We start from the raw sequence: 144,179 nt of genomic DNA on the forward strand, positions 1-144,179 counted from the left end.
AGAAAAAAAATTGTTTTTTTTTAAAAAAAGAAGAAAAATTATAGCAAACTGGGTACTGGCAGACAGCTCCCAGTAACTAAGGCCTAGATTTAGAGTTCGGCGGTAGCCGTCAAAACCAGCGTTAGAGGCTCCTAACGCTGGTTTTGGCCGCCCGCTGGTATTTGGAGTCAGTGATTAAAGGGTCTAACGCTCACTTTTCAGCCGCGACTTTTCCATACCGCAGATCCCCCTACGCCATTTGCGTAGCCTATCTTTTCAATGGGATCTTTCTAACGCCGGTATTTAGAGTCGTTTCTGCAGTGAGCGTTAGAGCTCTAACGACAAGATTCCAGCCGCCTGAAAAAAGCAGGAGTTAAGAGCTTTCTGGCTAACGCCGGTTTATAAAGCTCTTAACTACTGTGCCCTAAAGTACACTAACACCCATAAACTACCTATATACCCCTAAACCGAGGTCCCCCCACATCGCCGCAACTCGATTAAAAATTTTAACCCCTAATCTTCCGACCGCCACCTACGTTATACTTATGTACCCCTAATCTGCTGCCCCTAACCCCGCCGACCCCTATATTACATTTATTAACCCCTAATCTGCCCCCCACAACATCGCCGCCAGCTACCTACAATAATTAACCCCTAATCTTCCGACCGCAAAGCGCCGCCACCTACGTTATCCCTATGTACCCCTAATCTGCTACCCCTAACACCGCCGACCCCTATATTATATTTATTATCCCCTAATCTGCCCCCCTCAACGTCGCCGACACCTGCCTACACTTATTAACCCCTAATCTGCCGAGCGGACCGCACCGCTACTATAATAAAGTTATTAACCCCTAATCCGCCTCACTAACCCTATCATAAATAGTATTAACCCCTAATCTGCCCTCCCTAACATCGCTGACACCTAACTTAAATTATTAACCCCTAATCTTCCGATCGGAGCTCACCGCTATTCTAATAAATGTATTAACCCCTAAAGCTAAGTCTAACCCTAACACTAACACCCCCCTAACTTAAATATAATTTTAATCTAACGAAATAAATTAACTATTATTAAATAAATTAATCCTATTTAAAGCTAAATACTTACCTGTAAAATAAATCCTAATATAGCTACAATATAAATTATATTTATATTATAGCTATTTTAGGATTAATATTTATTTTACAGGCAACTTGGTATTTATTTTAACTAGGTACAATAGCTATTAAATAGTTAAGAACTATTTAATAGTTACCTAGTTAAAATAATAACAAAATTACCTGTAAAATAAATCCTAACCTAAGATATAATTAAACCTAACACTACCCTATCAATAAAATAATTAAATAAACTACCTACAATTACCTACAATTAACCTAACACTACACTATCAATAAATTAAATAAACACAATTGCTACAAATAAATACAATTAAATAAACTAGCTAAAGTACAAAAAATAAAAAAGAACTAAGTTACAGAAAATAAAAAAATATTTACAAACATAAGAAAAATATTACAACAATTTTAAACTAATTACACCTACTCTAAGCCCCCTAATAAAATAACAAAGCCCCCCAAAATAATAAATTCCCTACCCTATTCTAAATTTAAAAAGTTACAAGCTCTTTTACCTTACCAGCCCTGAACAGGGCCCTTTGCGGGGCATGCCCCAAGAAGTTCAGCTCTTTTGCCTGTAAAAGAAAACATACAATACCCCCCCCCCCCAACATTACAACCCACCACCCACATACCCCTAATCTAACCCAAACCCCCCTTAAATAAACCTAACACTAAGCCCCTGATGATCTTCCTACCTTGTCTTCACCATGCCAGGTTCACCGATCCGTCCTGGCTCCAAGATCTTCATCCAACCCAAGCGGGGGCTAGACATCCACTGAAGAAGTCCAGAAGAGGGTCCAAAGTCTTCCTCCTATCCGGCAAGAAGAGGACATCCGGACCGGCAAACATCTTCTCCAAGCGGCATCTTCGATCTTCTTCCATCCGGTGCGGAGCGGGTCCATCTTGAAGCAGGCGACGCGGATCCATCCTCTTCTTCCGATGTCTCCCGACGAATGACGGTTCCTTTAAGGGACGTCATCCAAGATGGCGTCCCTCGAATTCCGATTGGCTGATAGGATTCTATCAGCCAATCGGAATTAAGGTAGGAATTTTCTGATTGGCTGATGGAATCAGCCAATCAGAATCTAGTTCAATCCGATTGGCCGATCCAATCAGCCAATCAGATTGAGCTCGCATTCTATTGGCTGATCGGAACAGCCAATAGAATGCGAGCTCAATCTGATTGGCTGATTGGATCAGCCAATCGGATTGAACTTGATTCTGATTGGCTGATTCCATCAGCCAATCAGAAAATTCCTACCTTAATTCCGATTGGCTGATAGAATCCTATCAGCCAATCGGAATTCGAGGGACGCCATCTTGGATGACGTCCCTTAAAGGAACCGTCATTCGTCGGGAGACATCGGAAGAAGAGGATGGATCCGCGTCGCCTGCTTCAAGATGGACCCGCTCCGCACCGGATGGAAGAAGATCGAAGATGCCGCTTGGAGAAGATGTTTGCCGGTCCGGATGTCCTCTTCTTGCCGGATAGGAGGAAGACTTTGGACCCTCTTCTGGACTTCTTCAGTGGATGTCTAGCCCCCGCTTGGGTTGGATGAAGATCTTGGAGCCAGGACGGATCGGTGAACCTGGCATGGTGAAGACAAGGTAGGAAGATCATCAGGGGCTTAGTGTTAGGTTTATTTAAGGGGGGTTTGGGTTAGATTAGGGGTATGTGGGTGGTGGGTTGTAATGTTGGGGGGGGGGTATTGTATGTTTTCTTTTACAGGCAAAAGAGCTGAACTTCTTGGGGCATGCCCCGCAAAGGGCCCTGTTCAGGGCTGGTAAGGTAAAAGAGCTTGTAACTTTTTAAATTTAGAATAGGGTAGGGAATTTATTATTTTGGGGGGCTTTGTTATTTTATTAGGGGGCTTAGAGTAGGTGTAATTAGTTTAAAATTGTTGTAATATTTTTCTTATGTTTGTAAATATTTTTTTATTTTCTGTAACTTAGTTCTTTTTTATTTTTTGTACTTTAGCTAGTTTATTTAATTGTATTTATTTGTAGCAATTGTGTTTATTTAATTTATTGATAGTGTAGTGTTAGGTTAATTGTAGGTAATTGTAGGTAGTTTATTTAATTATTTTATTGATAGGGTAGTGTTAGGTTTAATTATATCTTAGGTTAGGATTTATTTTACAGGTAATTTTGTTATTATTTTAACTAGGTAACTATTAAATAGTTCTTAACTATTTAATAGCTATTGTACCTAGTTAAAATAAATACCAAGTTGCCTGTAAAATAAATATTAATCCTAAAATAGCTATAATATAAATATAATTTATATTGTAGCTATATTAGGATTTATTTTACAGGTAAGTATTTAGCTTTAAATAGGATTAATTTATTTAATAATAGTTAATTTATTTCGTTAGATTAAAATTATATTTAAGTTAGGGGGATGTTAGTGTTAGGGTTAGACTTAGCTTTAGGGGTTAATACATTTATTAGAATAGCGGTGAGCTCCGATCGGAAGATTAGGGGTTAATAATTGAAGTTAGGTGTCGGCGATGTTAGGGAGGGCAGATTAGGGGTTAATACTATTTATGATAGGGTTAGTGAGGCGGGTTAGGGGTTAATAACTTTATTATAGTAGCGGTGCGGTCCGCTCGGCAGATTAGGGGTTAATAAGTGTAGGCAGGTGTCGGCGACGTTGTGGGGGGCAGATTAGGGGTTAATAAATATAACATAGGGGTCGGCGATGTTAGGGCAGCAGATTAGGGGTACATAGGGATAACGTAGGTTGCGGCGGTTTACGGAGCGGAAGATTAGGGGTTAAAACTGTAATGCAGGGGTCAGCGATAGCGGGGGTGGCAGATTAGGGGTTAATAAGTGTAAGGGTAGGGGTGTTTAGACTCGGGGTACATGTTAGAGTGTTAGGTGCAGACGTAGGAAGTGTTTCCCCATAGGAAACAATGGGGCTGCGTTAGGAGCTGAACGCTGCTTTTTTGCAGGTGTTAGGTTTTTTTTCAGCTCAAACAGTCCCATTGTTTCCTATGGGAGAATCGTGCACGAGCACGTTTTTGAGGCTGGCCGCGTCCGTAAGCAACTCTGGTATCGAGAGTTGCATTTGCGGTAAAAATGCCCTACGCTCCTTTTTTGGAGCCTAACGCAGCATTTGTTTTAACTCTCGATACCAAAGTTAAATTTATGGTGCGGCCAGAAAAAAGCCCGCGGAGCGTTAACAGCCCTTTTACCGCCGAACTCTAAATCTAGGCCTAAGATAGCAGAAATCTGTTAGAGGGAGGAGGGTTAGAGAGCTTTTTAGGAGGGATCAGGGAGGTAAGGGGGAAATCCTACACTGAAAAGAAAAAAAAAAGTGTAAAACTGAATACTGGAAGACTTTCTGCCAGTACCTAAGATGGGGGTGACCATTGGGGATTGGGGGAAGGAAGAGAGCTATTTGAGAGGGATCAGGTAGGGATCAGGGGGTGGGAAATGTCACGTGGGAGGCTACTCTCTACACTAAAGATAAAATTAACCTTATATGCTATCTGATTAACCCCTTCACTGCTGGGAATAATAAAAGTGTGGTGCGCAGCTACAATTGGCGGCCTTCTAATTACCAAAAAACAATGGCAAAGTCATATATGTCTGCTATTTCTGAACAAAGGGGATCCCAGAGAAGCTTTTACAACCATTTGTGCCATGATTGCACAAGCTCTTTGTAAATGATTTCAGTGAGAAACCTAAAGTTTGTGAAAAAGTTAACAATTTATTTTTTTATTTGATTGCATTTGGCTGTGAAATGGTGGCATGAAATATACCAAAATAGGCCTAGATCAATACTTTGGGTTGTCTACTAAAAAATATATAGGCTCTATTTCTGTATAAATGTGCACAATAAACCATTTTTGCATTTTATGTCCCTTTAAGAGTAGTACATTTTTTTATGAAGCATATTCAAGCAATATCGTTTTATGGAAACTATAAAACAAACTTTCAGCAAAGTTTATTTTCCCTTTAATTTAGTATCACTACATTTCATGCACTAAAAGCTTTTTATACAGATTATCAAATTAAAGGGATATGAAAGCCCAAATTTTCCTTCATGATTCAGACTGAGCTTGAAATTCTAAACAAAGTTCCAATTTACTTCAGTTATCACATTTATTTTCTTGCTATTCTTTGCTGCAAATAATACCTAGCTAGGCTCAGGAACTGCTGATTGGTGGCTGCACATATATGCTTCTTGTCATTGGCTTACCTGATGTGTTCAGCTAGCTCACAGTTGCTGCTTCTTCAAAAAATGATACTAAAAGAGCAAAGCAACTTTGATATTAGAAGTAAAATGGAAAGATGCTTAAAATTGCAAGCTCTATCTGAATCATGAAAGAGAATGTTTGGGTTTTGTGTCCCCTTTAAAGAACGCTGTGGCATTTAGAGAGCAACATGAAAACTCAAACAGCTAAAATCTTTACTGTCAAACATAAATTATAGCCAAAGTATTAGGCTATTTTCTAAGAAAAAAAAACCTTTAAATTTGGATTCCTGCATTTTGCTAAATCTTTGATTCCAGCTGCCACAGTAATTGATACCAGCTGTACTTACACAAGGTTTTATGAACTAGACATAAAAACAAATGGGAATTGAGCTAAATGGATTTTTTTTCAGTAAGTTTGCTCTTTCTTGGAACATTTCCAGAATGTTATGATCATTTTTTCCCCCAGTAAGAACTGTGTATTCAGATGAAAGATAGAAAGCTGCAACGCAGTTTGCATGTTCAAAACTATTCTTGAATAATCTAACTAAAGGTTAATAGTACGGCAAACATAAAAAATAAAGAATAAACCAATGCACATTGGGGTTACTCAGTTTTGGATTGGTAGTTCTTAAGTGTGGTGTCATAACTATGAGCAGAACATTTATTCTTGCTACATTTACAGTCTCTTCTTAAAGGGACTGTAAAGTCAAAATGTAACTTTCATGATTCAGATGGGGCATACAATTTTAAGCAACTTTCCACATTTCTTTGTTCTCTAGGTATTCTTTATTGAAAGTTAAACCTAGGTAGGCTCATATGCTATTTTTTAAGCCATTGAAGGCTGTCTCTTATCTCCGTGCATTTTGACAGGCTTTTTTTAGCTAGACACCGCTAGTTCAGGTGTGTCATATAGATAACATTGTGCTTACTCCTGTGGAGTTACCTAGGAGTCAGCACTAATTGGCTAAAGTGCAAATCTGTCAAAAGAACTGAAATAAGGGGACAGTCTGCAGAGGCTTAGAAACAAGTTAATCACAGAGGTAAAAAAATATATTAATATCATCGTGTTGGTTATGAAAAACTGGGGCATGGGTAATAAATGGATTATCTATCTTTCTCTTGTAAGGTGTATCCAGTCCACGGATCATCCATTACTTGTGGGATATTCTCCTTCCCAACAGGAAGCTGCAAGAGGATCACCCACAGCAGAGCTGTCTATATAGCTCCTCCCCTAACTGCCACCTCCCAGTCATTCTCTTGCAGCTCTCGACAAGGGAGGTTGCATGGAGAGATGTGGTGACTTAGTGTAGTTTATCTTCAATCAAAAGTTTGTTATTTTTAAATGGTACCGGAGTTGTACTGTTTTTTTTTACCTCAGGCAGAAATTAGAAGAAGTGTTTTGCCTGAGGTTTTTGATGATCTTAGCAGGTTGTAACTAAGGTCTACTGCTGTTCTCACACATAACTGAAGAGTATGGGAAAAACTTCAGCTGGGAGAACGGCCTGCAGAATCAACTGCCTTGAGGTATGTTCAGTATATTTTTTTCTAGAGAGATAATAAGAAGTCTAGAAAATGCTGACAGTAGCCTGATATATTTGAGGTAAGCCTGATTGCAGTGATTTAATAACGACTGGCATCATGCTTGCAGTAAAGGGTAATTTTCATGTTAATTGCTCTAACTTAGTATGTGAAACGTTTACATGTATTATAAGGAACGTTTTTTACTGAGGGTGATAAATCTTTATTTGGGGCCTAGTTTTTCCACATGGCTGTTATTTGACTCCTAGGAGTAGTTTTTTAGGCCCTCTGACTTTCAGTGCATGGTGGGAGGGGCCTATTTTAGCGCTCTAATTGCGCAGTAACTTTTCAACTCTGAGACATCCAGCTTCCCTGAAGGAGTCCCCTGACATATTGACCTCTCTAAAGGGTTTTTGTGCCTACAAAAGTCGTTTTATGGGAAGGTAGGAGCCACAGTAGAGCTGTGGCAGTTTGCCTGTGACTGTTATAATGGTTTTACCGTTTTTTGGCTTCGTTTTTGAGCCTGAGGGGTTAATCATCCATTTGCAAGTGGGTGCAATGCTATTTTACCCTAGTACATACACTGTTAAAATTTCATAGAGTTAACTGCTTTTTTCACTGTTTTGCAGTTTTTGTGTTTGTTTTTTTTCCTTAAAGGCACAGTACCGTTTTTTATATTCTGCTTTTTTACATTAATTAAAGTGTTTTCAAAGCTTGCTGGTCTCATTACTAGTCTGTTAAACATGTCTGACATAGAGGAAACTCCTTGTTCATTATGTTTAGAACCCATTGTGGAACCCCCTCTTAGAATGTGTACCAAATGCACTGATCTTACTATAAGTTATAAAGATCATATTCTGGCTTTAAAAGATTTATCACCAGAGGAAACTGACAAGGGGGAAGTTATGCCGACTAACTCTCCCCACGTGTCAGAACCTATGACTCCCGCTCAAGGGACGCCCGCTCAAGAGGCGCCAAGTACATCTAGAGCGCCCATCGCGTTTACCTTACAAGACATGGCGGCAGTTATGGATAATACCCTTACAGCGGTATTGTCCAAACTACCAGGGTTACAAGGAAAGCGAGACAGCTCTGGGGCTAGGAAAAATACAGAGCACTCTGACGCTTTACTAGCTATAAATAAAAAGAGAGAGAGAGAGATGCACTCAGCTGAGACAGAACAAAAGCTGGAAAAACTTCCGTGCCTGTTCATTTTATTATAGTGTGTCACTCAGGGTGCATACTCTTTTAGCACACTATGCCCCTTCACAGAGAAAAAATATCCTGTAGCATATCAGTCTGACCCCTGCCCAATGACAGTCCCAGCGCCGAAATACCAGGCAATTCTTCTCTGAACAAGAGAAACAACAACCCCAGACGATCGTTTCGGCCTTCTGTGGGCCTCGTCAGTGAGGTGCAGTCGCATCTCTCTAAGGGCATGTGTGCAAGGAGTCCACGTCTGGTTTCCCCTTTTACTCTTAGGGAGACCCAAGAGGAATTTGCATAAATAAAAAGAGAGAGAGAGAGATGCACTCAGCTGAGACAGAACAAAAGCTGGAAAAACTTCCGTGCCTGTTCATTTTATTATAGTGTGTCACTCAGGGTGCATACTCTTTTAGCACACTTTACTAGCTATGTCTGATATCCCCTCACAATATGCAGAAGCTGAGGAAGGAGAGCTTCTATCTGTGGGTGATTTTTCTGACTCAGGAAAGATAATTCAACCTAATTCTGATATGTCTACATTTAAATTTAAGCTTGAACACCTCCGCGTGTTGCTCAGGGAGGTTTTAGCTGCTCTGAATGACTGTGACACCATTATGGTCCCAGAGAAATTGTGTAGATTGGATAAATACTATGCAGTGCCTGTTTACACTGATGTTTTTCCAATACCTAAGAGGGTTTCAGAAATTATTACTAAGGAATGGGATAGACCAGGTGTACCGTTCTCTCCCCCTCCTGTTTTTAAAAAGATGTTTCCCATAGATGCCGCTACACGGGACTTATGGCAAACGGTCCCTAAGGTGGAGGGAGCAGTCTCTACCCTAGCTAAGCGTACAACTATCTCAGTCGAGGACAGTTGTGCTTTCCTAGATCCAGTGGATAAAAAGTTAGAGGGTTACCTTAAGAAAATGTTTATTCAACAGGGTTTTATTCTTCAGCCTCTTGCATGCATTGCCCCTGTCACTGCTGCTGCGGCCTTCTGGTTTGAGTCTCTGGAAGATGCTCTACAGGTAGTAACCCCATTGGATGATATACTTGACAAGCTTAAAGCTCTTAAGCTAGCCAATTCATTTGTTTCTGACGCCATTGTTCATTTAACCAAATTAACGGCTAAGAACTCAGGTTTTGCTATTCAAGCGCGTAGGGCGTTATGGCTTAAATCCTGGTCAGCTGACGTTACTTCAAAGTCTAAGCTTCTCAACATTCCCTTCAAGGGGCAGACCCTATTAGGGCCCGGACTGAAGGAGATCATTTCTGATATTACTGGAGGAAAAGGTCACGCCCTTCCTCAGGATAGGTCCAACAAATTAAGGACCAAACAGACTAATTTTCGTGCCTTTCGAAACTTCAAGACTGGCGCAGCATCAACTTCCTCTAATACAAAACAAGAGGGAAATTTTGCCCAGTCCAAGCCGGTCTGGAGACCTAACCAGGCTTGGAACAAAGGAAGGCAGGCCAAAAAAAGCCTGCTGCTGCCTCTAAGACAGCATGAAAGATCAGCCCCCGATCCGGTAACGGATCTAGTAGGGGGCAGACTTTCTCTCTTCACCCAGGCTTGGGCAAGAGATGTCTAGGATCCCTGGGCGTTGGAAATTGTGTCCCAGGGGTATCTTCTGGACTTCAAAGCTTCTTCCCCAAAAGGAAGATTTCACCTCTCACAATTATCTGCAAACCAGATAAAGAGAGAGGCATTCTTACATTGTGTTCAAGACCTCCTAGTTATGGGAGTGATCCACCCAGTTCCAAAGGAGGAACAGGGGCAAGGCTTCTATTCAAATCTGTTTGTGGTTCCCAAGAAAGAGGGAACCTTCAGACCAATCTTAGATCTCAAGATCCTAAACAAATTTCTCAGGGTCCCATCCTTCAAAATGGAGACTATTCGAACCATCCTACCTATGATCCAGGAGGGTCAATATATGACTACCGTGGACTTAAACAATGCTTTTCTTCACATTCCGATACACAGAGATCATCATCGGTTTCTCAGGTTCGCCTTCCTAGACAGGCATTACCAGTTTGTAGCTCTTCCCTTTGGGTTAGCTACGGCACCAAGAATCTTTACGAAGGTTCTGGGGTCACTTCTGGCGGTCCTAAGGCCGCGGGGTATAGCAGTAGCCCCTTACCTAGATGACATTCTTATACAGGCATTGAATTTTCAAATTGCCAAGTCCCATACAGACATTGTTCTGGCATTCCTGAGGTCTCATGGGTGGAAAGTGAACGAAGAAAAGAGTTCTCTATCCCCTCTCACAAGAGTTTCCTTCCTGGGAACTCTGATAGATTCTGTAGAAATGAAGATTTACCTGACAGAGGCCAGGTTGTCAAAACTTCTAAATTCCTGCCGTGTTCTTTATTCTACTTCTCGCCCTTCAGTGGCTCAGTGTATGGAAGTAATCGGCTTAATGGTAGCGGCAATGGACATAGTGCCGTTTGCCCGCCTACATCTCAGACCGCTGCAACTCTGCATGCTCAGTCAGTGGAATGGGGATTACACGGATTTGTCCCCTCTACTAAATCTGGATCAAGAGACCAGGGATTCTTTTCTCTCGTGGCTATCTCCGGTCCATCTGTCCAAAGGTATGACCTTCCGCAGGCCAGATTGGACAATAGTAACAACAGATGCCAGCCTTCTGGGCTGGGGTGCAGTCTGGAACTCCCTGAAGGCTCAGGGATCGTGGACTCAGGAGGAGGCACTCCTTCCGATAAACATTCTGGAACTAAGAGCGATATTCAATGCTCTTCAGGCTTGGCCTCAGCTAGCTGCGGTCAGGTTCATCAGATTTCAGTCGGACAACATCACGACTGTAGCTTACATCAACCATCAAGGGGGAACAAGGAGTTCCCTAGCAATGTTGGAGGTTTCAAAGATAATTCTAAAGACTTTTCATCCGGGGGAGTGGGAGCTCCATCCGGAGGTGTTTGCACAGTTGACTCAACTTTGGGGTAAACCAGAACTGGATCTCATGGCGTCTCGTCAGAACGCCAAGCTTCCTTGTTACCGTTCCAGGTCCAGGGATCACAAGGCAGCACTGATAGATGCTCTAGCAGTGCCTTGGTCCTTCAACCTGGCTTATGTGTTTCCACCGTTTCCTCTGCTCCCTCGTCTGATTGCCAAGATCAAACAGGAGAGAGCTTCGGTGATTTTGATAGCACCTGCGTGGCCTCGCAGGACTTGGTATGCAGATCTGGGGGACATGTCATCCTTTCCACCATGGACTCTGCCTCTGAGACAGGACCTTCTACTTCAGGGTCCTTTCAACCATCCAAATCTAATTTCTCTGCGTCTGACTGCTTGGACATTGAACGCTTGATTTTATCAAAGCGTGGTTTCTCCGAGTCGGTCATTGATACCTTACTACAGGCGCGAAAGCCTGTCACCAGGAAAATCTATCATAAGATATGGTGTAAATATCTTCATTGGTGTGAATCCAAGGGTTACTCATGGAGTAAGGTCAGGATTCCTAGGATATTATCTTTTCTCCAAGAAGGTTGGAGAAGGGTTTATCAGCTAGTTCCTTAAAGGGACAGATTTCTGCTCTGTCTATTCTTTTGCACAAATGTCTGGCTGAGGTTCCAGATGTTCAGGCGTTTTGTCAGGCTCTGGTTAGAATCAAGCCTGTGTTTAAACCTGTTGCTCCGCCATGGAGTTTAAATTTAGTTCTTAAAGTTCTTCAAGGGGTTCCGTTTGAACCTTTGCATTCCATAGATATTAAGCTCTTATCTTGGAAAGTTCTGTTTTTAGTAGCTATCTCCTCGGCTCGAAGAGTTTCGGAGTTATCTGCTTTACAATGTGATTCCTCTTATCTCATTTTCCATGCAGATAAGGTAGTGTTACGTACCAAAACTGGTTTTCTGCCTAAGGTGGTATCTAATAAAAATATCAATCAGGAGATTGTTGTTCCGTCACTGTGTCCTAATCCTTCTTCAAAGAAGAAATGTCTATTACACAATCTTGACGTGGTTCGCTCTTTAAAGTTTTATTTACAAGCTACTAAAGATTTTCGTTAAACATCTGCATTGTTTGTTGTCTACTCTGGACAGAGGAGAGGCCAAAAGGCTTTGGCAACTTCTCTATCTTTTTGTCTAAGAAGTATAATCCGCTCAGCTTATGAGTCTGCTGGCCAGCAGCCTCCTGAAAGAATTACAGCTCATTCTACTAGAGCGGTAGCTTCCACATGGGCTTTTAAGAATGAGGCTTCTGTTGAACAGATTTGTAAGGCGGCGACTTGGTCTTCGCTTCAAACTTTTTCTAAATTCTATAAATTTGATACTTTTGCTTCTTCGGAGGCTATTTTTGGGAGAAAGGTCTTACAGGCAGTGGTGCCTTCCGTTTAAGCGCCTGCCTTGTCCCTTCCTTCATCCGTGTCCTATAGCTTTGGTATTGGTATCCCACAAGTAATGGATGATTCGTGGACTGGATACACCTTATAAGAGAAAACAAAATTTATGCTTACCTGATAAATTTAATTCTCTTGTGGTGTATCCAGTCCATGGCCCGCCATGTCATTTTAAGGTAGGTGTTTTTTATTTTTAAACTACAGTCACCACTGCACCCTATAGTTTCTCCTTTCTCTTGCTTGTCTTCGGTCGAATGACTGGGAGGTGGCAGTTAGGGAAGGAGCTATATAGACAGCTCTGCTGTGGGTGATCCTCTTGCAGCTTCCTGTTGGGAAGGAGAATATCCCACAAGTAATGGATGATCCGTGGACTGGATACACCAAAAGAGAAATAAATTTATCAGGTAAGCATAAATTTTGTTTTTTAAACAATTACAATTTTGGAGTAGACTGTTTCTTTAAGTGTGGGAGAAGCCAACGACACACTAATCTGAGTTAGTGGGCGTAAGGGTTAGGGTTAGAATTAGGGTTAGGTTTAGGGGTTAATAAATTTAGTATAGTGGTGGCGACGTTGGGGGCAGCAGATTAGGGGTTAATAAATGTAGGTAGGTGGCGGCGATGTTAGGGGCAGCAGATTAGGGGTTAATAAGATTTAGCTAGTGTTTGCGGGAGTACGGCGGTTTAGGGGTTAATATGTTTATTATAGTGGCAGCGATGTCCGGAACGGCAGATTAGGGGTTAATATTTTTTTTTTTTGTGGCGGCGATGCGGGAGGGCCTCGGTTTAGGGGTTATTAGGTAGTTTATGGGTGTTAGTGTACTTTTTAGCACTTTAGTTATGAGTTTTATGTTACGGCTTTGTAGCGTAACACTCATAACTACTGACTTTCAGTTTACATTATGGATTTTGAAGTTTTAGGGTGTTTTGCAAACTTTTTGGCCTCCCAGGCAGACTCGTAATACCGGCGCAAAGGAAGTCCCATTGAAAAAGGACTTTTTGAAAGCTGCGGTAGTTACGTTGCGTTATGGCCAAAAAAGTGTGCGGTACCCCTAAACCTGCAGGTAGTGAAAAAATCCCTTTATTACCCATTCCCTAGTTTTGTATAACCAACACTGTTATATTAATACACTTTTTACCTCTGTGATTACCTTGTATCTAAGACTCTGCAGACTGCCCCCTTATTTCAGTTCTTTTGGCAGACTTGCATTTTTGCCAATCAGTGCCCTTTTATAAGTAATTCCATGGGCGTGAGCACAATGTTATCTATATGGCACACAAGAACTAACGCCATCTAGCTGTGAAAAATGGTAAAATGCATTCAGATAAGAGGTAGCCTTCAAGGGCTTAGAAATTAACATATGAGTCTACCTAGGTTTATCTTTCAACTAAGAATACCAAGAGAACAAAGCAAATTTTATGATAAAAGTAAATTGGTAAGTTGTTTAAAATTACATGCCCTATCTGAATCAAGTTTAATTTTGACTAGACTGTCCCTTTAAGTAACTCAATAGATCTTTTGGTTGTTACCCGCAGTCAAAATCTATGTTCCCAGTTACTTTCCACACACAAGGTTGTATGGCTTTCATTTCTCACAGACACACTTTATATTGATCCTGCAAGAAAGTTTTAGGTAACATTATATTTGTACTGTTTTTTTGAAATTCAGATCACTTTGGACTATTAAGATACTGTTTAACCCATTTTTATATGAGAATATAGTAGCATTTCTTTACAACAGCTGAGGGGGTAGTTATGAAATTAGTTTGGCAACAAAGCAAAGTATTGCTGTGCTGTCCCTTTAAGAAAGAGCAATATCAGCAAGTAAAATTTAATTTATGGAACTAGAGAATTTAGAGTGAAAGGCAAAATAAAAAAAAAAAAGAATTTTATACATGCAGCTGCACAACACTTCAGAGCTGGCTCAGTGAGCAAAATAGGAACAGGCACATGATACATAAGGGATTAACTAAGAACTCATTGTTCCTAAAACAATGTCATTATTCGGTCCTTTTATGTTTCCAAGTATATAGTTACACTTTTGATAACATTTTTATTACTTATGTATAATTTGTGAAAACGATCCAGAGACATTTCATCTTTTTCACCAGCGAACAAATAAGGTAAAAAAAAAAATAATGCACACTGTGCTGGTAGAGGGGCTAATGTGTAAACAGCACAAAGAGAGGATATCGGATACTGGCTGAGTTAAAGGCACAGTTTGCACAATTTTTTTCTCCCCTTTAATGTGTCCCAATGATCCATTTTACCTGCTGGAGTGTATTACATTTTTTACAAGTGGCTCCTTTACCCTTATTTCGGCATTTAAAATAGCTGATTTTTGCCTGTGCTATCCCCACCTTTACTGAAAAATTCTATACTAAAGTATAGGCTATACGTATAGGCTATAAAAAAAAAGCTGTGTAAACATCACCAGCAAAATACATTACACTCTCAGAGCTCGCTTCATTGAGCCATTAAAAATTGAGCCGTAAGCTACCGAAGCGGCCGACAGCTAAAAGTAATTTACGGCTCCATTTTAGTACCAGGTTTCCATTGAAAAGGTTACCGCTTTGCGAGCGATTGCTCTTTTCGTGTAGGTGTAGTTAGCGTTGTGTTAACGCTTTCACCCGATGCCGGATTTCTAAAATAGGTTACTATGGAAACCCAACCTTACACTACACTCGATCACATATACGGTGCCGCATACAAGTGCAGCACCTTATATTTTACTCGTTGCTCGATGTTAAAATAAAATCAAACAACTAACGCATGTGCATTATCTACCAATCTAATCACTAAGCCCCCTAACTAATCACTAAGCCCCCTAACCTAACACCCCCTAAATTAACCCCATTACATAACTTAAAATAATCCTAAATTACAATTAAAATTAAAACAAACTAACATTACTTTAAAAATTACAAAACTAAGTTTAAATTAAGCTAAAATTACAGAAAATAAGTCTAACATTAAATAAAATAATAAACAAGATTATCAAAAATAAAAAAATTAAACCAAATCCCTTTGAAAATAACCCCCCAAAATAAAAACACCCCCTAATCTAATACTAAACTACCAATAGCCCTTATGTAGGGCATTGCCTAAGTTTAACAGCTCTTTTCCTTAAAGAAATACTAAGTTCCCCCTCTAACAGTAAAACCCCCCACCCACCAAACCCACTAAAATAAAAAAAACTAAACTATTAAACTATTTTAAAAAAGGCCTAACTCTAACCCCCAGATAGGTACTCACAGTTCCTGAAGTCCAGCAGAGAAGTCCTCTTCCTAGCGGCAATGGGTTCCTGAAGTCCGGCGGTGAAGTCTTCTTCCAAGCGGCGACCTCTTCTATGTTCATCCTGGACCGCAGAACTGTAAACTGCCGTCCGCGGAACTATGGAGTGAAAAAAATTAGTGAAAAAAATGCAAATTCTTACACATTTTGTACTCTGCAGCTGGTATAACAAGTTATTGAAAATACAAGGGAAAAACAATTTTACAGTATACTGTTCCTTTAATGTTACAAAACAGTAGAATGTGGTGCTTGATCACATTATTAAAAACATATATGTATTTAATAAACATATGTGATGTGAAAAAGGTGTTTTAATAAAAAACGTTGACCTGCCACTGCCTGCACTGATATCATGTGAGTGTGATATGATGCTTCACTAGTGTCTCTAACTACAGGGGTTAGTCTGTTTTACCCATTGGTGTTTGTGTGTGTGTGTGTGTGTGTGTATGTATGTGACTGTGTGTGTGTGTGTGTGTGTGTGTGTATGCATGTATGTGACTGTGTGTGTGTGTGTGTGTGTGTATGTATGTGACTGTGTGTGTGTGTGTGTGTGTGTGTGTATGCATGTATGTGACTGTGTGTGTGTGTGTGTGTATGCATGTATGTGACTGTGTGTGTGTGTGTATGCATGTAAGTGACTGTGTGTGTGTGTGTATGCATGTAAGTGACTGTGTGTGTGTGTGTGTATGCATGTATGTGACTGTGTGTGTATGCATGTATGTGTGTATGTATGTACAGTATGTGACTGTGTGTGTGTGTATGCATGTATGTGTGTATGTATGTATGTGTGTGTGTGTGTGTATGTATGTACAGTATCTGACTGTGTGTGTGTGTGTATGCATGTATGTGTGTATGTATGTATGTGTGTGTGTGTGTATGTATGTATGTGACTGTGTGTGTATGCATGTATGTGTGTATGTATGTACAGTATGTGACTGTGTGTGTGTGTATGCATGTATGTGTGTATGTATGTATGTGTGTGTGTGTGTGTATGTATGTACAGTATCTGACTGTGTGTGTGTGTGTATGCATGTATGTGTGTATGTATGTACAGTATGTGACTGTGTGTGTGTGTGTGTGTATGCATGTATGTGACTGTGTGTGTGTGTGTATGCATGTAAGTGACTGTGTGTGTGTGTATGCATGTAAGTGACTGTGTGTGTGTGTGTGTGTGTATGCATGTATGTGACTGTGTGTGTATGCATGTATGTGTGTATGTATGTACAGTATGTGACTGTGTGTGTGTGTATGCATGTATGTGTGTATGTATGTATGTGTGTGTGTGTGTGTATGTATGTACAGTATCTGACTGTGTGTGTGTGTGTATGCATGTATGTGTGTATGTATGTATGTGTGTGTGTGTGTATGTATGTATGTGACTGTGTGTGTATGCATGTATGTGTGTATGTATGTACAGTATGTGACTGTGTGTGTGTGTATGCATGTATGTGTGTATGTATGTATGTGTGTGTGTGTGTGTATGTATGTACAGTATCTGACTGTGTGTGTGTGTGTATGCATGTATGTGTGTATGTATGTATGTGTGTGTGTGTGTGTGTATGTGACTGTGTATGCATGTATGTGTGTGTGTATGTATGTTTGTGGAACCAGCAAATTACAGACCTTGTTACTACAGCATGGGGGGAAGGGGTAAACAGTGTAACTATACAGTACCACTATATACAGTACGGGGGGGGGGGGGCTGAACTATGTCACTAATTACTGTGGTCACTTTATAAAGTACTTGGGCCGGTAGGGTCAGGCCAGCCATCTCACCGGCAGATTACAGACTGTGTCACTGACTCACTATATACTATCGGGTTTGTGCAACTGAAGACGTAGCGTAAAGTGTAAGAGCTAAAACAAACGGGCACCATATACAACATACATATATTAAAATAAAGAATCACACCCTTGAAAATAATCAAATTTTGTTGCTTTGCAGCCTGAAATAAAGACAGATACAGTTTTTGTTTATCCCGTTGTTATTACTCAGTGCAACTTATAACATCCAAGTGAAAGATATTACACCATCATGTGAGGCAAAAATAAAGACAAATCAAAAACAGAATCATTGATTTGGAAAAAGGATCACCCCCTTGTGGCAGTATTTTGTTGAGCCACCTTTTGCTTTAATCATAGCCTTTATAAAATGAAACAGAATGGAGGGGCGCCTCATGTGTAGTATCATCTATTAAGCAACAACGAGTAATATAACTAGAGCCAAATGGGTACTCACAAATTTGGAGAGCACACTTATGTGCTGGTAGGGGCGGGCTGCAGAATTATATAGGTGTAACAGCTCACCCACTTGAAGGCGCTCTTAGCGTGAGATAATGGTGCTATAAGGGAGACAAGAAATACGGGCACCACATGTGCAGACTATTAATGGTACAACCAAAACAAATTCCTTCATATGGAGGGTACTCACATATTCCCAAAGCACACCAATGTGCTTGTAGAAGCAGGCTGCAGATTGGAGTAGGTGTAGCAGCTCACCCAAGCTATAGGTATCTTGATAGTGGTAATACTGTTGTATGATGGTCCCAGTGTATTCTCTCAGGTACTGAGCTGGTCTCTCATAGGTGGACAAAGGCAGATAGTGGGTAGAAGAAATCCACTCAAAAGGATATAAAATGTATCCAAATTTATTAAAATAAGCATAAAAGTTTAAAAACAACAGCACAATGGTTGCTGATGTAAGTGGATAACAGGGTGTCCAGTAATCACCCAATAATGCAACGCGTTTCACGGTTCACAGACCATTTCATCAGGCATCAAAAAATAATAATACATCATACTACCCATCACTGCCTTATATACCTCACTAACAAACATAACAAAACACCTCCCTTTGGTGGAGATTAATTAATGTGGAACACCTGTATGGGTGAATCCAACTCACTAACCTGAAGGTGAAATGTCACTCTTGTCTCTATGTATAATAACCTGTGTTTGCATTTACTAATATATTCTCTGCAATATAATCATCTTACAAAATACACTTCATATACTGATTGTTTATATATATATATAAACTCCAAACTGGTTAACATGTATGTAAGTTCCCTTGCTGGGATAGATGATCACTCACCCCCACCCTTTTTATTTTTATTTTTACACATTCATAGGTAGTTTAACCCTTCATGGTTTTTTTGGGGAATGTATAAGTAACCTACATATTGAAGAGTTGTATGTAAATGTATGTCAATTGTAATGATCGCTTCGATTTGCTTGGTCGGATCTGTTAGTCACAACTAGATCCGTGTAATTCTTATTTTATTATGAACCCGTACAGATCGTGCAAAAGTTCGCTTCAATGCAGTCTCATCGGTCCCCTGACCGAAAGTAACAGCCAAAGTTGTGTTATCACTCTCTAACCACAGTGGTCGTAAGACCACTCTGTAGAACCAAAGAGATCGTCAGCCTTGCAACCGTAGTTACGGTGACATCAGACTTAAAAACTCGATTACTTAACCTATTGTGGCCAGTGCCTTTTTTGGTTTTTCTATTGAAGTCTTGTGTATATGTTTAATTTAAATACCCAGAAGAGAAGCTGCTTACAATTTTCCTCAGTAATGGGTGTGTTAAACTTCACCAATCACTCTCTTTCTACGGATTTGTTGGTGATTGGTTGAAGTGTCAATGTGTGCTTAGCAATTATTGCGATACTCTCAACAGTGTAACTCGAGTTCTGCATTGTTGAATGTATTTGTATTGTTTTGTATTATTTTTTGATGCCTGATGAAACGGTCTGTGAACCGAGAAACACGTTGCATTATTGGGTGATTACTGGACACCCTGTTATCCACTTACATCAGCAACCATTGTGCTGTTGTTTTTAAACTTTTATGCTTATTTTAATAAATTTGGATACATTTTATATCCTTTTGAGTGGATTTCTTCTACCCACTATCTGCCTTTGTCCACCTATGAGAGACCAGCTCAGTACCTGAGAGAATACACTGGGACCATCATACAACAGTATTACCACTATCAAGATACCTATAGCTTGGGTGAGCTGCTACACCTACTCCAATCTGCAGCCTGCTTCTACAAGCACATTGGTGTGCTTTGGGAATATGTGAGTACCCTCCATATGAAGGAATTTGTTTTGGTTGTACCATTAATAGTCTGCACATGTGGTGCCCGTATTTCTTGTCTCCCTTATAGCACCATTATCTCACGCTAAGAGCGCCTTCAAGTGGGTGAGCTGTTACACCTATATAATTCTGCAGCCCGCCCCTACCAGCACATAAGTGTGCTCTCCAAATTTGTGAGTACCCATTTGGCTCTAGTTATATTACTCGTTGTTGCTTAATAGATGATACTACACATGAGGCGCCCCTCCATTCTGTTTCATTTTATCTAGTGCTACCTGGACCATCCGGTGAGGAGGAGGCAGCCGCTCCAGCGATCATTACCTTTTGAAGAAGTTCTAAAGGACTTTTTGCACTCTTTCATAATTGCAAGTGAATTTCCACTACAGTATCTAAGAATTTACTGTTTTTGCTTATGTTGTGTTTATATTCATTTTAGATATTTCATTATTGTTGCATTTTATATATATTTTTGTTATAGATTATTGATTACACTGCACCTTGAGCGCCCCCTTTAGTGATTAGGTCACTATAGCATAATCATAGCCTTTAGTCTGTTGGGATATGTCTCTACTAACTTTGCACATCTAGTGGCATATGTATCAAGCTCCATATGGAGCTTGACGCCCCGTGTTTCTGACGAGCCTTCAGACTCGCAGAAACACAAGCTATGGAGCAGCGGTCTAAAGAGTACGAGTACGATCGGGTTGATTGACACCCCCCTGCTGGTGGCTGATTGACCGCCAATCTGCAGGGGCGGTGTTGCACCAGCAGCTCACAAGAGCTGCTGGTCCAATGTTGAATATGGAGACTACACCAGTTTTTCAATCTACAAGTTCCATGGAATGTTTCTCCGGTTTAAAAGTGTCATCAAAACATTTACATTTTCTGATGTCAGTAATTATATGGGATGTTGCCCCTGTATCAACCATTAGTCCATTTGGTATTAGCTCATCTAGTTGGTCATCTCTAATTTTAAAAGCAAATGAGTGTCTGTCATTGTTGTCACCTGTCACTTGTTTAACATTGTCTTTTCTTTTGCGCCTGCAGTTTGCATCTTTGTGTGTTGAACTCTTGCAATAGCTACACTACAGTGACTGTCCTTTATTTTGACTGCTTAAACACGCTCTGGCTCTGTGTCCTTTTTGGCTGCAATTGTAACAAACAATGTTAGAGTCATCCCTAGCTTTTAACCTTTGGATTGTATTACGCGCGTGATTGGCTCGGCACGGGCCGGGGGCGGTGTTGCACAACAGCAATATTTTGCACTCTTGTGCAATGCTGAATGGCGGCAGCGGATTGCTGCCTTCCAGAGGCAAGATGGAGAGGACAGGGGTGCATATGTACACCCCTGTCTGCCCCAACATGATAAATCGAGCCCATGATATAGTCTGTCACACTTTCATTTACAGCTTTCTGAAGAGATGTTAGCTCAGTGTACAAACTTATTATTCTGGGGTCTCCCTTTCCTGCATATTAGTCTCTCAATATTTTAAGCGCTTTTCTGCCATAATCAGTTGCTTCTCTCATAATTAAAGACAAACTTTATCAACTAAAAATTAAATTAATCCAGGAAATGCTTCCTCATTCCTACATTTGTCTTCATCCTCATCATCTGTGTCCTCTGGTAACCTCAGGATGGTTTTTTTGTGATTCAGCAACCTTAGATGTCCCAGGAATTTTGTTTCCCAAAGTTCATAATTATTTTCACCTCCATCAAAGCAAAGCCTGCTCCATCGGTTTCCTGCATCCCTCCTGGGCCCATAACCTGTTGTCATTGCTGTTTAAAGGATGGTATAACCAGGTAAATAAAATAACTTTATATAATGGTGGAGAAAAAAAATCACACGTACTCTGTCTCTCTGTCTCTTATTAACTACTTCCTGTTACAAAAGGAAGGGGAGGAACAAACAAAAGAAACTTTATTCACACTTCCTTTGCTAACATACATAAGATTTATGCTTACAGGTTACATATATAGATAGTTATATAGATAGATATATTAAAGAAGGGATTCACATTCTCACCTCCATAGGTTGGCTTCCAGGATGCCAGGATAGATTAAATCACAGTGCGGCAATAGATTTGCACTCACTGGATTTGTAAAAAGCACCATTGGTTGTCATAGAAAGCATATAAACAAAGTGTAGCTAGTGGTATAGAGCAAAAAACATAAATCACAATCAGCACACATCAAATGTAGAACAAATAATTTGTAAACGCCCTCATCCTACAGGAAACGAATGTTATTGGTATGGACACTTAGGATGCCATTCTGATTTACAAAAAAAAATTGTCAAATCTAAAAACTCACTGGTTATAAGCTAAAAATGGGCAAATCCCCTGTGTAACAAGTGAATTCATCCTAACCCTCCTCATGCTAGATAATATGTGAAGAGCATGGGGTACAACAAATGATCGATCAGGTGGTTAATAATTCATAGTGTGGAACGGTGTATCCAGTAAAGCAGTCACAGCGTGTTAGTTGGTTAATGAGGGTGGGACTATTCTCTGTGAGTGTTTATTGGCACGCCTCATTTATTAAATCATTAACTGACGTATACCTTGTCAAAGGCTATTGAGATACAAGAGTGCTTCCCTCAAAGGGGGGTGTTAATAGTGGTAGTGAATAAATGTGCCTTTAGACTGTACCCACTGTGGATCCACTCTTCATGGAGCGACCAACTCCCCGCATTGGTTTATTTTCGGCCCAGTCTCCTATCCATTTTTGGAACACTTTGTGGGCAGCCCCAGCCCTTAGGCCACATACATATATATTTCTTGTTTTTTTATTATGATCCTAATATATATATATATATATATATATGTATATATATATATATATATATATATATATTATTATTATTATTATTATTTATTTTGATGTTTTTTCTGGCTCCTAAATTTATGGGCTGGTTCTTATATTTTGAACAAATTTGTCAAGCCCTGTTCCAGTGGGCCTTTAATGAATGAATTCTGTCCATGGACTACTCTAAAACAGCAAAAACTTGGAAAGAAAAGGTGTGTTACACATTTTGAAATGCAGTGCTGCTTTATTACTATGCTTAAAAAATATTTAAATATTTTATTTTTCTCAAATTAATCTTCTACCATGATATGAGATTTTTTATATATATCTCTCAAGATAAAATAATGCAGAAATAAATGTATCTTATGGTTTAAAAGGTCACACATATATTATGGTTAATTTAGTTAAGTCAGAATTAAACTTTCATGATTCTGATAGAGCATGCAATTTCAAACAACTTTTCAGTTGACTTATGCGCTTCGATCCGATATAAATTGTCGCCCGCAAAAGCCGGCGACGCCAAATTTTGCGCTGGTTTGGTATCACATATACGGCGTAACATAGAAGTTACGCTCATATATTTCTGCTTTCGGACGTAGTTTTTTGGCCCATAGACAGGTATACCAAACCAGCGCAGTTTGGTATCCAATATACAGCGTAAGGACTTACATGGAGAAAATGGAGAAATCTTACTCCATTTTCACCTTGCCACAATTTGCAGGCGTAGTAAGCCTTACGCTGTGTATTGGAGCCCCGTAACTCCCTAAACTACCTGCAAAATAAAACCTAACACCTAACGCATGCGCAATGTCTATCTACCTGTCAACCGCGATCCCCTGCCGCTATCCCTAATAAAGTTATTAACCCCTAAACCACCGCTCCCGGACCCCGCCGCCACCTACATTAACTGTATAACCCCGTAATGTGAGCCCCTACACCTCCGCCATCTACATTACCTACCCCCTAATGTGAGCCCCTTACACCGCCGCCATCTACATTACCTACCCCCTAATGTGAGCCCCTTACACCTCAGCCATCTACATTACCTACCCCCTAATGTGAGCCACTACCCCGCCGCCATCTACATTACCTACCCCCTAATGTGAGCCCCTTACACCGCCGCCACCTACATTACCTACCCCCTAATGTGAGCTCCTACCCCGCCACCAGCTATATTAAAGTTATTAACACCTAATCTAATCCCCCTACCCCCCCCCCCCGCCAGCTATATTAAAATTATTAACCCCTAATCTAATCCCCCTACACCGCCGCCACCTATATTAACTATATTAACCCTAATTATATTAGGGTTAATATAGTTAATATAGTTATTATATTATATATATATTAAGTATAATAACCCTATCTAACTCTAACACCCCTAACTTAATTATTATTAAAATAAATCTAAATAACATTAATAATATTAACTAAATTATTCCTATTTAAATCTAAATACTTACCTATAAAATAAACCCTAAGATAGCTACAATATAATTAATAATTACATTGTAGCTATTTTAGGGTTTATATTTATTTTACAGGTAACTTGGTATTTATTTTAACTAGGTACAATAGCTATTAAATAGTTAATAACTATTTAATAGCTACCTTGTTAAAATATATACCAATTTACCTGTAAAATAAATCCTAATCTAAGTTAGAAATACACCTACACTATCAATAAATTAAATAAACTACAAATATATAAACTAAAATACAATTAAATACACTAAACTAAATTACAAAAAACCCCCCACTAAATTACAAAAAATAAAAAAAGATTACAAGAATTTTAAACTAATTACACCTATTCTAAGCCCCTTAATAAAATAATAAAGCCCCCCAAAATAAAAAAATGCCCTACCCTATTCTAAATTAAAAAGTAACCAGCTATTTTACCAGCCCTTAAAAGGGCTTTTTGCCTGTAAAAAAACCCCACAATAAATTAAATAAACTACAAATATCTAAACTAAAATACAATTAAATAAACTAAACTAAATTACAAAAACAAACAAACACTAAAATACAAAAAATAAAAAACGATTACAAGAATTTTAAGCTAATTACACCTATTCTAAGCCCCCTAATAAAATAATAAAGCCCCTCAAAATAAAAAAATGCCCTACCCTAAAAAAAGTAACCAGCTCTTTTACCAGCCCTTAAAAGGGCTTTTTGCGGGACATGCCCCAAAGTAATCAGCTCTTTTGCCTGTAAAAAAAACACAATACCACCCCCAACATTACAACCCACCACCGCCTCTAAGCCCCCCCAAATGTAATGTAATGTTGGGGGGTGGTATTGTGTTTTTTTTACAGGCAAAAGAGCTGACAGCGGGGTAGGAGCTCACATTAGGGGGTAGGTAATGTAGGTGGCGGCGGTGTAAGGGGCTCACATTAGGGGGTAGTTAATGAAGGTGGCGGCGGTGTAAGGGGCTCACATTAGGGGGTGGTTAATGTAGGTGGCGGCGGTGTAAGGGGCTCACATTAGGGGGTAGTTAATGTAAGTGGCGGCGGTGTAAGGGGCTCACATTAGGGGGTAGTTAATGTAGGTGGCGGCGGTGTAAGGGGCTCACACATTAGGGGGTAGTTAATGTAGGTGGCGGCGATGTAGGGGCTCACATTAGGGGGTATATAATGTAGATGGCGGCGGTGTAAGGGGCTCACATTAGGGGGTAGTTAATGTAGGTGGCGGCGGTGTAAGGGGCTCACATTCGGGGGTAGTTAATGTAGGTGGTGGCGGGGTCCGGGAGCGGTGGTTTAGGGGTTAATAACTTTATTAGGTGCGGCAGGGTCCGGGAGCTGCTGTTTAGGGGTTAATAACTTTATTAGGTGCGGCGGGGTCTGGGAGCGGTGGTTTAGGGGTTAATACATTTATTATTAGGAGAGTGAGGGGGATAGCGGATAGAGGGTTAGACGTGTCAGGCTATGTTTGGGAGGCGTGTTAGACAGTACGGAGATTTAATACTTTAGTCAGTTTTTGTAGGTGCCGGCAGTTTCTAAAGTGCCGTAAGTCACTGGCAACTCCAGAAATTTGTACTTACGCAGATTTCTGGACATCGCTAGTTTATCCAACTTTAGCAATTGCCGGCGGGGTATATTGGATAGCTCGAGTTGCGAGCTGAAACTACGGGCGGTGGGGGTTCCCTCGCTTGCGCCGCAAACTACGCCGTATATTGGATTGCGCCCATGTTGTCTAATTTGCTTCATTCTCTTGGTATCCTTTGTTGAAAAGCATATATTGATAGGCTCAGAAGCAGCAATGCGCTACTGGGAGCTAGCCTCTGATTAGTGGCTTCACATATATGTCTTATTCGATGTGCTCAGCTAGCTCCCAGCTTTGCATTGTGTTCCTTCAACAAAGGATACCAAGAGAATAAACCAAATACAGGGAGTGCAGAATTATTAGGCAAATGAGTATTTTGACCACATCATCCTCTTTATGCATGTTGTCTTACTCCAAGCTGTATAGGCTCGAAAGCCTACTACCAATTAAGCATATTAGGTGATGTGCATCTCTGTAATGAGAAGGGGTGTGGTCTAATGACATCAACACCCTATATCAGGTGTGCATAATTATTAGACAACTTCCTTTCCTTTGGCAAAATGGGTCAAAAGAAGGACTTGACAGGCTCAGAAAAGTCAAAAATAGTGAGATATCTTGCAGAGGGATGCAGCACTCTTAAAATTGCAAAGCTTCTGAAGCGTGATCATCGAAAATCAAGCGTTTCATTCAAAATAGTCAACAGGAAGAAGCGTGTGGAAAAACCAAGGCACAAAATAACTGCCCATGAACTGAGAAAAGTCAAGCGTGCAGCTGCCAAGATGCCACTTGCCACCAGTTTGGCCATATTTCAGAGCTGCAACATCACTGGAGTGCCCAAAAGCACAAGGTGTGCAATACTCAGAGACATGGCCAAGGTAAGAAAGGCTGAAAGACGACCACCACTGAACAAGACACACAAGCTGAAACATCAAGACTGGGCCAAGAAATATCTCAAGACTGATTTTTCTAAGGTTTTATGGACTGATGAAATGAGAGTGAGTCTTGATGGGCCAGATGGATGGGCCCGTGGCTGGATTGGTAAAGGGCAGAGAGCTCCAGTCCGACTCAGACGCCAGCAAGGTGGAGGTGGAGTACTGGTTTGGGCTGGTATCATCAAAGATGAGCTTGTGGGGCCTTTTCGGGTTGAGGATGGAGTCAAGCTCAACTCCCAGTCCTACTGCCAGTTTCTGGAAGACACCTTCTTCAAGCAGTGGTACAGGAAGAAGTCTGCATCCTTCAAGAAAAACATGATTTTCATGCAGGACAATGCTCCATCACACACGTCCAAGTACTCCACAGCGTGGCTGGCAAGAAAGGGTATAAAAGAAGAAAATCTAATGACATGGCCTCCTTGTTCACCTGATCTGAACCCCATTGAGAACCTGTGGTCCATCATCAAATGTGAGATTTACAAGGAGGGAAAACAGTACACCTCTCTGAACAGTGTCTGGGAGGCTGTGGTTGCTGCTGCACGCAATGTTGATGGTGAACAGATCAAAACACTGACAGAATCCATGGATGGCAGGCTTTTGAGTGTCCTTGCAAAGAAAGGTGGCTATATTGGTCACTGATTTGTTTTTGTTTTGTTTTTGAATGTCAGGAATGTATATTTGTGAATGTTGAGATGTTATATTGGTTTCACTGGTAAAAATAAATAATTGAAATGGGTATATATTTGTTTTTTGTTAAGTTGCCTAATAATTATGCACAGTAATAGTCACCTGCACACACAGATATCCCCCTAAAATAGCTATAACTAAAAACAAACTAAAAACTACTTCCAAAACTATTCAGCTTTGATATTAATGAGTTTTTTGGGTTCATTGAGAACATGGTTGTTGTTCAATAATAAAATTAATCCTCAAAAATACAACTTGCCTAATAATTCTGCACTCCCTGTATAATAATATAATTAAATAGGAAAGTTGTTTACAATAGTATGTACCATGTTTCTCTGTACCATGAAAGAAAAGGTTTTGGTTTCGTATCCTTTTAAGCTACTTTACCTGCGGTACAAAGTAGTTTTACAATAACTTTAACAAGGTTCTTTTGCAGAATAAATCATTTGAAATCACTTGAAAAGTATCCCCTTGTTTGAAGACTTTCCTGAAATTAAATATTAGCTTCATGGCTGGAAATTGTTATAAATGTATCTAGCAGAGAATGAATAGTCTGTCTCTTATTGCCATTCACAAGTCTATTACAATATCCTGTAGAGAAGCCTTATTTTTTATTCCATTGACATCAAAGGTTTCGTTTTTTAACCAGCCTCTTTAATCCTGTGTCTGAAACAGATAATATGCGCCTGAGCAGGTGAACCAACTGAAGGCAATTCCGCTGGGCTTCTGTTCAGAGACATTTATCTGCAACATCTGAAAGTGATTCAGAACGGAAATGCAGTTTAATATGAATCAGGAATTGTTAAATAGGGGGTGAAACAAAGAATCAATGTTTTAAAGTTGCCGACTGCTTAGAAATTGCTTTTCAGTTGATCAGTTATATGTAATTGTAAATTAATGAACATTACCATCGTAAGTCTATGTTTATATCCGCGCTATGGCCAGGATTTTGGGTGGTGATGTCAGCTCAATGCTTAAAGGGACATAAACGCCAATTTTTTTTCCTTTCATGGTTCGTGTAGAGCAAACAATTTTAAACAACTTTATAACTAACTTATTTTATCAGTGTCTTTGCGCTCTTGGTATCTTTTGTTGAAAATCAGGGGGGTAAGCTCAGGTGCGTGCATAGGGTTGGCACCTCAGCCATGGTTTCCTGGGCACTTATGAGTTATACATGCTGCAGGGTGCACAGAGAGGAACATGAAAAGTGTCACTATTCGTGTGCTGTCCAGGGTTGGAATTCATGTTCCTCTCTGCACACCCTGCAGCATGTATAACTCATAAGTGTCCCAAAAATATATGGCCGTTGTGGCAACCATAGGTGTGCACCTGTCTGGAGCATAATATGGCAGCAGTTTTACAAGAATATTATCCATTTGCAAGGGCACGAGCTAGCTGCTATTTCCTGCTATATAGTGCTGCAGCCACCTACCTAACCAACCCTAACCATTATTTTAAAATGGTATGCTCTGTCTGAATCACAAAAGAGACTGTTAGAATTTTATATCCATTTAAAGGGCCATAAAAGCCAATGTTAAATGTTCATGGATCATTTAGAGCATGTCATTCATTTCTCTTTACTTCTATTATTAAAGGGACAGTGTACCCTACATTTTTCTTCTCTTTGCTGATCCATTTTACCTGCTGGAGTGTACTAAAATGTTTCCAAATCTCTGAAACATATAAGCGCAAACAGACTCAAGTGTAGGTAGATACAACAAACACACCACACTATCTGAATTGTACTTACAAGATTATAATTTATTCAGGCGGTTTGTTAACACAACATATGATGTCCAAGAAAAATCGTTCATACAAGGTAGTTTAAAACATAAGTCTCTTCTTGGACATCATATGTTGTGTTAACAAACCGCCTGAATAAATTATAATCTTGTAAGTACAATTCAGATAGTGTGGTGTGTTTGTTGTATCTACCTACACTTGAGTCTGTTTGCGCTTATATGTTTCAGAGATTTGGGATTCTACTTTACTCCGGGAGGCACGCAGGACACCTTCGGTCATTTTGCAGCAGCAGGTCTCGTATAAACATTATTATATAGTTGCACTTGTTTGCACTTTTTGTGTCTTTTGTCTTTTGTTTTTTCTTTAGGATATTTGTTTGTCTTCAGGAGTTTATGTGTTTTTTATTACTTTTATCCTTTTGCATTTGAATTTTCTTTTGTTAGCCTGTTTGGTCTATTTTCATATGTGCTGTATGTATATGCTCATATATGCTTGTTAAGAAAGACAAGTAGACAATCATTATAAGTGGCTCTCAAATAATATACGCAAATCCATTTTATTTATTTATTATTTTTTATTAATTATTATTATCTACTTCACTGAATTTGTGTTTATTGCTTTATATCATAGAAATTTTGAATCATCCCTGGCAGCTAGCGCTGTTTAATCAGTGTGTTTTGTAAAATGTTTCCAAATAGCTCCTTTACCTTTATTTCAGCAATGTTGCCTCTAGTATCCCTACTTACACTGAAAGTTTCAATACTTAAAGGGACAGTCCACGCTAACATTTTTATTGTTTAAAAGATAGATAATCCCCTTATTACCCATTCCCCAGTTTTGTATAACCAACACTGTTATATTAATATACTTTTTACCTATGTGATTAGCTTGTATCCTAAGATTAAAATGGTAAAGTTGGTGAAAGTGCGCTGGCAGCAACAGGGGATAATATAAAACTAATGTTAGCAAATGCGGTCTAGATATAAAATAATAAAAATCAATACATCAAACAGTAGATAAAATACATAAACATTTATTATAATGGACACAAAATGTATAATATCACAGATCTATGACCGGTCCTAAACAATTAAATCTAAAGACTAAAAAATAGGCATATCTAGGAAAAAATACTTTATATTAAAAAAGATATTGCATAGAATATTAAATGAGATACCACACATATGACTTATTAGCAAATCTATAATAGTGGTGCACCACTCCTATATATCAGATATATTTATCAAGGCCCCAGGCCGAAACGCGTAGATTTGCCCATAACAGCCAGCTCCAAAAAAGAATATTACATTCTGATTTATACTGCTTATAATACTGTCCTCTTTTGGACCCACAAACTTCACTAAAGAGACTCTGAAGCTGCGACAGTAGCTTAGAAGACTTGTTCACAATAAGACTGCTTCAGAAAGGAATAACGGAAAAACAGATCGCCAACTCTGAGCTGATTGTTTGTGCACAAACTTCCATTTTTTCGGATCCTCAACCACTATCTAAAAAACCTTTGTAGCTGCAAGAGTAGCTTAAAGGACATACCATCTACAAAGTGGGTTGTCAGTGCCCAGGGCAAGGCAAGTATTGCGCCCACCCAACACCATTTTAGATATGCTGCTTCTTCTTACATTTGGGACAAACCAAGCAAAGACCCAAGCCTGGTAGATCACATAAAGCAAGGGACACTGTCTCCTCTCCCACAAAATGCTCCCTTAACCATCTTTACTGGATAACTAACAGTTATTGCTGATGATACCCATATCCCCAAAATATGTCCCTTGTCATAAGCAGCTGCTAATCAGTAGCGCCTTACAAACAAAGCCATGAAAACAATATATTGCCAATACAAGAGGCAGTGGGTGAAGCATGCAAGCATTATGTGCTATCCCCCTGTGATCAAACCCTGTCTGCAACTCTCTAGAGCTGGGTAAATATATACAATATTACATTTTAAGATTTATTCTCGTTTTACACATGGGGGAAAGGCCCCCTTAACCCCCATCTGGTGGTGACATGTCCTGATCTGTAAAACTTCATGGTACAAATATTGCAGACCACAGGGTGCACCCACCCCCATATTGCAGCAACCCATATTGTATATGTGGTGCAATAGGTTTTTGGTAAGTCGTTAAAAAGAGGAAAAGGGGACACACAGGTTGGCAGCTGTTACATAAGGTTGTCCCTGCTGGGCAGACTGTCTTTTGGGTGCCAATGGCATATAAAAGTGGGGTATATATTCTACCTTAATAAATATAACAATTGTAAGTAATCAATATAAAAGGGGCATGGGACAGACAACCCAGCATTACATACATATATGGGGGGAGGGTGTATGGTATTTAGGGGGGTGCTGTTAAATTTATTTACTAACACAAATTATAGTTATTTTTTTTTACTTTAAATGCAGTAGTGGGTTTAATGTAAATAAAAAAGTCAATGAGCACCCAAACCCTAAAAATCGGTAAAAGTCCACACCTCAGGAGTCCAGCAAGAAATAGATTCAAGATAGTGAATTCATAGGACTTCTTTGATAGGAGACAAACACAGTGAAATGCCTGGTGAGCAGCACAATCCTGGTGCCAGACAGCACACAAATCCCTAAATCTACTTCTGCCCTAGGAAGATCATAGAGGGGAAAAATCAAATACAGGAAACAAGGTCTCATTTTTGTCAACTGTCACAAATATACTTTTTTTTGTGCAAGGACAAGATGGTGTAAGTTGTAATCAGAATCCGGTCAAACATGAAAGTATGGTCTCTGATCACCCCACTATCCCACTAACTAGGTAACTGGGGATAACAGAAAGGCAGAGCCCAGCCATGCTGCCACCAGGGTCTCGGGTTTGAAAGAGATTTGTTGCACTTTTTAAGGGTTCCTCCCCCCCACCATGGCATTCTGGCTCTGGGTCCTTTGTTGGAAGGGAAATTACTTGTTGGGTAATAATAGAACCGTAATTAAGCTGCATTTTGCGTGTTGCTAGTATCAGGCAAAAACAGGGCTATAAGTAAGTCTGGTCCTGATACCTTACCTTAGTCACGTCATCACCACATTCCTGACGGGTCGCAGAACAGAGCTGGGGGCCTGTCAGAATTTTTAGCCTCCCTTCTTCCCTTTGCTAAGTTGAGGCTGGAAGCGCCCCTCAGAATTATGCGCCCGGGGCAACCGCCCCTGTTGCCCCCCCCACGCTACGCCACTGCCCATGTGCACCCATACATCACACACTCTTTCATACACACACAGAGACTCACACACCCACTCTTTTTAAAAATACACATACTCACACACACACATTCATACACACATAGACTAACATATGCACAAACACACTCTCTCATACACACACACACTTTGGGTTGCGAAGGGGCCAAGGGGTGGGCCATACTGTGGACGGGACATACAAGGGTGGGGCCAATGGGGGTATAGAATAGGGGGGCTGGGCTGGGGCCCCCGCACATTTCTCTTCCAAGTGCACCACAAATGCTAAGGGTGGCCCTGCTCCTGAAAAGGCATTATCATGTGTTACAAAGTGTTACAATAGTACATTCACACCTCTTAACCCCTTAATGACCAGACCATTTTTCAATTTGCTTACCCTTAAAGGGACATGAAACCCAAAATTTCTCTTTCATGATTCAGATAGAGAAAATAATTTTAAACAACTTTCCAATTTACTTCTATTATTTAACTTGCTTCCTTCTCTTGTTATTATTTGCTGAAAAATGTATCTATAAAAGTTCAGAAGCAGCAAAGAACCTAGGGTCTAGCTGCTGATTGGTGACTGCATAAATATACCGATTTATGGCTCACCCCATGGCCTCTAGTTATCAAGCAGTCAACCGCAAATATGCTGGAATTCCGCTGCGTATTTGTGGCGAGGCTGATTCGCCATAGTTATCAAGCCCTACAGACCGGCAAAAGTAGAATCTAGTAACGTAACCTACAATCCGCCGGACTCAGTCCGACACAGATCGATGGTTACATCACTACAGATGTTCCGAACGCAAGATCGGCACAATCTGACTACTTTTGGAACTTATCAAAGAACAACCAGGTACGCTCGCCACTATTCCGGCCCAGCGTACCTGGTGTTCAATCCGCCGCCCTGGAGGCGGCGGATCCCATTGGAATCAATGGGAGTCTGACAGCAGCGAAAGCTCATGTTCGCTGCTGCCCGATATCCCATTGATTTCTATGGGAAGTGTCTACACCTAACACCCTAACATGTACCCCGAGTCTAAACACCCCTAATCTGCCCCCCTACACCGCCGCAACTATAATAAATTTATTAACCCCTAAACCGCCGCTCTCGGACCCCGCCGCCACCTACATTATACATATTAACCCCTAGTCTTCCGCCATCTCTACCGCCGCCACCTAAATAAAGTTATTAACCCCTATTCTGCCGCTTCCGGACCCCACCACAAATAAAATAATTGTTTAACCCCTAAACCGCCGCTACCGGAGCCCGCTGCCACCTACATTACATTTATTAACCCCTATCCTGCCCCCCTACACCGCCGCCACCTACAGTACATTGATTAACCCCTATCCTGCCCCCCCTACACCGCCGCCACTATATTAAATGAATTAACCCCTAAACCTAAGTCTAACCCTAACACCCCTAACTTAAATATTATTTAAATTAATCTAAATAAATATTCCTATAATTAAACAAATTAATCCTATTTAAAACTAAATACTTACCTATAAAATAAACCCTAAGATAGCTACAATATAACTATAAGTTACATTGTAGCTATTTTAGGGTTTATTTTTTATTTTACAGGCAACTTTGTATTTATTTTAACTATTAACTATTTAATAGCTACTTAGCTAAAATAAATACAAAATTACCTGTAAAATAAATCCTAACCTAAGTTACAATTACACCTAACACTACACTATCATTAAATAAATTAAATTAATTAAATACAATTACCTAACATTAAATAAAATTAACTAAAAATAACTAAAGTACAAAAAAAAACCTCTAAATTACAGAAAATAAAAAAAATTACAAGAAGTTTAAACTAATTACACCTAATCTAAGCCCCCTAATAAAATAAAAAAAGCCCCCCAAAATAATAAAATTCCCTACTCTAAACTAAATTACAAATAGCCCTTAAAAGGGCCTTTTGCGGGGCATTGCCCCAAAGTAATCAGCTCTTTTACCTGTAAAAAAAAGAAATACAACCCCCCCTCAACATTAAAACCCACCACCCATACCCAACCTTACTCTAAAACTCACCCAAACCCCCCTTACAAAAACCTAACACTACCCCATTGAAGATCACTCTACCTTGAGCCGTCTTCACCCAGCCGGGCACAAGTCTTCATCCGATCCGGCCAGAAGTCTTCATCGAATCTGGGCAGAAGAGGTCCTCCAAGCGGCAGAAGTCTTCATCCAAGCGGCATCTTCTATCTTCAATCAACCGGAGCGGAGCGGGTCCATCTTCAATCCAGCCGATGCGGAGCAATCCTCTTCTTCCAATGTCCTAACACTGAATGAAGGTTCCTTTAAATTACGTCATCCAAGATGGCATCCCTTGAATTCCGATTGGCTGATAGGATTCTTTCAGCCAATCGGAATTAAGGTAGGAAAAATCTGATTGGCTGATGTAATCAGCCAATCGGATTGAAGTTCAATCCGATTGGCTGATCAAATCAGCCAATAGGATTGACCTCGCATTCCATTGGCTGTTCCAATCAGTGTAGTGTTAGGTGCAATTGTAACTTAGGTTAGGATTAGGTGTAATTGCAATTTAGGTTAGGATTTATTTTGTAATAAATCAGGTAATTTTGTATTTATTTTAGCTAGGTAGCTATTAAATAGTTAATAACTATTTAATAGCTATTGTACCTAGTTAAAATAAATACAAAGTTGCCTGTAAAATAAAAATAAACCCTAAAATAGCTACAATGTAACTTATATTTATATTGTAGCTATCTTAGGGTTTATTTTATACGTAAGTATTTAGTTTTAAATAGGATTAATTTATTTAATTACAGGAACATTTATTTAGATTAATTTAAATAATATTTAAGTTTATACAGATTCACAACTATTTACAGTTGTAATCAAAACCATTCAACCTCCATTGCAAATCAGGTTTATTGTCAAAACTTACAGACTGTCAGTTGTTTGCAATTGTGATATTCACAATCACTTTAAATGGTGAATACAAATCTATGACAAAAATAAAGGTTTTGTTGCTCTTTTCTTATAATAATCAAGAAGAAATAACTTGTTCAACTTGTTATATAAGGTGAGGCATTAGTTTAGTAATTGATTTAATATACATGAAATTATATCTTGCAATAACACATAAGAAAATGTGGATAGGCACTGATATAAGAACGATATAACAAGGAGAACCACAGAGAAAATGAGAGTAATAAATGGGTTAAATCACTCAAATGGCAGTTCAATAATATCCAGGGTAAAGTTGTTGCTTTTATGTATAAGCAAGGTTTTCACGCACTCACACAAGCACTCAATAAAATATGTACAGTCCAAACACACTCTCATATATCCCAAGTACGTATCAAAAGCACTTTTCCAGATGATAGGTTAATATACAAAAAGGCAATCGTATATAGGATTGATGCAAAAATAACAAGGTAAGTATTTGTGCGTGGAGAGCGGTACTTAGCTTGTAACCAGGGAGGTTGAGGCAGCGTGGGTATGAGAGAGCTAAGAGGAGCTGACAGGCAGGCAGATTGAGCTCCGGTGACCGCTCAGTGTGAGCGTGACTTCGGCGTCTGTAGTAAGAAGTTCCGGTAAGCGTAGTAATCTGGGAGGCTGGTTCCGGTAGGGAGTAAAGGTAGCAACAGAATATGCAGCGCATATAGTAAGAAATGAGCTTAAGGACCTGAAAGACTTAGTAAAGTCTAAGAACAAAGTTATTTCACAGGAGACAAAGTGAACTGTGAAGGAACAACTTCAATTTTCAGGCCCAGAATGAGGCTAGAGTGTTTCCTTAAATAGGAAGGAAGTACTTGTGATGTGCAAATTTAAAGGTATATCACAGCAATGCACAAAAGCAACTGAAATAACTCAACACCAAGTGGTTTCCCTAAAGTCAAATGAAAATGCAACTTTTAATGAATTCTGCCATCTCAAAATTATTCAACCCCTTCATGGCAAGCATCTTTAGTACTTAGTAAAACACCCTTTAGCTGTTATGACCGGCAGCAAATGAGATGTATAGCCTGACACCAGCTTCTGCCAGCGTTCCTGAGGAATCTTAGCCCATTCCTCATGAGCAATGGCCTACAGTTCAGAAATATTCTTGGGTTTTCGTGCTGCAACCGTCTTCTTCAAATCCCACCAGAGATTTGCTAAGGAATTCAAGTCAGGGTGATTGTGATGGCCACTGTAGAATCTCCCAGGACTTCTTCTGCATCCAAGCCTTAGTGGAATTTGAGAAATGCTTGGGATCATTGTCCTGTTGGAAGGTCCAATGATGCCAAAGCTTCAGCTTCCTCACAGATGGCATGACGTTTTCTCCTAGGATTTCCTGATACTTCAATGAATCCATCTTGCCTTCCACAAGCTGCCGATTTCCAGTGCCAGAGGATGCAAAGGAGCACCAGAGCCTCACCAAGCCACCACCATGATTAACTGTAGGCAGAGCGTTCTTTTAATTTCATATGCTTCATTCTTCTTCCTCCAGACATACAGCTGATCCAGCGGGCAGAAAAGTTACATTTTTGTTTCATCGCTCCACGGGACAGAATCACAAAACTTGTGTGGCTTATTTATATGATTTTGAGTCTATTAGAGCCCACTTTTCTTGTGATTTTGGGTCAGTAGTGTTGTACGTATTGGAGCTCTGGCATTCTGCGATTAGTATGCGCCTTACTGTGCAAACTGAAACCTCAGTGCCTGTTGCCACCTAAAGTCTTGCTGCAGGTCTTTTGCAGTCATTCGAGGGTTTTTCTCAAACTGCTGTCTCAGAAATCTGGCTGTAGCCATTAATATCTTCCTTTTTATGCCCCATTCAGGTAGTGTAACCACTGTTCCTTTAACTTAATAATTAATAATAACTTTAATAATACTCTGAGGGCGAAAACAGTTTACTTTCAACTCATAATACGAGCGTAAAAAGCTTGCTTCTAGCGCAGTTAACACTCAAGTGGGAGTGTTAAATAGCTCATCACCATGAAACCCTACTGAAGTAAGCTCAGGAGTATGCATGTGTCTAGAGCACTATAAGGCATCAGAGTTCGTAACACTGTTAATAACAATATTATATATATATATATATATATTGCTTCGGTCACATGCACACTCGTGAGCATACCTCAGTATGCTGTCTTTGACAGAAGTTACAGTTTAACAATGTATACATAGAGAAACAGGCAAAGCTGATAACAAAATTAAAGGGCCACTGTAAGTAAATATTTTCTATGCTTGTTACTAACTAACTACCCCAAATACGCTTTTTATCAATAGCATTTCATTAACATATCTCTACCGTATATCAGAAATCTTGTCTGCAAATTTAATTGTTTTCCAAACCCACTCCGTGGGTATCCTTTGCTCTGTACCAATCCGTTTACAATACCTAGGTTTCAAAATGGTGCTTTAAACACAGTTATTGGTTTAAGTATTTTGAACACTCAGTGCTGAAAATAGTGGGCAGGATAACGTGACATCATCGGCGAATAAAAGATATAACTTTTAGAACGTTATGAAACTTTGTTTTGGAGAAAATATAGGTCAGTAGGTTTAATTAATGTTTATTAACTTTAATATGTTAGTTGTTTAGCTTAAAAATTATAACAGAAAGTAATCCTTTAAGTTTGAATGTTTATTTTTTATTTTTTTAAATTTTAAACTCTAAATCATGAAATTTTATTTTTGACTTATTACATATTACATAATTTTGACTTCAAAATGTTCAGTATGCGGCTGGTATAGCAATTGATAAAAACTTTATAGTGGCAATGTACTCAGGCAAGTGACCAATGAGAGTTCATTGTTTTCCAAGTACTGGGAACAACCCCCACTGGGAGGTTGATTTCTACTGCTGTCTCTTGCTTACATATGTTTTCTATAGAGCATACTGCAGTATTCATATTTTCTGATAGTAGCTTCAACAAGGAAACTCGCTATATACACAAACAAGCAGTTTTCAACATAATGCAAACAAATCCAACTTAAAAAAACAGACAAATGCATGTCTCTCAGTGATCGCATGATAAAGAGTTATGTATGTTCAGATGGAAGATCTGCTTTAATGAGAAAATACAAAAAATCCTCATAGTTCATATATTTTATCACAAACACAGTTATGAGGAATAAACAGACCTAGGGGATATATGTCCTCTATCTAAGCATCCTCAGACTGTTTATCATATTAGTAGTCTGAATGACACAGGATAAGTCTATAAAACAGAGATAAAGTGTTGTAGCTTTGCAAGTAATCCGGGCAGTGAAGCAGTTTATACTTCTACTCTTCAGCACTGAAAAGGTTCTTATTGCCTGAATCATTTTATAGCTTTAGGTATAATGAGGGAATCATACATTTGTGTGTGGAAGTAATATCTATTTTTGAAAGTGATGAACAAATAAATTAAATGTTGGAAATGATTTAGTCCTGATGAGGTAAAAAAATAAAAATAATTGTCATGGTTAAGAATGCATAGTGGGTCATTACAGATCAGTGACGCCCTCTCCTGGATTTACATGGTACTGAATAGTTACTCTTCAAGAGACAAACGTCATTCTTTCATTGATGCATTTAAAATATAACATTTTCAGATCTATTATCCTCTATTCATTTCTGTAAAACAGATGTACTGATGTGAAAAAAACATGTTTGCTTTAATGCTTACAAGGTTTGTCACTGCCAAGTGCCAACCAATAAAGCAGTCAGAATTCTGCTTAAAGGGACAGTAAAGTCATAATTAGACATTCATGATTTATACAGAACATAACATTTTAATTAATTACTTTATTTGCTTCCTTCTCTTGTTATCCTTTGCTGAAAGGTTTATCTAGGAAAGCTCAGGAGCATCAAAAAACCTAGGTTCTAGCTGCTGAATGCTGCATATATATACCAAGGGCGCGATCTGATATATACGGCGTATTTTTCTATGCAAGCGAGGGAACCCACGCCGCCCGTAGTTTCACCTCGCACATCGGGGTAATACATATACCCCGCCGGCAGTTGCTAAAGTGCCGTAAGTCGGACAAACTAGCGATGTCCAGAAATAAGCGTAACTACAAATTTCTGGAGTCGCCAGTGACTTACGGCACTTTATAAACTGCCTGCTCCTAAAAAACTAACTAAAATATTAAATCTCCCGTAACTGTCTAACCTGCCTCCCAAAAATAAGCCCGACATGTATACCCCTATATCCGCAATCCCCCCTCTCATTCAAAACAATAAATGTATTAACCCCTAGACCGACAACCCCCCACAACGTAATAAGCCTAATTATTAACCCCTAAACCACCATAGCCCACACCGCAATAAACCTATACTAGAATTAACCCCTAAACCGCGCTTCTGGAGCCAACCGCCACCTACATTATATGTATTAACCCCTAAACCACTGCTCACGGACCCCACCACACCTAAATAAAGTGTTTAACCCCTAAACCGCAGCTCCCGGACCCCGCCGCCACCTACATTAAATTTATTAACCCCTAATCTGACCCCCCTACACCGCTGCCACCTACATTAAATATATTAACCTCTAATCTGATCCCCCTACACCGCCGCCACCTACATTAAATTTATTACCCCATAAACCTGTCTAACCCTAACCCTAACACTCCCCTAACTTAATTATTATTTAAATAAATCTAAATAATATTACTATTATTAACTAAATTATTTAAAACTAAATACTTATTTATTAAATACTTATTATATATATTTATTTATTTTATAAAATAAACCCTAAGATAGCTACAATATAATTAATAATTACATTGTAGCTATTTTAGGATTTATATTTATTTTACATTTAACTTTGTATTTATTTTAGCTAGTTACAATAGCTATTAAATAGTTAATAACTATTTAATAGCTGCCTAGTTAAAATAATTACAAAATTACCTGTAAAATAAATCCTGACCTAAGTTACAAATACACCTAACACTACACTATCAATAAATTAATTAAATACATTAACTACAATTATCTAAAATAAAATACAATTAAATAAACTAAACTATAGTACAAAAACAAACAAACATTACATTACAAAAAAATAAAAAAATATTACAATAAATTTAATCTAATTACACCTAATCTAAGCCCCCTAATAAAATAAAAAAAAAACACCCAAAATAATAAAATTCCCTATCCTAAACTAAATTACAAATAGCCCTTAAAACTAACCATTGAGATGGGGTAGTGTTAGGTTTTTATAAGGGGGGATCGGGTGGGTTTTAGAGTAGGGGTGTGTGGGTGGGGGGTTGTAATGTTGGGGGGGTATTGTATTTCTTTTTTTACAGGTAAAAGAGCTGATTACTTTGGGGCAATGCCCCGCAAAAAGCCCTTTTAAGGGCTAGTTGTAATTTAGTTTAGGATAGGGAATTTTATTATTTTGGGGGGCTTTTTTATTTTATTAGGGGGCTTAGATTAGGTGATTAGGTGTAATTAGATTAAACTTCTTGTAATATTTTTTTATTTTTTGTAATTTAGTGTTTGTTTGTTTTGTACTATAGTTTAGTTTATTTAATTGTATTTTATTTTAGATAATTGTAGTTAATTTATTTACTTAATTTATTGATAGTGTAGTGTTAGGTATATTTGTAACTTAGGTTAGGATTTATTTTACAGGTAATTTTGTAATTATTTTAACTAGGTAGCTATTAAATAGTTATTAACTATTTAATAGCTATTGTACCTAGCTAAAATAAATACAAAGTTACCTGTAAAATAAATATAAATCCTAAAATAGCTACAATGTAATTATTAATTATATTGTAGCTATCTTAGGTTTTATTTTATAGGTAAGTATTTAGTTTTAAATAGGAATAATTTAGTTAATAATATTAATATTATTTAGATTTATTTAAATAATAATTAAATTAGGGGGTGTTAAGGTTAGACTTAGGTTTAGGGGGTAATACATTTAATGCAGGTGGCGGCAGTGTAGGGGGGTCAGATTAGGGGTTAATAAATTTAATGTAGGTGGTGGCAGGGTTCGGGAGCGGCGGTTTAGGGGTTAAACACTTTATTAGGTATTGCGGTGGGGGATTGTGGTTGGCAGGTAGATAGACATTGCGCATGCGTTAGGTGTTAGGTTTTTTTTTTGCAGGCATTTTAGGGAGTTACGGTGCTCCCATACTCAGCGCAAGGCCTGCTACGGCTGCTTTTTATGGCGAGGTGAAAATGGAGTAAGTTTTCTCAATTTTTGTCACATAAGGCCTTGCGCTGGATATTGGATACCAAATTGCGCGGGTTTTATATGTTATTCTATGGGGGAAAAAACTACGTCCGACGGGTGAAATATACGTGCCGCATTTATATATATATATTTGTATAGGATACCAAACCTGCACAAAAACCGGCATCGCCAGCTTTTGCGGGTGACGCTGCATATCGGATGGGGCCCCGAATGTCATTGGCTCATCCATGTGTTCAGTTAGGAACCAGTAGTGTATTGCTGCTCCTTCAACAAATGATACCAAGAAAATGAAACAAATTTGAGAATAGAAGTAAACTGGAAAGTTGTTTAAAATTGTATGTTCTTCCTAAATAGTGAAAGAAAATGTTTAGGTTTCCTGTCCCTTTAAATTATCAGCCAGTGAGAAAATAGACCATAAAGGGTCAGTAAAGCTAACAAACTTTCATGGAGCTCGAAGTTAAAAAAAACAAAAACTTTCCAATATACTTCTATTTTTAAATGTGATTCCTTATCTTGTTATCCTTTATTGAAGAGCAAACATTGGTAGGCTCATAGGAGCTAGACAACATGCATGTGTCTTTAGCAGTGTTTGCAACAATATATAACATTACTGCAAACAAGGGTAACAAGAGTTTGTTGGGAGCAAAGGGATAAAAAAGGGGTCCTGTTGTTTAACAGCTCGGTCTGCCCCTGTTAAAGCTAACAATGTAAATGTAAGGTGCTTTACTGCCTTTACCTAGATTCCAGTCTTATCGCTAAAATAAAAATGTCATTTTGTAAAAAGTTAAATTGAATGCATTTCTTTGTGTGTGTATGTATGTATGTGCGTGTGTATATTTGTGTGTGTGTGTGTATGTATGTGCGTGTGTATATTTGTGTGTGTATGTGTGTATACATATGTGTATGTGTGTGTGTGTGTGTATGTATGTGTGTGTGCATGTGTGAATATATGTGTGTGTATATGTGTGTGTATGTGTATATGTGTGTGTGTGTGTATGTGTATGTGTGTGTGTGTGTATGTATGTATGTGCGTGTGTATATTTGTGTGTGTATGTGTGTATACATATGTGTATGTATGTGTGTGTATGTATGTATGTGCGTGTGTATATTTGTGTGTGTATGTATGTATGTGTGTGTATGTATGTATGTGCGTGTGTATATTTGTGTGTGTGTGTATGTATGTGCGTGTGTATATTTGTGTGTGTGTGTATGTATGTGCGTGTGTATATTTGTGTGTGTGTGTGTATGTATGTGCGTGTGTATATTTGTGTGTGTGTGTATGTATGTGCGTGTGTATATTTGTGTGTGTATGTGTGTATACATATGTGTATGTGTGTGTGCATGTGTGAATATATGTGTGTGTATATGTGTGTGTATGTGTATATGTGTGTGTGTGTGTATGTGTGTACATGTGTATATGTGTGTGTATATGTATGTGTTTGTGTGTATTGTGTGTATATGCGTGTTTATATGTGCGTGTGTATGTATGTGTGTGTATTTGTGTGTATGTCTATATGTGTGTATGCATGTGTATGTGTTTATATGTGTGTGCCACATGTGTAAGTGTTTGTGTGTATTGTGTGTATATGTGTGTTTGTGTATGTATGTGCATGTGTATGTATGTTTGTGTGTGTATAAGTGTATGTGTATATATGTGTGTGTGTGTGTGAGTGTGTGTGTAAATGTGTGTCTATATGTGTGTATGTGTACAGTGGGGCAAAAAAGTATTTAGTCAGCCACCACCAATTGTGCAAGTTCTCCCACTTAAGAAGATGAGAGAGGCCTGTAATTTTCATCATAGGTATACCTCAACTATGAGAGACAAAACGTGGAAACAAATCCAGACAATCACATTGTCTGATCTGGAAAGAATTTATTTGCATATTATGGTGGAAAATAAGTATTTGGTCACCTACAAACAAGCAAGATTTTTGGCTCTCACAGACCTGTATCTTCTTCTTTAAAAGGCTCCTCTGTCCTCCACTCATTACCTGTATTAATGGCACCTGTTTGAACTTGTTATCAGTATAAAAGACACCTGTCCACAACCTCAAACAGTCACTCTCCAAACTCCACTATGGTGAAGACCAAAGAAGAGTTGTTGAAGGACAACAGAAACAAAATTGTAGACCTGCAACAGGCTGGGAAGACTGAATCTGCAATAGGCAAGCAGCTTGGTGTGAAGAAATCAACTGTGGAAGCAATAATTAGAAAATGGAAGACATACAAGACCACTGATAATCTCCGTCGATCTGGGGCTCCACGCAAGATCTCACCCCGTGGGGTCAAAATGATCACAAGAACGGTGAGCAAACATCCCAGAACCACACGGGGGTACCTAATGAATGACCTGCAGAGAGCTGGGACCAACGTAACAAAGGCTACCATCAGTAACACACTACGCCGCCAGGGACTCAGATCCTGCAGTGCCAGACGTGTCCCCCTGCTTAAGCCAGTACATGTCCGGGCCCGTCTGAAGTATGCTAGAGAGCATTTGGATGATCCAGAAGTGGATTGGGAGAATGTCATATGGTCAGATGAAACCAAAGTAGAACTGTTTGGTAGAAACACAACTCGTGTTTGGAGGAGAGAGAATGCTGAGTTGCAACCAAAGAACACCATACCTACTGTGAAGCATGGGGGTGGCAACATCATGCTTTGGGGCTGTTTCTCTGCAAAGGGAACAGGATGACTGATCCGTGTACATGAAAGAATGAATGGGGCCATGTGTAGTGAGATTTTGAGTGGAAACCTCCTTCCATCAGCAAGGGCATTGAAGATGAAACGTGGTTGGGTCTTTCAGCATGACAATGATTCCAAACACACTGCCCGGGCAACGAAGGAGTGGCTTCGTAAGAAGCATTTCAAGGTCCTGGAGTGGCCTAGCCAGTCTCCAGATCTCAACCCCATAGAAAACCTTTGGAGGGAGTTGAAAGTCTGTGTTGCCCAGCGACAGCCCCAAAACATCACTGCTCTAGAGGAGATCTGCATGCAGGAATGGGCCAACATACCAGCAACAGTGTGTGACAAATTTGTGAAGACTTACAGAAAACGTTTGACCTCTGTCAATGGCAACAAAGGATATATAGCAAAGTATTGAGATGAACTTTTGATATTGACCAAATACTTATTTTCCACCATAATTTGCAAATAAATTCTCCAAATCAGATAATGTGATTGTCTGGATTTGTTTCCACATTTTGTCTCTCATAGTTGAGGTATACCTATGATGAAAATTACAGGCCTCTCTCATCTTCTTAAGTGGGAGTATTTGCACAATTGGTGGCTGACTAAATACTTTTTTGCCCCACTGTATATATCCATTTTCTGTAAGTCTTCACAAGGTTGTTACACACTGTTGCTGGTATGTTGGCCCATTCCTGCATGCAGATCTCCTCTAAAGCAGTGATGTTTTGGGGCTGTCGCTGGGCAACACAGACTTCCAACTCCCTCCAAAGGTTTTCTATGTGGTTGAGATCTGGAGACTGGCTAGGCCACTCCAGGACCTTGAAATGCTTCTTACGAAGCCACTCCTTTGTTGCCCGGGCGGTGTGTTTGGGATCTTTGTCATGCTGAAAGACCCAGCCACGTTTCATCTTCAATGCCCTTTCGGAGGATTGCACTCAAAATCTCACGATACATGGCCCCATTCATTCTTTCATGTACACGGATCAGTCGTCATGTTCCCTTTGCAGAGAAACAGCCCCAAAGCATGATGTTGCCACCCCCATGCTCCACAGTAGGTATGGTGTTCTTTGGTTGCAACTCAGCATTCTCTCTCCTCCAAACACGACGAGTTGTGTTTCTACCAAAAAGTTCTACTTTGGTTTCATCTGACCATATTACATTCTCCCAATCTGCTTCTGGATCATCCAAATGCTCTCTAGCATACTTCAGATGGGCCCGGACATGTACTGGCTTAAGCAGGGGGACACGTCTGGCACTGCAGGATCTGAGTCCCTGGCGGCGTAGTGTGTTACTGATGGTAGCCTTTGTTACGTTGGTCCCAGCTCTCTGCAGGTCATTCACTAGGTCCCCCCGTGTGGTTCTGGGATGTTTGCTCACCGTTCTTGTGATCATTTTGACCCCACGGGGTGCGATCTTGCGCGGAGCCCCAGATCGAGGGAGATTATCAATGGTCTTGTATGTCTTCCATTTTCTAATTATTGCTCCCACAGTTGATTTCTTCACACCAAGCTGCTTGCCTATTGCAGATTCAGTCTTCCCAGCCTGGTGCAGGTCTACAATTTTGTTTCTGGTGTCCTTCGACAGCTCTTTGGTCTTCGCCATAGTGGAGTTTGGAGTGTGACTGTTTGAGGTTGTGGACAGGTGTCTTTTATACTGATAACAAGTTCAAACAGGTGCCATTAATACAGGTAATGAGTGGGGGACAGAGGAGCCTCTTAAAGAAGAAGATACAGGTCTGTGAGAGCCAAACATCTTCCTTGTTTGTAGGTGACCAAATACTTATTTTTCACCATTATATGCAAATAAATTCTTTCCAAATCAGACAATGTGACTGTCTGGATTTGTTTCCACATTTTGTCTCTCATAGTTGAGGTATACCTATGATGAAAATTACAGGCCTCTCTCATCTTCTGAAGTGGGAGAACTTGCACAATTGGTGGCTCACTAAATACTTTTTTGCCCCACTGTGTGTATATATATATATATATATATATATATATATATATATATATATATGTATATATTTAATATATTATATGTAATATTTCAATAATATGCCTTAAGAATATTATGACAGTGGAGGGCCCTCTAGTGGGTCTGGAACAACATTAAGGGATTACCAACTTGAAGTCTGGAGGAGGCTATAATGTGTTTGTTACAATGTTGCAGGTGTGGAAGCGGGTGTTTGTGCTTACCTTTATAGGGTCATGCAGCAGTGATACCGGCCTCTTCCTGTTCCAGACTTCAAGGAGAAAGTTTCTTCGGATCCTGAGCAGAGCTTGGATGATGGATAGAGCCAGGAGGAAGGCGATTCCACCAAAGAGATATTGTGAAGTGGTGTAGATGACAGCCAGGAAGAAGGGACCTCCAAAAGGAAGAGAGGATCATTTGTCTGATGAGGTGGTACCCCCCGCACCCCAAAAAACACCCCCTAGTAGAAGTTTTAATAAGGGTAGGAAGGCAGGGGTGGGGAGGCAGGCCCCAGGACACAGGCCAGGACACTGGAGGTGAAGGGGTAGGCCCGGGCCCAGTGCAGCAACTCCTTTCAGCAGGTTTACTTCCCCCCTTGGAGCAAGATGGCCCCAGTGGTGGGCAGGATGGCCCACAATGTAGTCCGGTGTATCAAGCAGAACAGGGGGTGCAGTTAAGGGGGGTCGCGACTAATCCGCTGCCCACCTTCCCGCTGGCGGCCATGGTGGCTGTCCTGGCTTTTGCACAATCACTCGCGGCAGTGATGGGCCCAAAAGGCCACACGCAGGGTCAGTAGGTCCCAGGGACTGTCGGTGAGGTGAGCGGGGGGTCGCGGCCTAGCAGGTAGCCCAGAGCAGCAAGTGAGGTAAGACTTCCTCCTTGAGATTTTCTAGTGAGGAGGATCACGGCCGCCATCTTGGAAGGGAGTGAGAGGAGACCAGATGACGTGTGTGTGTGCATGGGGCTATCAGGAGCAACGACTATCACTTGGGGGATGAGTTCAAGGGATGAGGCTGTGCGGTTGGGGGTTGGGCATGCGGGGATGACGCATGTGGGTACGCATAGTGCCCAGTGTGGCACAAGGGGGCACGTTACATATGGAGAGCATATGCTTAGGCCTGATGCAGGACAGGGTGCTGGTATGCATGCTCAATCTAGCGCAGACACAGAGGATATAATTAGGAGGGCAGTGGAGGCTGCGCTGCGTGAAGCAGGCAGGCCTCAAGCCCCTCTTGGGTTCAGTGGGCATGCCCGGAAAGGGATCAGGGCAAGAGGCGGGTTTGGATCCTAAAAGGATTGCTCCCCATTCATTTCGGATAGGGGCTGCTACCAGTGCGGCTGCATGAGGCGCTTCTCCACAGGAAATTAAGTGCATTAGGTGATGGAAGTCGGGCCGTTATAAAACTTACATCAGGCTAACGCAAGGCATATAATTAAAAAAATACAAATCTTCGCTGCTAGGAGGGTTGTGTAGTTAAAGATCTAGTGGGGACAAGAATGGTTGGGGCTAGCAACAAGGGTTAATGTGGTTTACTCCTGTTTTGCCAGGTACATTAGGTGTGCTTTCACCTTCGGTTTGTGTGTGGATAGTAGGTCACTCTTATATCCATTGGGCGTCCATCAGGGCGTTACAGTCTCCGGAAGGTCAGCAACTTGGATTCTCAATGTCCAGGGCCAACTTCCGCTGGCTAGGGAGAAGGGGCCTTACATGGGCAGATTTCTGTGGGCAGAGGCACACAGGAGATGGGGGAAGCCTAACATCATTGTCCTGCACCTGGAGGGGAATGATTTGGGTTCAGTGCTCGCTTTGGACCTCATTAAGAGGATGGCAGCTGACTTGAAGTGGGTGCACACCTGGCTCAGTGATGTGAGGCTGGGATGGTCCAATGTAGTTGCTCGGCTGCAGTGGAGGCATATAGTGACCCAGAAAGCAGCATACAACTTGAGGAAAAAAGTAAACAGGGAGATGGGTAAGACGCTCATGGCCCTGGGGGGCTTCGTAATCAGACCCAAGACAATTACAGCTCACAAAAAGGACCTATTTCGCCCTGATGGGGTCCACCTAACGGACGTTGGGCTGGACTTGTTCTTAAAGGACATCAGAGTTGCGCTGTTAAGGATAATTGATAACAATTGATTAAGGTATTCATTACTATGTAGATAATAGGTGCCTGTTGGCTTGGTGTGGCGGCAAGAGTAAGTCTGGCTCTTGTGGCGTGTGGTCAAGGCCCTGGGGAGTGGTCTCAGGGAGAGAAGCGTGACGGTCAAAAAGGGGGAGGGGATACGCCCACTAGGTGCCGGCCTAGGGGTCCTCTCCCTTGTTGATGCAGACCAAAGATCTCTAAGCATCACAGCTCTCTCTCTGTACCATTGGGCATAAACAGCTGGGTGTCATGCTGTAAACATCGAAAGTTGCCTTGGCCGTCTGCTGGTAGGGGTTAGGTTAGGGTTAGATGCCGCCACCGATTTATGACGAAATTGTTTTCAAGTTTAAGTTAATGATATATGTTTGAGTGCCTAATAATAATAATTAAAGAATATTTAGGCACTAGTTAATCATTTATTGAATAAACGTGACTGTGACTTTCTCCCAACGAAGTTGTCCGGTCTGATTTATCTAGGGTTGTACTAGAATACGTAGGACGGAATAGGTGGTTTATACCTTATGACAGTGGAGGGCCCACTAGTGGGTCTGGAACAACATTAAGGGATTACCAACTTGAAGTCTGGAGGAGGCTATAATGTGTTTGTTAAAATGTTGCAGGTGTGGAGGAGGGTGTTTGTGCTTACCTTTATAGGGTCCTGTAGCAGTGATACCGGCCTCTTCCTGTTCCAGACTTCAAGGTGAAAGTTTCCCCGCCCACCCGTCCCTGGAGAAGAAGAGTGTGTCGGCAGCAATGTGGCAGAGTGAGGGTGAGTCAGCCCGGCTGGGGTAGGTTTAGTTGAGCTAGCATTAGTTATCCTGGGTTGTTAATATAGCCTTCCACCCCTATCAGAAGGGTTGCACGATTCGACTGTAAGGGGTTGCCTTACAGGGTTGGTTGGAGATGCCCTAGCTGGTGGGTGGTCAAGACCCTGGGGAGCAGGTTCAGGGAGAGAAGAGTGACGGTCAAAAAAGGGGAGGGGATACGCCCACTAGGTGCCGGCCAAGGGGTCCTCTCCCTTGCGGATGCAGACCAAAGATCTCTAAACATCACAGATCTCTCTCTGTGCCATTTGGCGTAAACAGCCGGGTGTCATGCTGCAGTCTGCTGGTAGGGGTTAGGTTAGGGTTAGATGCCGCCACCGATTTATGATGAACTTGTTTTCAAGTTTAAGTTAATGATACATGTTTGAGTGCCTAATAATAATAATGAAGAATATTTAGGCACTAGTTAATCGTTTATTGAATAAACGTGACCGTGACCGGTCTTTCTCCCAACAAAGTTGTCTGGTCTGATTTATCTAGGGTTGTACTAGAATATGTAGGACGGAATAGGTGGTTTATAACTTATGACAGTGGAGGGCCCACTAGTGGGTCTGGAACAACATTAAGGGATTACCAACTTGAAGTCTGGAGGAGGCTATAATGTGTTTGTTAAAATGTTGCAGGTGTGGAGGAGGGTGTTTGTGCTTACCTTTATAGGATCCTGCAGCAGTGATACCGGCCTCTTCCTGTTCCAGACTTCAAGGAGAAAGTTTCCCCGCCTACCCGTCCCTAGAGAAGAAGAGGGTGGCGGCAGCAATGCGGCAGAGTAAGGGTGAGTCAGCCCGGCTGGGGTAGGTTTAGTTGAGCTAGCCTTAGTAAGCCTGGGTTGTTAATATAGCCTTCCACCCCTATCAGGAGGGTTGCACGATTCGACTGTAAGGGGTTGCCTTACAGGGTTGGTTGAAGATGCCCTAACTGGTGGGTGGTCAAGGCCCTGGGGAGTGGGCTCAGGGAGAGAAGAGTGACGGTCAAAAAAGGGGCGGGGATACGCCCACTAGGTGCCGGCCAAGGGGTCCTCTCCCTTGCGGATGCAGACCGAAGATCTCTAAACATCACAGCTTTCTCTCTGTGTCATATTGCGTAAACAGCTGGGTGTCACGCTGCAAACATAGAAAGGGGCCTTGGCTGTCTGCTGGTAGGGGTTAGGTTAGGGTTCGATGCCGCCACCGATTTATGACGAACTTGTTTTCAAGTTTAAGTTAATGATATATGTTTGAGTGCCTAATAATAATAATAAAGAATATTTAGGCACTAGTTAATCGTTTATTGAATAAATGTGACTGTGACCGGTCTTTCTCCCAACAAAGTTGTCTGGTCTGATTTATCTAGGGTTGTACTAGAATACGTAGGACGGAATAGGTGGTTTATACCTTAAGTTTTCATGTGCACTAATCTGACCGCATTAAGATCTAAGTTGAGAAACACAATGTTAAAAATGCATATTTGACATTCAATACTGTACTTTTTATTAATAAAGGGATAGTAAACACTAAAAATGTAATTGTTTAAAAAGATAGATAATCCCTTTATTTACCATTCACCAGCTTTGCATAACAAACACTGTTATAGAAATATATTTTTTACCTCTGTGATTACCTTGTACCTAAGCTTCTGCTGGCTGCCTCCTTATCTCAGAACTTTTGACAGACTTGCATTTCAGGCAATTAGTGCTGACTCTTAAATAACTTCACGTGCATGAGCACCATGTTATTTATATAAAACACATGAACTAACACCCTCTAGCTGTGAAAAAAAACTGTCAAAACTGTCAAATGCAGAGGCTTATAAATCAGCATATGAGCCTATCTAAGTTTAGCTTTCAAATAAGAATACCAAGAGAACAAAGCAAATTTGATGATAAAAGTAAATTAGAAAGTTGTTTAAAATTACATGCCCTATCTAAATCGTGAAAGTTTAATTTGGACTTTACTATCCCTTTAAATATATATTTCTATATATATCAAATACTGTTTATGAAAAATACATATCTATACATATATATCTATATAAATAGATATGTAGTTATAGGTATATACACATAAGAATAGAAATATGTATTTAAAAGGACACAACCCACGTTTTTTTATTTCGTGATTCAGATAGAGCATGCAATTTTAAGCAACTTTCTAATTTACTCCTATTATCAAATTTTCTTCGTTCTCTTGCTATCTTTATTTGAAAAAGGAGGCACCTACCTAAGCTAACGAGCCAGACAATTTTTGGTTCAGTACCCTGGACAGCACTTGTTTATTGATTAGTGAATGTATCCACCAATCAGCAAGGGCAACCCAGGTTGTTCACAAAAAATGGGCCGGCATCTAAACTTACATTTTTGCTTTTCAAATAAAGATGCCAAGAAAATGAAGATAATTTGATAATAGGAGTAAATTAGAAAGTTGCTCAAAATTGCATGCTCTATCTGAATCACAAAAGAAAAAAATTGGGTTAAGTGTACCTTTAAGATTAAAAATAACATTATCTTGTAAGTGAAGAACATTTTAATGTGAAATATGTACAGTAAAACACATAAATATATATGTACACACACACACACACATATATATATATAAATATATATATACATATGCATATTTAGACATCTACAGGGAGTGCAGAATTATTAGGCAAGTTGTATTTTTGAGGATTAATTTTATTATTGAACAACAACCATGTTCTCAATGAACCCAAAAAACTCATTAATATCAAAGCTGAATATTTTTGGAAGTAGTTTTTAGTTTGTTTTTAGTTTTAGCTATTTTAGGGGGATATCTGTGTGTGCAGGTGACTATTACTGTGCATAATTATTAGGCAACTTAACAAAAAACAAATATATACCCATTTCAATTATTTATTTTTACCAGTGAAACCAATATAACATCTCAACATTCACAAATATACATTTCTGACATTCAAAAACAAAACAAAAACAAATCAGTGACCAATATAGCCACCTTTCTTTGCAAGGACACTCAAAAGCCTGCCATCCATGGATTCTGTCAGTGTTTTGATCTGTTCACCATCAACATTGCGTGCAGCAGCAACCACAGCCTCCCAGACACTGTTCAGAGAGGTGTACTGTTTTCCCTCCTTGTAAATCTCACATTTGATGATGTACCACAGGTTCTCAATGGGGATCAGATCAGGTGAACAAGGAGGCCATGTCATTAGATTTTCTTCTTTTATACCTTTTCTTGCCAGCCACGCTGTGGAGTACTTGGACGCGTGTGATGGAGCATTGTCCTGCATGAAAATCATGTTTTTCTTGAAGGATGCAGACTTCTTCCTGTACCACTGCTTGAAGAAGGTGTCTTCCAGAAACTGGCAGTAGGACTGGGAGTTGAGCTTGACTCCATCCTCAACCCGAAAAGGCCCCACAAGCTCATCTTTGATGATACCAGCCCAAACCAGTACTCCACCTCCACCTTGCTGGCGTCTGACTGGAGCTCTCTGCCCTTTACCAATCCAGCCACGGGCCCATCCATCTGGCCCATCAAGACTCACTCTCATTTCATCAGTCCATAAAACCTTAGAAAAATCAGTCTTGAGATATTTCTTGGCCCAGTCTTGACGTTTCAGCTTGTGTGTCTTGTTCAGTGGTGGTCGTCTTTCAGCCTTTCTTACCTTGGCCATGTCTCTGAGTATTGCACACCTTGTGCTTTTGGGCACTCCAGTGATGTTGCAGCTCTGAAATATGGCCAAACTGGTGGCAAGTGGCATCTTGGCAGCTGCACGCTTGACTTTTCTCAGTTCATGGGCAGTTATTTTGTGCCTTGGTTTTTCCACACGCTTCTTGCGACCCTGTTGACTATTTTGAATGAAACGCTTGATTGTTCGATGATCACGCTTCAGAAGCTTTGCAATTTTAAGAGTGCTGCATCCCTCTGCAAGATATCTCACTATTTTTGACTTTTCTGAGCCTGTCAAGTCCTTCTTTTGACCCATTTTGCCAAAGGAAAGGAAGTTGCCTAATAATTATGCACACCTGATATAGGGTGTTGATGTCATTAGACCACACCCCTTCTCATTACAGAGATGCACATCACCTAATATGCTTAATTGGTAGTAGGCTTTCGAGCCTATACAGCTTGGAGTAAGACAACATGCATAAAGAGGATGATGTGGTCAAAATACTCATTTGCCTAATAATTCTGCACTCCCTGTATATGTATGTATGTATATCTATTTTAAAGCCTTTTGCAATCCTTTTTTCCCCAACACCTCATATCTTTGAGCCCTTATAACGTTATATTTAAAAAAAACTATTCTAAATAATTGTTATCAAACTGTTATTATTAATGTAACTGTACTTTTAAATGTATTTTTGATGTTTTATCTGCACATTTTTAACCCAAGCTCTGAAGTCACGCTAACTTGACGAGCATTAAATCCAAATTTGCTTGAGCGAATAAATTTACTTTAAAATTGTAATACGGGGACTACTTCTAAAACACACAAACCCCAGCGATAAACACCTTATCGCAACTGTTAGCGCACCACTCGTAATCTAACACTTAACCAGCTGTGACTGTGAGCAGAGGCAGCACGCAGGTACAACTGCAGGATGTCTAAAGGGGAGCAAAGGGGGACACAACAACATTCGGGGGTGCCAGTACCACCTCAAGCGACACCACTGACAGGCCCCCCCTATGTTTCAGGTCCAGTTTGCCCAATTGCTCAGTCTGCGCCGCTTGTAGCTAGCAATGTAAATGGGGCTTATAGAAGGTGCTTTACCGTCTTTAGGTAGATTCCAATTGTATTTCTATTTCAGTTCAAAATTAATTTTGCTGTTTGACAAAAAATAGCTGTTAATTAAACCCCTGCACCTATCCCACTGTGACCTGAGTAACTGAACCCAGTAGTGCCTTTAATATAGGAAAGCCATACTCTTTGGAATGTCCCTACTACTTCCTATATCCTATACAGATAAAAGCCCTTTACAACTTGGAAAAGCTTTGTGCCAGATTAATGGTGGAGCGCTCAACTTTTTTTACCATCACGAGCCCAGTTGCGCACTTATTACAGGTCGCAATTAAAATGTTTGTGCTCTCGCGGTTGCTTCCTCGTGCAGAGAAAAAGACTTTGCTCCATTAATAGAGCCTGAACAAAAAACAAATAATAGCTGCCAGCTCTCGCAAATATTAATCCTTGTGCTATTATTATGAACTATAGGGTTAAAGGGACGGTATAATGTAATTTTCCCAAGATTCTCAATGGCTAGAGTTTAGTCAATTGGTTACAAATAACCCCTTCAACTTTCCATCCTAAAACACCCAATGAAAGTGCACACTATAATATATATATATATATATATATATATATATATATATATATATATATATATATTATGAAAAAAATGGTTGCTAAAAAACAAAGAAAGATTTGAAAAGACAAAACAGTTAGCTGAAGAAGCCCTTAAATTGGTAAATACTTTTGAACAGAATCCCAATTTTGACAAATTAAATAGTGAAATTCAAGAACAATTGGCTAGACTTCAAACTGATATTAAGCTACGTAAAAGTAGAACATTATCTAGAGCTAATGATGATTATATTAAAAAGCGTGTGTATAACTATCAAACAATAAAAGGGTCCTATGATTCTGGAACAGATGGTTCCGATGTTGAATTAGGTAATCACTTATCAAAAAATGGACAGGAAGAGAATTTAAATTGAACAATAGGAGGAGAGGGGGCAGGAAAAGACACAGGAGGAGGGAATTTAATCTCTGGAGGGAGGAGATACCCATTCAGACAAAATCGTCAGAGGGACTACAGTCAGGAGAGAGGACAGAGGGGACGCCCCCGGAGATACAGGGGACGGAGGGGATTTTAAATACCCCAGATGATAATTTGCAAATAATCAATCTGTCTTCTTTTAAGCTAAACCAGGCTCACATAAGTGTTCTAAAGAAGGGTCTTTCCTTTTGCCCAACAAATGGATTTGACAAATTTGAATTCATAAAAGATCTCCATGGTTTTGCTAGACGTATAGTTTTATCACAAATGTTTAAGGGTAGGAGTAAAAACCTTATTGATGATTTTGGTTTGGATAAAGAGGACAGATCGGCGTTGCAAGATTTGGAAGAACTGCTCTCTCCTTCCCAATCAGACACTACTCAATCCTCTACTAGCCCTACTCTCTCTCAAACAAAAGCAAGTTCTGACTTTAAACCTGTCTAAATTTATGCCACAACTTTCTACAGTTCCAGTGGTAAATATCTTTGTTAGACAAATGGAAAAGGACATATGCAAAATGTCCTTGATAGGTATAACAAATGATAATTTAACGAGGTCTGAAGGAAAAGCACTTAAAGAATTAACAGCATCAGATAATGTGGTGATTAAATCAGCAGATAAGGGGGGCAATGTGGTGCTCTGGGACCAGACTAGCTATGTTTTAGAAGTGATAAGGCAATTACTTGATAAGAACCAATATTTACGCCTCATGTCTAACCCCATATCTGAGATCCAGTCTTTAATTTTCAGAACTTAATGATGCTAAAAGTTGTGGCATTATTAATCTTGCAGAATTTAAGTACTTATTTAAGGATTTTCCAATTATGCCGGTGTTCTACTGTATCCCTAAAGTTCATAAAAACTTAAAAAATCCACCTGGTTGCCCGATTATTTCAGGGATTGGCAGTACAACTGAGAATCTTGGAAACTACATTGATTACTTTTTTAAACCTTTTCTCAGTACTATGCCTTCATACGTAATTCACACTGCAGATTTCTTGAGGAAAATTGATTGTCTCTCTGTCCCCCACAATGCCTTGTTAGTATCATTGGATGTAGAGGGCCTATATTCCTCAATTCCTCATAACATTGGAATTGATGCAGCAAAGCATTTTTTGGATACCAGAGGCCCAGCTTTTAGAAGCCATACTGATTTCACAATTGACTTGCGGCGTGTTGTACTTGAGAACAATGTTTTATCATTTGATAACAAGATCTATAGACAAATTAGAGGCACCGCCACATATGCCTGTCTCCACCTTGGGGCCTGGGAAATGGAAGAAGTATACCATAAAAAACAATTTAATGAAAATGTACATTTATGGCTCATTTATGTGGATGATATTTTTATCATCTGGGAGGGTACACAAACAGAACTTGTTAGTTTTGTTGAGGATCTGAATTCAAACAATAGGAACATTGTGCTCACTGTCAACTCCAGCAAAGTCAATCTATCCTTTTTGGATATTGATATAAAAGTGGAAAATTATACTCTAGTGACAGAAAACTACCGTAAGGAGACTGCAACGAACAGTATTTTGTCTGCCCTGAGTCATCACCCCAATCACCTTATAATAGGTATTCCTAAAGGGCAGTTTCTGCATCTTCACAGAAACTGTTCATCTAAATCTAAATATGACAAACATGCAATGTTAATGAAGAACAGGTTTAAGGCTAAAGGTTATCCTAAATGCATTCTCAACAATGCAAACAATGAGGCAAGGAATATGGATAGGGAGACACTTCTCTTTCCAAAAAAGAAAGAAATGAGTAATAGCATTAGACTAGTGACAAAATATAACTGCCATTGTAATAGGATCAGAGATATTCTTAAGAGAAATTGCAATATTCTACTTAATGACGAAAGTGTAGCTAAGGAAGTCGGTATAGCCCCTACTTTGACAGCTAAAAGAGCTCCAAACTTAAAAGACAAACTAGTGAGAAGTAAGTACGTACTCCACAAAATAATTGGCTATTGAGTCATAAGACAGTGGGCAATTTTCCCTGCAAAAAGTGTGTAGCTTGTAAATTCATGTTGAAAACAAAAACTTTTTCAGTTTGCACTGAAAGGGTGTACAAGATAAGATACTTCAATTGTAATAGAGAAGGAGTGGTCTATCTACTTACCTGTAATTGCCCCAGCTTTTATGTTGGGAAGACCAAAAGATTGCTGAAGGATAGGATTCTGGAGCATAGAGATGACATCAAAAACAAAGCACAGATTAGCAGTGTAGCAAGACACTTTGAGTTGTTCCACAATAGCAGCTTTGACTGCATGAGAGTGACCGGCATAGACAGAGGTATCACCAATGGCAGAGGTATCACCAATGGCAGAGGTGGTGACAACGATAAAGTCCTTCTCCAAAAGGAGTGTAAATGGATTTATGACCTCTCTACCATTGGGTTGAACGGCATGAATTAAAGGCTTGTTATGCCCTGATTTATCTAAATCTGTATGAGTATCAATTTTAGCTCCATATTGGCCTTGTTTATTGGATTTGTTTCATATGGGTCTTTAATTTTGAGTGTGGTAATTAGTAAGTGCAAATGTCGTTTCTATTTAAAAAAAATATATATGTATTATCTATTTTATACAATTTGCTATTAGCACCTTGCGCATTAAACTTTCACCTCCTATCAAGGGCAGAGCCTGTGTGGACATAAAAGTATACACAGCATCTGTCAAACCATCAAGCCCTGAGGAATCCCTGTCTCTCTAGTGACGAGGGGGTGAAACACTCGACGGCAATTGGCTGACCGCTCCACGTGATCTGACAAGCTGGTTTGTTTGTTTGCGTGCCGATACATCAAAAAGAGCTCCAACAAGGTGAACACAGACGCGAGATTTCTGGAGGACACTGACGTCCAGTCTGTATAGTGGATCTTATGCCACATTTGCAAAGCAGCTCACAGATGAAATATTAAAGTCTGGTAATGTTGTTAAATACATAACGTACAGGTGCAGTTGACAGAGGGGTACGATTCTACAAACGAGGTATCCTCCTGCATTGCTGTTTGTTGTTCTGTTCTATCTAATACACACCATTACCGCTATCCATGACTGCTGTTTTTCATACTGCTTTCTACACAAGACAGGTGCAGTTGACAGAGGGGTATGGTAACAGATAAGGATATCCTCCTGTATCTTTGTCTCTTTTGGCTTCAATCTTTGTCCTGCTGCAGCATTAACATACATGCTTTAAGTGCTTTGCTGCATATCATCTCGACTTCTACTCATACCTGTGGGAGACTGTTTAAAACCTTGTTTGGTGGCTCTATTTACTATGAATAGGACGCACTTGTATAACTGTATCAACAACTTTGGGAATAGTAAATAACTGTTGGAAGATTTATTACTATTTTATCAGTCCGCAATAGACTGTTAATACATCGAACTCCCTACTAAGCTCTGCTGGGCCCTAAGGGTATTACCCCATTTTACAAACTGCCTATGCTATTTACTTAACAGTATAATTGTGAATATGTTCTTTTTTGTATGATATTTTCCTAAATGTTTATGCTACGCTCGGAAATATAACTTATATACAATTTTCTTTAAGTTATGTGCTGTTGTCTAAGAATTTACAAGTGACTATGGACATTTATAAGAGGTATTGGAATCCTAAACACGGAGCCCAACGGAGGAAGTGACGTCATACAGCCGGAAACCACAGAGCTTCACACAGGTGCATGAAGACGCTGGGAGACACAGGAACCGGACAGAGCAGCGGAGCAATCAAGCGGCCTGTTGAACTACACAGCCACACGACCTGGATGCCTCATCAGGATATACGGGAAAGTAGTGAGTACCGAAGTATTTACCTGTTTCGATGGTTAGCTCCAGAGAGGGCTGTGTCTGCATAGTGACTGTCTCTTAGCATAACGAGTTGCACTGTCGCTCTGGGCTATTTTTGGTTACTAACTTGCAAATTACTAGAGAAGGATCTGTATGTGAAACAATACATATTTACCTGATAACTCCACTGTGGGCTATATGTAGGGGTTAGAGTCTGAGCAGGATTGAACTTTGTCTGATCAAGCATACCCTGCATATTCTTTTTTCCTGCAGACTTGCCCCTTACAGACTTTGACAGTGAGCGGTTAACACTTGAGGATACTTTTGTTAAACAGGATGAAGTCCTGGGGATAAGCGAAACCTTTTTACTATTAGAAAGGACATTATTAAAAGAATATAAAGCATGGTGGGACAAGAGGGCCCTGGAGAAATATTTACAACTTGATATGATCCCAAGAGGGCTACGACTTCATAAATACCCCACTTTCTCAGTTGAGGACCCTGACTTTATCGCTACATGGAATGAAATTTTGAGTGACTGCTCTAAAAAATTAATGATGCTTATTGTCAAATTTAAAACCACTCAGCTTGTTAAAATTAGAAAAGAGCTAGAAAATATACAAACACAACTTAATAGCTTTGTTGATAATTCTAAGTACAATGAACTGGATAAGCTTCTAAGTGATACTGTTTTGAAATTTAGAACTGACTTAGACAATTTCAAGTTGAGAAAGTTTAAAAGAGACAATGATGATTATGTTAATAATAAGGTTTATACATGGCATATTCGTAGTAACAAGAGTCATAAACAAAGGAGGTTTAAACCTAAGATCCAAACAAATGTTAAAGCCAATGACAGCATTGCCAGTATATCCTTGAATGAAACTAAAAAGAGGGTCACATTTTCTGACACAGAGGGTACTGATGATGAAGCAGGAGCCCTTTCAGCAATAAGTGATTCTAGTGGCGAGGAGGATTATATACCCCCTCCTAAGAGCATCATCAGAAATAGCAATGTAACACACAGAGGGAGAGCTAATTTAAGTACAAACAGTATTGTGACCAGGCAACAAACTAGAGATAATAGAAGTAGTGTCTCTGTCAGCTTGCCTACCTCTCGAGAAGCAGTATTTTTGAGTGATAATGATGGAGATCTTGGTGCGAGTAGTACAATGGTACACACATTAACACAACCCCAAGAATCTCAGGTTTTTTACCAGGGACAACACCAAAGAGAGGGAGGGGGGCCTCGAGGAAGAGGAAGAGGTCGAAATTCAAGGGCCCAAAGAGGCAGAGTGCATTACAACAAGTACCAGATTTAAAAGTGATTAATCTATCTGGTAGAGACTTAACTTCTTATGAATTGGAAGTTTTGAGTATGGGCCTTAGTTTTGTCCCTACCAGATCTTTTAATCTGTTTGAGACTATCACATATGTCAATAGGCTAGTGAGGGATCTCACCCTTAAGAAATATTTCTGGCATAACAATAGTAATAGTGACATGGACAGTCAGTCTGACAATGATACGAATGTTAGTCCTATAGACAGATACCCTAGTATTTCAGATATCTTTGATTTTGAGGAGGCTAGTGACTATTATGTTTTGCAGGATCTTGGGTCTCATAATTTGAGAGATCCTGCACATGTAAAGGTCTCACATGGTAATTTTAAACCTAGATCTGTGTTTTATCCTGTAGCTATGAGAGGTCCCTTTTTGGAGGCCTTTCACCATAGGGTGGAACAAGATCTAGTGAAGTTGTCTAATAACAAAGTAACATATTCAAATCTACGACCTGAGCTTCGCCAAGCATTGAAGGACTTGCAATCCTATGATGATATAGTCATAAGGCGAGCCGATAAGGGCGGTAGTATTGTTGCCTTGGATAGAGCTTCATATATACAAGAAGCCATGAGACAGTTAAATGATAAAGATGTTTACACTAGACTTGTGAGGAACCCTACAGATGCTTTCAAAAGGGATCTAATGGATCTATTGGATGATGGTGTTCAGGAGGGAATCTTTGACCAAGACACATTTAATTATTTGTTGGTTGCAAATCCTGTCATACCGATCTTTCATCACCTCCCCAAGGTGCATAAATCCTTGGAGGAGGTGAAAGGTAGACCTATTGTGTCAGGTATCGGTTCCCTCTTTGAACACCTCTCCAATTGGGTTGAAACACTTTTACAACCCTTGGTCCTACAATTTCCCTCATATCTGCGTGATACCAAACATCTGGTGTCTAATTTGGATAAGATGTCCTGGGGTACCACGTCCTCCTGGTTAACAATAGATGTGGTTGGCCTATATTTGGCAATTCCACACAACATAGGGGTAGATGCAGTAGCAGAAATCCTAAAAGACTTCAGCAACTATGATCATGATCTAAGGATGTTTATTTGCAGAGCATTAGACTTCCTTTTAACGCATAACTTCTTTCGTTTTGAGGGTGATTTTTACCTCCAGAGACGTGGGACCGCGATGGGTGCGAAGTTTGCACCATCCTACGCTAACATCTATATGGGATGGTGGGAACGGTCCCACGTCTTTGGAGGTGAGAACCCATTTCACGACAAGATAAAACTATACAAACGTTTCATTGATGACCTCCTGTTCATATGGCAGGGTACTGAGGAGGAGGCCAAGCTATATGTTGATTATCTGAATGCAAATGAAGTAGGTTTGCAGTTCACATATCAGTTTGAAAAGGTAAAGATTCCTTATCTAGATATTATCTTAGAGGGGGTCACTGAAACTAATAGCATTAAGACCTTGTTGTATAGAAAACCTATCATGTCAAATACGATATTACATGCAAGAAGTAACCACCCTAAGCACACAGGCTTTGGGGTGGCAAAAGGGCAATTTATGCGTATTAAGAGAAACTGCTCCGAAGATAGTGATTTTCTTCTAGAGAGCAGCAAGTTTAAAGAATCTCTATTGCAGAGAGGATATCGACCCAAGACAGTAAATAGAGCACTCCTAGAAGTGTCACGAATGGATAGGGCCACACTCATAAATAATGAAACCATCAAACGACATAAACGATTTGATCTTTCAAGACCCACCTTCTCTACTACCTATAGTCCTCAATTTTACGATATTTGTGGCATTATCAAGAAACACCTGCCGATAGTGTCAGCTGAAGATAGCCTGAAGGACTATGTAGAAGGAGGTTGTAACTATGTATCTAGGAGAGGGTGTACTATTGGAAATCTAATATCACCTAGTCAGTTGAAAAAAACAGGAACATACACGAATAGTTGGCTTACAATAAAAGGCCACTATAAATGTAATTACACAAACTGCATTGCCTGTTCACATGTATGTATTGGTCAGACTTTCCAATCACGTATTACCAATAAGGTGTACACTGACGAAAGTTGTAGTACATGCCGCAGCACATATGCTGTTTATCTTATTGAATGCACTAGCTGTAGGCTACAATATACAGGATGTACTACTAGGGAGGCAAGAACCAGAGTAAGGGAGCATCTAAATGATATCAAGAATAATATTGAATGCTCAGATCTGTCTAGGCACTTCATCTATTGCCATAATCAAGATGTAACTTCCTTCAGTTGGCAAATAATAGAGTTAGTAAAACCCAGATCAAGAGGAGGAGATAGAACTAGTCACCTCCTATATAGAGAAGCCTTCTGGATCTTCCAGTTACAAACAAGAAAACCAAAGGGCTTAAATATTGAGGGGGATGTCATACATTTTTGGAAAAAGACTTAAATACTAACACACCACTAATTTGTTTTTATAATTATGTAGAAGCATTATAGTTTAAGTGTAGGAGAACGGTCCGTTTTTATTATTAGTCTTTATTGGCTAAATGCTGTCCCCTAACGATAACAATACCTTTTTATATAGCCACTATCAGGTTACTATGATGAGTCACTTATTTGATACACTATTGTTTATTGTTTCAGAAAATTTGTATTCTAGTAACTAGAACACATAAGATGTTAATAAGCAGGTCCTAAACATTTGGATTTTAGGTCTGTGTAGTCTGGAATTTAAGTGATTGTGAGAATAGGTATATTTATACCTTGTATGAACTTAATACTTTCTTTCCCCTTCTTTCTAAGTCTTAATCCCTGAACATTTACAAATATTTTGCAAATAAGGACAAGCAAATTGTAAAAGCATATAAAGTTAGTTGGTTTTTAAACAAGACATATGTTATATCAATTAAATAGGGATTAAGTAAATAATAAAACACATAGGCCTAGATTTGGAGTTCGGCGGTAAAAGGGCTGCTAACGCTCCGTGGGCTTTTTTCTGGCCGCACCATAAATTTAACTCTGGTATCGAGAGTTTAATCAAATGCTGCGTTAGGCTCCAAAAAAGGAGCGTAGAGCATTTTTACCGCAAATGCAACTCTCGATACCAGAGTTGCTTACGGACGCGGCCGGCCTCAAAAACGTGCTCGTGCACGATTCTCCCATAGGAAACAATGGGGCTGTTTGAGCTGAAAAAAAACCTAACACCTGCAAAAAAGCAGCGTTCAGCTCCTAACGCAGCCCCATTGTTTCCTATGGGGAAACACTTCCTACGTCTGCACCTAACACTCTAACATGTACCCCGAGTCTAAACACCCCTAACCTTACACTTATTAACCCCTAATCTGCCGCACCCGCTATCGCTGACCCCTGCATATTTTTTTAAACCCCTAATCTGCCGCTCCGTAAACCGCCGCAACCTACGTTATCCCTATGTACCCCTAATCTGCTGCCCTAACATCGCCGACCCCTATATTATATTTATTAACCCCTAATCTGCCCCCCTCAACGTCGCCGACACCTGCCTACACTTATTAACCCCTAATCTGCCGAGCGGACCTGAGCGCTACTATAATAAAGTTATTAACCCCTAATCCGCCTCACTAACCCTATCATAAATAGTATTAACCCCTAATCTGCCCTCCCTAACATCGCCGACACCTAACTTCAATTATTAACCCCTAATCTGCCGACCGGAGCTCACCGCTATTCTAATAAATGTATTAACCCCTAAAGCTAAGTCTAACCCTAACACTAACACCCCCCTAAATTAAATATAATTTTTATCTAACGAAATAAATTAACTCTTATTAAATAAATGATTCCTATTTAAAGCTAAATACTTACCTGTAAAATACATCCTAATATAGCTACAATATAAATTATAATTATATTATAGCTATTTTAGGATTAATATTTATTTTACAGGTAACTTTGTAATTATTTTAACCAGGTACAATAGCTATTAAATAGTTAAGAACTATTTAATAGTTACCTAGTTAAAATAATAACAAAATTACCTGTAAAATAAGTCCTAACCTAAGATATAATTAAACCTAACACTACCCTATCAATAAATTAATTAAATAAACTACCTACAATTACCTACAATTAACCTAACACTACACTATCAATAAATTAATTAAACACAATTCCTACAAATAAATACAATTAAATAAACTAGCTAAAGTACAAAAAATAAAAAAGATCTAAGTTACAGAAAATAAAAAAATATTTACAAACATAATAAAAATATTACAACAATTTTAAACTAATTACACCTACTCTAAGCCCCCTAATAAAATAACAAAGCCCCCCAAAATAAAAAATTCCCTACCCTATTCTAAATTAAAAAAGTTACAAGCTCTTTTACCTTACCAGCCCTGAACAGGGCCCTTTGCGGGGCATGCCCCAAGAATTTCAGCTCTTTTGCCTTTAAAAAAAACAATACAATACCCCCCCCCCCCAACATTACAACCCACCACCCACATACCCCTAATCTAACCCAAACCCCCTTAAATAAACCTAACACTAAGCCCCTGAAGATCTTCCTACCTTGTCTTCACCATACCAGATTCACCGATCCGTCCTGAAGAGCTCCTCCGATGTCCTGATCCAAGCCCAAGCGGGGGCTGAAGAGGTCCATGATCCGGTCAAAGTCTTCATCCAAGCGGGGCAGAAGAGGATCTTCCATCCGATTGAAGTCATCATCCAGGCGGCATCTTCGATCTTCTTCCATCCGGAGCGAAGCGGCAGGATCCTGAAGACATCCAGCGCGGAACATCCATCCGTACCGACGACTGAACGACGAATGACTGTTCCTTTAAGGGACGTCATCCAAGATGGCGTCCCTCGAATTCCGATTGGCTGATAGGATTCTATCAGCCAATCGGAATTAAGGTAGGAATTTTCTGATTGGCTGATGGAATCAGCCAATCAGAATCTAGTTCAATCCGATTGGCCGATCCAATCAGCCAATCAGATTGAGCTCGCATTCTATTGGCTGATCGGAACAGCCAATAGAATGCGAGCTCAATCTGATTGGCTGATTGGATCAGCCAATCGGATTGAACTTGATTCTGATTGGCTGATTCCATCAGCCAATCAGAAAATTCCTACCTTAATTCCGATTGGCTGATAGAATCCTATCAGCCAATCGGAATTCGAGGGACGCCATCTTGGATGACGTCCCTTAAAGGAACAGTCATTCGTCGTTCAGTCGTCGGTCCGGATGGATGTTCCGCGCTGGATGTCTTCAGGATCCTGCCGCTTCGCTCCGGATGGAAGAAGATCGAAGATGCCGCCTGGATGATGACTTCAATCGGATGGAAGATCCTCTTCTGCCCCGCTTGGATGAAGACTTTGACCGGATCATGGACCTCTTCAGCCCCCGCTTGGGCTTGGATCAGGACATCGGAGGAGCTCTTCAGGACGGATCGGTGAACCTGGTATGGTGAAGACAAGGTAGGAAGATCTTCAGGGGCTTAGTGTTAGGTTTATTTAAGGGGGGTTTGGGTTAGATTAGGGGTATGTGGGTGGTGGGTTGTAATGTTGGGGGGGGGTATTGTATGTTTTTTTTTACAGGCAAAAGAGCTGAAATTCTTGGGGCATGCCCCGCAAAGGGCCCTGTTCAGGGCTGGTAAGGTAAAAGAGCTTGTAACTTTTTTAATTTAGAATAGGGTAGGGAATTTTTTATTTTGGGGGGCTTTGTTATTTTATTAGGGGGCTTAGAGTAGGTGTAATTAGTTTAAAATTGTTGTAATATTTTTATTATGTTTGTAAATATTTTTTTATTTTCTGTAACTTAGATCTTTTTTATTTTTTGTACTTTAGCTAGTTTATTTAATTGTATTTATTTGTAGGAATTGTGTTTAATTAATTTATTGATAGTGTAGTGTTAGGTTAATTGTAGGTAATTGTAGGTAGTTTATTTAATTAATTTATTGATAGGGTAGTGTTAGGTTTAATTATATCTTAGGTTAGGACTTATTTTACAGGTAATTTTGTTATTATTTTAACTAGGTAACTATTAAATAGTTCTTAACTATTTAATAGCTATTGTACCTGGTTAAAATAATTACAAAGTTACCTGTAAAATAAATATTAATCCTAAAATAGCTATAATATAATTATAATTTATATTGTAGCTATATTAGGATGTATTTTACAGGTAAGTATTTAGCTTTAAATAGGAATCATTTATTTAATAAGAGTTAATTTATTTCGTTAGATAAAAATTATATTTAACTTAGGGGGGTGTTAGTGTTAGGGTTAGACTTAGCTTTAGGGGTTAATACATTTATTAGAATAGCAGTGAGCTCCGGTCGGCAGATTAGGGGTTAATAATTGAAGTTAGGTGTCGGCGATGTTAGGGAGGGCAGATTAGGGGTTAATACTATTTATGATAGGGTTAGTGAGGCGGATTAGGGGTTAATAACTTTATTATAGTAGCGCTCAGGTCCGCTCGGCAGATTAGGGGTTAATAAGTGTAGGCAGGTGTAGGCGACGTTGAGGGGGGCAGATTAGGGGTTAATAAATATAATATAGGGGTCGGCGATGTTAGGGGTAGCAGATTAGGGGTACATAAGTATAACGTAGGTGGCGGTCGGCAGATTAGGGGTTAAAAATTTTAATCGAGTGGCGGCGATGTGGGGGGAGCTCGGTTTAGGGGTACATAGGTAGTTTATGGGTGTTAGTGTACTTTAGGGTACAGTAGTTAAGAGCTTTATAAACCGGCGTTAGCCAGAAAGCTCTTAACTCCTGCTATTTTCAGGCGGCTGGAGTTTTGTCGTTAGAGCTCTAACGCTCACTTCAGAAACGACTCTAAATACCAGCGTTAGAAAGATCCCATTGAAAAGATAGGCTACGCAAATGGCGTAGGGGGATCTGCGGTATGGAAAAGTCGCGGCTGAAAAGTGAGCGTTAGACCCTTTAATCACTGACTCCAAATACCAGCGGGCGCCCAAAACCAGCGTTAGGAGCCTCTAACGCTGGTTTTGACGGCTACCGCCGAACTCCAAATCTAGGCCATAGTGTATACAAATGTTTTGCAAATAAGATTACATTATCCATATTTAATTGATAGAACTTATAGTAGAGATGTGCATATGTATTATATTAAGTGTAACTAATAACTAACATCAATATAGCTGGAAGTGAAAGAGTTAAATCCTAAGCAAGTGTTAGAAATTTCAGTAATTAACTTTTGAGCAAATGAAATCACAGCAAATCTCAGGAGCCATTTTGGCTAATGTGTATAAAAGAGAGACATTTACAATGTGAATTTATGTCTATGAATAAGGCCAGGGGGGCCGAAACGCGTAAGACAGCTTAAGGGATGAGCTGTGATGAAATAATTATCTGTTTTTTATAAGAATAAAGCTTTGATTTTTTAGCGCTAAATTTGACTCGCTGGTGTTCTTGAACTTCTTGTAACATTTATAAGTGAGCCTCATTCATTGACATCAGTTTCACTAAAACCGTAATAGGTCTGAGAACTCAATTTGAGGTTAGCGTTATGTGCCTATTCAGTTGTAGCATGTCTGTGGATTTACCACAGCTCTCTGTACTTTAGGAAGTAATTAATCTTTGTAAACTACTTGTCACTTCACATGGACCATTGTAACATTTTTTTCAAGCTTATGTAAAAATGCTTTGAGCTGGCTATGTATTTGCACTTAAAATATTTTAGTATTTAAAACGATATTCACTTTATCCAGTGTATTCCGGATGGTGTCAATCTAACGAGCCCGAGCTCGACACGGTGTGAGAATAAACGTAACTTTGTTTCAAAACCAAGATGTGTTGCTTTTTCTTTTTTTCAAGAGTGCTGAATTCCCAGTCTTTAATAGGTAATTTTATTTTAAACCACCTAATCTTCCTTAATTTTTGTACTAGATATATATATACGCACATAAAACCAACAGATACCTTATGTCCGATTCCCACAGTGAGGTGTCCATACCAAGTCAACACCTTCAAGTCCCACAATCAGGATTTATGAAGAACACAGGTGAATAATAAAGACTTTGTTACTATGGTTTGTTAACCAACCTATGTTTTATTATAGGTAACCTGCATTTGGCCTGACGAAGACTGGGATTGAAGAACATGAAGAACAGTGTTATATATTTTTTTTAAAGAGGGGAGGGGGACATATATTGGTTTATACTTCTATATACATCCAGTATTGTTCCCAGTGGTGGTTGTGCAGAGGTGCAAACCCTCAATCACTTTAGTTCCACCTCAGCACCACTGTGTGTCCCTGTATAGTCACACCCCCAGAATACCTAGACACACCTATAACTGTCCAATTATGCCCCTCTACCGCCCACAGAACAGCCATTCTTATTCACACTTACTGTGTCCATTAAAATTGCCCCACTTGCTTTTCTTACTCAGGCTCTTTAAAAAAAGTTGTGCAAACGAGAGGCAGCAAGATGCATTCCAATTCCCAGTGGTGGTGGTGGGGGGGGGGGGGGGTGAAGAGATAGGTAATCCAATTTTCCTTTTCAATTGTTCCTTCTAGGAGCCTGATGATCATAAACTCACAAGCATGGAGAGAAATCACGCAAAACCTTTGGGAGCTTTTTTTTTATTATATTGTAATATAGGTGTCTCTCCTTCATATCCAGAACGGGAACACAATGGGGAAACTAATGTGAGTACAAAACCCCTTTTAAAGAAAGAAAGAAAGAAAGAAAGAAAGAAAGAAAGAAAGAAAGAAAGAAAGAAAGAAAGAAAGAAAGAAAGAAAGAAAGAAAGAATGAAAGAAAGAAAGAAAGAAAGAAAGAGAGAAAGAAAGAAAGAAAGAAAGAAAGAAAGAAAGAAAGAAAGAAAGAGAGAGAGAGAGAAAGAAAGAAAGAAAGAGAGAAAGAAAGAGAGAAAGAAAGAAAGAAAGAAAGAAAGAGAGAAAGAAAGAAAGAAAGAAAGAAAGAAAGAAAGAAAGAAAGGCTTTTTTAGCAGGGGGTAAAAAGCTTCAAAAAGTTAAAATTTTAAACTATTTAACCCCTTAATGACAACTGACGTTCCAGGTACGTCATGCATTAACAAGCAGTTAATGACAATAGACGTACCTGGTACGTCAGTTGTCTAACAGAGTGCTGGAAGCGATCACAAATGCTTCCAGCAGCTCTGAGGGTATTGCAGTGATGCCTCAATATGGAGGCATCCTGCAATACCACTTTACAAGCCTCCGATGCAGAGAGAGCCACTCTGTGGCCCTCTCTGCACCGGTAGCGATCGTGCCAGTGTCCGCCGGGTGCACGATGCTCGTGCGCGTGCACGATGCGCGAGTGTGCGCGTGAGCATGCATGTGCGTGTGCACGGGGTGCGTGTGCACGTGCGCGCGTGCACGTGCACCCATTAGCCACACTGACACCAATGAATGAGGGCAGAAAGGGGAAAAAAAAAGGGAATTTTTTAAAAAAAAATATAAAAGGATCTGGGAGGGGGGTGGGGGTATTGTGGGGGGCTGCTACACTACAGAAATAGTTTTTTAAGTAAAAAATAAAATAAAAATACTTTTTGGGGGGTTTTTGGGGCCAAACTGGGTACTGGCAGACAGCTGCCAGTACCCAAGATGGAGGTAATTAGGTAGGGGAGAGGATTAGAGAGCTGGAGGGGGGATCAGGGAGGTTGGGGCTAAGGCAGGGGTCCATCACAGCTAAAATACTTTATTATTTTTATTTAAAAAAAAAAAAAAACCTCTTTTATTTAGTACTGGCAGACTTTCTGCCAGTACTTAAGATGGCGGGAACAATTGTGAGGTGGGGGAGGGAAGAGAGCTGTTTGGGAGGGATCAGGGGGTGGGATGTGTCAGGTGGGAGGCTGATCTCTAAAATTAACCCTGCAAGCTCCCTACAAGCTACCTAATTTAACCCCTTCACTGCTGGGCATAATTAACGTGTGGTGCGCAGCAGCATTTAGCGGCCTTCTAATTACCAAAAAGCAACGCCAAAGCCATATAAGTCTGCTATTTCTGAACAAAGGGGATCCCAGAGAAGCTTTTACAACAATTTCTGCCATAATTGCACAAGCTGTTTGTAAATAATTTCAGTGAGAAACCTAAAATTGTGAAAAATGTTACGTTTTTTTTTTTATTTGCTCGCATTTGGCGGTGAAATGGTGGCATAAAATATACCAAAATGGGCCTAGATCAATACTTGGGGTTGTCTACTACACTACACTAAAGCTAAAATTAACCCTACAAGCTCCCTAATTAACCCCTTCACTCCTGGGCATAAAACACGTGTGGTGCGCAGCGGCATTTAGCGGCCTTCTAATTACCAAAAAGCAACCCCAAAGCCATATAAGTCTGCTATTTCTGAAAAAAGGGGATCCCAGAGAAGCATTTACAACCATTTGTGCCATAATTGCAGAAGCTGTTTGTAAATAATTTCAGTGGGAAACCTAAAGTTTGTGACAAATTTTGTGAAAAAGTGAACTTTTTTTTTTTTGATCGCATTTGGCGGTGAAATGGTGGCATGAAATATACCAAAATGGGCCTAGATCAATACTTTGGGTTGTCTTCTAAAAAAAAATATATACATGTCAAGGGATATTCAGGTATTCCTGACAGATATCAGGGTTCCAATGTAACTAGCGCTAATTTTGAAAAAAAGTGGTTTGGAAATAGCGAAGTGCTACTTGTATTTATTGCCCCATAAATTACAAAAAAAGCTAAGAACATGTAAACATTGGGTATTTCTAAACTCAGGACAAAATGTAGAAACTATTTAGCATGGGTGTTTTTTGGTGATTGTAGATGTGTAACATATTTTGGGGGTCAAAGTTAGAAAAAGTGTGTTTTTTTCCATTTTTTCCTCATATTTTATTATTTTTTTTTAGTAAATTATAAGACATGATGAAAATAATGGTATCTTTAGAAAGTCCATTTAATGGCGAGAAAAACTGTATATAATATGTGTGGGTACAGTAAACGAGTAAGAGGGAAATTACAGCTAAACACAAACACTGCAGAAATGTAAAAATAGCCATTGTCATTAAGGGTAAGAAAATTGAAAAATGGTCCGGTCATTAAGGGGTTAAACAAGAAAGGTTTTAAAATTCAAACTCACTCTATTCAATAGCGATTAGCAATGTTCTTTTCATCAATTAAGTATTCAAGCTTGTTCTTGGCCAGTCCTGACCGCAGTAGCTACTAGACTAGTGTGACAAATGATTCAACCAAAACTATTTTTTTTGTCTGTATGTAACAAAGTTTTTTCTATAAATAATTAAAGGGACATTAAACAGCTGGGTACAACTACAGTAGCAAAAAATAGACTTAAGTGACCAGCGCCAAAAAATATAAATTACTACAAACTCCAACTAGAAAAAATAGGTTACCCTCAAAGACCTACAGGACTAATCAATACAAAATACAAAGCACTAGGGAGCGCTGAAACCAGCTTAAGAGTAAGGATTATAGAATATATATAATAATAAAACACCTAACCTGATACTAATATGATACTACTATAATAGGCAATATGTATAATACATGTAAATATAAATTGTGAATTATGAATTATGTGTGAAAAAAATCTTTTCAAAATTGGAAAAAATTATATAAGAAAAAAAAATTCTATGTGAAAAATTCTATAGAAGATGCCAGCAACAAATACTAGAATTGCATATCTATATATAAAAAACTTTATTACAATATAGGTCGACCTATTCAAGATATACAATAATAGATCACAAAATTAAGAAAAAAAGAAAATTAGTATAAAAAACTCCTTAAACCAAAAGTTCATGCATAAGAAACAGTTCCCAGGAGTGGACGATTTTTCGGCTTGTTACTATGTGGACCCACGCTCATACAAGGATGCTGTTCTGTGTATAGTTGTAAGAGGAGCGTTCCCAGGACAAAAGAGGCAGTCGCAGCCAATGATGGTATTTCCCCTACGGACAAGGAATCCTCTTAGTAAATGTCACACAGCAAATAGCAGGGGAAGTTACATCCGTACTTACATAATAATAAGCAGCAACCGGCCTCCAAACTTGAACCAACGATCTGTGGACACACCTTCCAATAGTAACCAATGGGCACTGGAAACAGAAAAGCTTTAACAGGGAAAAGCAATTAGATATACTAGGCTAGAAACCCAGTGATTTTTTTGCAGCTTTCTTTTACAGGATATGCATTCTAGCTCCCAAGGCCTGTTTATAATGGCCAATACTGCACAAAAAACACCTAGCAGAGGGTTATTCAGCCACAAGATATCTGCACAAATAAAATACTCCAAAGGTGTAGGAGTTAGTTTAAAATAGAGCAGATAGAGCAACTAGTTTCAAAATGTAATATCTTTTTCAAGCTCTTTTTCAAGGAGTTTTTTATACTAATTTTCTTTTTTTCTTAATTTTGTGATTTATTATTGTATGTCTTGAATAGGTCGACCTATATTGTAATAAAGTTTTTTATATATAGATATGCAATTCTAGTATTTGTTGCTGGCATCTTCTATAGAATTGAATTTTTTCACATAGAATTTTTTTTCATATATAATTTTTTCCAATTTTGAAAAGATTTTTTTCACACATAATTCATAATTCACAACTACAGTAGCACCTGCAGCGCTTTTTAAAGCTGTTCTCTTATTTTAACTCATTACAGAATCCAGTTGGAAAAGGTCTGTACTTTATATTGGGGACCGCCATCTTATATCACACGTATTGTTGTATCATGTGACAGAAGCAGTACACTGAAAGATCTGTGAAGTTACCGGCTTTTTAACAGCTGTACCTGCACTTCAGTTTAGTTCACATAATAGAGAGCTGAACTGTTACATTTTTCCATTTTTTTGCACAGTTTAAAAGTTACATAACAAATATAAGTTCCAAGATGGCGGCGCCCAGTGTGAAGATGCAGAGCTTCACTAATTGATATTTTTAAGGGAGTAGAATTAGAGAATGACTTTGAAGACAGGTGCAGGTACAGGAGGAAAAACAATACTATAGTGAGTAGTAACCATCCTACTGTAGTTGTACAAAGCATTATAATGTCCCTCTAAAAGACACTAAAGTCAAAATTTAAATTTCTTCATATAGAGTATGTCATTTTAAGAAACTTTCTATGCTCTTGATAAAGGCTTCTTTTAGCCGAAACGCATTGAGCTGTATTTTAAATAAAACCTGAAGATGCACCTGAAGACACCTTTGTGATGATTTTAATAAAAGGCTTATTTTAACTGCAATCTTGTGAGTATAAGCAGTTTGTGCACCTTCCACATTGTCTGAAACCTGCTACACTATTGTGAGCTCTTTTATTTTGGAGGTGAAAGCAACAAAGTTGACTCAGAGGAGGTGGGTAGCTTGGTTCCCTGGAGGTGACAGCGCTGCCATTTCAACACTTTCTGCTTCTATAAACGGCTTGGGAGAACCAGGGCTGGCAGTGAGCACCTGAAGGGTAGAGCTAACATTGCTTCATACTTTATCCTTTCTAATATGCCTTATTGATGAAAAACAAAATGAATAAGCAGTCTGTAAGAGGCCCACTTCCGGAGCAGCCAGATTAATATAATTTGCTTTGGTCTTGGTAACATTTACTTTGTAAAAAAAAAAGTTTGCCAAACTGCTGGAAGAGAGTAAATAAATAAGGGAGTAAATGCTCAGGATCTGATTAGAAAATTGTGAAGTTGTCAGAGAATAGAGCTAGGGACTGTACAGTATCATGCTATAATAAACCAGATATATCCAGGTATGAGCAAATGGTCATCACTAGAGGTTCAATAACCAACAAAGACAGTAGGGGTGAGAGAGAGGACACTCTCAACATGTGGAAACTTTGGGGAGCAGAATTCTAATCCCCTCCCCACTGCCATTTGAAAACAAAACAAAGTGCCCTCCTCTGCTACAAAGAAACTTGGTAACTCAAAAGCCCTCATAGCTTTGAACATAAACTCCCACCTCACCTGATCAAATGCCTTCTCCACGTCTAGAGATAGGGTGAGAAATGGGAGTCCCTTATCAAAACCAACCTGATTGAGGTGGATAATAGAAGGGAGAACCAAGGGTGCAGCCAGAATCTTCACATAAAACTTAATGTCTACATTAATAAAATAAATTGGGCAATAGTTACAACACCTGGATCCATCCTTTCCCTCTTTCGGGATGGTAACTATCGAGGCCTCCAGGAACTCACTTTGAGCCCTCCCCCAATAAAGTAAGTTATTATTAAAAAGCGAAAAAAGGAACATTGAAAACTGTTTGTAAAATGTTGATATAAACCAATATGATCCTGGAGCCTTATGGGCCTATAATGACTGAATCGCTCCCTGAACATTCACTAATGAAAAGGGTTGTGAATAGAACTCCACTACCTCTTGTGACAATAGTAGGAGTGAAAGCAAGCTAAGAAACTGCTAAACACAACACATATCTGAGGGTCAGTAGATGAAGGGAATAAGTTGTATTGCAAACTATAATAGGATGCAAAGGCCTCACTGATATCATAGGGAACAGTAAGGGTGTCCTCACCCACACAGAGAGATAGAATATGGCTGTCTCCTGTCCCCTTACTCAATTTGTTCTCTAGGAGTATATCTTCTCTTTTGCCCTTATGATATAGCAGTTGTCTCATCCAGAGAACGGATTCCTGGGTCCTTTCAGATATCTTCACTGCAATGACAGACCTAATCTTACTAATTTAAGATGTAAGCTCCCCAGAGGGCAAGTATTTCGTTTTTCAAGAGGGCATAATCAGCAATATAGCTGTGCCAAGGAGGCATCTTTCTGATGTTTGAAGGAGGACACATACTTTATATAAAATCCATGCCCAACATGAAGCAGGTCATTAAAAGATAAAATCTCAGCTACCTCTTTAGGAATGTCTAAGCCAAGAGGGGACCCAAGTAAAGAAGCAAGTTTTCAAATAGGGAACCTATGGAAATCTTTTTTATGGCGAAGGACCGCTATCACAGGATTGTGGTCTGACTATGCGCACTTATGGATAGAAGAGTAACTAATTCTAACAAGAGTCCAAGAATAACAAACCATATAGTATATGAGGGAATAAGACCTCCAGATGTCAAACAGATTGAATTGGCAAATTGGGTTTCTAAAGGGCTGGGACTGAGCCATCACTGCAGGATCAATTTATCTACCCTGAGGTTAACTTCTTATCAAGCTCAGGGATCCAAACTAGATTGAAGTACCCTCTGTTTGTAAACAAACAGAGCATTTCTTTTTTTTTTTCATTTTTTGTATATATTGTATATATATATATATATATATATATATATAAACCATCAGAGGGTGGCAATAAATAATATATACCCTCCACTGGTGGTTTTAAAGTATACCCTTATCTGGCACTAAAACTATATTTGGTCATATAAAAAAATAAGTGGAAAACACCATTAATGATTGCATTATAACACACCATTTAATAATTGTGCATATCCATTACTACAATTCCATAAATATATACTGTTTGCAAAGGCAAACCTATTTAGTTACAAAAATAAGACACAGCGGTATCAGAACTTTAGTCCCTGCAGATAATTAAGGGTACCCTTTTAAGTAGAGATTCAGGGAGCTCCCTATTGTGTAGTTGCACCCATTCACCGGTTCCGGGTTATTTCCTCCTACAGGTACTGTATGTCCCAATGTTATTACAATTAACATCCACAGGCATTTAAGGAAATTACTTGGTGTAGCGTAGAACCCCGTTAGTAAGCAAGCAAGGTTAAAGTTAAAGCAGTCTCCCCCATGTTAATACACAGTCTGTTGTTAGCTTAGGAATAGGCAGGGTAGGTTGTCAGCACTTCACGCTCCCTCCAGATATTCGAACTTGAGAAACGTTCTGTCCGTAGATGGGGCTCAGTCTGTGACTCACCTTACCCTCCTATTGTCACTCAACATGACTCCGGTGTAAAGTGGATGGCGGGGGGGGGGGCGGTTGCTATTTGCAAACCTTTTGCTTACCAGTTTAGATCCATATGGGTATCAAACGCTTTCTGTATGGTTCCTTTTGAATATCACCTGGTTGCAATGTTTGCAGGGTTTAACCGGTGTTGTCTGCTGCGGTAAAGTGTAGCTGCCTTGCTACACACGTTTCACCACTAAAGGCTCGGGGCTTCTTCCGGCTTAGTCTGATGGCGTCACTGTGTATCAACGCCCTTTTTGATCAATATGACTCCTCCTTCTTTTTCCGGGTGAATTTTGAAACATCCAGCATTCAATAGAAAAATTCTATAAACATAGAATACATATACCGCTCGTGGCTTCAATTGTGGCTTGTTTGATTTTAACCATTTCTAATTATTTACATAATATAGCACAGTAAGTCAGCATATTGTAAACACTAAATTCATCAATATATAGTTATTTGTATACAATAATTTTGGCTATGTTTTAAACAACAAATAAATTTAGGGATATTTTGACACCATTTGTTCATAAATGTGGATTGTACAGTTAACAACCTAGGAATGGAGAAAAGTTCAATTCCTCATTCATACCATTAGGTTTTAAAGAGCCTAGATTAAATATCCAGTTACATTCCTTTTGTAATAATAATTTATCCAGGTTGCCACCTCTTTCATTCAACTGCACTTGTTCCAGGCCTCTGAATTGTAAACTCTCTTCATCACTATTGTGATGAAAATAAAAATTTCTTACTACACTACTTGTCGTTATATATTTATATTTTATATCTCTTTTATGTTCCTTGATTCTTTCTTTACGTTCACGATAGGTTTTCCCTACGTAATATTTGGAACAGTTACACTGAAGCATATATATTACTTCTTCTGTTTTACATGTTATATGTCCCCTTACTTTGTGTATTTTACCTACAGTGTCACAGAACTTATTTCCCCTTAACAGATTATGGCTGATTTTCAAACTAATATGTCTACGAGTAAGGCCATATACAGCCGAAACGCGTAAGACGCTTACCAGCTGAGAGTTTAGTTTTATTTTGCTGTTTTTTATGCTCATGTCAAACCTATTAAAGTATACTTTTTTATGTCTGGAGGCTGGCTAAAGTTTTTTCCTGTTCTAGATTATCACAGACTAAGCATTTTGTGCATCTAAAGTTACCATCTCTCTTTTTATATTAATTTAACCACATTTTGCGGTCCTGGTCTTTGAACAGACTGCTTACAAGTTTGTCCTTTAAGTTTGGTGCTCTCTTGGCTGTTAAATTTGGTCTTGCCCTTACCATTTGTTCTATTGATTTATCTAGGGTTAATACATGCCAATGTTTTCTTAAAATAGATGCCAAACTGTACCATTGCTCATTAAATGTAGCGAATAAAATTATTATCATCGCTTACTTTTGGGTTATAGAGTAGGCTATCTCTATTGCTATCCCGTGCTTTATAGAAAGCTTTCTTTAGTATTTTTTGAGAATAGCCTCTTTCTTTAAATCTTAACTGAAGAGCTTTGGCTTCAGTTTTAAAGTTGTCAATATTAGTGCAATTCCTACGGTGCCTCAAGTATTGGCCCTGAGGTATATTTTTTAATAGGTGTTGTAAGTGGTGACTGTCAGCATGGAGTATTGTATTTCCAGCTGTGCTCTTTCTAAATGTTTCTGTGGTGATTTCAGTATCACTTTTTTTATTTTTAGATCTAAGAAGTCCACCTCATTTTGACTCCAGGAATAAGTCAATTTTAAATTAAAGTCATTTTTATTCAATTTGTCCATGAAATCTGTCAATTGTTTTACAGTTCCCTCCCAAAACATCACAATGTCATCAATAAATCTGAGCAATAAAACTGAACTATATGCTGACTTACTGTGCTATATTATGTAAATAATTAGAAATGGTTACAATCTAACAAGCCACAATTGAAGCCACGAGCGGTATATATATTCCATGTATATAGAATGTTTTTATTGAATGCTGGATGTTTCAAAATTCACCCGGAAAAAGAATGCGGAGTCATATGGATCAAAAATGGCGTTGTTACACAGTGATGCCATTATACTAAGCCGCAAGATGCCCCGAGCCTTTAGGGGTGAAACGTGCGTAGCAAGGCAGCTACACTTTACTGCAGCAGACAACACCGGTTAAACCCTGCAAACATTGCAACCAGGTGATATTCAAAAGGAACCATACAGAAAGCGTTTGATACCCATATGGATCTAAACTGGTAAGCAAAAGGTTTGCAAATAGCATTCGCCCCCCCCCCCCCCCCCGCCATCAGCTTTACACCGGAATTATGTTGAGTTACAATTGGAGGGTAAGGTGAGTTACAGACTGAGCCCCATCTACGGACAGAACGTTTGTCAAGTTCTAATATCTGGAGGGAGTGTGAAGTGCTGACAACCTACCCTGCCTATACCTAAGCTAACAACAGACTGTGTATTAACATGGGGGGGATTTCATTAACTTTTACCTTGCTTGCTTACTAACGGGGTTCAACGCTACACCAAGTAATTTCCTTAAATGCCTGTGAATGTGAATTGTAATAACATTGGGACATACCTGTGGGAGGAAATAACCTGGAACCGGTGAATGGGTGCAACTACACAATAGGGAGCTCCCTGAATCTCTACTTAAAAGGGTACCCTTAATTATCTGTTGGGACTAAAGTTCTGATACCGCTAATGTGGCTTATTTTTGCAACTAAATAGGTTTGCCTTTGCAAACAGTATATCCTTATGGAATTGCAATAATGGATATGCACAATTATTAAATGGTGTGTTACAATGCAATCATTAATGGTGTTTTCCACTCTGATCGTTTATTTCTTTTTCTTAATATTTTAGGGTTATACCTCTGTTGCACTGCATATTTGCTAAGTTCCTGATAATAGCAAGTGTGTAAGAACTGGGTCTGATTAATTCTGGTGCCAATCATCCATGTTACTATATATATATATATATATATATATATATATATATATATATATATATATACACATATACTTAAAGTAGACAACCCAAGGTATTGATCTAGGCCCATTTAATGCCACTATTTGGCTGTCAAATATGATCATATTAAAATAAAATAAAAGGTTAACTTTGTGTAAAAATTTTGGTTTCTCACTGAAATTATTTACACACAACTACTGCAGTAATAAGACAAATGGTAGTAAAAGTTTCTCTGGGATCTTCTTTGTTCAAAAACAGCAGACATGCATGGCTTTGCCACTGGTTTTTGGCAATTAGAAGGTTGCTAATTGCAGTTGAGCACCACATTTCTGAAATAACCAGCAGTGAAGGGATTAATCAGTTAGCTTGTAACATTAATTTTTGATGTAGTGTAGGAATTACCCTCCCACCTGACACCTTCGACCCCCTTATCACTACCTGATCTCTCTCAAACAGCTCTCTTCCACCACCACCACTTCCAAAGCATTTGCCGTAGTGTAGGGAACCCATTTGTCCCTTGGTTGCGGCTCCCATTGTCTAAGCTGATAGCAGAGACTACAACATGTTCCTCTGTGCTGGATGTAGGTACTATGTCAACACAGTACGCTGGGCAAAGTACTATGTGAAGTAGTAACTACGTCCATTTCGCTAAAGGGCTTAAAGGATATTTTGAAAATTGTTAAAAAAACACAATTTATGCTTACCTGATAAATTTATTTCTCTTGTGGTGTATCCAGTCCACGGATCATCCATTACTTGTGGGATATTCTCATTCCCAACAGGAAGTTGCAAGAGGACAACCACAGCAGAGCTGTAATATAGCTCCTCCCCTAACTGTCATAGCCAGTCATTCGACCGAAAACAAGCCGAGAAAGGAGGAACCATAGGGTGCAGTGGTTACTGTAGTTTAAATTTAAAAATTACCTGCCTTAAAATGACAGGGCGGGCCGTGGACTGGATACACCACAAGAGAAATAAATTTATCAGGTAAGCATAAATTGTGTTTTCTCTTGTAAGGTGTATCCAGTCCACGGATCATCCATTACTTGTGGGATACCAATACCAAAGCTAAAGTACACGGATGAAGGGAGGGACAAGGCAGGTACTTAAATGGAAGGAACCACTGCCTGTAAAACCTTTCTCCCAAATATAGCCCCCGAAGAAGCAAAAGTATCAAATTTGTAAAATTTTGAAAAAGTATGAAGCGAAGACCAAGTCTCCGCCTTGCAAATCTGTTCAACAGAAGCCTCATTTTTAAAGGCCCAAGTGGAAGCCACAGCTCTAGTGGAATGAGCTGTAATCCTTTCAGGAGGCTGCTGTCCAGCAGTCTCATAGGCTAAGCAGATTATGCTTCTTAGCCAAAAATAAAGAGAGGTTGCCGAAGCATTTTGACCTCTCCTCCGTCCAGAGTAGACAACAAACAAAGCAGATGTTTGACGAAAATCTTTAGTAGCTTGTAAGTAAAACTTTAAAGCACGGACCACGTCCAGATTGTGTAATAGACGTTCCTTCTTCGAAGAAGGATTAGGACACAAGGATGGAACAACAATCTCTTGATTGATATTCTTGTTAGATACCACCTTAGGTAAGAACCCAGGTTTGGTACGCAGGACTACCTTATCCGTATGAAAAATCAGATAAGGAGAATCACATTATAAGGCAGTTAGCTCAGAGACTCTACGAGCCGAGGAAATAGCTACCAAAAAAAAAAAGAACTTTCCAAGATAAAAGTTTGATATCTATGGAATGAAGAGGTTCAAACGGAACTCCTTGAAGAACCTTAAGAACCAAATGTAAGCTCCATGGTGGAGCAACAGGTTTAAACACAGGCTTGATTCTAACTAAAGCCTGACAAAATGCCTGAACATCTGGAACATCTGCCAGACGCTTGTGCAAAAGAATAGACAGAGCAGAAATCTGTCCCTTTAAGGAACTAGCTGACAATCCTTTTTCCAAACCTTCTTGGAGAAAAGATAATATCCTGGGAATCCTGACCTTACTCCATGAGTAACCCTTGGATTCACACCAATAAAGATATTTACGCCATATCTTATGTTAAATTTTCCTGGTGACAGGCTTTCATGCCTGTATTAAGGTATCAATAACTGACTCGGAGAAGCCACGCTTTGATAAAATAAAGCGTTCAATCTCCAGGCAGTCAGCCTCAGAGAAATCAGATTTGGATGGTTGAAAGGACCCTGAAGTAGAAGGTCCTGTCTCAGAGGCAGAGACCATGGTGGAAAGGATGACATGTCCACTAGATCTGCATACCAGGTCCTGCGTGGCCACGCAGGTGCTATCAGAATCACTGATGCTCTCTCCTGCTTGATCTTGGCAATCAGTCGAGGGAGCAGAGGAAACGGTGGAAACACATAAGCCAGGTTGAAAGACCAGGGCGCTGCTAGAGCATCTATCAGTGTCGCCCTGGGATCCCTGGACCTGGATCCGTAACATGGAAGCTCGGCGTTCTGGCAAGACGCCATGAGATCCAGTTCTGGTTTGCCCCAACGATGAATCAGTTGTGCAAAAACCTCCGGATGGAGTTCCCACTCTCCCGGATAAAAAGTCTGACAACTTAGAAAATCCGCCTCCCAGTTCTCTACACCTGGGATATGGATAGCTGATAGGTGGCAAGAGTGAATCTCTGCCCAGCAAATTATTTTTGAAACTTCTAACATCGCTAGGGAACTTCTTGTTCCCCCTTGATGGTTGATGTAAGCTACAGTCGTGATGTTGTCCGACTGAAATCTGATGTACCTCAGAGTTGCTAACTGAGGCCAAGCCTGAAGAGCATTGAATATCGCTCTTAGTTCCAGAATATTTATTGGAAGGAGAGACTCCTCCTGAGTCCACGATCCCTGAGCCTTCAGGGAATTCCAGATTGCACCCCAACCTAGAAGGCTGGCATCTGTTGTTACAATTGTCCAATCTGGCCTGCGAAAGGTCATACCTTTGGACAGATGGACCCGAGATAGCCACCAGAGAAGAGAATCCCTGGTCTCTTGGTCCAGATTCAATTGAGGGGACAAATCTGTGTAATCCCTGTTCCACTGACTGAGCATGCATAGTTGCAGCGGTCTGAGATGTAAGCGTGCAAACGGCACTATGTCCATTGCCGCTACCATTAAGCCGATTACTTCCATACACTGAGCCACCGAAGGGCGCAGAATGGAATCTAGAACCCGGCAGGAATTTAGAAGCTTTGATAACCTGGACTCCGTCAGGTAAATTTTCATTTCTACAGAATCTATCAGAGTCCCTAGAAAGGAAACTCTTGTGAGTGGGGATAGAGAACTCTTTTCCTCGTTCACTTTCCACCCATGCGACCTCAGAAATGCCAGTACTACGTCCGTATGAGACATGGCAATTTGGAAGTTTGACGCCTGTATCAGGATGTCGTCTAAATAAGGGGCTACTGCTATGCCCCGCGGCCTTAGGACCGCCAGAAGCGACCCTAGAACCTTTGTAAAGATTCTTGGGGCTGTAGCTAATCCAAAGGGAAGAGCTACAAACTGTTAATGCCTGTCTAGAAAGGCAAACCTGAGAAACCGATGATGATCTTTGTGTATCGGAATGTGAAGATAAGCATCCTTTAGATCCACTGTAGTCATATATTGACCCTCCTGGATCATTAGTAGGATGGTACGAATAGTTTCCATCTTGAATGATGGAACTCTGAGGAATTTGTTTAAGATCTTTAGATCCAAAATTTGTCTGAAGGTTCCCTCTTTTTTGGGAACCACAAACAGATTTGAGTAAAAACCCTGTCCCTGTTCCTCCTTTGGAACTGGATGGATCACTCCCATAACTAGGAGGTCTCGTACACAGTGTAAGAATGCCTCTCTCTTTATCTGGTTTGCAGATAATTGTGAAAGGTGAAATCTCCCTTTTTTGGGGGGAAGCTTTTAAGTCCAGGAGATATCCCTGGGATATAATTTCCAACGCCCAGGGATCCTGAACATCTCTTGCCCACGCCTGGGCGAAGAGTGAAAGTCTGCCCCCTACTAGATCCGTTACCGGATAGGGGGCCGTTCCTTCATGCTGTCTTAGAGGCAGCAGCAGGCATTTTGGCCTGCTTACCTTTTTTCCAGGTCTGGATTGGTCTCCAGACCATCTTGGATTGAGCAAAAGTTCCCTCTTGTTTAGCATTAGAGGACGTTGATGCCGCACCTGCCTTGAAGTTTCGAAAAGCACGAAAATTAGACTGTTTGGCCCTAGATTTGGACCTGTCCTGAGGAAGGGCATGACCTTTTCCTCCAGTGATATCAGCAATAATCTCCTTCAAAACCAGGCCCGAATATGGTCTGCCCCTTGAAAGGAATGTTAAGTAGCTTAGATTTTGAAGTCACGTCAGCTGACCATGATCTAAGCCATAGCGCTCTGCGCGCCTGTATAGCAAAACCAGAATTCTTAGCCGTTAGTTTAGTCAAATGAACAATGGCATCAGAATAAAAGAATTGGCTAGCTTAAGTGCTCTAAGTTTGCCAAGTATGTCATCCAATGGAGTCGCTACCTGTAAAGCCTTTTCCAGAGACTCAAACCAGTACGCCGCAGCAGCAGTGACAGGGGCAATGCATGCAAGGGGCTGTAGGATAAAACCTTGTTGAATAAATATTTTCTTAAGGTAACCTCTAATTTTTTATCCATTGGATCTAAAAAAAAAAAAGCACAACTGTCCTCGACAGGGATAGTAGAACGCTTTACTAGAGTAGAAACTGCTCCCTCCACCTTAGGGACTGTCTGCCATAAGTCCCGTGTGGTGGCGTCTATTGGAAACATTTTTCTAAAAATAGGAGGGGAAGAGAACGGCACACCTGGTCTATCCCATTCCTTATTAATAATTTCTGTAAACCTTTTAGGTATTTGGAAAAACATCAGTACACACCGGCACTGCAAAGTATTTATCCAGTCTACACAATTTCTCTGGCACTGCAATGGTATCACAGTCATTCAGAGCAGCTAAAACCTCCCTAAGCAACACGCGGAGGTGTTCAAGCTTAAATTTAAATGCAGAAATATTAGAATCAGGTATCTTTCCTGAGTCATTAACATCACCCACTGACTGAAGCTCTCTTTCCTCAGCTTCTGCATATTGTGAGGCAGTATCAGACATGGTTCTTAAAGCGTCAGTATGCTCTGCATTTTGTCTCACCCCAGAGCTATCTTGCTTACCTCTAAGTTCAGGTAGTCTGGCTAATACCACTGACAGTGTATTATCCATGACTGCCGCCATGTCTTGTAAAGTAAACGCTATGGGCGCCCTAGATGTACTTGGCGCCATTTGAGCGTGAGTCCCTTAAGCGGGAGTCAAAGGGTCTGACACGTGGGGAAAGTTAGACGGCATAACTTGACCCCTCGTCAGATTCCTCTGGTGATAATTTTTTTAAAGACAGAAAATGATCTTTATTGCATAAAATGAAATCAGTACATTTGGTACACATTCTAAGAGGGGGTTCCACCATGGCTTTTAAACATAATAAACAAGGAGTTTCTTCTATGTCAGACATGTTTATACAGACTAGCAATGAGACTAGCAAGCTTGGAAAACACTTTAAATCAAGTTAACAAGCAAATATAAAAAACGGTACTGTGCCTTTAAGAGAAACAAATTTTGTCAGAATTTGAAAAACAGTGAAAAAATGCAGTAAATCAAACGAAATTTTTACAGTGTGTATAATAGGCTAACAGAGCATTGCACCCACTTGCAAATGGATGATTAACCCCTTAGTTCAAAATACGGATCAGAAAAACGAAATAGACGTTTTTTAACAGTCACAACCAACTGCCACAGCAAGCTGTGGCCCTACCTTCCCCAATAAACGACTTTGGAAAGCCTTTGGGCCCTTTAGAGATGTCCTATAGCATTCAGAGGGCCTTTGAGGGAAGCTGGATGTCACAGTTTGTAATTTTAAGTGCACCAACTGTAACTTTTTATACTACAACAGTGGAAAGCCTCAGGTTTCTAGTCAAAATTTAAGCCAGCCATGTGGAAAAAACTAGGCCCCAATAAAGTTTTATCACCAAAGCATAAATAAAAACGATTAAACATGCCAGCAAACATTTTATATTGCAATATCATAAGGGTATTACCCCTGGGAGTAAGCATGATACCAGTCGTTATTAAATCACTGTATTCAGGCTTAACTTACATTAATCCGGTATCAGCAGCATTTTCTAGTGTTTTCCATCTCTAGAAAAAATAATAACTGCACATACCTGATAGCAGAATAAACTGCACGCCATTCTCTCGCTGAAGTTACCTCATCTGTGAAATCCCCTCAGACATATGTGAGAACAGCAATGAATCTTAGTTACAACCTGCTAAGATCATAGAAACCTCAGGCAGATTCTTCTTCTATTTACTGCCTGAGATAAAATAGCACAACTCCGGTACTATTTAAAAATAACAAACTTTTGATTGAAGAAAATAAACTAGCTATATTTAACCACTCTCTCCTACAACGTCCTTTCTAGTTGAGAGTTGCAAGAGAATGACTGGGTATGACAGTTAGGGGAGGAGCTATATTACAGGTCTGCTGTGGGTGTCCTCTTGCAACTTCCTGTTGGGAATGAGAATATCCCACAAGTAATGGATAATCCGTAGACTGGATACACCTTACAAGAGAAAAATCTGTTGCTCTTTTAAAATTACATTGAATTGTTATTATTAAATTACATTGTACTTTTATTATGTACTTATTGATTATGCAATTCTAGTGTATTAAGTGACCCTTAAAATTTTTTATAGGGAATTACATCTACTTGTATGAACAAACCTTATTATTAAAAACATATTTATACCATCTGGGGTTAGGTTCAGTTTAGGAGTGGTCTACTGGTCATACATTATGTTGCTAAGCACTGAACACATTCTTTCTGAATCAGATCAGAACAATTATTGCACAAAACTATAAACTGCATAGGTTGGGTGTTGTCACTAAAACCGAATAATTATGGAAAATGACTAAATATTTATACAACTGGACAAGTTCACTCCCATTTTTAGCTGGGTGCCACTCTCATCCAATAAAGTGAGATCACACTTTTTTTAAGATAATGATTCTCCATTTTTTGTAGACAAAATAACACATCATTTAAAAATATTTCCTATTTTTATGTATGGTTACAAGAAACCATACAAAAGAGTTAACATAGGACATTGATAAGAGAAAGTTTTACCCTATAAAGATTACAGTGGTCAAGATATGCCTTTAGTTGTATTTTTTTTAACTAATTATTTGATTAAAATCTATTTCCATAATTACGTAAACTTTACTTCTATATTTATTCTTTATTATTTATATTGACTTGGACCTTCAAAACCCTGGCTAGATGGTAACACTAGGCAAAACCCAGGATCGCCCCTGTACAACACAGTGGGCCAGATAATAAGTGATAAACTAATGCTAGCGCAGGACGTGATAATCAGTATCACTGGACCCCACTAAAATTAGCGCACAACTTGATATTACAAGTCCATAGTAAATCAGACATACCAGAGAAGGTTTAGAGCATACGGCATCGCACTAAATAGCGCTGATATTACAAGTTGAAAGTTATGGGTTGCGCTTGACCAAATAGCACTAGAAGAATTTGCATGACCTGAGAACTGCAGTATAAGGGTAAAATAAAAAAACACAAGTAAAACATATTAAAATATCACTCATATATAAAAAAATATATAAAAAATGTAACATTTATATTGATAAAATGTTTATATATTGATAAAATGTTTAAAAGGGTTAATATGGGATATGGTCTATGGCAAGGTATCTGAGATATATATATATATGTCTAAATATACAGGTGAAACTCGAAAAATTAGAATATCGTGCAAAAGTTAATTTTTTTCACTAATGCAACTTAAAAGGTGAAACTAATATATGAGATAGACTCATTACATGCAAAGCTTGTAGTTCAAGCAGTGATTTCTCATAATTGTGATGATTATGGCTTACAGCTCATGAAAAACCCATATCCACAATCTCAGAAAATTAGAATATTGTGAAAAGGTGCAATATTCTAGGCTCAAAGTGTCCCACTCTAATCAGCTAATTAAGCCATAACACCTGCAAAGGGTTCCTGAGCCTTTACATGGTCTCTCAGTCTGGTTCAGTAGGAATCACAATCATGGGAAAGACTGCTGACCTGACAGTTGTTCAGAAAACCATCATTGACACCCTCCATAAGGAGGGAAAGCCTCAAAAGGTAATTGCAAAAGAAGTTGGATGTTCCCAAAGTGCTGTATCAAAGCACATTAATAGAAAGTTATGTGGAAGGGAAAACTGTGGAAAAACAATGTGCACAAGAAGCATGGATGACCGCAGCCTGGAGAGGATTGTCAGGAAAAGGCCATTCAAAAGTGTTGGGGACTTTCACAAGGAGTGGACTGAGGCTGGAGTCAGTGCATCAAGAGCCACCCCTCACAGACGGATCCTAGACATGGGCTTCAAATGTCGTATTCCTCTTGTCAAGCCACTCCTGAACAACAAACAACGTCAGAAGCGTCTTACCTGGGCTAAAGAAAAACAGACCTGGTCTGTTGCTCTGGTCTGTTGCTCAGTGGTCCAAAGTCCTCTTTTCTGATGAGAGCAAATTTTGCATCTCATTTGGAAACCAAGGACCCAGAGTATGGAGGAAGAATGGAGAGGCACACACTGCAAGATGCTTGAAGTCCAGTGTGAAGTTTCCACAGTCTGTGTTGATTTGGGAGCTATGTCATCTGCTGGTGTTGGTCCACTGTGCTTCATTAAGTCCAGGGTCAACGCAGCCGTCTACCAGGAGATTTTGGAGCACTTCATGCTTCCTTCCACAGACAAGCTCTATGGGGATGCTGACTTCATTTTCCAGCAGGACTTGGCACCTGCCCACACTGCCAAAAGCACCAAAACCTGGTTCAATGACCATGGGATTACTGTGCTTGATTGGCCAGCAAACTCGCCTGACCTGAACCCCATAGAGAATCCAAGAGAAAGATGAGAGACATGAGACTGAACAATGCAGAGGAGCTGAAGGCCGCTATTGAAGCATCCTTGTCTTCCTTAACACCTCAGCAGTGCCACAGGCTGATAGCTTCCATGCCACGCCACATTGAGGCAGCAATTGCTGCAAAAGGGGCCCAAACCAAGTACTGAGTACATACAGTATGCATGCTTAACTTTTCAGAGGTCCGATATTGTTCTATGTACAATCCGTGTTTTATTGATTGCATGCAATATTCTAATTTTCTGAGATTGTGGATTTGGGGTTTTCATGAGCTGTAAGCCATAATCATCACAATTATGACCAATCACGGCTTGAACTATCTTGCTTTGCATGTAATGAGCCTAACTCATATATTAGTGTCACCTGTATGTTTATGTGTATAATATATGTCTAAATATATGTGTATGTGTGTAAATATACATGTCTGAACAGTGTGTGTGTATATATATATATATATATATATATACATATATATATATATATATATCTAAATATGTATATGTGTATGTGTGTATATATATATATATATACAGGGAGTGCAGAATTATTAGGCAAATGAGTATTTTGACCACATCATCCTCTTTATGCATGTTGTCTTACTCCAAGCTGTATAGGCTCGAAAGCCTACTACCAATTAAGCATATTAGGTGATGTGCATCTCTGTAATGAAAAGGGGTGTGGTCTAATGACATCAACACCCTATATCAGGTGTGCATAATTATTAGGCAACTTCCTTTCCTTTGGCAAAATGGGTCAAAAGAAGGACTTGACAGGCTCAGAAAAGTCAAAAATAGTGAGATATCTTGCAGAGGGATGCAGCACTCTTAAAATTGCAAAGCTTCTGAAGCGTGATCATCGAACAATCAAGCGTTTCATTCAAAATAGTCAACAGGGTCGCAAGAAGCGTGTGGAAAAACCAAGGCGCAAAATAACTGCCCATGAACTGAGAAAAGTCAAGCGTGCAGCTGCCAAGATGCCACTTGCCACCAGTTTGGCCATATTTCAGAGCTGCAACATCACTGGAGTGCCCAAAAGCACAAGGTGTGCAATACTCAGAGACATGGCCAAGGTAAGAAAGGCTGAAAGACGACCACCACTGAACAAGACACACAAGCTGAAACGTCAAGACTGGGCCAAGAAATATCTCAAGAGTGATTTTTCTAAGGTTTTATGGACTGATGAAATGAGAGTGAGTCTTGATGGGCCAGATGGATGGGCCCGTGGCTGGATTGGTAAAGGGCAGAGAGCTCCAGTCCGACTCAGACGCCAGCAAGGTGGAGGTGGAGTACTGGTTTGGGCTGGTATCATCAAAGATGAGCTTGTGGGGCCTTTTCGGGTTGAGGATGGAGTCAAGCTCAACTCCCAGTCCTACTGCCAGTTTCTGGAAGACACCTTCTTCAAGCAGTGGTACAGGAAGAAGTCTGCATCCTTCAAGAAAAACATGATTTTCATGCAGGACAATGCTCCATCACACGCGTCCAAGTACTCCACAGCGTGGCTGGCAAGAAAGGGTATAAAAGAAGAAAATCTAATGACATGGCCTCCTTGTTCACCTGATCTGAACCCCATTGAGAACCTGTGGTCCATCATCAAATGTGAGATTTACAAGGAGGGAAAACAGTACACCTCTCTGAACAGTGTCTGGGAGGCTGTGGTTGCTGCTGCACGCAATGTTGATGGTGAACAGATCAAAACACTGACAGAATCCATGGATGGCAGGCTTTTGAGTGTCCTTGCAAAGAAAGGTGGCTATATTGGTCACTGATTTGTTTTTGTTTTGTTTTTGAATGTCAGAAATGTATATTTGTGAATGTTGAGATGTTATATTGGTTTCACTGGTAAAAATAAATAATTGAAATGGGTATATATTTGTTTTTTGTTAAGTTGCCTAATAATTATGCACAGTAATAGTCACCTGCACACACAGATATCCCCCTAAAATAGCTATAACTAAAAACAAACTAAAAACTACTTCCAAAACTATTCAGCTTTGATATTAATGAGTTTTTTGGGTTCATTGAGAACATGGTTGTTGTTCAATAATAAAATTAATCCTCAAAAATACAACTTGCCTAATAATTCTGCACTCCCTGTATATATATATATATATATATATATATATATATATATATATATATATATATATATGTCTAAATATATGTGTATGTGTGTATATATATATATATATGTCTAAATATATGTGTGTATATATACATGTCTGAACAGTGTGTGTGTATATATATATATGTATATGTGTATATATATATATATATATATGTCTAAATATATGTGTATGTGTGTATATATATATATATATGTCTAAATATATGTGTACGTGTGTATATATATATATATATATATATATATATATATGTCTAAATATATGTGTATGTGTGTATATATATATATATATGTCTAAATATATGTGTATGTGTGTGTATATATATATATATATATATATATATATGTCTAAATATATGTGTGTATATATACATGTCTGAACAGTGTGGGCCAGTTTACAAGCGGCGCGCTAAATATTATTTTTGCTTGGGCGCTAAATCCACTGAAAGTAAACTTTTAATGGGGACAGTTTGGCGTGTGTATTACAAGTTGAAATTATAAAGTTAGCATGAGAGTGAAACGCAATACGCACTAACTTCTGTGGCCGTTTTAACTTCTTTTCCCCATAGACTTCAATAAAGCTCACTTAAAAAAAAAATAACACATCACTTGTGCGCTAACCCGACAATGTGTTAAAAATACTAAGAACATTTTCTCCTATGTGAAGAACACTGGAATGTGAAATATTTACAGTAAATAAACAATAAAACAACATTTAAAAAAAAATGTTTAACCCTTTTTTATGGGGATGGTTTCTCAATCGCCGCCAATAGTGAGATTGGGTCCAAGACCCAAGCATTCAACCCTAAATGACCAGTGACGTATAGGGCATGTCGTGGTCATTAAGGGTTACAAATTACTTGTAATCTAGGCTTGCCCTCTGGTATAACTGAGGTAGAATTAACCAGTTCCTCTTTGAATGATGATATTTTAAAAGAAAACAAGTTATAGAGCAATCTAGTAACAATGGTGTGAAGTTTATTTATGGTCAATAAACACAGCAAAAGTAGGAAAATAATTCACAGAAATGTGGGGGGTATATTTAATATAGAAAACACAAAGGGCTAGCTTACGATTGGAGTGCAAATTTGCGCTCCGGCAAGGGCTTTATCTGTGCTCAACTCTTTTTACCCTCACGCGCCCCGTTGCTCATGTATTACAGCTCCCAAGTAAAACGTTTATGCTCTTGCTGTGGGATCCTCGCGCAGAAAAAAAGACAGCAAATTTGCAAACGCAAGATCATATTCCCCCATAGAATTTAATGGAACCTCGTTTTGAACACAAAAAAATAACGCAAACACAATTGCAGGATTGCAATGAGATATATGTAAGTATTTCTTTACATATGTATATTTGTATTTATATGTGTATATGTGTCTGTAAATACATAAATATATGCACTTATAAATACATATGTACTTATGTATAGAAATACATACATGTTTATTTAAATACATACATAGATTTATACATGTGTTCCTATGGATCCTTCTGTAAAAGCACTTTTAGCCCGTTTTTGTTTCTAACACCTGACATCTAATATATTTGAGCCCTTATAACTTTTTATTGCAATTTTTAAAAATTATTTTTATTAGATATTGTTATAATGAGTGTAACTGTACTTTAAAAGGTATTTTTGATGTGTTTTGTGGAACTTTTTTGACTCGTGTAACAGTTAACTGGAGCTCTGAAGTCGCGGTTATACATTCTAGCGTAAATCACGATTGTTCTCACGTGTTCGCATTTACTTTCAACTTGTAATACTGCAGAATTTAACTTGCACGCTAACGGCCTTGAAATCCCGATATCGCTCATGCGCAAATGATAGTGCCCCACTCGCTATTTAGCCTAAAGTGAGTACAGCCATGTGTATAATCTGACTCTGTCTTCATATTGTCTTTTCTTGTAACTGCAGCCGCAAGAGAGCGATATTACACAGTAATACATAGTAGGTTAGATTACAATTACATTAAAGGGGAATTCAATTGCAAAAAAGAAAATGCTCTAATATATTAGAGCATTTTATTATTGCACTATTGTGTGTTTAACACCTACAAAAAGATTAAACACATAGTTAAAGTTAGCTTCAGAGCAACTGGAAGTTGAACACACCTGGTGATGTCATATATCAATAGACAACAATCAGCAACTAGCTTGTGGTAGTGCATTACTGCTGCTGGGGCTATGTATATATGCTTTCCAACAAAGGATAGAAAGATAATTTAAATTGATAATATAAATGAAGGTAAAAGTGTCTTAAAATATCATGCTCTATCTGAATCATAAAAGTCTAATTTAATTTGAAAAAAAAAAATGTCCCATGCAGATGAAGTCCCAGAAAGTGGTGAAGCTCTGTGGGATGCAGAATGCACCGTGTAATGACTTAATAACAACATAACTGCCTAAAAGTTATATTATAATATGCTTATACCGTTGTGTAAGCCGGGTGTATTGTGTACTGATGGCCTGCAGAGGGCAAGCACGAGCAGTCATAAAATATAAAAAGTAAATTCTGACTTCAGAGCTCTGGTTAACTGTTACACGAGCCAAAAAAGTTGCACAAAAAAGCATAAAAAATACATTTAATAGTCCAGTTACACTCATAATAAAACTGTCTGATATTTTTTTTTTTAAAGGGCAATGATAGCCAAATGTTGAAACACTTGAAAGTGATGCAGTACAACTGAACATCTCTACGTAAAAAAGAAAGATAGTTTACCTCAAAATGTCCTTAGTATTCACATCCCATTGTAAAGGACTTTAAGCAGCAAATCAGTATGTCTGTCCCGGGACAGGCAAGGGAGTGAGCTTCGTGCACAATCATATTATTTCCCTATTCAGTTTAAGAAAGTTTACTATGAAATCTCATGAGTTAAAGGGACACTGAATCAAAATTTTTTCTTTTGTAATTCAGAAAGAGCATGCAATTTTAAGCAACTTTCTAATTTACTCCTATTATCAATTTTTCTTCGTTCTCTTGCTATCATTATTTGAAAAAGAAGGCATCTAAGCTTTTTTTTGGTTTCAGTACTCTGGACAGCACTTTTTTATTGGTGGATGAATTTATCCACCAATCAGCAAGGACAACCCAGGTTGTTCACCAAAAATGGGCCGGCATCTAAACTTACATTCTTGCATTTCAAATAAAGATACCAAGTGAATGAAGAAAATTTGATAATAGGAGTAAATTAGAAAGTTGCTTAAAATTTCATGCTCAATCTGAATCACGAAAGAAAAATGTTGGGTGCAGTGTCCCTTTAAGTGAAATCTCATGAGATCACAGTAAAATAGTTTATGACCTCAGCACTGCTGATGCTGATTGGCTGCTGTTCATTTCTTCATTTTTTTTATTTTATATTTTTTCCTGCAGCTGGGCAGTAACTGACAGATAACTGTTTACAGAACACTTACTCTGCTGAGCTGAGGAAATTGTGAGGTAAAATATCTTCCTTTTTAACATAGAGATTCTCAGGTGATATTTTCCTGACAGCTTTTTACAGTTATATATAAAGGGGGTTGTAAGAGAGAGTGGTAAATATTGCTGATATTATAGATTCTGGTGCCACCCTTAATCAATAGTAGAACACAATTTATACAGGGAGATATGGTATCAGATCATATATTACTGATCTGATAAAGTAAGGGAAATAAAGGCATACTAGAATGAATTTCAAAACATAAATCAGTTTATTATAATCCCTTATCACATTTCGTGATTCTCTGTATTGGCTTAATCCAACAAAATAATGTGAACACCATATATACAACACCTCAAGTCTAAGGAATCACTACCTGCAAAGTACCTATAAAGCATACGTATGCTGCTAAATCTAGAGGTATCCAAACCACACATTCAAAAAAACCAGATTATATAAAAAAAAAAACCTCTCATGTAACATAGCACATATCACAGGCATGTATAAAAATTACATATCAAAGTAGCATGTGAAAAGAAAAAAATTGGAAGGACAGACACCTGTGGAGTCTATGCAGGTGCAGTGAAGCTGTGAGCGAGTGACATCTGCACACCACATTTGTATGGGCAAGTGTGTGTATATCCTGGTATCCCGGTGTTATCGATCTATCAGCCTAGGGAAAGCCTGGTCCTTTCTCGGTACCATATCTCCCTTTTTACAGTTATACTGCATCAGTTTCAAGTGATTTAGCATATGAGTATTATGTCCCTTTAAATTGCATTAAAAAGTTATAAGGGCTGAAAGATATGAGGCCTCAAATGTTAGGGAAAAAAAGTCAGGTAAAATGCTAGTAAAACTTTTTTGTTGATTCAAACCCAGTGAGTGCTTTTTTCTTCTACGATATACTGTATGTATATATATATATATATATATATATATATATATATATATAAATCCAAAGCAGTATAGTGTATGCACTCCCACCATCAAGCAATATCTGCCAGGGTGGTATGAAGAAAATGAATATAAGTTGTAGAATAAAGCACTCGCTGGTCTTCAGACATCAGTGACAACTTATTTATTTAGTGACATTTTGGGACCAAACAAAGTCACTTCCTCTGACAAACAACAAGTGAACCTAGCAAACATTTATAGGCCTATAACGCCCTCCCCCTGTGGGTAGCCAATCAGGGCAAACCGTGTGCAAAATTAAATTGAGTAGTGTGCATCATGCCTAGCTGTACATATTTAGTGTGTAAAAAAGGTAATTGGTATGCATCCACATCCGCAAAACATCCAATCTCCCAAGGGTAACTGTGACCGGTTTGACGGCCTCCGCAGTCCGTATCAAAAACACATGGCTATATAAACAGAACCCCCCATAGGAATAAAAGGATGATCAAACACAACAGCCATATAGCTATAGACAAGAAAATTGAGGGAAGAGACCCTCCTGAGCATACACAAATAGCACTCCAGAGTCAAGAAAAAGTTTAAGCAAAAAATGATCAGTTCTCAAAAGGACAAATATCAAATGGTCTGAGCCAGGTACTAAGACTTAAAATTAAAATATAAATTTTATTAAGATTAAACTAAAAAAACAGGGTTCAAATTAAAATTACGACCTGGGGCAAGAGCAAGCGTAATAGAGATTGCTGATACTGATAATACAGTAGTACCCACTGGTCTACTTGATATTATAAATGAACATTGAATGCGTGCCTGACCACAATGGAATCACTAGCAGACGTGTATTGCTAGAGACATAACAATACATTCAATAGCAGGCAGGAGTAACAGTTGGGCTCATATTAGTTATGCAACTAGTTGGCGCAACATCCACAAATCAACACAGCGGTGATTTTAATCTAAATGAGGAGAGTTAAGCTCCAAGTTATCACAGTTAAACATAAATCACTGTAATATGTCAGTGATATATATTAACAGAATAGAGTTCATATCTGCGTATCCCCATAAATGAAGTTTAATGGTCTCTCACTTTATATAGTGTAAATAGGGATAATCTCTATGGGAAGTCACAAAAAGTTTATATGAGCAGTTACTGAATATGTACACAGTACATATATGCCAGGTATAATGTGGGACAGGTGCTACTGCGTAATGTAGTGTATAAGAGTTAAGGTTTAAATCACAAGTGCAATGTTAATGCGTAACTGCGCAAACCGGCATTGTTAATGTATATTAGCAATAAATTGCTAGATTGTAATAGTAATATATTACAAGTTTACCAAATTTTAAAGTATGTATCTAATCAAAATGGAATCCCTAGCGACATTTTATTGCTAGAGATGTGGTTGGTGCATACAGTATTGAGGTAAAGGTAATAAAAGGCTTATGTTGGTATACTAATGGTTAATACCAAGTTTGCAAACTAGCACAGTAATGTTTTTAGTTGTGGAAGATTGAGTTCAAGATTATCACAACTGAGCATAAATCACTATCGCCTAGATTTAGAGTTCTGCGTTAGCCGTCAAAACCAGCGTTAAGGGCTCCTAACGTTGCTTTTTACCGCCCGCTGGTATTTAGAGTCAGTCAGGAAAGGGTCTATAACGCTCACTTTCCAGCCGCAACTTTTCCATACCGCAGATCCCCTTACGCCAATTGCGAATCCTATCTTTTCAATGGGATCTTCCTAACGCTGGTATTTAGAGTCTTGGCTGAAGTGAGCGGTACACCCTCTACTGACAAGACTCCAGCCGCAGAAAAAAGTCAGGAGTTAAGAGCTTTATGGGCTAATGCCGATTTATAAAGCTCTTAACTACTGTGCTCTAAAGTACACTAACACCCATAAACTACCTATGTACCCCTAAACCGAGGTCCCCCCACATCGCCGCCACTCTAATTTTTTTTAACCCCTAATCTGCCGACCGGACACCGCCGCCACCTACATTATCCCTATAAACCCCTAATCTGCTGCCCCTAACATCGCCGACCCCTACATAATATTTATTAACCCCTAATCTGCCCCTCCCAACGTCGCCGCTACCTACCTACACTTATTAACCCCTAATCTGCCGACCGGACCTCGCCGCTACTCTAATAAATATATTAACCCCTAAACCGCCTCACTCCCGCCTCGCAAACCCTATAATAAATTTTATTAACCCCTAATCTGCCCTCCCTAACAACGCCGACACCTAACTTCAAGTATTAACCCCTAATCTGACGACCGGACCTCTGCGCTACTCTAATAAATATATTAACCCCTAAAGCTAAGTCTAACCCTAACACCCCCCTAAATTAAATATAATTTTAATCTAACAAAATAAATTATTTCTTATTAAATAAATGAATCCTATTTAAAGCTAAATACTTACCTGTAAAATAAACCCTAATATAGCTACAATATAAATAATAATTATATTGTAGATATTTTAGGATTTATATTTATTTTACAGGCAACTTTGTTAGCCAAATCGGAACAGCCAATAGAATGCAAGCTCAATCTGATTGGCTGATCCAATCAGCCAATCGGATTGAACTTGAATCTGATAGGCTGATTCAATCAGCCAATCAGATTTTTCCTACCTTTATTCCGATTGGCTGATAGAATCCTATCAGCCAATCGGAATTCGAGTGACGCCATCTTGGATGAGGTCATTTAAAGGAACCTTCATTCGTCATTAGTCCGTCGGTGAGGAAGGATGGCTCCGCGTCGGCTGCTTCAAGATGGACCCGCTCCGCTCCGGATGGAAGAAGTTAGAAGATGCCGCCTGGCCGGATAGGATGAAGACTTCGGACCCTCTTCTGGACGGATCGGTGATACCCGGCTGGGTGCATACAAGGTAGGGAGATCTTCAGGGGCTTAGTGTTAGGTTTTTTAAGGGTTTTTTTGGTTAGATTAGGGGTATGTGGGTGGTGGGTTGTAATGTTGGGGGGGGTATTGTATGTTTTTTTTTACAGGCTGATTTCTTTGGGGCATGCCCTGCAAAAAGCCCTTTTAAGGGCTGGTAAGGTAATAGAGCTGTTAACTTTTTATTTTAGAATAGGGTAGGGCATTTTTTATTTTGGGGGGCTTTGTTATTTTTTTAGGGGGCTTAGAGTAGGTGTAATTAGTTTAAAATTCTTGTAATCTTTTTTTATTTTTTGTAATTTAGTGTTTTTTTTTTTTTTGTAATTTAGTTTAGTTTATTTAATTGTATGTAATTGTAGTTAATTTATTTAATTTATTTATTGATAGTGTAGTGTTAGGTTTAATTGTAACTTAGGTTAGTATTTATTTTACAGGTAATTTTGTAATTATTTTAACTAGGTAGCTATTAAATAGTAAATAACTATTTAATAGCTATTGTGCCTAGTTAAAATAAATACAAAGTTGCCTGTAAAATAAGTATAAATGCTAAAATAGCTACAATATAATTATACGTTATATTGTTGCTATATTAGGGTTTATTTTACAGGTAAATATTTAGCTTTAAATAGGATTAATTGATTTAATAAGAAATAATTTATTTAGTTAGATTAAAATTATATTTAACTTAGGGGGGTGTTAGGGTTATGGTTATGCTTAGCTTTAGGGGTTAATACATTTATTAGAGTAGTGGCGAGGTCCGGTCGGCAGATTAGGGGTTAATAAGTGTAGGTAGGTAGCAGCAACATTGGAGGGGGCAGATTAGGGGTTAATAATTATAATGTAGGTGTCGGCGACGTTGGGGGCAGCAGATTGGGGGTTCATAGGGATAACGTAGGTGGCAGCGGTGTCCGGAGCGGCAGATTAGGGGTTAATTGTATAATGCAGGTGTCAGAGATAGCGGGGGTGGCAGATTAGGGGTTAATAAGTGTAAGGTTAGGGGTGCTTAGACTCGGGGTTCATGTTAGAGTGTTAGGTGCAGACTTAGGAAGTGTTTCCCCATAGGAAACAATGGGGCTGCGTTAGGAGCTGAACGCTGCTTTTTTGCAGGTGTTAGGTTTTTTTGCAGCTCAAAATGCCCCATTGTTTCCTATGGGGGAATCGTGCACGAGCACATTTTTCAAGCTGGCCCTACCAAGTTCTAAACTTTGTAGGATGTTTAAAGTATACTCATCTAGACCATCTTTCCAACAATTTTGGCCTGTGCTTTCTGTTTCTAAGGAAATTAGCCCTTGTAGGGTATCTATATCCTTTTCAGTTATTTTATTTTCTATTTTTCCTGTATTTTTCTGAAAATGTCTAGTGAGTGTTAATTTTCTGATGAATCTGTTTAAATCTATAAACAGTTCAAAAGAATTTGGTCCCTGTGTAGGGGCAAAGCTGAGCCCCTTTCCCAGAAGACTCAATTCTGCTGGATTTAATTCCTTTTTAGATAAATTAAATATTTTTGTGTACTCTTGTTTTAATTCTATTTTCTCCTTTTTGTTTCGTACAATTCTTCCTCCCCGCTGTTCTTGTTGGACTCTATAGGTCTTTTTTGTCCTACTTTCTTGTACATATAATGGGTTATGGGCTGTGTATCCCCCCAAGTTCTCTCTATTGGTGGTCTGGTGGGTTTTTCTCGCTTCTCTAAAAAAGATGAGGAAGCAAATGAAGATTGTGCAGTCATATTGTATTCCAAATTTCTATCTCTGCCTTTGTCATGATTAGGTACATTTCTCCTCTTTTTGGCAAAAAAAGTGTGCACCCCAATACTGTTATGTTGTTGTCGATGTGTTTTATTCTGAAAATACTGGGAAACATTACTTGGATTTCCCTGATGACCCATTCTTTCATCATGGTTGGAGTTCCTTCTCCAATTCTGATTTTTAGCATGTCCCTAATTTTTCTATGTTTTCTCTTTATATGTCTGTTTTCCTTTTGGTTTTCCATTGATGTATGTTCTAGTGTTATGACCATAAGTGTTATGCTCATAAGTGTTGAATTTTTTATATGAATTGTATCTTGTTTTGTTCGAGTTAGGTTCTATTTTTTAACAAAGGGTACTCTTGATGTTGTCTCAAAAACTTGATCTATATCTACAGATTCCCTATATGGGACTTCCGTATCCATCACATTATTTATCTTTTTCCTGATTGGTTTCTTGCAAATATTCCCGCCAATCCCTTTTTAGTTTTCTATTTTTTCTACTCTTAGTTTCCAACTCATATATAGATCCCCTTTGTCTTGTGTCTTCATTTAATTGTTCATACAAGACATCCCCCTTATGCTTCTCTAATTCCTCTCTAATTTTGTCTATTTCATCTGTAATTTTAGTGTATTTCATATCTCTATATTTTTCTAGAATGTCTAAGAAAGTATTGGAACAATCCACTAAAGCTTGTTCCCACTCTGTATAAAACTCAACTTCAGCCAATTCAAAAATTGCAGTCTTTTGCATTCTTAGACCCCTAGGTATTAATTTATTTTTAATGTTCTTTTTCTGAATACATTTATCATTATATTGGTTTATTTGGCTTTTACTCAATTTTTCCAAACGTATAAACAATTCTTTGGGATCTATTATTTCTAAATCTAGGTCCTCCCCTTCCACAGAGGAATAACTTTCAGTATTTCTAGTTGAAAAATAATTACCAATAATTACCATAATGATATGATGTAATTTTCTTAAACAAAACACACAGGTGCTGCTGCTATAAAATAACCAAGAATTAACAATAGAGAAATACAACCGGTAGGAGAACTGAGTTCCCCTACAATAATAAAATGAAGTTCCACGAGAAGTACTGGCTGCTTGACAAAGAACCCCTCAGGTATTGAATCCAAGTCCAGTAGTGATTGTAATCTAAAAGATCAAGCGCACAAAAGCACTTCTCATAGTGCAATACATTTTATTACAAAAGATGTATATATATATATACATAGTAACATAGTAACATAGTAGATAAGGTTGAAAAAAAGACTGAAGTCCATCGAGTTCAACCTATACAAATCTAAAATACTTACAAAAAGCTCCAGTTAAGCTTAAATAACCCCATTAAAATGTGACCCATTTAATACTAGCAATCATATCCATGAATTTTGTTTGTATACAGAAACGTATCCAGACTATTTTTAAATGTATCTATGGTATTGGCATTCACTACCTCCTTTGGTAATGAGTTCCACAATTTTATTGCTCTCACAGTGAAAAAACGTTTCCGTTGCAGGAGATTAAATCTCCTTTCCTCCAACCTTAAATTATGACCTCTTGTCAGAAACAATTTTCTTGGAATAAACAGAGCTTCTGCCATCTCTGTATATGGGCCTTGAATATATTTATATAAAGTAATCATGTCACCTCTCAAGCGCCTTTTTTCTAAAGAAAACAGACCCAGTTTGGCTAGCCTCTCCTCATAGGTTAATTTCTCCAATCCCCTTATTAGCTTTGTGGCCCTTCTCTGAACTTTTTCTAGTTCTGCAATATCTTTTTTAGCAATTGGTCCCCAGAACTGCACTCCAAACTCAAGGTGAGGTCTTACCAGGGCTTTATATAATGACAGAATTATGCTTTCCTCCCTTGAATCAATGCCTCTTTTAATACATGCTAGTATCTTATTAGCCTTTGAAGCCGCTGCCCTGCATTGTGCACCCATTTTTAGCTTGTTATCTATTACTACTCCCAAATCCCTTTCCTCCTGTGTTTGGCTAAGTCTTGTCCCATTTAAAAAATACGTAGCCTGCTTATTTTTACTTCCAAAATGTAGAACCTTGCATTTTTCCGTATTAAATCTCATTTTCCATTCACTTGCCCATAGTTCTAATTTTATATATAATAAAAATTCCCATACAGGTGGGTACTCACAAAGAAACCCTCAATCAAATGAGGTAAGGTACAGGCACGGTATTGCAGATTTAAAGGTGCAAATTCCTCAGGCTTGTTGCTGTCCACAATTTGTCCCCTTCAGGCTTGCACAGTAATAAGATCAAAATTCTATCGCAATGGCCGTGCATATAGTGGTCTAATACCTAGGCTTACCGGATTCACCACACCTTCGTTGGTAGTATAGTGAGTCTCTAGTGTATGCCTAATTGGTATATTTACCAAGTCCCTGTATACACAGCTCTTGAAAGCAACCGCCAGATGACAAGCGTCGATGTAACGTGACGTACGGTGGGCGTGGCCTAACGCATTTTAAAAGGTTCCGCTTCATCAGAGGCTTTTGACAGCCCACCTTACTTCTGACATATATGCACATAGGTCAGAGCATGCCCATCCCTACGTCACGAACCCATTACATTTGACAGTATGTTCTATACTGCTTACGCTACGTTGCTATACAAAGGAGCGTATTCTGTATGTCGATATTTCATCCCTGACTTCTACTCATATGTTATTGATTTAAAATTGTATATGCAGCAATTACTCAATTGATATTTACAATTGCTAATACTTTCAATCCCCAATTGGTATAATTAAAATGCGTGCAACGATTACCTTACCAATTCATAATTGCGTAAATATGCCTATAATCAACTAAATATAATATACTACAAAGACATGGTGCTATATATTATAGTCTATGTAGATAATAAAAAGAACATGAGATAGAATTACTGATGAACTCCTAACTGGCTATATGTAATATAAAATAAATATATATATATATATATATATATATATATATATATATATATATATGTATTTATACAATTAAAAACCAAATTAAAAAGCTTAAGAATGCAAAAGACAACACTATTTTGTAACTACACTAAAAAAATCCCAAATCTTTTATATTATAAATATATTTCAAATTAATAAATATATATTGTTATACTGTAGATTTTATTATCTCTGTTATTAGGTAAATAACCTTATAATAAAAAGCTCAATGACTACAATATATCTATAAACTTCCCAGAATTCCTCTTAACTTCATATCAGATGGGAGGAGAATTAATCCATCTTTAAATGATAAAAATGTAAAATAATGCTATCCATTTTTATATATACAGACACACCCCCTAGCCTATCTCTGTATTTCTGATAAGGAGGTACCTAGAATATTTGGTCATGCTATTATTGTATTCCATTAAATTCCTAAAATATATATATATATAAAAAAATGAGACAATTTTTATTGGACTCTATCAATTTCATTCTAAAGAAAAATTATTTTTTATTTGAACACCAATTCTTTTTGCAAATTGGGGGCACGGCGATGGGCACTCGCTTCGCCCCCAATTATGCAAACCTATATATGGGTTTTTGGGAAGAACACTTCATTTGGAACAACAATCCCCACCTAAACAATATCATTCTATGGAAACGGTTTATAGAAAACGGTTTATAGATAGTGATGTCGGGAATAGTTCGCCGGCGAATAATTCCCGGCAAACATAGCATGTTCGCGTTCGCCGCGGCGGGCGAACATATGCGATGTTCGATCCGCCCCCTATTCGTCATCATTGAGTAAACTTTGACCCTGTATCTCACAGTCTGCAGACACATTTCAGCCAATCAGCAGCAGACCCTCCCTCCCAGACCCTCCCAGCTCCTGGACAGCAGCCATTTTAGATTCATTCGGAAGCTGCATTGTTAGTGAGAGGAGGGACAGTGTAGCTGCTGGTGATTTAATAGGGAAATTGATAGCTAGGCTAGTGTATTCAGTGTCCACTACAGTCCTGAAGGACTCATCTGATATCTGCTGTAGGGACAGCACCCCAAAAAGCCCTTTTTAGGGCTAGAACATCATTTTTTTATATATTTTTTTCCTGTGTAATCTAATTGCAGTTCCCTGCCTGCCAAGCCAATTGCCCAGTGCCACCACTCATATCTGGTGTAACAGTAGTGTAAATAATTAAAAAAAAAAAAAAAAATTTGACTGTGAAACATCAGTCTGCTTGTGTAATCTAATTGCAGTTGCCTGCCTGCCAGTGTGTGTTCCAGGCCCACTTGCCCAGTGCCACCACTCATATCTGGTGAAACAGTAGTGTAAATATAAAAAAAACAACTTTTTTGACTGTGAAACATCAGTCTGCTTGTGTAATCTAATTGCAGTTGCCTGCCTGCCAGCATGTGTGCCAGGCCCACTTGCCCAGTGCCACCACTCATATCTGGTGTAACAGTAGTGTAAATTTAAAAAAAAAACTTTTTTGACTGTGAAACATCAGTCTGCTTGTGTAATCTAATTGCAGTTGCCTGCCTGCCAGCGTGTGTGCCAGGCCCACTTGCCCAGTGCCCCCACTCATATCTGGTGTAACAGTAGTGTAAATTTAAAAAAAAAAAACTTTTTTGACTGTGAAACACCAGTCTGCTTGTGTAATCTAATTGCAGTTGCCTGCCTGCCAGCGTGTGTGCCAGGCTCACAGCGTATACTGTGCCCACTTCCCCAGTGCCACCACTCATATCTGGTGTAACAGTAGTGTAAATTTAAAAACAAAAAACTTTTTGGACTGTGAAACATCAGTCTGCTTTTTTGTGTCACGCTCGCAGCGTATACTGTGCCCACTTGCCCAGTGCCACCACTCATATCTTGTTTGTTTGACTGATGATATCATAACGAACACCCCTTTCAATCTCTTTCTTAAGTATTTTAACAATATCTCTAAGGGGGTCACTATCCAGTCTTTTGTAGACATCAGAGTCACCCAACTGTCTCAGTATCTCAGTATTATATTTTGTAGTGTCCAGAATGACCAAGGCTCCGCCTTTGTCGGCCGGCCTGCGCTGTTGGTAAGATCTCGCTCGGGTGTCCACTCCTCGGCCCACCGCCGCCTCTCCTGTTCCTCCGCCGCTTGCAGTACTTGTCCCTGCCCCTAAAAAAGGAGCGGACTGGGTGGAAGTGTTAACCGCAATAGTTGGCTCTGTCATCGATCCTTCAGACCCCGATGATGATCCAGTATTGGATCCGGCATTTCGCCGTGTGTAATAATTGGGTCTCCTGGCAAACGTATTGCCTGATCTCCTCCTGCCGCGGTTCCACCTGTAAACGCTTCCGGTAGCGTAATCTTGTTCGTCGCGCCTGAACTTCCGGCGCTTTCTCTCCTCCACTTCCTGTTTGAAGGTATCGGTCGTATCTTTGATGTCGGTAAGGAATTTGTCATACTCCGCTTCACTGGTTGTTTCCCGGAACTTATTCTGCTGTGTGACAATAGCGGGTCCTAATGTGTTAAGTTCCATATTGGAAAATTCAATATTTAAGGTCATAATGTCCATAGAGGATTTATTGAGAATCTGCTGATATTTAATGCAGAACTCAGGGTTGTCAGCAAAGAAGGTGGGCTGGAGTGGTGAGCGCATGCCTCTAGGTATCCGGCGGACTCTGTAGTATTCCGCTAGTGTTGTCGAATGGAGTTGTAAGTTAATCTGTCACACACAGGCAAGAAATTTAAGATCCCAGGGTATTTTACATGTAACTCTACATATGTAGTCTATGCCCTTAAGTGCCTATGTGGTCTATTATATATAGGCGAGACCACCCAGAAGGTCAAGGACCGCTTCTGTCAGCACAAGTCCAGTATTGGCAATGAGAAATTGTCTCATCTTCCTGTCCCCTCACATTTTCTGGATAAAGGCCACCAAGCCAATCAATTAAGATTCATGGTGATTGACCATGCAAATAAAAAACCCAGAGGAGGAGACAGGTTGAGAGACTTATTGTATAGAGAGGCCAAATGGATTTGGCAATTAGACACCATGTCACCTAAAGGACTCAATAGAGAGTTTGATCTCTTGCCATTAATTTAAAATAATTTTGTTTTCTAAGTATTCTGTTTTGTATTTTTGTTTAACATTTTTATTTTTGATCCTATTATGCTATCTCTTGGCTCTGTGTAATTATTTTTGATTTATAATTGTATTTAGTTGTTGGACCAAACCTCCAGTTAGTCTCTTATGGGTTAATAATTGAATTTTCCTTTGCAAGTGTGATGTCATATTGCACACGCCCCCTGTGAGCTTGGGGATTGGCCCTCCACTAATTGCCATGTGAATAAAGTCTTGTTCACTTTTCAGTATGTGTAAGCATGAGAAAGAGGCAAGTAGCCTCGAAAACGTTGCTCCTATTAAAGGTGTTTTCCTGTTGCTAAGAGTGCTACCTTCATCTTTTTGTCCTATTTGATTCCTTCAGATCTTGGTTGGGGGTCTGTGAAGGTTTGAGCACCTATTTCCTGCAAATCCTGCAGTGTTACATATGGAGGGGATGACCCAGGACTGCTGATCCTAACATCAACTTTATCTATTTGTTTAATAGTAGTGTAAGTGTACATTTAAAAAAATAAAAACTTTTTGGACTGTGAAACATCAGTCTGCTTTTTTGTGTCAGGCTCACAGCGTATACTGTGCCCACTTGCCCATTGCCACCACTCATATCTTGTTTAATAGTAGTGTAAGTGTACATTTAAAAACAAAAAAAACTTTTTGGACTGTGAAACATCAGTCTGCTTTTTTGTGTCAGGCTCACAGCGTATACTGTGCCCACTTGCCCAGTGCCACCACTCATATCTTGTTTAATAGTAGTGTAAGTGTACATTTAAAAACAAAAAAAACTTTTTGGACTGTGAAACATCAGTCTGCTTTTTTGTGTCAGGCTCACAGCGTATACTGTGCCCACTTGCCCAGTGCCACCACTCATATCTTGTTTAATAGTAGTACAAACAAAGATGAAGCAGCACCACAAAAAAATCTTTCTTCAAGTAGCTTTATTCAGCTAGAGGAGGAGTAGCCAGACCAAAATTCAAACAACAACGTTTCGGACACAGTCCTTAGTCATGTATGGCTAAACTGTACATAGAATCAACCTTAAATACCATCTAAGCCCCACCCACACACCTGTACAACTGCACATTCCTAATTAACCCCTTACTACCTAGTTTTAGTACACAGGGAAGGATTTGGTATCAGCAAAATAATACATTGCAATATCAATAAAGCTAAACATAGCAACTACATATGTAATGGGATGAATAGGGAATTTGACCTGTCTGTGTGCCTTTAAATTACATACTATGTATAATGTGGTTTGATTATCTTTTTCTTTTATTACAGATGACAGTGGATTGATTATGTTCTGCTGTTTTGCTTGATGTATTCCATTACATATGTAGTTGCTATGTTTAGCTTTATTGATATTGCAATGTATTATTTTGCTGATACCAAATCCTTGCCTGTGTACTAAAACTAGGTAGTAAGGGGTTAATTAGGAATGTGCAGTTGTACAGGTGTGTGGGTGGGGCTTAGATGGTATTTAAGGTTGATTCAATGTACAGTTTAGCCATACATGATTAAGGACTGTGTCCGAAACGTTGTTGTTTGAATTTTGGTCTGGCTACTCCTCCTCTAGCTGAATAAAGCTACTTGAAGAAAGAATTTTTGGTGGTGCTGCTTCATCTTTGTTTGTACTATATTGTTGGGTTCTGGCAGGAACCTTGTTGCTGGCACACCTTGATACATTCCCTGTGCTGGATACCTAGACTGTTTCTTATTACGACTACTGCCTTCCTTGCACGGGAATATGGAAACTATACAGGAGAGTAATGAGCCTAAGACCTTTGGTTATTCTGATATGGAAGCCGCCAGGATCACTACTTTGACCCGGGGCTCCAGAGACTTTTTAAAATCCTCACCCACACAAACTGTGAGTAAGAAATTGGAACATTTGGATAAGAAACATGTGGCATTTGAGTTACATGCGGTAACACTAGCTGAGTACCACAGAGTAAAACGTATACCAAGAGGGCTGAGACTACATTTACGCCCCACTCTGATGCAAGACAATGTGGAATACTGCAATAAATTCGAGATGATATTAAACAAATGTTCTTTTGATATCATGGTCCTGACAGTTGAATGTCTGCAGAGAGAGATTGAGAACCAAGGTACACAAATCGATATAATGAAACAGGAGCTCAAAGATAACTTACCCCTGGAAGAAATGGAGCAGCTGCTCAAAAATCTTGAGGTGCAGATTAAAGACCTCAAGCAGACTATCCAAGAACGCAAGAAAAAGAAATTTTCACGGGATGAGGAAGATTACACAACCGGAACGGTATACCGGTGGGGACGGGATCCGTCCGGCAGAACAAGTGGCACTTCCGGTTCCGGGTACAGACGAAGACGCATGCGTAGAGGAAGCGGGCGCTCTAGCCCTCAGGGGTCATCGTCGGAATCAATGTCGGGGGAATCCGACCTGGAGGCCACAGGAAACGCTGTGGGGGCCGCAAGCACAAGCGACACAAGTATGACAGCAGCGCTCCAGCAGAGGAAGAACGCAGGGAGAGGGGCTCGTCATGTGACAACGTGCAGCAGCAACAAGCAATAATCAATATCTCTCAGGTACAAGTCACAAATGATGAGTTGACAGTCCTGAACAAAGGACTTTCCTATTGCCCACAACAGGACTATGATTATCTAGAACTGCAGAAAGATCTATATCGGTTCTTTAGGACCATTAAGCTAAAGAGTTTCTTTACAAGTGTTTCCCATCCTTCTCCAGAAATACCAGTTGGTAATGTTGATATTAACAGTATGCACAAGTTGAAATTAAAAAAGTTTGGTTTGTTTAACAAAAGCACATTTACCCCTTCACAGGTAGGGGCTGGGGTCCAGAGCTTTATTAAATTAGTTGATAATGATGTTGCTGATATGTGTAGAAAACACTATGGTAAATGTAAAAAGAGCCCTGTGGGACAAGGTTTATCTAAAACAGAGTTGTTGTCACTGAATGGGTTAAAAAATAACAAACAGCTCATCATTAAGGGGGCGGACAAGGGGGGTGCAATTGTACTAATGGATAGGGAATTCTATGTTAATGAGATTAATACACAGTTATCAGATACAGATGTGTATAAAAAATGTCTACAAATCCAGTATTTAACATCAAAAAGGAAATAGAGGGATGTGTGAATAATGCAATTAAAAATGGAGTGATAGACAAGGATATTGCAAAGTTTCTTTTAGAATCAGAGGATATAACTCCAGTTTTGTATACACTCCCTAAAGTACATAAATGTTTAACATCTCCCCCTGGACGCCCCATAGTAACTGGAATGGGTTCCATTTTATCTAAAGTTTCAATTTTTTTAGATAGAGCTTTAAGACCCCTGGTATTTTCTAATTCTTATATTCAAGATACAAGTGATTTTATAGTAAAACTGCAGAACCTGTCTATTGATGGAAACAAGGGCATACTCTTTAGTCTGGATGTAGCATCATTATATACCTCCATCTCCCATGAGGCAGGGATTGGGGCGGTTGCTAAGGTTTTGAATCAAGATTCTAGTTTTTCACCATTACAACAAGAATTTTTGATCCAGCGATTGAGGATTGTATTAGGTTGTAATTATTTCTTATTTGGTGATGATTACTATTTACAGCTTCAGTGAACCGCCATGGGTTCCAATGTCGCCCCTACATACGCCAATATCTATATGAATATTTTTGAGGAATACTTTGTCTATAATCATCCATTATTTTTACTATATGGCGACACCTGGTGGCGCTATATAGATGACATTTGTGGCGTATGGTTGGGCGACATTGGAACCCTGAAGGAGTTTATTAATGATTTAAATTGTTCTACCAGCAGGATTAAGTTTAAATTGATGTGGAGTGAGGAGAGTGTGGTCTTTCTGGATACTTGTGTATCGAAAACTTCACAAGGTTTATGTGTGGATTTATATAAGAAAGAAACAGACTGCAATACCCTCCTCCATTATACTAGTGCCCATCCCCCATCTCTTCTCAGGTCTTTACCTAGGAGCCAGTTCCTTCGGGTAAGACGAATTGTGTCAAATGAAAATCTGGCTGAAATAAGACTGAGAGAGATGGGTGATCGTTTTCTTGCCAGGGGTTACCCTAAGGATTTAATTGAGACAGAGTTAAGGAATGCCCTTGCCACATCTAGACAGTCTCTTTTAACTAAGAAAAATAATGTGGAAAAAGAAAAATCAGATAGATTGGTTTTCATTAGCCAGTACTCCCCTTTAAAAAATTTTACTTAAACATTGGCATGTTTTGCAAACTTGTGAATCTGATGTTTTGGAATTTTGCAAACCATTCATGCCTGCTTATAAAAGGGGCAGGCATTTTAAAGATCCACTAGTTAGAGCTGACATTGGCCCTCTTAAAAAGAGGGCGGTTCAGAGCTATATAGGCAAGAAAAATTGGGGTAATTTTCCATGCCTTAGTTGCTCTACCTGCAACAGTATGATTAAAGGCCCCACCTTTAGCCATCCTAGGACTGGACATATATTTTCTATCAGAGATTACTTTACATGTAATACAGAATATGTGGTTTATATGATTAAGTGTCCTTGCGGTCTGGGGTACATCGGGGAGACCACCCGTAGTATCCGCAAACGTATTGTTCGACACAAGAGCAGTATTAGGACTAAATAATTGGATGCTCCAGTAGCTTGTCATTTTTTGTCCGCTGGACATAATCTTAATCAGTTAAGGTTCCAAGTCCTAGAGCATATTCCTATTCCTAGGAGGGGTGAGAAGAGTAGAGAAATGTTCTGGATTAACAAGTTGGGGACATTATACCCAAATGGGATGAATAGGGAATTTGACCTGTCTGTGTGCCTTTAAATTACATACTAAGTATAATGTGGTTTGATTATCTTTTTCGTTTTTTTTTATTACAGATGACAGTGGATTGATTATGTTCTGCTGTTTTGCATTACATATGTAGTTGCTATGTTTAGCTTTATTGATATTGCAATGTATTATTTTGCTGATACCAAATCCTTGCCTGTGTACTAAAACTAGGTAGTAAGGGGTTAATTAGGAATGTGCAGTTGTACAGGTGTGTGGGTGGGGCTTAGATGGTATTTAAGGTTGATTCTATGTACAGTTTAGCCATACATGACTAAGGACTGTGTCCAAAACGTTGTTGTTTGAATTTTGGTCTGGCTACTCCTCCTCTAGCTGAATAAAGCTACTTGAAGAAAGAATTTTTGGTGGTGCTGCTTCATCTTTGTTTGTACTATATTGTTGGGTTCTGGCAGGAACCTTGTTGCTGGCACACCTTGATACATTCCCTGTGCTGGATACCTAGACTGTTGTTTAATAGTAGTGTAAGTGTACATTTAAAAACAAAAAAAACTTTTTGGACTGTGAAACATCAGTCTGCTTTTTTGTGTCAGGCTCACAGCTTATACTGGGCCCACTTGCCCAGTGCCACCACTCATATCTTGTTTAATAGTAGTGTAAGTGTACATTAAAAAAATATATATATTTTTGGACTGTGAAACATCAGTCTGCTTTTTTGTGTCAGGCTCACAGCGTATACTGTGCCCACTTGCCCAGTGCCACCACTCATACCTTGTTTAATAGTAGTTTAAGTGTACATTTAAAAAAATAAAAACTTTTTGGACTGTGAAACATCAGTCTGCTTTTTTGTGTCAGGCTCACAGCTTATACTGGGCCCACTTGCCCAGTGCCACCACTCATATCTTGTTTAATAGTAGTGTAAGTGTACATTAAAAAAAAATAAAAACTTTTTGGACTGTGAAACATCAGTCTGCTTTTTTGTGTCAGGCTCAAAGCGTATACTATGCCCACTTGCCCAGTGCCACCAATCATATCTTGTTTAATAGTAGTGTAAGTGTACATTTAAAAAAACAAAAACTTTTTGGACTGTGAAACATCAGTCTGTTTTTTGTGTCAGGCTCACAGAATATACTGTGACCACTTGCCCAGTGCCACCACTCATATCTTGTTTAATAGTAGTGTAAGTGTACATTTAAAAAAAAATGACAGGCAGAGGCAGACCACCCCGCAGGTGCCGTCGTGTTAATGGTGCTGTGATTCGCTTTGGCCGTAGAATAATGCCCAGTGTTCAGAGGCCACGTCCCATGAACTCCAAAAGGTCTGAGGAAATAGTTGACTTTTTAACACAGGACACCCAATCTTCTATAGCTTCCGCTCCGAACCTTGACGCACCATCCTCCTCCAGCTTATCTTCTGGCACCTCTCAAGTTACCACTCGACCGCCTGCCGCCACCACCAACACTAGCACCACAGCCGCTTCACTTGATCTGTCAGAGGAGTTTTTTTACACATCAGTTGGAAGAAATGAGTGATGCGCAACCATCATTGACAGAGGATGTAGATAACAGTTATATGTCTCAGTCAGGCAGCATTACAGACATGGACATACGGTGTGATGATGATGTTGTACCCACTGCTGCTTCCTTTGTTGATTTGTCAGATACAAGTTAAGCGGTTGATGATGACGATGCATCCGTGGATGTCACTTGGGTGCCCGCTAGAAGAGAAGAAGAACAGGGGGAAAGTTCAGATGGGGAGACAGAGAGGAGGAGGAGGAGGAGATGAGTTGGAAGCAGGGGGAGGTCGTCGCAAGGAGCTAGTGGCACAGTCAGACAGCATGCATCGACACCCAGGGTCAGCCAGACAGCACGCGAATCAACGCATGCTGTTGCCACCACCAGAATGCAGTCATCGCAGAGCTCGGCAGTGTGGCATTTTTTTATGTGTCTGCCTCTGACAACAGCGATACCATTTCCAACCTGTGCCAAAAGAAACTGAGTCGTGGGAAGACCAACACCCACCTAGGTACAACTGCTTTGCGAAGGCACATGATCGCACATCACAAATGCATATGGGATCAACACATGAGTAGAAGCAGCACACAAACTCAAAGCTGCCATCCTCCTCCTGGTCCAGCATCTTTAGCCACGTCAACCACTGCTGTCCTCCTTGCCCCCTCTCAACCATCCGCCACTCTGTCTCTCTTCCGGAGAAGTTTCTGCTCATCTGCCCACAGTCAGGTGTCTGTCAAGGACATGTTTGAGCGTAAAAAGCCAATGTCACAAAGTCAATCCCTTGCCCGGCGTCTGACAGCTGGCTTGTCTGAACTCTTAGCCCATCAGCTTTTACCATACAAGCTGGTGGAGTCTGAGGCGTTCAAAAAATTTGTAGCTATTGGGACACTGCAGTGAAAGGTACTCAGCCGAAATTTCTTTGCACAAAAGGCAATTCCCAACCTGTACTCGATTGTGCGTAATTTGGTGCTGGCATTGAAATTGGGCAAGTTGACACATGTGCCGTGCATAGCACATGTGTGTAATCTGATCGTACAATGCTTTGTGCATAAGTACTCAGGCTTACAGGACATCCTGAAGCAGGCCAGGAAGGTGTTTGGCCATTTGAGGCGTTCCTACACGGCCATGGCGCACTTTTCCGATATCCAGCGGTGAAATAACATGCCAGTGAGGCGCTTGATTTGCGACAGCCTGACACGGAATTCAACACTCCTAATGTTCGACCGCCTGCTCCAACAAGAAAAAGCCGTTAACGACTATTTGTATGACCGGGGTGCTAGGACAGCCTCTCCGGAGCTGGGAATTTTTTTGCCACGTTACTGGATGTTCATGCGCAATGCCTGTAGGCTCATGCGTCCTTTTGAGGAGGTGACAAACCTAGTCAGTCGCACCGAAGGCACCATCAGCGACATCATACCATTTTCTTCCTGGAGCGTGCCCTGCGAAGAGTGCTGGATCAGGCTGTAGATGAGCGTGAAGAGGAAGAGTTGTGGTCACCATCACCACCAGAAACAGCCTTATCAGCATCACTTGCTGGACCAGCGGCAATGCTGGAAGAGGATTGTGAGGAAGAGGAGTCAGAGGAGGAATGTGGCTTTGAGGAGGAGGAGGAAGACCAACCACAACAGGCATCCCAGGGTGCTCGTTGTCACCTATCTGGTACCCGTGGTGTTGTACGTGGCTGGGGGGAAGAAGATACCTTCAGTGAGATCACTGAGGATGAGGAACAGGACATGAGTAGCTTGGCATCCAACCTTGTGCAAATGGGGTCTTTCATGCTGTCGTGCCTGTTGAGTGACCCTCGTATAAAAAATCTGAAGGAGAATGACCTGTACTGGGTGTCCACACTACTAGACCCCCGGTATAAGCATAAAGTGCCTGAAATGTTACCGAATTACCGCAAGTCGGAAAGGATGCAGCAGTTCCAAAATAAATTAAAAAGTATGCTTTACACAGCGTATAAGGGTGATGTCACAGCACAATGGGAATCTAACAGGGGAAGAGGTGAAAGTAATCCTCCTCCTCCCACGACCACGCCGGCAAGGACAGGACGCTTTACAGACGTGTTGTTGATGGAGGACATGCAGATCTTTTTAACTTCGGGGTCCACCCTCAGAGAACGACTCGACCGACAGGTAGCAGACTACCTCGCCTTAACTGCAGATCTCAACACTCTGAGGAGCGATGAACCCCTTGACTACTGGGTGTGCAGGCTTGACCTGTGGCCTGAGCTATCCCAATTTGCGATAGAACTTCTGGCCTGCCCCGCTTCAAGTGTCCTGTCAGAAAGGACCTTCAGTGCAGCAGGAGGTATTGTCACTGAGAAGAGAAGTCGCATAGGTCAAAAAAGTCTAGATTACCTCACCTTTATTAAGATGAATGAGGGATGAATCCTGAAGGGACTGACATTGGGCGATACATTCGAGTAAAAAAGGCCTGATGAGATGAGCTGCCTTGGGCTAGAAATGGTCTACACGGTGCTGTATTTTATCTTCGAATGCCGGATGACTTGCGTGACTTATCCGCCACCAACTAGAGTTCAAGTCGCAATGTTTTAGGGCAATTTCTGCCTGGAAAACAAATTTTTCTGGCTGCTGCTACAGCAACAATACCTATTTTTTTAGGCATGTGTACATACCAAGTTTTTCTGGCCTCTGGTGCTGCACTGTGGCTTCAAAAACCAAACCAAAAAAAGGCACGTAACAGGGATTAAACTGATAGGAATAGTACTACTTAACACACCACTCCTATCTGGTGGCACATTAGATTGCACGCACAGTGCCCCAAATTTGAAGTAGGAGGACCGACCAAGCATCTTTTTCCATCTCCCGGTTCCTAAAATCCATGCCATATACACGTCCCCTGGCACCGCAACTGCCTCTGGGAACCTTACCATGGGTCCTAGACTGCACGTCTTGTAATTCTCTGTCTGGGAAATTATCTATCTATCAAATCTATCTATTTATCTATCAAATCTATCTATCTATCTATCTATCTATCTATCTATCATATCTATCAAATGTATATATTGCATCTATTGATCTATCTATCTAATCTATGTATCTATTGATCTATCTATCTAATCTATGTATCTATCTATCAAATCTATCTATCTTGTGGCCGGACTGTTATCTGACAGCCACTTGTGTTTTGGCCAAATGTCCGTCGGCCAAATGTCTGTCTGCCAAATGTCCGTCGGCTAAAAGTCCGGCCACGATTGCAAGCGCAGTGCCCCAAATTTGAAGTAGGAGGACCGACCAAGCATCTTTTTCCATCTCCCGGTTCCTAAAATCCATGCCATATACACATCCCCTGATAGGGGACGTAACAGGGATTAAACTGATAAGAATAGTACTACTTAACACACCACTCATATCTGGTGGCACAGTAGATTGCACGCGCAGTGCCCCAAATTTGAAGTAGGAGGACCGACCAAGCATCTTTTTCCATCTCCCGGTTCCTAAATTCCATGCCATATACACGTCCCCTGATAGGGGACGTAACAGGGATTAAACTGATAAGAATAGTACTACTTAACACACCACTTATATCTGGTGGCACAGTAGATTGCACGCGCAGTGCCCCAAATTTGAAGTAGGAGGACCGACCAAGCATCTTTTTCCATCTCCCGGTTCCGAAAATCCATGCCATATACACGTCCCCTGGCGCCGCAACTGCCTCTGGGAACCTTACCATGGGTCCCAGACCGCACGTCTTGTAATTCTCTGTCTGGGAAATTATCTATCTATCAAATCTATCTATTTATCTATCAAATCTATCTATCTATCTATCTATCTATCATATCTATCAAATGTATCTATTGCATCTATTGATCTATCCATCTAATCTATGTATCTATCTATCTATCTATCTATCTATCAAATCTATCTATCTCGTGGCCGGACTGTTATCTGACATCCACTTGTGTTTCGTCCAAATGTCCGTTGGCCAAATGTCCGTCTGCCAAATGTCCGTCGGCTAAAAGTCCGGCCATGATTGCACGCACAGTGCCCCAAATTTGAAGTAGGAGGACCGACCAAGCATCTTTTTCCATCTCCCGGTTCCTAAAATTCATGCCATATACACGTCCCCTGATATGGGACGTAACAGGGATTAAACTGACAGGAATAGTACTACTTAACACACCTTATAATAATGCAGAGAGAGGCAACGCAGAGAGAGGAGTCTGAAGAACAGGAGTCAGAGGAGGAAGGTGGCTTTGAGGAGGTGGAAGACCAAACACAGCAGGCGTCCCAGGGGGCTTGTTGTCACCTTTCGGGGACCCTTGGTGTTGTACGTGGCAGGGTGGAGAAAGAGACCTTCAATGACATCAGTGAGGACAAGGAACGGGACATGGCTAGCTCGGTATAAAACCTTGTGCAAATGGGGAGTTTGCGGTTGTGCAAATGGACAGTTTGTGGTTGTTTGCGGTGCGTTAAATGGGGAGTTTGGTCTGTCACTGTGAAGCAGGCGTAACCCTTACACTACCTGATCGATACAACATCATGCCTGATGTTTTAAAGCACGTTATTCCAAACAATTTAGGAATGTTAGCTGATTTATGCCCTTTATGGATTAAAACCAGACTCTGCATCAACTATGTAATTTTCCGTGGGAGTTTTGCCATGGACCCCCCTCCGGCATGCCACAGTCCAGGTGTTAGTACCCTTGAAACAACTTTTCCATCACTATTGTGGCCAGAAAGAGTCCCTGTGGGTTTTAAAGTTCGCCTGCCTATTGAAGTCTATGGCGGTTCGCCCGGTTCGCCCGTTTGCGAACATTTGCGGACATTCGCGTTCGCCATTTGTGAACGGAAAATTTTAAGTTCGCAACATCACTATTTATAGATGATATAATAATAATTTGGAATGGGGATGACAATTCGATAGATACCTTTTTCCAGTATGTCAACAACAATGACTATAATTTAAAATTTACTCAAAAACACAATGAGAAACAAATAGCATTTTTAGACATAGTTCTATGTTCAGGACAGGAATGTATCACTACTAGTCTGTACAGCAAGGACACGGACTCAAATAGTTATTTGCACTCCGCTAGTGGACACCAGAAAAAATGGATAAATAATATTCCATATGGACAGTTCCAGAGGGTTAGAAGAAATTGTGCTAGTATAGTTGCTTTTGAGCAAGAGTCTAGCAAATTGAAAAACAAATTTAGAGCTAAAGGTTAGGTTATAAAAAGGAAATCATTGAAACAGGCTATGAAAAAGCAAGGAATCTAGATAGATCAACACTTCTAGATTGCCAAAAAAGCAAAAGGAAAGAATATATGCAGAACAATATTTTCCTAACTAAATACAATAAAGAATCAAATAAAATCAAGTAAGCCATTAAGAAAAATTGGCATGTTCTGTTAGAGGACCCTCTCCTCAATAAAACATTGGATCCTATACCGAGAGTAGTTTTCAGAAAGAACAAAAACTTGAAAGAACTCTTAGCACCCAGCAAACTAAGGGACAAAAATAGAAAGGGCAAGTGGTTAAATAAATTGGCTAAAGGTTTCTTCAAGTGTAATAGGAAGGGGTGTAACATCTGTCCAATAATTAATTATAACAATAAACACATGACCTCTAGTTCTAATGGACACACAATGGAGATCAAACAGACTATGAATTGTCATTCTAAGTATGTAGTATATTTGTTAGAATGTCCATGTAAAAACAGTATATAGGGAGAATAAAAAGGACTATCAAAAGGAGAGTAATGGAACATCTTACAAATATAGAAAAGGGGGATGTGGTACATGGTGTCGCTGACCATTTTAGAGAATTTCATAACAATGATAATTCTGGGATGAAGTTTGTAGCAATAGAGCAGGTGGTACTAGATGAGAGAAGAGGAAATAGGTTACTTTTGTTGAGACAAAGAGAGACCTTTTAGATCCACCAGCTACAAACTCTAGAACCTCTATGAATGAATAGAGAGGTGGACATTCAAGCTTTTTTGGTGTGAAAGTGTGACCTGCCATTCTGTTATAGACTTTTAGGAACATATATTTTAGGAATTTAATGGAATACAATAATAGTATGACCAAATATTCTAGTTATCTCCTTATCAGAAATACAGAGATAGGCTAGGGGGTGTGTCTGTATATATAAAATGGATAGCATTATTTTACATTTTTATCATTTATAGCTAGATTAATTCTCCTCCCATCTGATATAAAGTTAAGAGGAATTCTGGGAAGTTTATAGATATATTGTAGCCATTGAGCTTTTTATTATAGGGTTATTTACCTCATAACAGAGATAATAAAATCTACAGTATAACTTAATATATATTAATTAATTTGAAATATATTTATCATATAAAAGATTTGGGATTTTTTTAGTGTAGTTATAAAATACACTGTGTACAGAATTATTAGGCAAATGAGTATTTTGACCACATCATCCTCTTTATGCATGTTGTCTTACTCCAAGCTGTATAGGCTCGAAAGCCTACTACCAATTAAGCATATTAGGTGATGTGCATCTCTGTAATGAGAAGGGGTGTGGTCTAATGACATCAACCCCCTATATCAGGTGTGCATAATTATTAGGCAACTTCCTTTCCTTTGGCAAAATGGGTCAAAAGAAGGACTTGACAGGCTCAGAAAAGTCAAAAATAGTGAGATATCTTGCAGAGGGATGAACTCTTAAAATTGCAAAGCTTCTGAAGCGTGATCATCGAACAATCAAGCGTTTCATTCAAAATAGTCAACAGGGTCGCAAGAAGCGTGTGGAAAAACCAAGGCGCAAAATAACTGCCCATGAACTGAGAAAAGTCAAGCGTGCAGCTGCCAAGATGCCACTTGCCACCAGTTTGGCCATATTTCAGAGCTGCAACATCACTGGAGTGCCCAAAAGCACAAGGTGTGCAATACTCAGAGACATGGCCAAGGTAAGAAAGGCTAAAAGACGACCACCACTGAACAAGACACACAAGCTGAAACGTCAAGACTGGACCAAGAAATATCTCAAGACTGATTTTTCTAAGGTTTTATGGACTGATGAAATGAGAGTGAGTCTTGATGGGCCAGATGGATGGGCCCGTGGCTGGATTGCTAAAGGGCAGAGAGCTCCAGTCCGACTCAGACGCCAGCAAGGTGGAGGTGGAGTACTGGTTTGGGCTGGTATCATCAAAGATGAGCTTGTGGGGCCTTTTCAGGTTGAGGATGGAGTCAAGCTCAACTCCCAGTCCTACTGCCAGTTTCTGGAAGACACCTTCTTCAAGCAGTGGTACAGGAAGAAGTCTGCATCCGTCAAGAAAAACATGATTTTCATGCAGGACAATGCTCCATCACACGCGTCCAAGTACTCCACAGCGTGGCTGGCAAGAAAGGGTATAAAAGAAGAAAATCTAATGACATGGCCTCCTTGTTCACCTGATCTGAACCCCATTGAGAACCTGTGGTCCATCATCAAATGTGAGATTTACAAGGAGGGAAAACAGTACACCTCTCTGAACAGTGTCTGGGAGGCTGTGGTTGCTGCTGCACGCAATGTTGATGGTGAACAGATCAAAACACTGACAGAATCCATGGATGGCAGGCTTTTGAGTGTCCTTGCAAAGAAAGGTGGCTATATTGGTCACTGATTTGTTTTTGTTTTGTTTTTGAATGTCAGAAATGTATATTTATGAATGTTGAGATGTTATATTGGTTTCACTGGTAAAAATAAATAATTGAAATGGGTATATATTTGTTTTTTGTTAAGTTGCCTAATAATTATGCACAGTAATAGTCACCTGCACACACAGATATCCCCCTAAAATAGCTATAACTAAAAACAAACTAAAAACTACTTCCAAAAATATTCAGCTTTGATATTAATGAGTTTTTTGGGTTCATTGAGAACATGGTTGTTGTTCAATAATAAAATTAATCCTCAAAAATACAACTTGCCTAATAATTCTGCACTCCCTGTAGAGTGGTCTTTTGCATTCTTAAGCTTTTTAATTTGGTTTTTAATTGTATAAATATATATATATATATATATATATATAATATTACATATAGCCAGTTAGGAGTTCATCAGTAATTCTATCTCATGTTCTTTTTATTATCTACATAGACTACAATATATAGCACCATGTCTTTGTAGTATATTATATTTAGTTGATTATAGGCATATTTACGCAATAATGAATTGGTAAGGTAATTGTTGCACACATTTTAATTATACCAATTGGGGATTGAAAGTATCAGCAATTGTAAATATCAATTGAGTAATTGCTACATATACAATTTTAAATCAATAACATATGAGTAGAAGTCAGGGATGAAATATCGACATACAGAACACGCTCCTTTGTATAGCAGCATAGCGTAAGCAGTTTAGAACATACTGTCAAATGTAATGGGTTCGTGATGTAGGGATGGGCGTGCTCTGACCTATGTGCATATATGTCAGAAGTAAGGTGGGCTGTCAAAAGCCTCTGACGAAGCGGAACCTCCGTGAAATGTGTTAGGCCACGCCCACATTACGTCACGTTACGTTGATGCTTGTCGTCTGGCGGTTGCTTTCAAGAGACTTGGTAAAGATACCAATTAGGCATACACTGGAGACACACTATTTTACCAATGAAGGTGTGGTGAATCCGGTAAGTCTAGGTATTAGACCACTATATGCATGGCCATTACGATAGAATTTTGATCTTATCACTTTGCAAGCCTGAAGGGGACAAATTGTGGACAGTAACAAGCCTGAGGAATTTGCACCTTTAAATCTGCAATACCGTGCCTGTACCTTACCTCATTTGATTGAGGGTTTCTTTGTGAGTACCCACCTGTATGGGAATTTTTATTGTATATATATATACATCTTTTGTAATAAAAATTATTGCACTATGAGAAGTGCTTTTGTGCGCTTGATCTTTTAGATTACAATCACTACTGGACTTGGATTCAATACCTGAGGGGTTCTTTGTCAAGCAGCCTACTTCTCATGGAACTTCATTTGAAACAAGAGGAAAATACTCTATTTTTGGACTTGACTGTTGTTTCAGATAAGTTAATCATCTTATCAGTGATTTTACAATCTTTAATAGTTTAGTTCTTTCTATTGTGAAGTGTGCACAGCTATTATCGTAGGGGAACTCAGTTCTCTTACCGGTTCTATTTATATATATATATATATATATATATATATATATATATATATATATATATATATATAGATTTACGTTCAACCCCAAGGAAGAAAACGCTTCACTCTCCGGTCTTTTCATCAATGTTTATTATTCACAAAAGTTGTATTATAGCATTCCCAGACGTTTCGACACCTATTGGTGTCTTTTTCAATGGGTATTTGCCAAAATTCCTTTGTCCCAAAAGTCTCCTAACAAACTATTCCCAACCACTTACCTATAAACCCCCCGTATGTGCTGTCGTCACTTCCGGTGCCATGGAGGCTGCTCCCGCTTGCGTGCGTCACCGCTCCTTCTCTGCCGCATGGCTAATTACCATAGCTCCACCTGCGTGATGTCATATACCCACACGCAGTACACTGGGCTGCGCGCATGTCAGGAGCTAGCAACTCCGATAGCATCGGACTGACGATAATAAACGTGTGTTCTAAAAACTCGTCTAGCCTATCTTTTATTATTAAAAAGTGCTGTAACAGCACTATCTAGGACCCTTAATACTTACTATTTACACAGTGGACCTAATACCAGAATTATTATATCAACTATATATCAATTAAGTTCATCTAAAACCTTTTGTATTAACATAGCAACTATTCTATAGTTAATTGTAAAAAAAATGGTATAGAAATGGGGTTATTTGTTTAATGAGGGAACTTATCATAATAACATTCATCCCTAATGAAGTAAGGTAGAAAACTTTTTTGGTCCGCAACAGTACACTGCATCATGGAGCTTCTTCAATTTGTACTGTCCACTCTATACAAATGTATAATCCAGTCCCTTATAATAGAAATAACCTGGATCAAACAATCCTAGACTTCCCATCAAAGGAAAACATTAAAATCCAGTTGTATATTTAGTCCTTTCAGGGCTACTGTATCCAATCGGTAGATCCAGGAGGTTTCCACCTGGAGGAGTTTGGTGTTCCTATCTCCCCCTCTCCGTAGGGGCGGCACATGATCTATGAGTATGGTCCTTAGACTTGCAGCTGTGTGTCCTGCCTGGAGAAAATGTCGAGCCACTGGTTGATCCGACTCACGTTTCTCAATCGCTTACCTAATCGCATGGCGATGATTGGCCATCCTCTCACGAAAGGTGGTCGATGTTTTCCCCACGTACATCAAGGAACACGGACACATTAGTACATAGATCACATAGGTACTAAGGCATGACAGCCTATGTAGAATCTTATACTTCCTCCCAGTGTGTGGGTGATGGAAGTGCATCCCAGTCAGCATACTATTACACGTAGTGCAGTCCCCACACCTGTAGCATCCCAGTTTCCTTTTTGTATCCAACCATGTCCCCTTTTCGTAACACTTTATTGGGTCATTGTGGACCAAAATATCCTTTAAATTGGGTGCTCTTTTGTATACCATCCGTGGTGCTTTCATACGTGTAAAGGGTAAAGTCTTGTCTGAGCTCACGATTTCCCAGTTCTTCTTTACCGACTCTGATAGAATCTTAGATATGGGGTTGAACGTTGTTATAAAATTGATGTTATCACTTACATCTTCCACATTTTTCTTCACACCCTGAGGCAGAAGCAGTGACTTTTGATCTTGTTGCACCAATTCGGTGTGTACCTTTTTGATCAATTTTCGTCCATAACCTTGCTGTTCCAGTTTATTGACCATTTCTTCCTCTTGGATCATTCTTGTCTCCGGCAGTGTATTATTGCGAACCACTCGCGTAAGCTGAGAGGAGACAACCCCTCTTTTTTGATGTCCCGGATGATAACTTGTGGACAGCAATAAGGAGTTTTTATCAGTGGGCTTTGAGTATAATGAGGTTGAAAATTTACAACCCTCATCATCAGTGTAAATTGTGATATTTAAGTCCAAAAAAGGTATACTTCTACAATCACAGGAGTACTTAAAACGAATAGTAGAGTCAATACTATTCAGAGTATCAACCCGGAAGTGACGACAGCACATACGGGGGGTTTATAGGTAAGCGGTTGGGAATAGTTTGTTAGCAGCCTTTTGGGACAAAGGAATTTTGGCAAATACCCATTGAAAAAGACACCAATAGGTGTCGAAACGTCTGGGAATGCTGTAATACAACTTTTGTGAATAATAAACATTGATGAAAAGAGCGGAGAGTGAAGCGTTTTCTTCCTTGGGGTTGAACGTAAATCTACATTTTTCTACGTAGCACCCCGGCAGATGATCTCAGGAACAGTGAGTGCACTATAACTGTTATTGCTCAAGATACTTCTTAAGTTGCACCCTGCACATATCGTTGCATACAATACTTGAAAATAATATATTGTGGCGACTATTCTAACTATACAACTGTGAGTACCTGTTTTTTGACCTTGCTAAGTGCTTTTCTGTCACGTGCAGTTTCTGTATTTGAAAAATACTGCTTGTGATTTGTTTTTAAACACATATGGTGTGAAAAGAGACAGTACCTTAATATACTGAACTACCGTTGACCTAGTGATTAATTACTGGACTTTGGAGGAGACCATAATCCTGGGATATATCCCATGGAGACCCTGGGGGCCACAGCTGATGATTATCCAAACATAGGGGATGATAACAGTAACAGAGAATCCATTATTTTCACTGAAGCAGATGCAGCACGCATCCTGGTGAATACAGACTTGCGTGAGCTGAGAGGGGAAACACCACTTGATGTCTATCATAAACTACTTAACCTACAGAAAAGAGAGGTAGATCACCACCTACACACTGTATATTTGTCAAACTATCACCGCAATAGAAACATACCACGTGGTTTTCGTATCAAAAATGTACCCACAATTGGTAGGTTAAACCCAGACTTCTGTAAAAAATGGTGTTCGATACTTAATAGGTGCTCATATGATTTGATTTTACTAGTAATTGAAGAGTCCAATAGACTGCTGCAGCTAATCAGAGTTGAGATAAATGATACCAAACAGATGAGTTTTCAGGTTTTACTTGATGATACAGGAGAAGATTGGGTTAAGAAACTACAGGGTCAGGTGAATAAATATCGGAATGATTTGTTGACATTTAAAAATAGTAAACTAGCCACTGTAGAAACTGACTACAGGGAGAGGAGAGTCTATAGATGGCTTTATGGGAAGGAAGATAGACCTCACTACACACGTAGGAGACGTTTTAATAATAAAAATATTGCAGACACTGTGGATAGCAGTGGGGGTGAAACATCAGAAGGGGATATTGAGACAGTAAACACTGGAGACAATACTGGACACCCTTTAGGCGGGATAAGTACCAGGTCTTCCAAAAAAACCCGCTCCCAGGAAAACAAAGCAATCGAGACCCCACACAAGGAGGGGAGGATACAAAGAGAAAAGTGATAAAAAAAGAGGTAGATATTATCTACAACCTGAGTGATAGACCCCTTAGCTTGGATGAGAGAAAATTGCTGAATAGGGGTTTGTCCTTTGTTCCTACACCTACCCTGGATAAGTTCCAGATGTGTGTTGATACTTATAAACTACAGAGACAACTTAAAATTAAAGATTTTTTTAAAAACAAGGAACAGCCCCCTTTCAGCAATTTCAAAACCAAGAGTAAATTTGACCCGGTTAACAATAATCCATCTATCCGCAGTTTTTCACGCATGATCAGCGACACGTGTGAGCAAGCCAAAGTGGAAAAAATATTTCCTAATCTCACGAAAGGTGAAAGAATGGCTCTTAAAAATCTAAAGGATGATCATACAATCATCATAAATGCAGCGGATAAGGGGGGATCAATTGTTGTACAAAACTACTCTGATTACAGAGAGGAGGCATATAGACAATTGACTGACAGTAGGGTGTATTGTAAACTAAGGGGAAATCCGACAAATGGTTTTAAGAAGGAATTGGATCATATACTGAAGTGTGGGTTTGAATCAGACATGATTAAAGAAAATGAACTTGAGTTTATGACTACATCACATCCAGTAACTCTGGTGCTATACTTGTTGCCGAAAGTGCATAAGACACTGACAAAGCCCCCTGGCAGACCAACTGTGTCTGCCCGGGATTCTTTGTGCTCTAATGTGGCTATCTTTATAGACCATCACTTGCAACCAGTTGTTAAGGAAACATACTCCTTCATATTAGACTCTCCATCTCTTATCAGGAAGTTACTGAGTTGGGAAACCTTAAATCCAGGTGACCTACTAGTCACTATGGACGTTGACAGCCTGTACACCGCCATCCCACATGGTGGCGGGATACAGGCTGTTAGATCAATATTGAGCAGTTCATTGGCATATGCGGGACCACCCATTGAGTTCCTATTAGAACTTCTTACCTTTTGCTTAGAGAAGAATTTTTTCAAATTTGAGAAAGATTACTTTTTACAAGTATCAGGGACTGCAATGGGTTCAAATATGGCTCCCGCATATGCCAATCTATATATGGCTTGGTATGAGACCATGATTATGCAAATTCTTACGATAGACTGTATCAAGCTATACGTAAGATATATTGATGATGTATTTCTAGTGTGGCGAGGGTCAGAGGAATCCCTGAAGAAATGGGTTGATACTCTGAATAGTATTGACTCTACTATTCGTTTTAAGTACTCCTGTGATTGTAGAAGTATACCTTTTTTGGACTTAAATATCACAATTTACACTGATGATGAGGGTTGTAAATTTTTAACCTCATTATACTCAAAGCCCACTGATAAAAACTCCTTATTGCTGTCCACGTGTTATCATTCCGGGACATCAAAAAAGAGGGGTTGTCTCCGCTCAGCTTACGCGAGTGGTTCGCAATAATACACTGCCGGAGACAAGAAGGAAGAAATGGTCAATAAACTGGAACAGCGAGGTTATGGACGAAAATTGATCAAAAAGGTACACACCGAATTGGTGCAACAAGATCAAAAGTCACTGCTTCTGCCTCAGGATGTGAAGAAAAATGTGGAAGATGTAAGTGATAACATCAATTTTATAACAACGTTCAACCCCATATCTAAGATTCTATCAGAGTCGGTAAAGAAGAACTGGGAAATCGTGAGCTCAGACAAGACTTTACCCTTTACACGTATGAAAGCACCACGGATGGTATACAAAAAAAGCACCCAATTTAAAGGATATTTTGGTCCACAATGACCCAATAAAGTGTTACGAAAAGGGGACATGGTTGGACACAAAAAGGAAACTGGGATGCTACAGGTGTGGGGACTGCACTACGTGTAATAGTATGCTGACTGGGATGCACTTCCATCACCCACACACTGGGAGGAAGTATAAGATTCTACATAGGCTGTCATGCCTTAGTACCTACGTGATCTATGTACTAATGTGTCCGTGTTCCTTGATGTACGTGGGGAAAACATCGACCACCTTTCGTGAGAGGATGGCCAATCATCGCCATGCGATTAGGCAATCGATTGAGAAACGTGAGTCGGATCAACCAGTGGCTCGACATTTTCTCCAGGCAGGACACACAGCTGCAAGTCTAAGGACCATACTCATAGATCATGTGCCGCCCCTACGGAGAGGGGGAGATAGGAACACCAAACTCCTCCAGGTGGAAACCTCCTGGATCTACCGATTGGATACAGTAGCCCCGAAAGCACTAAATATACAACTGGATTTTAATGTTTTCCTTTGATGGGAAGTCTAGGATTGTTTGATCCAGGTCATTTCTATTATAAGGGACTGGATTATACATTTGTATAGAGTGGACAGTACAAATTGAAGAAGCTCCATGATGCAGTGTACTGTTGCGGACCAAAAAAGTTTTCTACCTTACTTCATTAGGGATGAATGTTATTATGATAAGTTCCCTCATTAAACAAATAACCCCATTTCTATACCATTTTTTTACAATTAACTATAGAATAGTTGCTATGTTAATACAAAAGGTTTTAGATGAACTTAATTGATATATAGTTGATATAATAATTCTGGTATTAGGTCCACTGTGTAAATAGTAAGTATTAAGTGTCCTAGATAGTGCTGTTACAGCACTTTTTAATAATAAAAGATAGGCTAGACGAGTTTTTAGAACACACGTTTATTATTGTCAGTCCGATGCTATCTGAGTTGCTAGCTCCTGACATGCGCGCAGCCCAGTGTACTGCGTGTGGGTATATGACATCACGCAGGTGGAGCTATGGTAATTAGCCATGCGGCAGAGAAGGAGCGGTGACGCACGCAAGCGGGAGCGGCCTCCATGGCACCGGAAGTGACGACAGCACATACGGGGGGTTTATAGGTAAGTGGTTGGGAATAGTTTGTTAGGAGCCTTTTGGGACAAAGGAATTTTGGCAAATACCCATTGAAAAAGACACCAATAGGTGTCGAAACGTCTGGGAATGCTGTAATACAACTTTTGTGAATAATAAACATTGATGAAAAGACCGGAGAGTGAAGCGTTTTCTTCCTTGGGGTTGAGCGTAAATCTACATTTTTCTACGCAGCACCCCGGCAGATGATCTCAGGAACAGTGAGTGCACTATAACTGTTATTGCTATATATATATATATATATATATATAGATATAGATATAGATATATAGGTATAGATATATATTTTACAAAAAAATATATATGTATAGAAATATATATTTAAAAATAAAAAGAACATTTTTTTCTATGTGAAAAGTGGGCCACATAGGAGTATATGGGGATAAAAAATTAGTGCAGTAGTGGTATCCGAAGTCTTGAAGATAGCGCTTTGGACTTTCGTTCACATGTTAACTTTTTACTTTCAACTTGTAATATGTGCACGAGCATTAGCATTACAGATGTGCATTAGGATCTTTCGTGAAGATCTAAATGCAGAAGTAAGCAGCCCCTTGTTCCCTTCAGTATTTTTATAGCCTGATTGATTGCTGTAAAAGATCCCCACTTTAAGATCTGTGCAAATCCAGATCTCAGAATGGGGATCTTTTACAGGAAGGGGACAAGCGGCTGCTTACTTCCGTATTCAGATACTCACAAATGCACATACCTAGTTATCATGTGAGTGAAAACATTATTTAGCGCGTGACTTGTAATCCTGCCCATAGTTATGTGCAAACAACAGTAGAATAGTTAATAAATAGTCTATTATACTTTTACTATTTGCACTTTAATTTCCCACTAAGACAGGTTTGCCCCTTTGCAATGAGTACTTATGATTTCACTCTAAGCTGGGGAGTCTTTGAGAGGGGTTAAATAGCTATATGCAAGAACAAGTGCGATAATAAAATACTCTAAGAACATTAGAGATTTATTTTTGTACTCTTTGTCCCTTTAATTGTGGTGGTGGTTTAGTGAGGTATAGAATTAATGAGATGGAGGATCAGTCATTGTCAGATTTAGCGCAGTTGGTCTAATGCTGTGATAACTGTAAAGTTTTTTTTTTAACAGCACGTCCCATAAAAGTCTTTGGGGAGAAGAAGTTAGTGCAGTCACGGTATCCAAAGTCCTGAAGTTAGCGCTTTGTTCACGTGCTAACTTTTTACTTTCATTTTGTAATACATGCACGAGTACAGTTAGCATTACATCTAAGTCTATGTTTATCTATCTATCATTTATCTATCTATCTATCAACTATCTATCTATCATCTATCTATCTATTTATCTATCTATCTATCTATCTATCTATCTATTCATTATCTATCTATTTATCTATCTATCTATCTATCAATCATCTATCTATCTATTTATTTATCTATCTATTCATTATCTATCTATCATCTATCTATCTCTCTATCTATCTCTCTATCTATCATCTTCATCTATCTATCATCAATCTATCTATCCATTATCTTTCGATCTATTTATCTATCTATCCATTATCTATCTATCTATCTATCAGGGCCGGGTCTATCTATCATCTATCTATCTATCTATCTATCTATCTATCTATCATCTATCTATCATCTATTTATCTATCTATCTGTCTGTCTATCTATTACCTATCTATCTATCTATCTATCTATCTTTCTATCATCTCTTTATCTATATATCTATTTAGCTATATACTATCCATCTATCTATCTATCTATCTATCTATCTATCTATCTATCTATCTAGCAACTCTCTATCTACAGTTGCAAGAAAAAGTATGTGAACCCTTTGGAATGATATGGATTTCTGCACAAATTGGTCATAAAATGTGATCTGATCATCATCTAAGTCACAACAATAGACAATCACAGTCTGCTTAACCCCTTAACGACCGAGGACGTGCATGGTACGTCCTCAAAAAAAAGGTAGTTAACGCCTGAGGACGTACCCTGCATGTCCTCGGTGTGGAAAGCAGCTGGAAGCGATCCTGCTCGCTTCCAGCTGCTTTCCGGTTATTGCAGTGATGCCTCGATATCGAGGCATCCTGCAATAACCATTTTTAGCCATCCGATGCAGAGAGAGCCACTCTGTGGCCCTCTCTGCACCGGACATTAACGGCTAAGTTCGTTGGTGGGTGGGAGCCGGTGTGGGAGGCGGGTGGCGGCCATCGATGGCCATGGATGATGCGGAGGTGGGCGGGATCGTGGGCGGGGATGCCCGGGGGCGCGCACGGACGCGCGCACGTGCACGGGGAGGCGGGGGCGAGCGCGTGCACGGGGAGGGAGCGGGTGGGAACCGCTACACTACAGAAATATTTTAATTTGAAGTGGGGAAAAAGGGGGATACTATTTTTAATTTAGCAAGATCGGTATGGCTGGTGGGATGTTAGTCTGTGGGGGGGGGAAGCTACACTACAGAAAAAAATAAAATAAAAATAATAAAACCCTTTTTTTGTTGCAAACTGGGTACTGGCAGACAGCTGCCAGTACCCAAGATGGCCCCCGATAAGGCAGGGGGGGGGGGGGTTAGAGAGCTGTTTTGGAGGGATCAATGAGGTTGGGGGCTAAGAAAGGATCCTACATAGCAGCATATGTAGATATACTCTTTTTAAAAAAAAAATAGTCAAAGATGCCTTTTATTTTAGTACTGGCAGACTTTCTGTCAGTACTTAAGATGGTGGGGACAATTGTGGGGTGGGGGAGGGAAGGGAGCTGTTTGGGAGGGATCAGGGGGTGTGATGTGTCAGGTGGGAGACTGATCTCTACACTAAAGCTAAAATTAACCCTTAAAACTCCCTACAAACTACCTAATTAACCCCTTCACTGCTGGGAATAATACACGTGTGGTGCGCAGCAGCATTTAGCGGCCTTCTAATTACCAAAAAGCAACGCCAAAGCCATACATGTCTGCTATTTCTAAAGAAAGGGGATCCCAGAGAAGCATTTACAACCATTTGTGCCATAATTGCACAAGCTGTTTGTAAATAATTTCAGTGAGAAACCTAAAATTGTGAAAAATTTTATGTTTTTTTTAATTTGATCGCATTTGGCGGTGAAATGGTGGCATGAAATATACCAAAATGGGCCTAGATCAATACTTGGGGTTGTCTACTACACTATACTACAGCTAAAATTAACCCTAGAAGCTCCCTACATACTCCCTAATTAACCCATTCACTGCTGGGCATAATACACATGTGGTGCGCAGTGGCATTTAGCAGCCTTCTAATTACCAAAAAGCAACGCCAAAGCCATACATGTCTGCTATTTCTAAAGAAAGGGGATCCCAAAGAAGCATTTACAACCATTTGTGCCATAATTGCATAAGTTATTTGTAAATAATTTCAGTGAGAAACCTAAAGTTTGTGAAAAAATTTGTGAAAAAGTGAATTTTTTTTTTATTTAATCGCATTTGGCGGTGAAATGGTGGCATGAAATATACCAAAATGGGCCTAGATCAATACTTTGGGATGTCTTCTAAAAAAAAATATATACATGTCAAGGGATATTCAGGGATTCCTGACAGATATCAGGGTTCCAATGTAACTAGCGCTAATTTTGAAAAAAAGTGGTTTGGAAATAGCAAAGTGCTACTTGTATGTATTGCCCTATAACTTGCAAAAAAAGCAAAGAACATGTAAACATTGGGTATTTCTAAACTCAGGACAAAATTTAGAAACTATTTAGCATGGGTGTTTTTTGGTGGTTGTAGATGTGTAACAGATTTTGGGGCTAAAAGTTATAAAAAGTGTTTTTTTTCCATATTTTCATCATATTTTGTATTTTTTTATAGCAAATTATAAGATATGATGAAAATAATGGTAGATTTTAAAAGTCCATTTAATGGCGAGAAAAACGGTATATAATATGTGTGGGTACAGTAAATGAGTAAGAGGAAAATTACAGCTAAACACAAACGCCACAAAAATGTAAAAATAGCCTTGGTCCCAAACGGACAGAAAATGGAAAAGTGCTGTGGTCATTAAGGGGTTAAACTAATAACACACAAAGAATGAAATGTTGCCATGTTTTTATTGAACACACCATGTAAACATTCACAGTGCAGGTGGAAAAAGTATGTGAACCCCTAGACTAATGACATTTCCAAGAGCTAATTGGAGTGAGATGTCAGCCAACTGGAGTCCAATCAATGAGATGAGATTAGAGGTGTTGGTTACAGCTGCCCTGCCCTATAAAAAACACACACCAGTTCTGGGTTTGCTTTTCACAAGAAGCATTGCCTGATGTGAATGATGCCTCGCACAAAAGAGCTCTCAGAAGACCTACGATTAAGAATTGTTGACTTGCATAAAGCTGGAAAGGGTTAGAAAAGTATCTCCAAAAGCCTTGCTGTTCATCAGTCCATGATAGGACAAATTGTCTATAAATGGAGAATGTTCAGCACTGCTGCTACTCTCCCTAGAAGTGGCCGTCCTGTAAAGATGACTGCAAGAGCACAGCGCAGACTGCTCAATGAGGTGAAGAAGAATCCTAGAGTGTCAGCTAAAGACTTATAAAAGTCACTGGCAAATGCTAACATCCCTGTTAGCGAATCTACAATACATAAAACACTAAACAAGAATGGATTTCATGGGAGGATACCACAGAGGAAGCCACTGCTGTCCAAACAAAACATTGCTGCACGTTTACAGTTTACACAAGAGCACCTGGATGTTCCACAGCAGTACTGGCAAAATATTCTGTGGACAGATGAAACCAAAGTTGAGTTGTTTGGAAGAAACACACAACACTATGTGTGGTGAAAAAGAGGCACAGCACACCAACATCAAAACCTCATCCCAACTGTGAAGTATGGTGGTGGGAAAATCATGGTTTGGGGCTGCTTTGCTGTGTCAGAGCCTGGACGGATTGCTATCATCGAAGGAAAAATGAATTCCCAAGTTTATCAAGACATTTTGCAGGAGAACTTAAGGCCATCTGTCTACCAGCTGAAGCTCAAAAGAAGATGGGTGTTGCAACCGGACAATGACCCAAAGCATAGAAGTAAATCAACAACAGAATGGCTTAAACAGAAGAAAATACGCCTTCTGAAGTGGCCCAGTCAGAGTCCTGACCTCAACCCGATTGAGATGCTGTGGCATGACCTCAAGAAAGCGATTCACACCAGACATTCCAAGAATATTGCTGAACTGAAACAGTTCTGTAAAGAGGAATGGTCAAGAATTACTCCTGACCGTTGTGCATGTCTGATCTGCAACTACAGGAAACGTTTGGTTGAAGTTATTGCTGCCAAAGGAGGTTCAACCAGTTATTAAATCCAAGGGTTCACATACTTTTTCCACCTGCACTGTGAATGTTTACATGGTGTGTTCAATAAAAGCATGGCAACATTTCATTCTTTGTGTGTTATTAGTTTAAGCAGACTGTGATTGTCTATTGTTGTGACTTAGATAATGATCAGATCACATTTTATGACCAATTTGTGCAGAAATCCATATCATTCCAAAGGGTTCACATACTTTTTCTTGCAACTGTATAATCTCTCTATCTGTCTATCTATATATCTATCTAACATCTATCTATCTATCTATCTATCTATCTATCAGATCTCTATCATCTATCTATCTATCATCTCTTTTACCTATCTATCTATCTATTAGGGCTGGACGATATGGGCAAAAAAACGCGATTGCGATTTAATCGTGATTTTCTTATAAATGACTATAACACCTTCATTTTGCATTCTAAAGTTTATTTAACACTACAGAATCTTAATGTACATGTTTCTCAATGTCCAATACACTATTGGAGCATAAAAATACAAACCACAAAATACTTAAAATAAAATTTGCTGCCTGTGATGTGATTAAATAGTAGCCACAAGCCAGTTATTAGGTATTATGACACAGAACATTGTCATGTTTTCTTGGACAGTCAATCTAACAGTGGACAGTGGTAAAATTAACAAATGAAGCAGTATAAGCCACATACACACACAATTATATATATATATATATATATATATATATATATATATATATACATACATACATACACACACACATATATATAATATACAATCACATACACAGTTGCAAACATATATATATATATATATATATATATATATATATATATATATATATATAAATAAAAAAACATTGTAGATGCAGTTAAGTTAACCCAGTAGCAGAGGGGACTGCAGTTCTAGCCTTTTTGGGAGCCGTGGGGTTAACTGCATCTGCTATGTATTTGAGCCGTTTCTCAGAGGAGCAGGAGATTGTGTGAGAGGTTCCATAATGATTACATACCCTAAGTTTCAGACTACAGATGTCCCTAGGGGGAAATATAAGTAAGTGGCTTTCTCTCCTGTTCATTCCTGCATGCGCTCTGCTTTTAGATTTCTAGATAGATTGGCTGCTTATGAGAACAGAAAGTAAAAGTAAAAACAGCCATTTTAGAAATGTATGCTAAAAGCAACCACTAGATGGAGCTGGTTTGCAAGAAATCACAAACAAATCAACATTACAGCCACTTCTAAGGATTTTTTTATTTAGCAAAAAATCGAGAACTCTCGCGGTTTTAAAATCGCGGTGATTAATCACGGTTTTAAATCGCATATGCGATTAATTGTGCAGCCCTACTATCTATTTATTTATCTATCATTTATCATCTCTTTATCTATCTCTCTATCTATCTATCTATCTACCTATTATCTATCTATATATCTGTCATCTTTCTGTCTATCTATCTATCTATCTATCTATCTATCATCTATCTATATATCTATCTATCAGCTCTCTATCTATCTATATCTATATCTATCTATCTATCTATCTATCTATCATCTCTCTATCTATATATCTATCTATCTGTCTGTCTGTCTGTCTATCTATCATCTATCTATCATATCTTTATCTATCTATCTATCTATCTATCTATTATCTATCTATCATCTCCTTATCTATCTGTCTATCTATCTATATCTATCTAACACATATCTATCTATCTATCATATCTCTATCTATCATCTGTTTATCTATCTAGCATCTCTTTATCTGTCTGTATCTATATAATCTATCTTTCTATCTATCTATCTATCTATCATCTATCTATCTATCTATCATCTCTCTATCTATCTATCTAACTACCTGTCTGACTATCTATCTGCCTATTTATCTATGTATCTATCTATCTGTCTATCTTCTCTATATCTATCTATCTATTTATCTATCTATCATCTCTCTCTGTCTATTTGTCTATCTATTTATCTATCTGTCTATCTTCTCTCTATCTATCAATTTATTTATCTATATATATCTAACATCTCTCTGTCTATCTCTCTATCTATCTATCTATCTATCTATCTGTATGCCTGTCTATCTATCTATCTATCTATCTATCTATCTATATATATATATCTATCATCTCTCTGTGTCTATCTACATTTAAAACTTTTATAAAATTACACACATTTGTATATATCATCTTCATCTATCTATCTATCTATCTATCTATCATATCTCTATCTGTCTATCTATATATCTATCTATCATCTCTCAATCTGTCTATCTATCATCTCTTTATCTATCTATCTATCTATCTATCTATCTATCATCTATGTATCTATGTATCATCTCTTTATCTATCTATCTATCTATCTATCTATCTATCTATCATCTATTAATTTATCTATCTATATATCTGTCTGTCTATCTATTACCTATCTATCTATCTATCTATCTATCTATCATCTCTCTATCATCTCTTTATCTATCTATCTATCTATCTATCTATCTATCTACCTATTATCTATCTATCTATCTGTCATCTTTCTGTCTGTCCATCTATCTATCTATCTATCTATCATCTATCTATCTATCTATCTATCTATCTATCTATCTATCTATCTATCATCTATCTACCTATCATCTATCTATATATCTATCATCTCTCTATCTGTCTATCTATCTATCTATCTATCTATCTATCTATCTATCTATCTATCATCTATTTGTCTATCTAGCAATATATCTATCTATCTGTCTGTCTGTCTGTCTGTATATCGATCTATCTATCTTCTATCTATTATATCTTTATCTATCTATCTATCTATTATTTATCTATCTATCATCTCTCTATCTGTCTATCTATATATATCTATCTAACATATATCTATCTATCATATTTATATCTATCATCTGTTTATCTATCTAGCATCTCTTTATCTGCCTGTCTGTCTATCTATCTATTTATCTATCTTCATCTCTCTATCATCTCTTTATCTATCCCTCTCTCTCTCTCTCTCTCTCTCTCTCTCTCTCTCTCTCTCTCTCTCTCTCTCTCTCTATATATATATATATATATATATATATATAAATATATATATATCATCTATCTATCGCTATCTATCATCTCTCTATCTGTCTATCTATCTGTCTATCTATTTATCTATGTATCTATCCATCTTTCTATCTTCTCTCTAACTATCTATCTATTTATCGATCTATCTATCTATCTATCTATCATCTCTCTATCTATCTATCTGTCTATCTATTTATCTATCTGTCTATCTTCTATCTAACTATCTATTTATCTATATATCTATAAATCTAACATCTCTCTATCTGTCTATCTATCTGTCTGTCTGTCTATCATCTATCTATCTATCTATCTATCTATCTGTGTCTATCAATCTACATTTAAAACTTTTATAAAATTACACACATTTGTATATATCATCTTCATCTATCTATCTAGCTATCTATCTATCTATCTATCTATCTATCATATCTCTATCTATCATCTATCTATCTTATCTTTACCTGTCTATCTATCAATCTATCTAACTATCTATCTATCTATCTATCATCTCTCTATCTATCTATCAATCTATCTATCTATCTTCTATCATCTCTATCTATCCATCTATCATCTATTTATATATCTATCTGTCTGTCTATCTATTACCTATCTATATATCTATCTTTCTATCATCTCCTTATCTATCTATGTATCTATATACTATCTATCTATCTATCAACTCTCTATCTATTATCTCTCTATCCGTCTATCTATCTATATATCTATCTATCTATCTATCTATCATATCTTTACCTGTTTATCTATCAATCTATCTATCTATCTATCTATCATCTCTCTATCTATCTATCTATCTATCATCTATCTATCTATCTTATATAATCTCTATCTATCTATCTATCTATCTATCTATCCATCTATCATCTATTTATATATCTATCTATATGTCTGTCTATCTATAACCTATCTATATATCTATCTTTCTATCATCTCCTTATCTATCTATTTATCTATATACTATCTATCTATCTATCAACTCTCTATCTATTATCTCTCTATCCGTCTATCTATCTATATATCTATCTAACATCTATCTATCTATCTATCTATCTATCTATCATATCTCTATCTATCATCTATCTATCTATCATCTCTATACCTGTCTATGTATCTATCTATTTATCTATCTATCTATCAGTGATGTGCGTTGATGTCAGAGGCTGGTGATGCAGTGGCTAGGATACGTCTTCATTCTTTAGATATCCTTTGTTGAAAAAATAGCAATGCACATGGGTGAGCCAATCACATGAGGTATCTATGTGCAGCCACCAATCAGCAGCTACTGAGCATATTTAGATATGATTTTCAACAAAGGATATCAAAAGAATGAATAAAATTAGATATTAGATGTAAATTGGAAAGTTATTTAAAAGTGCATGCTCTTTCTAAATCATGAAAGAAAACATATAGGTTTCATGTCCCTTTAAATGGTGTCTTGAAAAACTGGTCAACTTTGTAAACATCTGATTTTAGTCTAAAAGGATTGTAACAGAGGGTTAGAGAGAGAGAAATAAAGAGAGAGAGAGAGAGAGACACAATCACACATGGAGGGTTAAAGAGAGAGAAATAAAGAGAGACACAATCACACACAGAGGGTTAGAGAGAGAGAAAGAGAGAGAGACGCAATCACATACAGAGGGTTAGCGAAAGAGAGACACAATCACACACAGAAGGTTAGAGAGAAAGAGAGACACAATCACACACAGAGGGTTAGAGAGAGAGAGGAAGAGAGAGAGACACAATCACACACAGAGGGTTAGAGAGAGAGAGGAAGAGAGAGAGACACAATCATACACAGAGGGTTAGAGAGAGAGAGAGAGAGAGAGAGAGAGAGAGAGAAAGAGAGAGACACACAATCCCACACAGAGGGTTAGAGAGAGAGACACAATCATACACAGAGGGTTAGAGAGAGAGAGAGAAAGAAAGACACAATCACACACAGAGGGTTAGAGAGAGAGAGAAAGAGAGAGACACAATCACACACAGAGGGTTAGAGAGAGAAAGAGAGAGAGAGACACAATCACACACAGAGGGTTAGAGAGAGAAAGAGAGAGAGAGAGAGACACAATCACACACAGAGGGTTAGAGAGAGAGAGAAAGAGAGAGAGAGACACAATCACACACAGAGGGTTAGAGAGAGAGAAAGAGAGAGAGACTCAATCACACACAGAGGGTTAGAGAGAGAGAGAGATAGAGAGAGAGAGAGAGACATACAATCACACACAGAGGGTTAGAGAGAGAGAGAGACACAATCACACACAGAGGGTTACAGAGAGAGAGAAAGAGAGAGAGAGACACAATCACACACAGAGGGTTAGAGAGAGAGAAACAGAGAGAGACACAATCACACACAGAGGGTTAGAGATAGAGAGAAAGAGAGAGAGAGACAATCACACACAGAGAGTTAGAGAGAGAAAGAAAGAGAGAAAGACAATAACACACAGAGGGTTAAAGAGAGAGAGACACAATCACACACAGAGGGTTAGAGATAGAGAGAAAGAGAGAGAGACAATCACACACAGAGGGTTAGAGATAGAGAGAAAGAGAGAGAGACACAATAACACACAGAGGGTTAAAGAGAGAGAGACACAATCACACACAGAGGGTTAGAGAGAGAAAGAGAGAGAGAGACACAATCACACACAGAGGGTTAGAGAGAGAAAGAGAGAGAGACACAATCACACACATAGGGTTAGAGAGAGAGAAAGAGAGAGAGACACAATCACACACAGAGGGTTAGAGAGAAAGAGAGAGACACACTATCACACACAGAGGGTTAGAGAGAGAGAGAAAAAGAGACACACAATCACACACAGAGGGTTAGAGAGAAAGAGAGAGACACACAATCACACACAGAGGGTTAGAGAGAGAGAGAAAGAGAGACACACAATCACACACAGAGGGTTAGAGAAAGAGAGAGAGAAAGAGAGACACACAATCACACACAGAGGGTTACAGAGAGAGAGAAAGAGAGAGAGACACGCAATCACACACAGAGGGTTAGATAGAGAGAAAGAGAGAGGGTTAGAGAGAGAGAGAAATAGAGAGAGACACAATAACACACAGAGGGTTAGAGAGAAAGAGAGAGACACAATCACACACAGAGGGTTAGAGAGAGAGAGAGAAGGAGAGAGACACAATCACACACAGAGGGTTAGAGAGAGAGAGAGAGAGAGAGAGAGAGAGAGATAGAAAGAGAGAGACACAATCACACACAGAGGGTTAGAGAGAGAGACACACAATCACACACAGAGGGTTAGAGAGAGAGACACAATCACACACAGAGGGTTAGAGAGAGAGAGACACACAATCACACACAGAGGGTTAGAGAGAGACACAATCACACACAGAGGGTTAGAGAGAGAGACACAATCACACACAGAGGGTTAGAGAGAGAGACACACAATCACACACAGAGGGTTAGAGAGAGAGACACACAATCACACACAGAGGGTTAGAAAGAGAGAGAGACACAATCACACACAGAGGGTTAGAGAGACACAATCACACACAGAGGGTTAGAGAGACACAATCACACACAGAGGGTTAGAGAGACACAATCACACACAGAGGGTTAGAGAGAGAGACACACAATCACACACAGAGGGTTAGAAAGAGAGAGAGACACACAATCACACACAGAGGGTTAGAGAGAGACACAATCACACACAGAGGGTTAGAGAGAGAGACACAATCACACACAGAGGGTTAGAGAGAGAGACACACAATCACACACAGAGGGTTAGAGAGAGAGACACACAATCACACACAGAGGGTTAGAAAGAGAGAGAGACACAATCACACACAGAGGGTTAGAGAGACACATAAGGTATGAGAGAGTCAGAGGGGAGGAAGAGAGACAGAGAGAGAAAGAGACTATGGGGGAGAACAACACATAAGGAGAGAGATGGATAGATAGAGAGAGAGAGACACACACACACAAGGGGGGGGGGGGGGACCACTGCATTTTTAAGTAATACAACTCTTTATCTGTCTGTCTATCATCTATCTATCTATCTATCTTAATATCTCTATCATCTCTTTATCTATCTATCTATCTATCTATCTATCAATATATATATATATATCATCTATCTATCATCTCTCTGTCTGTCTATCTATCTATCTATCTATCTATCTGTCTATCTATTTATCTTTTTATCTATCTATCTATCTATCTTTCTGTCTATCTTCTCTCTAACTATCTATCTATTTATCGATCTATCTATCTATTTATCTATCATCTCTCTATCTGTGTATCTATCTATCTATCTATCTATCTTCTCTCTAACTATCTATCTATTTATCTATCTATCTATCTAACATCTCTCTATCTGTCTATCTATATGTCTGTCTATCTACCATCTATCTATCTATCTATCTATCTATAATCTATCATCTCTCTATCTGTCTATCTAGCAATATCTATCTAACATATATCTATCTATCTATCTATCTATCAATCTATTTATCTATCTATCTATCTATCATATCTCTATCTATCTATCTATCTATCTATCTATCTATCTTCATCTCTCTATCATCTCTTTATCTATTTATCTATCATTTATTTATCTATCTATCATCTATCTATCTATCTATCATTTCTCTATCTGTCTATCTATCTATCTATCTATCTATCTATCTGTCTATCTATTTTCTATGTATCTATCTATCTAGCTATCTATCTATCTATCTATCTATCTATCTGTCTATCTTCTCTCTAGCTATCTATTTATCTATCTATCTATCTATCTATCATTTCTCTATCTGTCTATCTATTTATCTATCTGTCTATCTTCTCTCTATCTGTATATCTATCTATCATCTCTTTATCTATCTATCTATCTTTCTGTCTGTCTATTTATCTATCATCTATCTATCTATCTATCATCTCTCTATCTATCTATCTATCTATCTATCATCTCTCTATCTGTATATCTATTTATCTATCTGTGTATCTATTTATCTATGTATCTATCTATATATCTATCTGTCTATCTTCAATCTAATTATCTATCTATTTAACAATCTATCTATCTATCATCTTTCTATCTGTCTATTTATCTGTCTATCTATTTATATATCTGTCTATCTTCTATCTATCTATTTATCTATCTATATATCTAACATCTCTCTATCTGTCTATCTATCTGTCTGTCTGTCTACCATCTATCTATCTATCTATCTATCTATCTATCTATCTATCTATCTATCTATCTATCTATCTATCTATCATCTCTCTGTGTCTATCAATCTACATTTAAAACTTTTATAAAATTGCACACATTTGTATATATCATCTTCATCTATCTAGTTATCTATCTATCTATCTATCTATCTATCTATCTATCTATCTATCTATCTATCATCTATCTATCATATCTCTATCTATCATCTATCTATCTATCTATCTATCTATCTATCATATCTTTACCTGTCTATCTATCTATCTATCTATCTATCTATCTATCTTTCTATCTATCATCTCTTTATCTATTATCTATCTATCTATCTATCTATCTATCATCTCTCTGTATGTCTGTCTATCTATCTATCTATCTATCTATCTATCCATCTATATATCTGTCTGGCTGTCTGTCTGTCTTTCTATCCATCTATCTATCTATCTATCTATCTATCATCTCTCTATCTATCTATCTATCTATCTATCACCACGCTATTTATCTGTCTATCTATCTATCTATCATCTCTTTGTCTATCTATCATCTCTCTATCTATCTATCACCCCACTATTTATCTGTCTATCTATCTATCTATCTATCATCTCTCTATCTATCTATCTATTTATCTATCTATCTATCTATCTATCTATCTGTCTGTCTGTCTGTCTGTCTGTCTGTCTATCTATCTATCTATCTATCTATATATAATCTATCTATATATATATATATATATATATATATATATATATATCAGCTCTCTATCTATCTATCATCTCTCTATCTATCTATCTATCTATCTATCATCTCTTTGTCTATCTATGTATCTATCTATCTATCATATCTCTATCTGTCTACCTATCATCTCTTTATCTATCTATCTATCTATCTATCTATCTATCTATCTATCTATCTGTCTGTCTGTCTATCATCTATCTATCATATCTTTATCTGTCTATCTATCTATCTATCTATCTATCTATATATAATCTATCTATCATCTCTCTATCTGTCTATCTAGCAATATCTATCTAACATATATCTATCTATCTATCTATCTATCTATCATATCTATATCTATCATCTGTTTATCTATCTAGCATATCTTTATCTGTCTGTCTATCTATCAATCTATCTATCTTCATCTCTCTATCATATCTTTATCTATTTATCTATAATGTATTTATCTATCATCTATCTATCTATCATCTCTCTATCTGTCTATCTATCTATCTTTATATCTATCATCTCTCTATCATCTCTTTATCTATCTATCTATCTATCTATCTATCTATTATCTATCTATCTATCTATCTATCATCTCTCTGTATGTCTGTCTGTCTGTCTATCTATCCATCTATCTACTATCTGTCTGGCTGTCTGTCTTTCTATCCATCTATCTATCTATCTGTATATCATCTCTCTATCTATCTAGCTATCTATGTATCACCCCGCTATTTATCTGTCTATCTATCTATCATCTCTTTGTCTATCTATCTATCTATCTATCTATCTATCAATCTATCTATCTCTATCTGTCTAATCTCTCTATCATCTATCTATCTATCTATCTATCTGTCTGTCTATCTATCTATTATCTATCTATCTATCATCAATCTATCTGTCTATCTATCTATCTATCTATCTATCTATCTATCATCTATCTATATATCTATCAGCTCTCTATCTATCTATCATCTATCTATCATCTCTTTGACTATCTATCTATCTATCTATCATATCTCTATCTGTCTACCTATCATCTCTTTATCTATCTATCTATCTATCTATCTATCTTTCTATCTATCTATCTATCTATCTATCTGTCTGTCTGTCTGTCTGTCTGTCTATCATCTATCTATCATATATTTATCTGTCTATCTGTCTATCTATCTATCTATCTATCTATCTATAATCTATCTATCATCTCTCTATCTGTCTATCTAGCAATATCTATCTAACATATATCTATCTATCTATCTATCTATCTATCATATCTCTATCTATCATCTGTTTATCTATCAGCATATCTTTATCTGTCTGTCTATCTATCTATCTATCTATCTATCTATCTTCATCTCTCTATCATCTCTTTATCTATTTATCTATAATTTATTTATCTATCTATCATCTATCTATCTATCATCTCTCTATCTGTCTATCTATCTATCTTTATATCTATCATCTCTCTATCATCTCTTTATCTATCTATCTATCTATCTATCTATCTATCATCTCTCTGTATGTCTGTCTGTCTGTCTTTCTATCTATCCATCTATCTACTATCTGTCTGGCTGTCTGTCTTTCTATCCATCTATCTATCTATCTGTCTATCTATCATCTCTCTATCTATCTAGCTATCTATGTATCAACCCCGCTATTTATCTGTCTATCTATCTATCATCTCTTTGTCTATCTATCTATCTATCTATCTATCTATCTATCTCTATCTGTCTAATCTCTCTATCATCTCTCTATCTATCTATCTATCTATCTATCTGTCTGTCTGTCTGTCTATCTATCTATCTATTATCTATCTATCTATCTATCTATCTATCTATCATCAATCTATCTGTCTATCTATCTATCTATCTATCTATCTATCTATATATCATCTATCTATATATCTATCAGTTCTCTATCTATCTATCATCTATCTATCATCTCTTTGACTATCTATCTATCTATCATATCTATCTGTCTACCTATCATCTCTGTATCTATCTATCTATCTATCATCTATCTATCTATCTATCTATCTATCTATCTTTCTATCTATCTATCTATCTATCTATCTGTCTGTCTGCCTGTCTGTCTATCATCTATCTATCATATATTTATCTGTCTATCTATCTATCTATCTATAATCTATCATCTCTCTATCTGTCTATCTAGCAATATCTATCTAACATATATCTATCTATCTATCTATCATATCTCTATCTATCATCTGTTTATCTATCTAGCATATCTTTATCTATCTGTCTGTCTATCTATCTATCTATCTATCTTCATCTCTCTATCATCTCTTTATCTATTTATCTATAATTTATTTATCTATCTATCATCTATCTATCATCTCTCTATCTGTCTATCTATCTATCCATCTTCTCTCTAGCTATCTATCTATTTATCGATCTATCTATCTATCTATCTATCATTTCTCTATCTATCTGTCTGTCTATCTATTTATCTATCTGTCTATCTATTTATCTATCTATATATCATCACTCTATCTGTCTATCTATCTATCTATCTATCTATCTGTCTATCTATCTATCTATCTATCTATCTATCTATCATCTCTCTGTGTCTATCAATCTACATTTAAAACTTTTATAAAATTACACACATTTGTATATATCATCTTCATCTATCTATCTATCTATCTATCTATATATCTATCTATCTATCTATCATATCTCTATCTATTATATCTTTACCTGTATATCTATTAATCTATCTATCTATCTATCTAACTATCTATCTATCTATTATCTATCTATCACCTCTCTGTCTGTCTGTCTATCTATCTATCGATCTATCTACTATCTGTCTGTCTGTCTGTCTGTCTTTCTATCCATCTATCTATCTATCTATCTATCTATCTGTCTATCTATCATCTATCTATCTATCTATCACCCCTCTATTTATCTATCTATCGATCTATCATCTCTTTGTCTATCAATCTATCAATCTATCTATCTATCTATCTTTCTGTCTGTCTATCTGTCTATTATCTATCTATCTATCTATCTATCTATCTATCATCTATCTAAAAGCTCTCTATCTATCTATCTATCTATCTATCTATCTATCATCTCTCTTTCTGTCTATCTATCTATCATCTCTTTGTCTATCTATCTATCTATCTATCTATCTATCTATCTATCTATCTATCTATCATATCTCTATCTGTCTATCTATCATCTCTTTATCTATCTATCTATCATCTCTCTATCTATCTATCTATCTATCTATCACCCCTCTATTTATCTATCTATCGATCTATCATCTCTTTGTCTATCAATCTATCAATCTATCTATCTATCTATCTATCATCTCTCTATCTATCTATCTATCTCTCTATCATCTCTCTATCTGTATATCTATTTATCTATCTGTGTATCTATTTATCTATGTATCTATCTATATAT

This window comes from Bombina bombina, chromosome 3, assembly GCF_027579735.1.
Source record: "Bombina bombina isolate aBomBom1 chromosome 3, aBomBom1.pri, whole genome shotgun sequence".
In the NCBI taxonomy this organism is placed as follows: Eukaryota; Metazoa; Chordata; class Amphibia; order Anura; family Bombinatoridae; genus Bombina; species Bombina bombina.